Genomic DNA, 128,179 nt, shown 5'->3' on the forward strand with positions numbered 1-128,179 from the left:
CGGGATATTATTAATCTGATTCACTATCAGCAATTGGACACATCAGATCACTTTGCTTCTTACACAAAGATAGTGTTATTGTTAAAATCAACTTTTAGAAAGTGTATTAATCCCCTCTCAGAGGTGGGCATGACAATCATTTACTAATCACCTTTCATAAGATGAACATCAAAACTGGGGATTTTGTGGGGTGTGGCGGGGAGAAGAATCAGACTAGAGGTGATGTATAAACTGTGGTTTCTCGGCACTTCGTACATGGAAACCAATAGCATTGGTACTACTGTAACCATGTTACTCCAACTGCAATAATTTTATTTAGAGAATAACTAAACCAAATAATCAAAATTCAGAATAAAATACTAATAACTTCAGAAAAGTTTGGTTGGAGAGATAGTCTAGTAGCTATGACACTTGCTTTCCATACCGCAGACCTGGATTAAATCCCTAGCATCCCAGACTATCCTAATTACTAGCAGCAGTGATCCCTGAGCACAGAGAGAGAAGTAACCCCTGAACATTTCTGGGTTTGGCCCCACTGACCCCCAAAAGAAACCCAACTGCACAATGTTATACTTGACCTTCAAGCAGTCAGAAACTTTGTATGGTTCCCTAAGTAGAGCTGAAAATAGTAGGAAGTAGGTGAAGGCAAAATACACATGTAATAAGAGTTGTTTTCCCCAATTTTGGGAGTTTCAATATTATTTCAGGGGCCAGAGAGATAGTACAGTGGGTAGGGGACTTGCCTTGCACACAGAAGACCTGGGTTCCATTGCCGGCATCCTATACAGTTTCCCAAGCACCACCAGGAGTGATTTCCTGAGCATGGAACCAGGAGTAACCCCTGAGCATCACCTGTATGGCCCCCCCCAAAAAACAAAACAAAATTATTTTTATATTTTCTCAACATTGCACATTGACATATACTCTGGCAAATCCATTAACCTATCCTTAGACATCTGCCAGATTCAACAATATGAAACTAAGGGCTAATAAGCAAAAGAATTACTGTGGCTAGAGCCATAGCACAGCGAGTAGAGCGTTTGTCTTGCACCCGGCTAACCTGGATTTGATTTCCAGCATCCCATATGGTCCCTCGTGCACCGCCAGGAGGAATTCCTGAGTGCAAAGCCACGAGCAACCCCTGAGCATTTTGGTGTGACCCAAAAAGAAAAAAAAAACTAATAAACAAAAAACCCAACTCTCACCAAGAAATCACTTTTGTGGCTGGAATGATAGCACAATGGGTAGGGCATTTGCCTTGCGTGTGGCCGACCTGGGTTCGATTCCCAGTATCCCATATGGTCCCCTGAGCATGGCCAGGGGTAATTTCTGAGTGCAGAGCCAGGAGTAACCCCTGAGCATTGTCAGGTGTGACCCAAAAACAAACAAACAAACAAACAAACAAAAAACCCAACTCTGACCAAGAAATCACTTTTGTGGCTGGAACGATAGCACAGCTGGTACGGCGTTTGCCTTGCACGAGGCAGACCCGGGTTCGATTCCCAGCATCCCATATGGTCCCCTGAGTATCGCCAGGGGTAAATGCTGAGTGCAGAGTCAGCAGTAACCCCTGTGCATTGCCGGGTGTGACTTAAAAAGCAAAAAAAAAAAAAAATTATGAGTAGGTGAAGGAAGGGTGCATACAGATGAAGACCTGATTTCTGGAAGAATTTCTTCATTGCCTGTGATGGTAAGAAGAATATTAGCACCCAAAAGAGGTAGAGAGAAAAGTCCTCTCTCTTTATAATGGGCAGGACAGGATAAAGATATGAGAGTATAAGAAGCAATAGTTGAGGGACTGGAGAGATGGTATAGTAGAGAGGGTGCTCGCTTTTTTTTTCTTTTTTGGGTTATACCTGGCTATGCACAGGGGTTACTCCTGGCTCTGGCAGTGCACAGGGGACCATATGGGATGCTGGGATTCGAATCCAGATTGGCCACATGCAAGGCAAATGACCTAACTGCTATGCTATCACTCCAGTCCCAGGGTGTTTGCCTTTCATGCAGTCAACCCAGGTTCGATTCCCAGCATCCCATGTGGTCCCCCAGGCACCACCCAGAATAATTTCTGAGAGCATCACTGTAGCACTGTAGCACTATCGTTCCGTTGTTCATCAATTTGCTTGAGCGGGCTCCAGTAATGTCTCCATGGTGAGATTTGTTGTTACTGTTTTTGGCATATCCAATAAGCTATGGGGAGCTTGCCAGGCTCTGCCCTGTGGGTGGGATACTTTTGATAGCTTGTCGGGCTTTCTGAGAGGGATAGAGGAATCAAACCTGGGTCAGCCGCATGCAAGGCAAACACCCTACCTGCTGATCTATCGCTCCAGCCCAGTGGACATAATTACCTTAAGAAAAGATTTATTTATTAATTTTTAATTTGCTTTTGGGGGCCACACCCATTAATGCTCAGGGCTTACTCTTGGCTCTCCACTCAGGAATTACTTCTACTGGTGTGGAAGTTAACACGTGTTAACACGTGAGATTCCAGGGATCACACCTGAGTTGGTCACATGCAAGGTAAATGCTCTACCTCTGTACTCTCTCTAGCCCTGCATTTATCTACTTGTATAGGCAGTTCTAGATTATTTAAAAACTATACTATCAACAATTATGCAAACAAGTATAAGTAATAGGCACATGTAAAATTTAATTAAAGTAAAAATTTAGCCATTATAAAGATGTATTTTCTTGGGCTGGAGATAGTAAAGTGGGTAAGCTGATTGTGTTGCATGAAAACAACCCTGATTCAATCCCCGGCATCTCATATGGTCCCCCAAACACTGTCATGAATGATTTCTGAGTGCAGAACCAGAAGTAACCCCTAAGCATTGCCAGGTATCCCCCCAAAAAAAACCCAATTATTTTTCAAGTGTAGTTTATCTTCTTGATGCATTCAGAGCACCAAGTCTTTATCATGTATCTTTTTACATATTTGATTAGTACACCTTATTATGCTCAAGAGAAGGCTTGTTTTATTAAACTTTTGTCAAACATGTGATAATTATGAGCCATAAAAATAACTAACAAAAAAACTAACTAAAAAATGATTATTTTTGTAGTCCATTAAACCATTCAAATTTCTTGGGCTTATCCTTATGCTTCTCTAACTCAGGGTTGAATTATCTAATAGCTTTATTATTATTATGTCTGCAAACTTTATTAAATAGTTTCACTGATAAACCTAAAGAAGATCCAAATACATGTGACTTGTTTGAAATACCAGGAACTAATCTCATTGCTCTCCCCATGATACATTATGAAAAGCTTTCCAATGTTAATAAAGATTGATGGTATTAATATTTTTTCAGTTCGCTTATAACAGTGATAAGATAGATACTAATATGAACATAAGTGTTAAATTGTGTTATTAAAAGAGTACAACTCTCAGCACAAAGAATAAATTATTAAATTAGTTCAATGTTTAACTCTATATAAACCAATAAGCATTAAGAGCAGGTAGACTTCCCGCTGCCGTCTGCGTCTCCCGAGTTTCTGAAGTCACTCCCTGCTCGTCCTGCGCACCCCGTCTCCCGAACCGGCTTGTAACTGCGCACGTCCATCAGGTACGAGGACCATCCCTCGGCCACGCCCTCCCTTTCCCCCACTTCCCGCTGCCGTCTGCAACTCCCGAGTTTCTGAAGTCACTCCCTGCTCGTCCTGCGCACCCCGTCTCCCGAACCGGCTTGTAACTGCGCATGTCCATCAGGTACGAGGACCATCCCTCGGCCACGCCCTCCCGTCCCCCCATCAACAGGAAGACACTGGGGGCGTGGCCTGTGTCTTAGTGGGCGTGGTCTAAAAGTGGGCGTGGCCTCCTCTCAGAGCGGCCAACGCTAACGCGGCCGCAGTTATTCTTTGCTACCTCAGCTCAATCGGTACTGTGTATTCCTTTGAAAACTCACATTTGCGATCTCAAACATTTACGCAAAATAGCCATTAGCTTAGGCTGACAGTATAAAAGCTATCAGTGAATAAGGGAAGTTTAGCACAAACGGAGCCCCTTCTTCCCACAAAAACGAAGAGGAATAAATAACTACAAGGTTCCAACTCTACACTTCCGTGACAATATGAAGAAGCAGCGAAAATCCCCTCCACGAAGAGAGGGAGAAGAAAAGATACTAGAAACCTCAAAAGAGTCTCCCAACATCTACGACCTCTCAGATAAACAATTCAGAGAGGAAATCTGGAGGAGACTCGACCTACTCCAAGCAAATATGGAACAGACATCCAATAAATTAAGGGAGGAGATGAATGAAGCGCTGGAACGGTCTACCAAGAAAATACAGGAAGAAATGAGAGCAGAAATGAGAGCAGAAATTTAAAACCTTCGAACGGAAGTCTCACAAATAAAGCAATCGGTAGATGAAATAAAAATCTCACTAGATGCCCTCAACAGCAGAATGACTACAGCCGAAGACAGAATCAGCGAGCTTGAGGATGAGCTGCAGAAAGCTTACAGACAGCAACAAATAATGGCGAAAGACCTCAAAATGGCTATAGAGCGAATCAGAGCCCTGGGGGATGACTTCAAGAGGAACAACATAAGAATCATTGGAGTACCAGAACCACAGGGAAGTAACCCCAATGAAAAAAACATAGTCAAAGACATCATTACTAAGAAATTCCCAGAGCTGGAGAAGGCAGGCGTCCAGATACAAGAAGTCCGAAGAGTGCCAGCAAAAAGAGACCCAAATAAAAAGACTCCAAGGCATATCATAGTCAGAATGGTGGATGCTGTGGATAGAGACACAATTCTACAAGTAGCAAGGTCAAAGAGGGAAATCACATACAAAGGAGCACCCCTCAGATTTACGGCCGATCTGTCAGAAGAAACCCTCCGAGCCCGAAGACAATGGTGGGACATAGTGAAAAAACTCAACGAAATGAATGCCTCACCAAGAATACTTTATCCAGCTAAACTCTCACTCAAACTCGAAGGAAACATACACTATTTCTCGGATAAACAAGAGCTCAGGAACTTCATAGACTCAAAACCAATCTTGAAAGAAGGTCTAAAGGGGCTACTGTAAGACAAGGAGGAGCCCCATAAGAACAACAAATCCCACATAAAGATGACACAAAACCACATCACAATAATCTCTCTCAATGTCAATGGCCTAAATGCACCTATCAAGAGACACAGAGTGGCTAAATGGATCCGGAAATTAAACCCAACATTCTGTTGCCTGCAAGAAACACACCTGAACAAACAGAGTAAACATAGACTCAAAGTCAAAGGATGGAAAACAATCCTCCAAGCAAACAACCCCCTTAAAAAAGCTGGAGTGGCCATCCTGGTATCCGACAACATAGATTTCAGGATGAAAAAGATCAAAAGGGACAGCGAAGGTCATTTTCTGTTTATCAAGGGATATGTACAACAGGAAGAAATCACACTCTTAAACGTATATGCTCCTAACAAACGACCGGCTAAATATTTAAAACGACTCCTAACAGACTTCAAAGAGGACATCACTAACAGCACAATTGTAGTCGGAGACTTCAATACGGCCTTATCGCCTCTAGATAGATCCACAAGAACAAAACTCAACAAGGAAACACTGACTCTGAATGAAGAAATTGAAGAGAGAGGCCTAATAGACCTATACAGGGCCTTACACCCCCAAAAGAAAGAATACACATTCTTTTCCAGTGCACATGGAACATTTTCAAAAATAGACCATGTACTGGGTCCCAGAACATACCTCAATAGAATCGGAAAAATAGAAATTGTATCAACCATCTTTTCAGACCACGATGCGCTGAAGATAGAAGCTAACCACCCACAAATACGGAAAATCAAATCAAACACCTGGAGATTAAACAATTCCATGTTGAACAATGAGTGGGTCAAGAAGGAAATCAAGGAAGAAATCAAAAGATACTTAGAAACAAATGAGAATGAAGACACGAGCTACCAAAACCTATGGGACGCAGCTAAAGCCGTGTTAAGGGGAAAATTTATAGCTCTCCAAGCATTCCTCAGGAAGAAAGGACCCACATAGATAGCTTGACTTCACGACTCAAGACCCTAGAAAAGGACCAGAGAAAGGACCCCAAACCAGACCGAAGGAAAGAAATAATAAAAATTAGAGCAGAAATTAATGACATCGAAACCAAAAAAACAATCCGAAAGATCAATGAAACAAAGAGTTGGTTCTTTGAGAAAATAAATAAGATTGATAAACCGCTAGCAAGACTCACAAAGAAAGAAAGAGAGAAAACTCTAATAAATCGAATCAGAAATGAAAAGGGGGACATCGTAACAGAAACCAATGAGATTCAAAACATCATTAGAGACTACTTTGAAGGTCTTTATGCCACAAAAAAGGAGAACCTAAAAGAAATGGATGGATTCCTTGATTCCTATAATCTCCCAACACTGAAGAAAGAAGACCTGGAATACCTGAATAGACCCATCAATGTTAAGGAAATTGAAACGGTAATCAAAAACCTCCCCAAAAACAAAAGCCCAGGCCCAGATGGTTTCACTGGCGAATTCTTCCAAACATTTAAAGAAGACCTATTGCCTGTTTTCCTCAAACTTTTCCAGGAAATTGAAAAAACAGGAACTCTCCCAAACAGTTTCTATGAAGCACATATCTCCCTAATACCAAAAGCAAACAAAGACACCACTAAGAAAGAAAATTACAGACCAATTTCCCTGATGAACACTGATGCGAAGATCCTCAACAAAATACTAGCAAATAGGATCCAACAACTCATCAAAAAGATCATACATCACGACCAAGTGGGATTCATCCCAGGGATGCAAGGATGGTTTAACATTCGGAAATCAATCAACATAATCCAGCATATCAACAAAAGCAAAGATAAAAACCATATGATCATATCAATAGATGCAGAGAAAGCATTTGACAAGATCCAACATCCTTTCATGATGAAAACCCTCGCCAAAATGGGGTTTGGAGGAACTTTCCTCAAGATAGTCGAAGCCATCTATCACAAGCCTACGGCAAGCATTATCCTCAACGGGGAAAAACTAAGGGCCTTTCCTCTGAGATCAGGCACAAGACAAGGATGCCCACTCTCACCACTCCTCTTCAATATAGTACTGGAAGTACTTGCGATAGCTATTAGACAAGAAAAAGAGATTAAGGGCATCCAGATAGGAAGGGAAGAAATCAAACTCTCACTATTTGCAGACGACATGATACTATATCTAGAGAAGCCTAAAACCTCTACTAAGAAACTCTTAGAAACAATAGACTTATACAGTAAAGTTGCAGGCTACAAAATCAATACCCAAAAATCCATGGCCTTCATATATGCAAACAATGAGGCAGAGGAAATGGACATGAAAAAAGCAATCCCATTCACAATCGTGCCCCAGAAAATCAAGTACCTCGGAATCAGCTTAACCAAGGAAGTAAAAGACCTTTACAAAGAAAACTACAAAACTACCTCCATGAAATCAAAGAGGACATGAGGAAATGGAAACATATACCCTGCTCGTGGATAGGGAGAATCAATGTTGTCAAAATGGCAATACTCCCTAAAGCATTATACAGATTCAATGCGATCCCTATAAATATACCCATGACACTCTTCAAAGAAATGGATCAAGCAATCCTAAAATTCATATGTGTATAAAAATAAAAAGAAACGGCGCGGGCGGAGATACCTCACCGCACCGAGCCAGGCACAGGGCCTAGGGTAGCAGCTGTCTCTCCCGCCACCCGAGTTCGGTAGCCTCCAGCCGCTTCCCCCACCCCGGGGAGGTTGATGGCGAAGATGTGGCAGGCGAAGGAAGGAACGGAGCCAAGATGGTTGGTCTCACTTGTAGTTTATTCCAATCTTCCCTCTATACACTCTCCTCTGGAACTCTCCTCTGGAACTCTCCCCCTGCCCCCTCAAACAGCTACCTTAAATCTCCCCGTCCCCCAGCAGCCTGGGGCTTATCTAAAGGTGTGGTTACAATCCATAGGGGGTATAGTTCTATCTCTTAGGGGAATGCCTTCACTAGGACAGAATCTCTCTTTCAGCAGGAGGACCCACCCAAGGGCAGAGTCCCATGAATGTGTTTCTCTTCTCCTCAGCCAGCAAACATATAAGAATTAATAATATTAATTATTTTGTATGGACACAATAAGAGATGCATTAAAGCTTATAGAATTGCTCTCCTGGGGCCATCTCAATCTCAGACTACAGTGCTCAGGCCAGATCAGTCTTTCCTATCCCTGGCAGGGTCCCAGTCTCATAATTACTATTGGATCATGACAGAATTTGTCTATGATCAAGCTCTTAACTTATAGTTAAGAATTAGGCACTTTGGCCAGGCCCATCTCGATGCCAGGGTAGCACATAACTCACCGCTTGCCCTGGATCCTTCCCGTCCCACGTCGGGGACCCTACTTTGGGGTGCTAGGAACTGAGGGCAACTGAGGCTTAAGTGGAGAAAGCAGATGCCCAGAAGGGAATAATATTCGAGGCCAATTAAGTCTTAAGTTATAAAAACATAATATTGTCTTCTTGTGTCTATACAAAAAAGACATAGCTTTAAAGTAAATTATTCAAAAGGCATAAAGAGGAGAGAAAGGCAATGTTATAATATTCAGTGTCCTAGGAAGTTCTGACCTTACCAATTAACAGAGTTTGATTAAGGGAAGAGCAGATAAACTGATAGAAGTGGTTACAGATAAACAAAGGAATGGGAGTGACTCGGGAGCACTTTGATGGGTGTGACTGATAAACCTAAGCTCCTAGTGGCAAGGGGGAAAGGACAAACCAATGATATCCAACAATATGGAATAACAAACGTCCAAGGATAGCTAAAACAATTCTTGGGAAAAAGATGATGGGAGGCATCACCATCCCCAACCTCAAACTTTACTACAAAGCAGTAACAATTAAAACTTTACTACAAAGCAGTAACAATTAAAACAGCATGGTACTGGAACAAAGGCAGAGCCGTACACCAATGGAACAGGGTGGAATATCCCTACACACAACCCCAAATGTATGACCATCTAATCTTTGATAAGGGGGCAAGAGATGTGAAGTGGAGCAAGGAAAGCCTCTTTAACAAATGGTGCTGGCACAAATGGACAACCACATGCAAAAAAATGGGTTTAGACCTTGACCTGACACCATGCACAAAAGTCAGATCAAAATGGATTAAAGACCTCAACATTAGACCACAAACCATAAGGTACATTGAAGACAAGGTCGGCGAAACCCTCCACGATATTGAAGATAAAGGTATCTTCAAAGGTGACACGGAACTAAGCAATCTAGTAAAAACAGAGATCAACAAATGGGACTACATTAAACTAAAAAGCTTCTGCACCGCAAGAGATACAGTGACCAGAATACAAAGACTATCCACAGAATGGGAAAGGATATTTACACAATACCCATCAGATAAGGGGTTGATATCAATGGTATATAAAGCACTGGTTGAACTCTACAAGAAGAAAACATCCAACCCATCAAAAAATGGGGCGAAGAAATGAACAGAAACTTTACCAAGGAAGAAATACGAATGGCCAAAAGGCACATGAAAAAGTGCTCTGCATCACTAATCATCAGAGAGATGCAGATCAAAACAACCATGAGATACCACCTCACACCACAGAGACTAGCACACATCCAAAAGAACAAAAGCAACCGCTGTTGGAGAGGATGTGGGGAGAAAGGGACCCTTCTTCACTGCTGGTGGGAATGCCGACTGGTTCAGCCCTTCTGGAAAACAATTTGGACGACTCTCAAAAAATTAGATATTGAATTCCCATTTGACCCAGCAATACCACTGCTGGGAATATATCCCAGAGAGGCAAAAAAGTACAATCGAAACAACATCTGCACACGCATTTTCATCGCAGCACTGTTTACAATAGCCAGAATCTGGAAAAAATCCGAATGCCCCAAAACGGATGACTGGTTAAAGAAACTTTGGTACATCTATACAATGGAATACTATGCAGCTGTTAGAAAAAAGGAAGTCAAGAATTTTGTAGTTAAGTGGATGGGCATGAAAAGTTTCATGCTGAGTGAAATGAGTCAGAAAGAGAGAGACAGACATAGAAAGACTGCACTCATCTATGGTATATAGAATATCAGAGTGGGAGACTAATACCCAAGAACTGTAGAAATAAGTACCAGGAGGTTGACCCCATGGCTTCGAAGCTGGCCTCACGTTCCGGGGAAAGGGCAATTCAGAGAAGCAATCACCAACTACATTGTAGTCGAAGGCCATGTGGGGGAAGGGAGTTGCGGGCTGAATGTTGGCTAGAGACTGAGCACAGCGGCCACTCAACACCTTTATTGCAAACCACAACAGCTAATTAGAGAGAGAGAACAGAAGGGAATGCCCTGCCACAGTGGCAGGGTGGGTTGGGGGGGAGATGGGATTGGGGAGGGTGGGAGGGACGCTGGGTTTACGGGTGGTGGAGAATGGGCACTGGTGAAGGAATGGGTTCCCGAACTTTGTATGAGGGAAGTATAAGCACAAAAGTGTATAAATCTGTAACTGTACCCTCACGGTGATTCTCTAATTAAAAATAAATAAATTATTTAAAAAAATAGAGCAGGTAGACATTAAAAAAGGTATATTTTACTCAAAAAATGTAAAGTTTAAATCAGAATTTGGAACTTGCTCAATTTTAATCTTCAATTTTCTCTATCTAAAACACTCCTCCCTAATCATAGAGGAAGACCACTTATCTCTGATATGCATGTTATTTAAGTCATCAATATTGAGTGCATCAATCCTGTCCTGTGGCTGAATCACAGACCCAAGGTTAGTTAGTTTTTAATGATCTGAAATATTTTCAAATTTACAGAATACAGTTGGAAACAGATTATGTTGAAATCATAATTCAACATACTTCAATTCTGAATTCCTAGAAATCAGAATTGCTAGAATTCTGAGAGCAGAACCAGGAGTAACCCCTGAGCATGGCTGGGAATGGCCAAAAAATAAAACAGAAGTAATAGTTGATCTGTAAAGAGTCTAACTGGGCAGCAAATATTTGTCTTGAATACTAGGCACTTGGTCCTTGGGGACCAGTGGAATAATCGTATTATTATTGTTTGTGTGTTTGCTTGTTTGGGGGCATACTCAGAAGTGCTCAAAGTTTACTCCTGACTGTGTTCAGGGGTCAGGCCTGGTAAGGCTTGAGGGACCCTCTGGGGTGCTGGGGATCAGACACAGATTGGCTGCGTATAAGAAAAGTACTTTATCTACTCTACTGTCACTCTGCCTGCCAGTGGAATAATCCTAAATACATGTACTGAGTTAATTTATCTATATCTATTAAATAAGTATATATATAGATGTATAGATGTATGTATATATACATATAGAGTAATATATATATATACATATATATATCACTGTCACTGTCATCCCGTTGTTCATCGATTTGTTCGAGTGGGCACAGTAATGTCTCTCAATGTGAGACTTCTTGTTACTGTTTTTGGCATATCCAATACGCCACGGGTAGCTTGCCAGGCTCTGCCGTGCGGGTGCGATACTCTCGGTAGCTTGCCGGGGTCTCCGAGAGGGGCAGAGGAATCGAACATGGGTCAGCTGCATGTAAGGCAAACGCCCTATGGCTGTGGTATCACTCCAGCCTACATATATATACACACACACACATATACATATACCTCTCTGAGAGCCCGGCAAGCTACCGAGAGAATCCCGCCCACATGGGCAGAGCCTGGCAAGCTACCCGTGGTGCATTCAATATGCCAAAAACAGTAACTATAGGTCTCATTCCCCTGACCCTGAAAGAGCCTCCAGTCATTGGGAAAGACGAGTAAGGAGAGGCTGCAAAATCTCAGGGCTGCGAGGAATAGAGACCTTACTGGTGCCTGCTCAAGTAAATAGATGAACAACAGGATGACAGTGATAGTGACATGTAACTGAACTTCATGCCTTATTTATTCTGAATAAATAGTGACGACCATTTCATTTCTCCTTTTGTCAATCATAGGTGTAAATTTAGGGTTTCTCTGTGCCCCCCACCATATGGCATTCATTTACTGATTACTTATTTGCTTGTCTGGGATTTCTGTCTGTCGATGCTCCCAAAATTATCCCCAGTCGTCTTTCATGATGAAAAGCAAGCTCTTCCTTTTTGACAGATGAGGAAGTGTCCAATAGCAACACCGAAGGGGACTTCATGAAGGTTTTACAGGCCCAAAAAAGGAATACCAGCACTGAGCTAACCACTGAATCAGAGAAGACCTCGTCAGAGAGAAACAGCATGTCCCTTTTAGTGAATGAGCAGCTAGACGTGAATGATGACAGTGATACCATTACTGGGCTAAATTACGTAGTGCCTTTTCTCCTGGATGGGAACATAGGAGATTTTGAATCAACATTGTTACCCTTCGTTAAGCTTCTTTTTCCAGATATGCAAGATGGAGCAAATCCTCTGGAACATTTGAAGAACAGCACAATTCCAATGTCTCTACAGCTCGAATCCAACAATACAATACACAGTAAGTCGAAAGTCTCCTTTTTCTGGAAAGCTTGATAAATGCAGGAACTCAAGCAGAAGTCCACAAAGCTAGAAAGAGAGAGAAAACTGCCATGCTGTTTCATTCCATGCTTTTTGGGCCCAAATTGAAACATCAAATCTTTCTGAAGAAATTGAAAACTATCTGGCCAAAGAGAAAGCACTTAGGAAAGGTGGAGGAGGGGGAGAGGGAACCACTGCAGATAAGCAGCGTGTTCAAGGACCCCAGAGGCCTCCAGAAGAGGCACTTCAAAGAAGGGGGCAATCAGCACAGCCTAAGGAAAGGGGAGGCTCTGCCCACGGCAGGGAACATGGCCCGAGAGAGAAGGCTCAGGCAGCCGACCCCAAGAGAACCGAAAGAGCTTCCCTTGGCGGGGAGGCCCAGGAAATGGGTGGAAAACTCCTTCAATGAGGAGGGCCACGGTGGTGAGCAGAAATAAATATCCTGCCTGTTTTCCAAGCCTGGCTACATATAAAGGTCTCTCAAGAGACCATGGGGTCCCTTTAGATGGACCAAACAAATGTCTAAAAACTGCCACAGGTCTGCATGGAATCTCTCTCAAGATGTCAGGTCAAAGTGGTTTGACTCATCATGGCTCCCGACCAAGGTGCCCATGTAGTTGTCCTAACAAGACCAGAGACCTCCATCCTAGGAAGCATGGGAAATGGGTGAATGACGAATGATGTGTGTCCATGTTTTCCTCCAAGGACCTTTTTTGGATTATTGCTTCCTAGGAGAAGTTCATTGGAACATGAGACTCAGGTAACTATGGGGAGGCGGGGACACTGAGGCAGTACAAGAGTGGGCTGGGGTGCAGGATCACGAGCTCCCCTTGCCTTTTCTAGGAGGGCTTTTTCTGGCAAAGGCGGCCCCTGTGGCTGAGGGACATGTATCCGTCGCTCAGTAAGAAAAACATGGCACAGAAGCTTCAGGACAAGGATTCCTCTGACAAGGACAAGATTTTCAACAAAGATGCAGAGTAAATGATAGGGACAGTTCCAATTTCTGCCTGAAGTCAGGAAGTGATGCAGAGGAGGGACATCCCTTGCGAGAGCTGAGTGTATTCTTGTTCCAGGTTGCTCAGGGAGGTCGGAGTAGTGAAGAGGGTAGAACTGACTCCTGAGGAGAAAGCAGCTAAGTAGGCCCAGGAAGCACAGGAGACACAGGCACCATAGCGCCCTCCACCACCAGTTGTCCCTCTGGCAGGACAGACCAGCAAGTCTCCACTTGGTGCCCTGGTACCATAGACCCCTGGTCACAACAGTCCCTCAGGGGACAACAGGCTCCCCATGCACGACAATCCTTCAGATCCCAGAAGGTCCCGGCAATACAGGGGATTGAAGAGGATCTATGGGAATCATCGCAGGAGGGCATGGTGTCAGAGGCACCACAGTGAATGCCTCCCACCTCACACCACCTGGAAATTTTATTTTCTGAAGAGCTTCTCAGAATTTCCTAAAAAAAAATTATTTTCTCATATAAAAATGCATAGATGAATAAGTCCAGCAATGGGCTTGGGAATTGAAGCCCCCAAAAAGAGGTCGACATCCATGTAACCAATAAAGGCCATTGGCAAGAAATGCAGGATTGGAGCTGAAATCCCTCCCCGAAGTGGGGATGATGTCTGTGAGGACTAAATGGATGGGAGAATGGGAGCCTCTCCTCGTGCCCCCAGAATAATCAGATCCTGAAGTTCATGAAGAGTTGGAAATCAGTTCCTGAAGAGCTGGAAAAGCCATCATCCTTAAGCAGGGATCGATATTAAGGTAAATCACAACCAATCCTGTTATTCTCTTCATGGGCTCCCCAAGTGCCACAGAAATTAATGACAAAGACTCAACTCCTCCACCTACATATGAACACTCTCTTGGGGCTTTTGGAATGACCAGAACTTATTTTGTTTATTTTTGTTTTGGCGTCACTCTCAGTGATGCTCAGGGGTATCTCCTGGCTCTGCACTCAGGAATTACTTCTGGTGGTGTTCGGGGGACCATATGGGATGCTGGGAATCGAACACGGGTAACCAAGTGCAAGGCAAATGCCCTACCTGCTGTTCTATCGCTCAAGCCTGCCCTCCCCAATAATTTTATTTTGAAAGCATAAAATAAGAGCATTTTCCTTTACAATGCAGACATCAAGTTTGGTTCTCAACTCTGTAGAGGATTCAGAAAGCTGAGCTAAGGATTCCTGTGGACTGAAGATTCAGTCACCTCAGGGATCTCTGGAGCTTGAGCCACTGCCTCCTGCTGTATGACAGAGTCACCCTCAGGGCTCTCCAGAGGCTGAAACTGGGCCTCTGCTTGGGTTCGAGATTGTTCATTCTCTTCAAGACTCTCTGCAGTTGGATTTAGGGTTTCTGGCTGGGTTGAAGTTTCACCCTCATTGGTGGCCCTTGGAGTTCTGGTAATCTGCAGATAGGCAGGTTTGATGGTGACAGAAGATATATTTGAAAGATGGGCTTCTTTCTGGACTGGAGACAGTTCATTTTCCTGATGGTGCAGTAAAGACTGCGCTACAAGTTCCAGACCTGACTTTGAGGGCTGAGCTTCCACCTCCTGAGGCACTGAAGACCCCCTTTCCTCAGCAGCCAATGTAGGCTGAACTAGGGTTTCTGGCAGGACTGAAGCAGTATCACTCTCTTCAGGGGTACTTTTTTTTTCTTGTTTATACTTTATTCAAACATGCATGCAATTCAAGATTCAGAACTAACTTTTAAGGACAACATCATTTAATGCAAATAAATTTGCTATAAATACCTGGAATTTCATTGTTTGTTTGTTTGTTTTTAATTATTAATTTTATTGAATCACCATGTGGAAAGTGACAAAGTTCTCAGGCTTATGTCTCAGTTATACAATGCTCGAACACCCGTCCCTTCACCAGTGCCAATATTCCACCACCAAAACCCCCAGTATACCTCTCACCCCCCCCACCCCCACCTGCGTAGCTGATAAATTTCACTTTATTTTCTTTTGATTACATTCCATATTTCAACACAAAACTCACTATTGTTGTTGGAGTTTCTCCCCCCCCCCAATAAAAACAGCCCTACCAACAAGGAAGCATTTGATAATTAGTTTTCCATTGCTGAGAATGATGAGATATGAAGTCTATTGCGGCCGAGCGGTTTAGGATTTCTGTATTTTAGTATTTTAGTAATTAAGTCCAGGGAGATTTATGTTAGAAATTGCATCATTCCCTTCCTCTTCAGGGGTACTTGACAGCCAATCTGAGTCCTGGAGTAAAGAAGGTTTCCATTCCCCGGGAGATCCTGGAAGTGCACCTGGGGTCTGTTGTGTGCTTGCTGAAACTTCAGCTTCCAGGGCCTTAAAGGGAAGCTGTTCTATCTCTTCAGAGGGTTCTGGATGCTGGGACTGGGGCGAAAAGGATTCAGTCTTGTGAGGGATCTGTGGATGTTGCTCTGAATCTCCCAGTACATCCAAAGGTTCACTCCCCTCAGGATAAAAGATATCCATACTGGAATCTAAGTCATCATCCTGCATCTGTTGTGGTCGATGATGAGGTCTCAGATTTTCTGGGAATTCCAACAACTTTAGCAGTATATTTTGACAGCCAAATACACCCTTCATCTGGTTTTCAGGTGAAATAATGAAATTTTATTAAATTTTGGAATCTGTCCACTAGAGGTGGAGCAGGCATTTCAAATGTCTGATCTTCAGGTTGATCTAGACCTAGTTGGAATTGCACTTTTCCTTCTAGGAGGCAAAACTAGAGGCGGACTCTCATCCTGAGTCTTACATATCATTGGGTCAACTAGGAGCCTCTGATGTGTTGCAGGCTTGTCACTCAAACCCTGGTGTGGAAGGGCAAATCGAGGGGACCCAGAGGGCAACTCTGTACGTGAATCCTCATCGAGGGTGGGAACCAAAGTGTTAGGCAGCTTCTGAGGTGGGATCAACAACCGAGCATCAGTCCAGGTATGCAGGTGATGGAAGTCCCCTGTCTCGGCCCAGGGTTGAAGGGCATGGGGCGAATCAGGTGGAAGATCAGGGGAATGTGAAACGCAGGGCTTGGGAGGTCCTGGGGTAAGAGAGGGCAGCTGGACTGGTTGCAGGACCCACTTGGGGGGCTGAGCTCCCTGCACAGGCAGCCACATTGGTCGCCACGTGAGGAGACATAGGGCCCAGAGTAGCAGCCAAGATGTGACGTGCAGAGGCTCCGAGGTGCTGCAATTCAGGCCAGTAGGGCGAGGGCGCCCGGAGCCCTTATGGCAGCACCTTTATTGCAGCCCAGGCGCCCCTCCCCTGAAGCACATTTATGCCAGCTTTAAGTCACCTTTATTGGGTCTGAGTCAGCTAAACATAAACAGCAGGACCCAGGCTTTCCTTCTTCCCACAAAGGCACCTAAGATATCCAATAGGGTCTTCTTCCCTCCGCCCTTGCCCCCAGACTCCCCTCTCAGCCCTGCCAGCCAAACAGGACTGGAACTGCCTACTACTGTGGGCCAAGCTCCGAGGAAGAGGGGAAGGAACAGCATGTCCCCGGGTTGGCACACACGGAATTCAACAGTACTAGTCCAATTGTGGCGGTCTTGGTGCGTCCTCCTCACTACTGAAATCCGAGACACATTCTTCCTCCCATTGGCCAACCTAATTCCAAGAAAGCTAGCTGACCTGCAAAAGGAGCACTATTTAGGGTGGATGGGGGTTCCCAAATGTTCTCATTTCCTTTAAACTCTCAGTATCTCTGATTATTTATCAGTCTCCGAGAGAGGGGATAGCATGGAATCACTGACCCAAAATTTTCTGAAGGAGGGCTCTGGGGCCATAGACAGTTTATTCTGGGAGACCGACCATAAACGAATGAACACTCATATACACTCCTTTACACCGGCCTGGGGCAAATCCCCCTTTCTTGCATGGAGCTCAACATTAATTCATAGAGAAAAAGTAGCAAGCCCCTTTCTAGAGGGCTGCCTGCCTTTCTAGCACTCCTGGAGAGACCACTGAAGACCTTAAAGTCAGAATATAACAAGGCTCTCTTGCAATACTGTGACTAGCACCCATTTTACTTCCTTCACAGTCCTTCTCATCAATTTCAGTTCTCATTATCTCACATTTCTAGAATATAAATTCAGTGAGAAGGGGCTTCCTCCCAGTGTCTAGTTGAGTAGAGAGCTTTGAATGGAGTTGTTTCCAAGAGTGGCCTCATTTAGGGATGGATATTGGTTTTCTGAATTCTTTGGCATTAGTACTTAATGCCTTCTCACGTTTCATAGTAAGGTGGAGGTTTTCTGTTTGTTTGGGGGCCACACCTGGAGGTGTTTGAGGTTTCTCCTGGCAGTGCTCCGGAGGCCATGCAGTGGCAGGTATCAAACCCAGGTTTCCCTCACGCACAGTCCATGCTCCAGCCTGATGAACTTTGTCTCAGGCCCCTAAGTTAGTCTTGTTAAGACCCCATTGTAGGTATTTGAAGTTTTCTTGATGGGTTTGATTTAACTATTTTAAAAATTATTTTTCGAAACTAGGTTAATAGTTCCAGCCTACTAGAACTATTGAACTATTGGCTGGAGCAATAGCACAACGGTTAGGTGTTGGCCTTTCACGTAGCCAACCAGAGTTTGATTCCTCCGCCCCTCTCGGAGAGTCCGGCAAGCTACCGAGAGTATCGAGCCCACGTGGCAGAGCCTGGCAAGTTACCCGTGCGTATTGGATATGCCAAAAACAGTAACAATAAGTCTCTCAATGAGAGATGTTACTGGTGCCCGTTCGAACAAATTGATGAGCAACGAGATGACAGCGATAGGTCAATAGTTCAAACAATTGAGTCCTTCAGTAAGCTCCTCAAAAGGCCTAGCTTCCACAGCTATTTGACCACTTTCTGAAATAGAGTTGACATAGATCAATTCAAAATAATTGTCTAAAATAACCTTTCTATGAAGGTAGTACACAATGGTATTGGGTGTGTTCTTCCTTTATATATCCAATAATTTTATTTATTTTATTTTACTTATTTTTTGCTTTTTCAGTCACACCCAGAGATGCACAGGGGTTATCCTGTCTCATGCACTCAGGAATTACTCTTGGTGGTGCTTGGGGGACCATACAGGATGCTGGAAATTGAACGTGGGTGGCCTGGTGCAAGGCAAACTCCCTGACCGTTGTGCTATCGCTCCAGCACCCCCCCCCCCCGCCAATAATTTTGTTTTGAAATCATAAAATGAGAGCATTTTCCTTTTCAATGCAGACATTAAGTTTGGTTCTTTTTGTTTCTCTGGGGGCCTGATTCAATGGTGCTCAGGAATTATACCCAGATAGTACTTGGGAGTCACTCCTGGCAGTGCCGTGCTGAGCTAGAACTGAAACTATGCATCCTGCATGCCAAGAGTATACTCTGTGGGCTGAGCTATCTCTCCCACCCACGGCATCTTTTATTTCTTTTATATTTTGGGTGAGGGGATCATATCCTCTGGTACTCAGGGGCTCTTGCAGGCTCTGAGCTCCCTGGTGGTGCTAGACGGGACCACATGCCGTCCCAGGAATATGGAAGGCAGGTGCCTTGGCTCCGGTACCATCTTCTTAAGCCCCCACTTAGAAATTTTACTAGATTGTAGGATGACATTACTTTGTCCTTTCCCTCCTTGCCACAAGTAGCTTGTCCCGGTTTTACCCAGAGTTTAGGCTTACCCCAGTCATATCCATCAAGGTGTTCCCGAATCTCTCCCATCCCTTTGTTTAGCCCTCGGCTTTCCCTTAATCTGACTCTGCTAATTTGCAAGGTCGGACCTTCCTAGGATACTGAATTTATATTATATAAGTTAATATTGCCTTTCTCCTCTTCTTGTGCCTTTTGAATTATTTATTTTAAAGCTATGACTGTTTTGTATAGACACAAGAAGACAATATTATGTTTTTATAACTTGGGAATTAATTGGCCTCGAATATTCCCTCCCGAGCATCTGCTTTCTCCACTTAAGCCTCAGTTGCCCTCAGTTCCTAGCACCCCAAAGTAGGGTCCCCGACGTGGGACGGGAAGGATCCAGGGCAAGCGGTGAGTTATGTGCTACCCTGGCATCGAGATGGGCCTGGCCAAAGTGCCTAATTCTTAACTATAAGTTAAGAGCTTGATCATAGACAAATTCTGTCATGATCCAATAGTAATTATGAGACTGGGACCCTGCCAGGGATAGGAAAGACTGATCTGGCCTGAGCACTGTAGTCTGAGATTGAGATGGCCCCAGGAGAGCAATTCTATAAACTTTAATGCATCTCTTATTGTGTCCATACAAAATAACTAATATTATGAATTCTTATATGTTTGCTGGCTGAGGAGAAGAGAAACACATTCATGGGACTCCGCCCTTGGGTGGATCCTCCTGCTGAAAGAGAATTAAGTCCTAGGAGAAGCATCCCCTAAGGGAAAGGATCTTACCCTATTGATGGTGACCACACCTATGTGTACGCCCCAACCCCCTCATGCTGTGGAGATTTAACTAGGCTGTGAGAGTGGGTTGGGGGGGGAGATCTAGGAGAGCGGGAGAGAAGCGGAGAGAGAGGATGAAATAAACGGATCGAGCAACCAGTTTGGCCTTCTTTCTTCTTCCTTCCATCGCCTTCCCTCGACAGACAGCACACACAGCGGTTCCGGGGCACCGGACGCGGGCGGTGAGACAGAGCCGCCCGGAGAGCCCGTGAGTGCACGCGCCCCCTCGGCGTTCCTTAGTTTTTTACACTAGATGACCAAGAAAGTCACTTTTACTAGAAGAATTGCCCAGACTGCAAGGCTGAAGTCAACCCAGGGTCGACTCATGTGACTATATAAGGTTTCTGACAACTTAAAATTTCTGTCTCTAAGACTGCAGGGCTATAGAGCATGGAGAGCAATTCTGTTTGTGGATTTTCTATATATGTATGTATATATATATATGTATATATATATATATATATATATATATACATATATATATATATATAAGCACAACAGGCTCAACCGTTAACATGTCAGTAAGTTCTTATTGAAGGGCTTAATGGTTCCTGGGGGAAATACAACAATCTTCACATACTTTCCTCTAAGGAAACTTTTTTGGAGCATTTTCAACAGTTGATTTAGAGCAAACAATACAAAATAAATTCTTTTGTTCTGCTCTGGGGCTGGGGTTCGGGATCAGGAAGGAACCATAGAAAATACGGTGGTAGAAAGGTGTAATGGTGGTGGGATTGGTGTTTGAATATTAAATGTAATAAAATATTGTGAATTACTCTATGAAATTAAATTTAAAAAAACAGGATCTTGAGAAAGGTTTGGTAGTGGCATAGATAAGCTGGTCTCTCCCTAAGATTCATCTACTAGAGTCTGTTCCAGTTCTTTCTCTAACAGCCCCTTTTTTTGACTGTATACCCTAGGTCTAAGTGCCATAGATTCTGGGGGGAAAGCATTTAATTAGTTTATTTCATTATCTAGATGAAGGTTTTGCTGGGATAACAGAAGATTACACGTGATCTATAATTGAAAGGTTACTTTGGAAAAAAGAAGATTGTTGCCCCAAATAGGAGAAACACTGTTCCCATCCCCATACCCCTAAGCTTCTTGGTAGGAAGACAGCTCTAAAATTGTGAAGTTCAAGGTTCTGTCAGAGTGATAGTACAGCAGGTAGGGCACTTGCTTTGCATGTAGCCACCCAGGTTTTATCCCCAGCATCCCACAGAGTCCTTTGAGCACCGCCAGGAGTGATTTCTGATTGCTGAGCCAGGAGCATCATTAGGTGTCCCCAGCATTTCCACTTCCCCCACCCCACCCCCCAAAATTCTGTTCGTTACTACCTAAGGTTTAAACAAGTATTGTTAAAAACATCTGCGTAAGGCTTTAGCTGTTTAGCAAGGAGAGGGCTCTTTCTGATGTATCTGAAAATATAATGAGGGAGAGAGAGAGAGAGAAAGAGAGAGAGAGAGAGAGAGAGAGAGAGAGAGAGAGAATTCTTACCCACACCCCATTCCAATCCCCACAGAGACCTTCCAATTTATCCAAAGTCTCCTCAGCTATGCCAACTCCAGGGCTCTTGCAATCAAAGGATGACAATACCCCCTCTAAAGCACAGAAGAACTTCACACTTTGCTTCTGAAGTGGTGCCACAATATCTTCATTTTCCCTTTAGTCAAAGTCAGAAAAATACTGAAACTGTTAGCATTTTAGATTGAAGATCCTTCTGAACATCTCAATGTAGATTTTAAAATGTTTAATTAAAAACAAAAACTAAATTCCAGCAATCCGTGCTAACAGTTGAAGTAACCTGTGACTTCAATATTAAGCCATACTTTCCATGAACTATACCAGCCATGCACATACAGAGCACACTAGTGTTGTAGAATATGGATACCACTGTCAATTCACTGAGATATTGATGGATGCTGGGGTGTGACCGTTGCTCAGACACTTTCACTTAGACAACTCTTATCTGTCAGGTCTGTCGGTCCACAGGACCTGCTGGCGTCACACCCCACAGTGCTGGGGAGTCGTGCAGTTCTCAGGACAAAACCCAGAGCCTCGAACACGGTCAGCACAGGCTCTGCACTTGAACTATCTCTCCACTTCCACCTTGACAATCCTTTTATATCATCCATTGAAACCAAGATAGTAGTTTTCCAGTTCCTGGCACTGGGAGCTGTTTAGGGCAAGGGCACGATGTTGAACTGCTTTACGTCTGCGGAGATGAACCTAACGACATAAGAGACATACTCCAGGATAGGAACGACTTGCCACAGAGATCTAATTCAGCCGACCCAAGACTTCTCAATACAAGTTTCATAAAGTGGCTGTGAAGAGCAAATCAAACAAACTTTGGTGGTTGGTGTTGTGTCAGAGCCATACTCAGCAGTAATCAGTTACTCCTAGCTCTGTGCTCCGGGATCACTCCAGGTGGTGGTTGGGGCAATCATATATGCTACTGGGTATAGAACTGGGCTGGCAGCAGCAAGGTCAGCACATTAACTCCTGGCCTATTTCTTTGGTCCTTAAACATTTTAGGCATTAAGTTCATAGTAAGGACTAATACTCATTGTTTTCAAGCCATGATACTTTTCTGCATTATTTCCATAGTCTCCCATTAATCTGAGCATTTGTTTCCCTGATTCTGGTGGTCAGTGAAAGTATAAGTCAGGAAGATCTGCAAGACTGTAGATAAGCAAAAGAAGTAAATTGCTTCAGTGATTCTATTTAGCAGCTCTTGTCTGAAACTATAAGCTGAAGGAAGATAAGAAAGACATGCCCCCAAGGAAGGACATCCATCTGTATCACTCCCCTCTCCAAATTATTAGCCTTGCTAGAAGAGACTATGTGGCACTCTGGCAGCACTGTCATCCCTTTGCTCAACGATTTGCTTGAGTGGGCACCAGTAACGTCTCCATTGTGAGACTTCTTGTTACCTGTGTGTATTGGCATATCGAATACACAACGGGTAGCTTGCCAGGCTCTGCCCTGCGGGCACAATACCCTCGGTAGCTTGCTGAGCTCTCCGAGAGGGACAGAGGAATTGAACCCTGGTCAGCTGCATGCAAGGCAAACGCCCTACCCGCTGGGCTATCGCTTCAGTCCAGAAGAGACTACAGTATAGCTATTTTTATATCATTTTATGAGTAACTCTTATCTGCATAAGAGCTTCCTTATAAAATAAAAATTACGTGTTACTAGTTCTTTTTTTTTTCTTTTTGGGTCACACCTGGCGATGCACAGGGGTTACTCCTGGTTCTACACTCAGGAATTACTCCTGGCGGTGCTCAGGGGACCATATGGGATGCTGGGATTCGAACCTGGGTCGGCTGCGTGCAAGGCAAATGCCCTACCCGCTGTGCTATCTCTCCAGCCCCCAACGTGTTATTAGTTCTCTAGATACACATTACTGTGGACATCTTATAGCATTAGTTCTTAAATGTCAAATTCAACTTTCAGTCAGGATGTACTATATGAACTTATTAATAAAAATTAAAATGCAAGAGTGGAGAGATAGTCCAATGTGTAAGGCATTTTTGCCTTGCATATGGACAATCCAGGTTCAATCCCCAGCATCCCATATGGTGCCGGCAAGCCTGCCAGGAGTGATCTCTGAGTGCAGAGTCAGAAGAAAGCCCTGAGCACTGCCAAACAAAAAAGAAAAACAACTTAAATACAAATGAAAGCAAAGCAATATGAATTATTGATTTATGTGCCTATCACTATTACCAGTTTATAAGCACCTTGAATGCTCAAAGGATCCATGCTGTATCCTTTTCTCATTCTCTGAAGCGAGAAAAGTTTGTTACCATAAAAGGATCCATAGTTTGTCGGTTGAGAGAATAAATCAGGGAATGAGAAAAGAGAACAAAATTAGTTTCCAAACTAATTTTTGGAAATTTTACCAAGTTTTGGTGAACTTGGCCCTAAGTTGTTGGGGTTTGGCCACAGGTACAGTGGCAATTTTGAAATATCAGGAAGCCAGAAGGGTCCATCTGGCTGCTGATGCACTCGCCCCGCAGGTACAGATTGACCTGCTGGTTGCACCATACCCGTAATTTTGTTTTATTTTATTTAGTTATTTTGACTTTTTGGTCATACCAAAAAAAGGAGAGGGAGTGGGAAGGGGAGAAGCCTCTGCCTTGACCCTCTGCTCACCGTGGCCACCCCACCGCCACCACCGAGAAAGAATCACACAGAGGGGGGGAAAGTCGGAGGTCAACCAACTCTCATTTTATTAGATCCCACAGGAGATATTTATACACAATTTCAGGGTGACTTGGATATTGTGAACACATGGTTATCAACGCTTGTCATATACACTTTGCCGGACCCATTACAGACGTTAACTAATGACTTATGTTTCCTGCTCTCAAGGCCGGGTATGTTAGCACTGGGTGGAGTGCTGGCACAGGGCCTTAGGCCCCTGTGAAGAGAGACTGCTCCTGCTTCTAAGGGCAGGGATTTGTCCAGGGTCTCAGGCTGGCTGCTGAGACCCCAACAATGACCAAAAACAAAACTCAATTTTCTGAGGGCTGAAGTGATAGGAGAGGGGTTAAGGTACACACTTGGCATGCATCACCTCCCAGTTGGATTCCCACCACCACAGATTTCGAGCAACACCTCACCCATGTTTCTCAGGAACATTTTGAATAGCTGCACAGTGGCTTTGGCTACCTCTTCTACCTGTTTAAAGCCACCCCTTTACTCTACACTTAATTCTGTGTTTCCATTCATAGGATCTTACCCAGCCATTTAGCCTGCTTCCTCAGCAATTTAAAAACAATATTGAGGGGCTGGAGCGATAACACAGTGGGTAGGGCATTTGCTTTGCATGTGACCGACCTGGGTTTGACTCCCAGCATCCCATATGGTCCTCTGAGCACCGCCAGGGGTAATCCCTGAGTGCAAAGCCAGGAGTGACCCCTGTGCATAGCTGGGTGTGACCCAAAAACCAAAAAATTAAAAAACACACCCCAATATTGAGGTTGTCTGCAAGACTTTATTCAAACTAAATTGTGACAGTGAATATCCTAACAATAGTAAACACAGAGGTAAGTCTAAATAGCCTGCTCATAGCTCTTTAATTGTTTCATTTTAATTTTAATCACTGATGGTCCATTTTAAACTGATTATGTAGTTGCATTATTTTTATTCAGAGTTCAAATTCCTATATTTCTAAGAATGATTTCCCTTGGTAAAAGTCAGAATCTCAATAACATCATTACCTTAGTAGTATATGGATGACCTGAAGACTTAAGAGGAATGGCAGAAAGGGATAGAAGTGGGGAAGGGAGGTAACATTAATGGTCACAAATGAGGGCCACACTCTGACCAAGGTGCTGGTCCTCCAGATGAGAGCTCAGCCACAGAATGCAGTTTGTAAACAGATTTTATATACAACAGATCTCAAGTGCCCTTTTCTTCATAGGACAGGTGTCGCTACTTTATTGCATGTGCTTTTGTAATTTATAGGTGAGTACAAGTCATACTGTCTTATGAAAGTTTTGCTTAGAGCCTGAGAATTTCTGGTTTTCTAAGCAGAGGTTGCCACTCAGTCCTTCTAAAGATGGATGGGCTCATGGATTCTTAGACCAACCCCACTTCTGAGCCTATTTTGAATTTTAACCCTTCCATCTACAAAGCACTCAGGTGCTCTTAAGTATCTTTCCACATAGTAACTTTACTGACTTTAGCTTGATAACTTCCAAAACGTGCTTTTAGGGGCCTAGGAAAATAGATCAATAGGTTGTATCACATGCTTTTCATGTGGGCTGTGTGGGTTCAACTCCCTGCAAAACAGGTTCCCAAGCACTGCTGGGAGTATTTCTTGGGCACTACTGAGAATGGCGCAAGCACGCATGCACATGTGCTTACGCGCGCGCGCGCGCGCGCGCACACACACACACACACACACACACACGCACCACCCAAAAATGTGTTTTCACGCCAGGATAGTATGAATCAGATTCGCTATCAGAAATTGGGCACATCAGATCACTTTGCTTCTTACACAAAGATAGTGTTATTGTTAAAATCAACTTTTAGCAAGTCCCTTTGCAATAATTCTCTTCGCAAAAGTGGGCATAACAATCATTTACTAATCACCTTTCATAAGATGAACAACAAACCTGGAGATGTGGGGGGTGGCAGGAGTAGAGTCAGGCTAGAGGCGATGTACAGACTGTGGTGTCTCGGCACTTGGGCAGTGGTCTAGGTGAAGTTCACTTTGTACATGGAAACCAATAGCATCGGTACCATTGTAACCACGCTACTCCATCTGCAATGATTTTATTTAGAGAAAAACTAAACCAAATAATTATATATTTTTTTAGGTGAGGAATAGCAAAACTAAAAGTGTTAAATGTGCCTAATGCCTAGATCATGTGTTCCCGGTCTGGGACTCTCTGCAAGTCCATGCTTCTTCTTCACTTCCCTTAACTCCCCCTCTAAACTTCACCTCCACCAAAAGCACTTTGAATTCTTCAGCAAAGGTTGGTTGGAGAGATAGTCTAGCAGCTAGCGCACCTGTCTTGCATACGGCAGACCTGGGTTGGATCCCTCGCTTCCCAGACAATCCTCAGTTACTACCAGGAGTGATCCCTGAGCACAGAGATAGAAGTAACCCCTGAACATTTATGGATTTGGCCCCACTACCCCTCAAAAAAAAACCCAATTGTACAAATGTTATACTTGACCTTCAAGCAGTCAGAAACTTTGTATGGTTCCCTAAATAGAATTGGAAGTTGAAGGGAGTAAATGAAGGCAAAATAGACATCTAATAAGAGTTATTTTCCCCAATTTTGGGAGCTCCAATGTTATTTCAGGGGCCCAAGAGATAGTACAGTAGGTACGGGACTTGCCTTGCACACGGATGACCTGGGTTCCATCGCCAGCATCCCATTTGGTTTCCCAAGCACCACCAGGAATGATTTCCTGAGCACAGAACCAAGAATAACCCCTGAGCATCACCAAGTGTCACCCCAAACAAAACAAAGCAAAATTATCTTCCAGATTTTCTCAACATTGCACACTGACATATACTCTGGCAAATCCATTAACCTATCCTTAGACATCTGCCAGCTTCAACAATATGAGACTAAGAGTTAATAAGCAAAAGAATTAGTGGGTAGGTGGAGGAAGGGTACATTCAGATGAAGACCTGATTTTTGGAGGAATTTATTCGTCATCTTGACAGTAACAAAAGCATTAGCACCTGAGAGAGGTAGAGAGAAAAAGTCCTCTCTCTTTATATGGGCAGGACGGGATAAAGGTATGGGAATACACCCCAAGTCATAGTTGAGGGGCTGGAGAGATGGTCTAGTGGAGAGGGTGCTTGCCTTTTATGCAGTCAACCCAGGTTCAATTCCCAGCATCCCATACGGTCCCCAAGGCACCATCCAGAAAATTTCGGAGAGCAGAGACAGGAGTAACCCCTGAGCATGGCTGGGAATGGCCAAAACATAAAACAAAAAAAAGTCATAGTTGATCAGTAAAGAGTCTAACTGAGCAGCAAATATTTGTCTTGATGACTGGGTGCTTGCTCCTTGGGGATCAGTAGAATAATCATATGATTATTACAACAGAAAAAAATACCAATTTCATAAATCTTACTCTCTCAGCTTTGACACAGAATGACAAAAGCCAGAGTGCATACAGAGACGAAGAAATCAGCACCCGAGAAGTCAGATTTAGATGAGTCCATAAGAAACATGGAAGGAGAGTTCTTGAAGGTTTCACAGGCCGCAGAAAGTAGAATACCGGATCTGAGCTGATCATTCAACCAGAGAAGGCCTCAGCATATGGAAGTAACCTCTCCATTTTCATAAAAAAGCAACTAGACTTAGAAAACATTGCCCAAGAAAGAAGGCTCAGGCAGCCAGCCCCAAAAGAACCGAAAGAGCTTCCCTTGGTGGGAAAGCCCAGGAAATTAGTGGAAAACTCCTTGAGTCGTCGTCCTTCATCCAGGAGCACAAAGCGGTGGTCACCACACCCCCGAAGCTTGAGTGTCGACAGCCACTTCTTACAAAATCCCATCTGTAATGAAAAACAAATCGAAAGACCAGAAAAACACCTTATATTGGAAGACTCGAACCCTCGAGTTCGAAACATAGTTTCTTAGCCCCGTGTCAACATTTTCATAAACCTTACTCACTGGTGGGCTGCAGAATGCCCAAAGGCAGAATGAATATGGAGATAAAGTTATCAGCACCCGAGAGGCCGGTGCTCAGCAAGCGGCCTCCTTCCGCTGCAGTGAAGAGCCTCATCAACTCCCCGCCACGAGAGGAGTCTGTCTTGGAGAGATCAGGACAAAGCTTTCCTGCAATAATTTCTTCTTTCGCACTAGTCTACAGAAAAGAAGACTGCAGAAAGCACGCATGCTGCAAATGGGGGGAACACCAGAGGCATTGCGCTGCCAGAGAAAACTGTCAGTAGCAATGGAACCACCCATGAGAAGGAAGCCGCGATGGCGGACAACATCATGCCAACTGTCAAACAGTCCAAGGAGATGCAGTGGGAATATCACAACGTGACCAGGGACATCTTCTCTGCCACACAAAAACCACACCTCGGAGACCAACTGGAGATTCAACTCATCCAGCAGCTGTAATCCCTCATCCCCAACAATGATGTGATTGCCTGCAGGATGGAAGCTAGTGGGCTAAAAGATTTGGCAAATTGCACATAGGCATTTACTCTGGTTCAGCATCTGGAATAAAGCAGCTATGAGGATAGAATCATCTCCCCAACCCCAACTTCCAGTAAAGGGTGCCCGAGGAACTAAATCCAGAGGCAACCAGTGGAAAGGCTTCTGGAGACTCTAGTGCCTTCTCTCAGTGTGGTGGGCAGTTTATTCACTGCACAGGGCATTTGCTGGGGCCACCGTGGTGAGCAGAACTAAATATCCTGCCTGTTTTCTAAGCCAGGCTGCATATAAATGTCTCTCAAGAGACTATGGGGTCCCTTTGGATGGACCCGACAAATTTCTAAAAACCGCTGCAAGTATGCATGGAAACTTTGTCAAGGTGTCAGGTCATAGTGGTTGGACTCATCATGGCTCCAGACCGAGGTACCCATGTAGTTATCCTAACAAGAACAGAGACCTCCATCATAGAAGCATGGGAAATGGGTGAATGACGAATGATGTGTGTCCGTGTTTTCCTCCAAGGACCTTCTTTGGATTATTGCTTCCTTGGAGAAGTTCAGTGGAACACAAGCCTCAGGTAAGCAAGGGGAAGAGGGGACACTGAGGCAGTACAAGAGTGGGCTGGGGTACAGGATCACGAGCTCCCCTTGCCTTTTCCAGGAGGGCTTTTTCTGGCAAAGGCGGCCCCTGTGGCTGAGGGACATGTATCGGCCGCTCAGTAAGAAAAACATGGCACATAAGAAAAACATGGCACAGAAGCTTCAGGACAAGGATTCCTCTGACAAGGACAAAATTTTCAACAAAGACACAGAGTAAATGATGGGGACAGTTCCAATTTCTGCCTGAAGTCAGGAAGCGATGCAGAGGAGGGATGTCCCTTTCGAGAGCGACCTTATTCTTGTTGCAGGGAGCTCAGGGAGCTCGGAGTAGTGAAGGGCGCAGAACTTCCTGAGAATGCAGCTAAGGAGACCAAGACAGCAGAGGAGAGCCAGGGAGCACAGGAGACACAGGTACCAAGGCGCCCCCTGCCACCACTTGTCCCCCTGGCACAACAGACCAGCAAGCCTCCACAGGGTGCCCCCGCACCACAGAACCCCAGTCACGACAGTCCATCAGGTCTTCACAGCACCTCTCAGCACGACAGTCCATCAGGGCTCCGCAGGCCCCCTTACACAACAGTCCTTCAGATCCCAGGAGATGCTGGCATTACAGGAGACTGAAGAGGAACCATAGGAGTCATCGCAGGATGGCATGGTGACAGAAGCCCCACGTGAACGCAGTGAATGCCTCCTCTGCCTCAAACCACCTAGAAAGTTTATTTTCTAAAGAGCCTCTTGGCATATCCTAAAAAATTTTCATTTTCTCATATTAAAATGCATATATGAATAAGTCCAGCGATGGGCTTGAGAATTAAAGCCAAAAAAAAGAGGTCAACGTTCATCTAACCAATAAGGCCATTGGCAGAAAATGCAGAACTGGAGCTGGAATCCCTCCCCAGGTGGAGATGAGGTCCGAGAGGACTGAATGGCATGGGAGGATGGGAGCCTCTCCTCGTGCCCCCAGAATAATCAGATCCCGAAGTTCCTGAAGAGCTGGAAATCAATCCCTGAAGAGCTGCAAAAATCATCATCCTCAAGCAGGGATGGGTATTTAAGTAAATCACAACCAAACCTGTTGTTCTCGTCATGGACTCCCCAAGTGCCACAGCAGTTAATGACAGCAGACTCAACTCCTTCCCCTACTTATTTATGGTCACTCTCTTGGGGCTTTTGAAATGGCCAGAACTTATTTTTTGTTTGTTTATTTTTGCTTTGGGGGTCTCTGTCAGTGATACTCAGGGGTTCCTCCTGGCTCTGCACTCAGGAATTACTTGTGGCAGTGCTTGGGGGACCATACAGGATGCTGGTAATTGAACGCAGGTCACCGTATGCAAGGCAAATGCCCTGCCCACTGTCTATCGCTAAAACCCTCCAAAATTTTGTTTTTAAAGCATAAAATAAGAGCATTTTCCTTTTCAATGCAGACATTAAGTATGGTTCTTTTTGTTTCTCTGTTTTGGGGCCAGACTCAATGGTGCTCAGGAATTACACCCACTTCGTACTTGGAGTCACTCCTGGCAATGCCGTGCTGAACTGGAACTGAAACTGCTTCCTGCATGCCAAGAATGTGCTCAGTCTGTTGAGCTAATTCGCCAATCCACTGCTGCTTTTATTTCTTTATAATTTGGGTGTGGGGATCATATTCTCTGATACTCAGGGGCTTTTGCTGGCTCTGTGAACCCTAGTGGTGCTAGAGAGGACCATATGCCGTGCCAGGGACATGCAAGGCAGATGACTCAGCTGCGGTACCATCTCCTTAAGTCCCCAAAGGTTTTTTTTTCTTTTCTTTTTGGGTCACACTCGGCCATGCACAGGAGTTACTCCTGGCTCTGCACTCAGGAATTACTCTGGGGTGTTCAGGGGACCATATGGGATGCTGGGATTCAAACCCAGGTCTGCTGCATACAAGGCAAACGCCCTACCTGCTGCACCCCCCCTACCTCCAGCACCCCCCATTGGTTCTTAAATGTTATTTTAGTTGATAGAAATTCTACCAGATGACCAAAGAGTCACTTTTACTAAAATACTTGCCCAGACTGGAAGGCTGAAGTCAACCCAGGACCTACTCATGTAAGTAAATAAGGTCTCGGACAACTTAAAATTTCTGTCTCTAAGACTGCAGGGCTATAGAGTAAGGAGAGCAATTCTGTTTGTGGATTCTCTACTGATTCTTCAGTTTCCTTCGGGCACACCAGTAATATTCATAGCACTAAAAAATTCTATTAGAGGAGAAAATATAGAAATCTTAAATAGTATGCCCACTGTTTGTTTTTATTTAGCAGTGACACTGTGCACGTTTTCATGTGAAGATGGAGACTTTGACTGGGAAATGGAACATTTTCTTCAGAATGCAGAAATGCAGAAATGGCTGAGTGACAGATTCCTCACGTGGCTCAGGAGGTTGAGCCTACACCTCCTACTGGAATGAAGGTTCATCCTCATTACAAAACTCAGTAGATATGGAAAATGTCACACCCATTGGTTTAGCAGTGGCACGGGGCAAATTTAAGCTTAGAGCTTCATTCTGACTTGGAGATGGAACATTTTCATCAGAATGCAGAAACGGTTGAGGGACAGATTCCTCAGATGGCTCAAGAGTCTCAGCCTGGGCTCCTGCAGGACTGAAGAAGGTTCAACCTCATTATAGATGTCTGTATCACAGTATCACTGTCATCCCGTTGTTCTTTGATTTACTCGAGCGGGCACCCGCACACCTGGCTTCCTCTGCCAGTCCCTTCATGCTAGAGGCTCGTCCAAATGTGTGGAGAGTAGCCTTGAGCATGGCTGTGGCTGTGTTCTGGAGATCTTCAACTGTCAAAGCTCCGCTTGGGGCAAAGGCAAAGGCAAAGGCAACCGGTCCCCTCAGAGGGGCCCCGGTGAAGACAGCCAGGCACGGGGCAAGAGACTCTGCATCATTCTCTTCCGGGAACTTGGTCTTATAGTCTCTGGATGTTGGCTGTTGGTGGGATTACACGACACTGGGGGGAGTTTTTGGGTGTGGCTGCCAAGCTACGGAAAGTGAGGGTCTGGGTGGAGAAGGCCCAGTCCCAAACCGAGCAGGTCTGGAGATCTCAGCACTGGGCCCCGCACACCTGGCTTCCACTGCCGGTCCCTTTATGCATGAGGCTTGTCCGATCTGACCTCTGTAGCTATGGTTACTGTCACAGTAAGATGAGGCAAATTTAAGCTTGGAGCTTCATTCTGACTTGGAGATGGAATATTTCCTTCAGGATGCAGAAGTGCTTGAGGGACTGATTCCTCAGATGGCTCAGAAAGCTGATCCAGGGCCTCCTGTGGCACTGGAGAGGGTTCAACCTCATAACTGACTTCTGAAAATATGAAAAATGTCACACTCAAAGCTTTAGCAGTGACACGAGGCAGGTTTAAGTGTGGAGCTTCATTCTGACTTAGAGATAGAACATTTTCCTCAGGATGCAGGAATGGTTGAGCTTCCAACTCCATAGAGGATTCAGGAGGCTGAGCTAGGGATTCCTGCAGACTGAAGATTCAGTCACCTCAGGGATCTCTGGAGCTTGAGCCACTGCCTCCTGCTGTATGGCACAGTCACCCTTTAGGCTCTCTAGAGACTGAAACTGGGCCTCTGCTTGGGTTAGAGATTGTTCATTCTCTTCAAGGCTCTCTGCAGTGTGAGATTTAGAGTTTCTGGCTGGGTTGAAGTTTCACCCTCATTGATGACCCTTGGAGTTCTGGTAATCTGCAGGTAGGCAGGTTTGATGGTGACAGTAGATATATTTGAAAGATGGGCTTCTTTCTGGACTGGAGACAGTTCATTTTCCTGATGATGCAGTAAAGACTGCGCTACAAGTTCCAGACCTGACTGAAGGCCGAGCTTCCACCTCCTGAGGCACTGAAGACCCCCTTTCCTCAGCAGCCAATGTAGGCTGAACTAGGGTTTCTGGCAGGACTGAAGCAGTATCACCCTCTTCAGGGTACTTGACAGCCAATTTGAGTCCTGAACTAAAGAAGGTTTCGATTCCTTGGGAGATCCTGAAATGCAGCTGTGGAAGCAGCCAGAGGATCTCTGTTTCACAGTCCCATGAAACTGGAGTCCAAGGTCACAAAGTTCTGCTTTATGAGTGAAGTCCCCCATTTCTGTGGGGCTTCACTCGTGTGTAATGCTGGGTCCGGGCCCGAGTGTCCAGAAAGCGGCCTGGATTGTGACGGTGGCCAGTAGTAAAGGTACGGGACCCAGAGGGCAATCGATCAGACCCAGAAGGCAACTCTTTACTTGAATCCTTATCCCTCACCAAGGGTCGAACTAATGTCTTAGAGAACATCTTAAATGGAACAAAAGGCAGGTAGCAGTCTAGGAAAACAGGTACTCAAAGTCCCTTGGGTTGGCCGGGGTTGAAAGGCAAGGGGCGAATCAGGTGGAAGATCAGGGGAATGTGAAGGCCAGGGCTTGGGAGACCCTGGGGTAACTGGGAAGGCAGCTATACTGGGTGCAGCACCAACTCCAGGGGCTGAGCTCCCTGCACCAGCAGCCACATTGGTCGCCACGTGAGGACACATAGGGCCTAGAGTAGCAGTGATGATGTGACATGCTGAGGCTTGGAGGTGCAGCGATTCAGGCCAGTGGGGCACAGCCCCCCTGAGGGTAGCGAGCTGTAATGGCAGCACCGTTATGGCAGCACCATTATTGCAGCTCACACACACCTCCCCCACAGCACTTTTATGCTGCCTTTAAGCTGCCTTTATTGGGTCAGGGCTGGCTAAACATAACCAGCATGACCCAGGCTTTCCTTCTTTCCATGAAGGCACCTAAAATGTCCAATCGGGTCCTCTTCCCCCCCGCCCCTGTCCCCAGACTCCCCTCCCACCCCTGCCAGCCAAACAGGACTGGGACTGAAGACTACTATGGGCTGATCCCCAGGGTGGGGGTGGGGGAAGGAACAGCATGTCCTAGGGCTGGGAACGCTGCCGAATTCAACAGTACTAGTCCAGTTGTGGTGGTCTTGGTGCTTCCTCCTCACTACTGAAATCCGAGACACATTCTTCCTCCTGTTGGCCATCCTGCTTTCAAGTAGGCTGACCTGCAAAAGGAACACTAGTTAAGATTGATGCAGGTTCCCAAATGTTCCCAATATTTTCTGAAGGAGGGCTCTTAAACTGAATGAACAGCTGTATACACTCCTTTATACCAGCCTGGGGCAAATCCCCCTGTCTTGCATGGAGCTCAACATTAATTCATAGAGAAAAAGTAGCAAGCCCCTTTCTAGAGGGCTGCCCGCCCTTCTAGCACTCCTGGAGAGACCACTGAAGACCTTAACGTCAGCATGTAACAAAGCTCTCTTACAATACTGTGACTAGCACCCACTTTGTTCACAGTCCTTCTTCTAATCGATTTCAATTCTTATTATTGCACACTACTAGAATATAAATTTCGTGAGAAGGGGCTTCCTCCCAGTGTCTAGTTGAGTAGAGAGCTTTGAATGGAGTTGGTTCCAAAAGTGGCCTCATTTAGGGATGGGTGTTAGTTTTCTGAATTCTTTGGCATTAGTACTAAATGTCTTCTCATGTTTCATTTTAAGGTGGACTTTTTTTTTTTTTGTTAGGGGCCACACCTGGAGGTGTTTGAGGTTGCACCTGGCAGTGCTCCGGAGGCCATGCACTGGCAGGTATCAAACCCAGGTCTCCCTCACCACAGTCCATGCAGCAGCCTGATGGACTAGGTCTCAGGCTCCTGAGCTAGTCTTGTTAAGACCCAATTGTAGGTGTTTGACGTTTTCTTCACTGGTTTGATAAACTATTTTAAAAGTTATTTTTCAAAACTAGGTCAATAGTTGAAAAGATTGAGTCCTTCAGTTCTGGCATCAGTGAGCGACTCAAAAGGCCTATATTCCACAGCTATTTTATCACTTTCTGAAATAAAGTTAACGAGGATCAATTCGAAATTATTTTCTAAAATAATCTTTCTCTGAAGGTAATAAACTATGATATTGTGTGTGTACTTCCTTTATACATCCAATAATTTTATTTATTTATTTATTTATTTTTTGCTTTTTTCAGTCACCACCAGAGACGCACAGGGGTTATCCTGTCTCATGCACTCAGGAATTACTCCTGGCAGTGCTTGGGGAACCATACGGGATGCTGGAAATCTAATCTAGGTGGCCGAGTGCAAGGCAAACGCCCTGCCCGTTGTGCTATCGCTACATTGACCCCAATAATTTTGTTTTGAAAGCAAAAATAAGAGCATTTTCCTTTTCAATGCAACCATTAAGTTTGGTTCTTTTTGTTTCTCTGTTTTGGGGATAGACTCAATGATGCCCAGGAATTACACCCACTTAATACTTGGGAGTCATTCCTGGCAATGCCATGCTGAGTTGAAACTGAAACTATGCTTCCTGCATGCCAAGAATGTGCTCAGTCTGCTGAGCTATCTCTCCAACCCACTGCTTCTTTTATTTCTCAATATTTTGGGTGTGGGGATCATATCCTCTGGTACTCAGGGGCTACTGCTGGCTCTGTGCTCCCTGGTGGTGTTAGAGGGGAACATATGCCATGGCAGGGATATGCAAGGCAGGTGCCTTGGCTCCTGTACCATCTTCTCTAAGCCCCCATTAGTTCTTAAAGGTTCTTATAGTTGATAGAAATTTTACTAGATGACCAAAGAGTCACTTTTACTAGAAGGATTGCCCAGACTGCAAGGCTGAAGCAAACCCAGGGCCTACTCATGTAACTATATAAGGTCTCTTACAACTTAAAATTTCTCTCTCTAAGACTGCAGGGCTATAGAGGAAGGAGAGTGATTCTGTTTGTGGATTCTCTACTGATTATTCCATTTCCTTTGGCCACAACCGGTAATATAGCACTATAAAATTCCATAAGAGGAGAAAATGTAAAAATCTTAAATAGCATGACCATTATTTGTTTGTTGCTGTTGGGGGCCACACCCAGCAGTTTAGAGTCTTCTCCCGAGCTGGGTACTTGGGGGTTGCTCCTGGACACTCAGGTGTTGCCAGGAACCCAACCTTGGCCTTCTACATGCACGGCATGTGCACTAGGCCTCTCAGCTGTCTTTCTGGCTCCAGCTGAATCATGGTGAAGGTTCACATTACATACTTGCTTGTTACATAGAATCAAAACCACTCAGTATGTCAGTGCTGAAAACCGACCCTGAACTGATTCCAGTTATGTTTTCTCTCCAGTAGGAAAATAATAGCAATAATTGGAATATTTTGTCTATTACTAAATTCTAGGTATGTTTTAAGTATTCGACTTTTACAATATTGCCCATAAGGTAAGCTAAATTACTGTCTATTTTTTTTTTCAGAAAAATACAGCTTAGCAATACCAACGCATACCTGTAAGACCTACAGTTGCCTTTTGAAAATTTGACAGAGGGGCCAGAGTGTTATTACAGTGGGTAGGACATTTGCCCTGCATGCAGCCAACACAGGTTCAGTCCCTGGCACACTATGGGTTCCCTGAGTCCTCCTAGCACTGGTCCCTGACCACAGAGCCAGGAACAAGCCCTAAACATCAGCAGGTGTGGCCCAAGAAAGAAAAAAGGAAAAATATGGAGAGAGCTAGTTTATAATCACTATATTATTCTGCTTTATTGACAAGCAATTGAGAAAGAAGAATTGGATCAAATATTCTCCACAATCTAAACCATTCGACATTTATACATTTGGGGTAATATTTGCTATAATTATTTTTTCACAGATTCCACAAAGAACAAACTTGAAACTACTCCTGCAGAGCATCTAGTGAATAAAAGAATAGGAAGTACTTATATTTCCATTATTTTCAATATAATTGACTTCTCAAAAAGAATTTATTTGCTCTTCAAATAAGAAAACTGCAGAACTTCAACCATAAAAAGTCTTACCTAAGACCACAATGAGAAATTTCTGACATGCATCTGACACAACTTTTTGAATAGTAAACTTCTGAGTTATCTTCTTTTTCAAAAGGATGACAGTGGTGCAAAATCTGACTAAAACAAATAGATCTACAGTGCCAATCTGTATAACTGATTTTTATGAAGTCTAAGGAGAGAACTGGGGCTGGAGCCAGTATAGGGCGTTTGCCTTGTACACGCCTGATCCAGGTTAGACCCGTGGCATTCGATTTGGTCCCCCCAGCACCGCCAAGAGTAATTTCTGAGTGCAGAGCTGTGAGTAACCTCTAAGTATTTCTGGGTGTGACCCAACATAGCAAAAAATAAAAATAAATGAAAATAAGATAAAAAGAGAACTACATCATGCTCTTAGTAAGGGAAGGCACCACACAGGTCTATGTCTTGACGGCTCTGTGGTAGGTATATTCTGTCAGGGCTATTACCATACATTTTTGCTGTCTGATCTATTCTGGACATTCCTGAATAGGTCAACTAGAAGGGAGAAATTAGTCAAGGTCATGGCACAGAGTTCACAATGATTATATATTTCAAACGGGCAAGTGGAAGATAGACACCTATAGACTACTCTACTACAAACCAGGAACTTGACATACCTCACACTGCTAATATTCCAAAAGTAGCACTCCACATTTGATGGGGTTTAAAATAGAAAGCAACCAAACTTAGAGGAATATATATATATATATATCCCTCGAGAATATCATGCGACTATTGGAATGGGAAGGAATGGGAGTGAAGATAGACGGTTGGCAATGACACCACCTCCACTTTGCTGGTGGCATCGTTCTCATAACACCAAACATTAGCCAAGCAGCACAAATGCTGGCGACTTCAACTGTGAGTGTGAAAGGTCAGACTGCAGCTGAATCTCAGCAAAACAATGTTCATGAAAAACGAACTAGTCCCTGGCGTTCCATTTGCTCTCAATGGAACGTACATCTCCGAATGCAGCAGTTATGTGTACCTGGGTCAAGAACTCAACATGAGGAACTACTTGGTGCCAGAACTGCGCAGGAGGAAGAGAGCAGCATGGAATGCTTTCAAGAGCTTCGAGGAAGTGGTTAAGAGGACAAAGAACCTCCACGGTACATCTTTCGACTCCACCATTCTTCCTGCACTAACATAGGCCTCAGAGACCTGCGCCCTACGAAAACAGGATGAGAAGGCTATTCAGGTATCCCAAAGAGGAACTGAAAGAGCTATGTTTGGAGTATCACGTTTCACTCAAGTGAAAGAAGGAATCTGGAATTGAGACCTCCATCGAAGGTTAAGAATCAGGGACGCTGTCTCATTTGCCAAGGCGTCAAAAATCAGATGGGCCAGACATGTAATGCAATTCAGAGACAACCGCTGGACTAGAGCTGTTACCGACTGGATTCCACAGAACAAAAGACCGAGTGGCCGTCCACCAACGAGATGGTCACACTTCTTTGTCAAAACCCTGAATGAACAGTTTGACTCTTCGTGTTCCTGGAGCAAGAAGATATCATTGGGCTACACTAGCACTCGACAGGGAAGAATGCAGATATTACTGGTGCCTGCTTGAGCAAATCGAAGATCAACGGGATGACAAGTGATACAAGTGATATATACATACACATATATATGTATATATAAAAGCATAAGCAGGCGCAGCCTTTAACAACCTGTCAGTAAGCTCTTATTGAAGGGCTTAATGGTCCCTGGGGGAAATACAACAATCTTCACGTATTTTCCTCTAAGGAAAGTTTTGGAGCATTTTCAGCAGTTGATTCAGAATAAACAATACAAAATAAATTCTTTCATTCTGCTTTGGGGCTGGGGTTCGGGATCGGATGGAAACATCCAAAATATAGTGGTAAGGAAGGTGGAATGGTGGTGGGATTGGTGTTCAAATATTAAATACGATAAAATATTGTGAATTACTCTATAAAATTAAATTAAAAATAAAAACAGAAGCTTGAGAAAGGTTTGTTAGTAGCATAGATGAACTTCTTTCTCCCTAAGATTCACCTACCAGAGTCTGTTCCAGTTCTTTCACTAACAGCCCTGCCTTTGACTGAATTCCCTAAGTCTAAGTGCCATAGATTCTGGAGGAAAAAGCATTTATATTAGTTTCTTTCATTATCTAGGTGAAGATTTTGCTGGAATAATGGAAGATTACACATGATCTATACTTGAAAGTTTACTTTGGAACAAAGAAGACTGTTATCCCCCAAAAGGAGAAACACTATTTCCAACCCCATACCCCTAAGCTCCTTGGTAGAAAGACAGCTCTAAAATTGTGAAGTTCAAGGTTCTGCCAGGGTGATATCACAGCAGGTAGGACACTTGCCTCGCACGTAGCCAACCCAGGTTTGATCTCCAGCATTCCACAGAGTCCTCTGAGCACCGCCAGGAGTGATTTCTGAGTGCTGAGCCAGGAGCATCATCAGGTGTCCCCAACACCTCCTCTTCCCCCATCCCCCCAAATAAACAATTCTGTTCGTTACTACCTAAGATTTAAACAAGAATTGTTAAAAACATCTGAATAAAGTTGTAGCAGTTTAGCAAGGAGAGGGTTGTTTCTGATGTATCTGAAAATATGATCAAGGAGAGAGAGAGAGAGAGAGAGAGAGAGAGAGAGAGAGAGAGAGAGAGAGAGAGAGAGAATGAATTCTTACCCACACTCCCATTCTAATCCCCACAGAGACCTTCCAATTTATCCAAAGTCTCCTCAGCTATGCCAACTCCAGGGCTCTTGCAATCAAAGGATGACAATACCACCTCTAATACCACCTCTAAAGCACAGAAGATCTTCATGCTTTGCTTCTGAAGTGGTGCCATAATATCTTCCTTTTCCCTTTCTTCAAGGTCAGAAAAATTCTGAAGCTGTTAGGATTTTAGATTGAAGGTCCTTCTGAACATCTCAATGTAGGTTTGAAGTGTTTAATTTAAATAAAAACTAAATTCCAGCAACCTGTGCTAACAGTTGAAGTAACCTGTGACTTCAATATTAAGCCAAACTTTCCATGAACTACACCAGCCACGCACATACAGAGCACACTAGTGTTGTAGAATATGGACACCACTGTCAATTCACTGAGATCTTGATTGATGCTGGGGTGTGACCGGTGCTCAGACACTTTCACTTAGACAACTCTAATCTGTCAGGTCTGTTGGTCCACAGGGCCTGCTGCAGTCACACCCCACAGTGCTGGGGAGTCGTGCAGTACTCAGGACAAAACCCCGGGGCTTGAACACGGTGCACACAGGATCTGCACTTGAACTCTCTCTTCACTTCCTATCCTGACAATCCTTTTAGACCATCCATTAAAACCAAATAGTATTTTGCCAGTTCCTGGCATTGGGAGCTGTTTAGGGCAAGGGCACGATGTTGAACTGCTTTATGTCTGCTTGAGACAAACCTAAAGACGTAAGAGACATACTCGACGATAGGAACAAATTGCCACAGAGATCTAATTCAGCCAACCCAAGACTTCTCAATACAAGTTTCATAAGGTGGCTGTGAAGAGCAAATCGAACAAACTTTGGTGGTTGCTATTGTTTCAGACCCCTACTCAGCAGCAGTCCTATTACAAATAGCACAGTGCTTGGGCATTCGCCTTTCATGTGGCTGACCTGTGTTCGATTCCTCAGTCTCTCTCGGAGAGCCCGGCAAGACTATCGAGTATCGAGCCCGCACGGCAGAGCCTGGCAAGCCACCCGTGCGTATTGGATATGCCAAAAACAGTAACAATAAGTTTCTCAATGAGAGACCTTACTGGTGCCCACTCGAACAAGTAGATGAGCAACGGGATGACAGTGACAGTGACTCAGCAGCAATGTTACTCCTAGCTCTGTGCTCTGGGATCACTCCAGGTGGTGGTTGGGGCAATCATATGTCTGCTGGGCATAGAACTGGGTTGGCAGCAAGCAAGGTCAGCACATTAACTCCTGACCTATTTTTTGGTCCTTAAACATTTTAGGCATTAAGTTCATAGTAAGGACTAATACTCATTGTTTTCAAGCCATGGTATTCTTCTGCATTATTTCCATAGTCTCTGGTTAATCTGAGCATTTCCCTGACTTCTGCTGGTCAATGAATGTATGATACAGGAAGATCTTCAAGATTGTATATAAGTAAAAGAAGTAAATTGCTTCAGTGATTCTATCTAGCAACTTTTGTCTGAAACTATAACCTGAAGCATAGATAAGACAGACATGCTACCAAAGAAGGACCTCCATCTGCAGCACTCCCCTCTCCAAACTATTAACCTTGCTAGAAGAGAAAATAGTACAGTTTATTTTTTGTGACAACATTTTATGAGTAACTATCATCTGCATAAGAGCTTCCTTATAAAATAAAAAATATGTCTGTTAATAGTTCTCTAAATATACATTATTGTGGACTTCTTACATCATTAGTTCTTAAATGTCAAGTTCAACTTTCAGCGAGGATGTAGTACATGAACATATTATAAAAATTCAAATGCAAGATTGGAGAGATAGTCCAATGGGTAAGGCATTTTTGCCTTCCATATGGACAATCCGGGTTCAATCCCCAGCATCCCATATGGTGCCGCCAAGCCTGCCAGGAGTGATCCCTGAGTGCAGAGTCAGAAAACAGTCTTGAGCACTGCCAAACAAAAAAGAAAAATAATTCAAATACAAATGAAAGCAAAGCAATATTAATTATTGATTTGTTTTATGTGCCTATCATTATACCAGTTTATAAGCACCTTGAGTGCTCAAGAATCCATATTGTATCCTTTCCTCATTCTCTGAAGCTAGAAAGATTTGTTACCATAAAAGGATCAATAGTTTGTTGGTTGAGAGAATAAATCAAGGAATGAGAAAAGAGAACAAAATTAGTTTCCCCAACTGGGTGAGAGAGGAAGCAATGACGATTGATCTTGAATGTTTGCACCACACACTAGCCCATCATTGTGGTGACGGCAGCTTTGTCGACTAGGAAGCTTCAGAAGGGTTCTGAGACCCTGGAGAGTAGTCACCTTAACTTTGGAACAGTTTTTTTTTTTTTTTTTTTGCTGGTAACCATGAAGAAACCTCTCTGATGACTTGGGTCTTTCCTTCATCTTACATTAAGATCCAATTTGCTTTTCTGTACTTACAGGAGGCCAAAAGTAGACAAGAACTCTGGGTGCTATCCAAGATATAAAAGAACCTCTCATTGAAATGGATAACTTTCCGAGGGAAGGTAGTAATCCCAGCCTCTACATTAGATGATCTACTAGAGTACCACCTTCACAACTATATACTGATTTATAGAATGTTCCTTTTGTCACTATATTGGTAATGAATTTTATGCTATAAAAATCTCAAAACCGGGGCCGGAGCGATAGCACAGCGGGTAGGGCATTTGCCTTGCACACGGCCGACCCGGGTTCGATCCCCGGCATCCCATATGGTCCCCCAAGCACCACCAGGAGTAGTTCCTGAGTGCAAAGCCAGGAGTAACCCCTGAGCATCACTGGGTGTGACCCAAAAAGCAAAAAAAAAATAAATCTCAAAACCACATTTATGAAACTCATCTTCCTCCCTCCTACAGTGCCTTTACATATGCAAGGTCTACGCTCTGCCAAGGGTCACATCCCTGTTCCTACAAGATGGTCTTAGTAGCCAATGAGAGAAAGGGGTGAGGGGAGTACTACTCATTAATTACAACGGATAAATTATATTTATTTGAGGGGGGGTTGGGGCCACACCTGGCATTCCCCAGGCTTATTCCTGGCTCTGCACTCAAGAAAAATTTCTGGTGGGTCTTGGGAGACCATCTGGGGTGCCAGGAATCCAGCCAGTGTGAGCAAGTGCAAGCCAAGAGCCCTCCCCGGCCATATTATCACTCTGGCCAAAAATGTTTTTAATACCAGCTGTGATGTAACTGTGAGATGGCCATAGGTTAGCTGCAGCGTATAGTCTGCAAAGCAAATAATGTCTAAGAGACCTTGATCTCACTCCTAGGGGGTGGAGTAGAGACTGAAGCAGGTGTTGAGCCTGCAGAGGAGCAGCAGAGTCTATGGTCACCACGGAGGGGTGTTTTCATGTCCGATGAAGGTGCAGGCAAGGAGGAAAGGATGGGGAGTGAGAATGACCAGCAAGATGAGGTGTGAGAAGCCAGTTCAGGGAGCCAATCAGAGAAGGCTGAGAATTATCAAGTGAAAGGTTTGAAGAGAAAAAATCCTCACTCATATATTCAGAGGCATGGGAAATGGTGGGGGGTGTGCACAGGAAAACAGCGGAGCAGGAGACCCCTAGGTTCTTACCTCCATCCCCTCCACACCCAACACCGCTCCACCAAAACCGAAACGAACCACAAGAGAACGGAAATGGGCCAGACAAAAGAATGGGACCAAAATGAGGCCCAAGCGAGACGGAATTTGGGAGCTGGAGACCGCGGAGCTGGGGTGCACGCAAAGGGAAGAAAGTTTTCGGTGGGAACTGGGAACTGGGGCTGGGCATCGCGAATGGCTGGCTTAAGACAGAGCGATGACGCTGGCCGCGAGTCCCTCCAGCCAACAGGACTGCCAAGCGCACACGTGGACCCCATCAAAGCCCAGAGGAGGCTGGGAACTGCCTCTGACCCTGTCAGCGAGTCTCTTACTGCAACCAGCCTGGGCGTTTCTGCAGCAGCAGCCTTGGGGGACTGGCTGCCTGCTACCCGGATTCTGGGGGACACTCTGCAAGGCAGCGGGAGGCTGGTGGGTGGGGGCGGCTAGCTGCCAGTGTAAGGTGCCCCCGCCCAGCACTGCTTCCCACGGGGCCGGCCCCCGCCGAGTGCGGAGCCACCTTCAGCTGAGACAACTGGAAGAGCGGCTGCCGGTCATAGGCCCCTTGGGCTGAGTGAGCGGCGCGCGCAGAATAAAACTTGACCCCGGAGTAGAAACCCGGCGGGGAGGCCGCAGCGTTGGGGAAGACGCTCACCGCACGCAGAAGGCGAAGCGGGAGAAGGCTGCGGACAGAGAACGATGCTGCAGGGCCGCCTTGGTCACCCACTGCACAGTCTGGCATAGGAGGCCACCCTCCCCGCCTGTCCCCTGCCCCCAGGTGAGGGGCCACATCCCCAGCACGCTGCACTCTGCAAGACGGGGCTGCAGCTGCGTCGCACAGCCACGGCCACGGGCCCGAGGTGCAGCACAAGAAAGTGTTGCGCGAGCTGACAGCCACGGTTCCCTTGGCACAGGGCAGGGCGCGGGGCCACGGCGGGAAGTCGGGGCTCGAGAGACTCCTTTCCCGGGGGGACCCGGCTCACATGCAAGGGATATTTGGGGCCAGAGCTCATCTCCCACACCAACAGGGTTTTGTCACTCTCGTTGGGAACCGTGAAAGGTACCACCTGAGCCCTCCTCGGCTTCACTGCGCCTGCGCAACTCAAACTCACGGCGGCACTGCGCCTGCGCAGAACCTGCCCCCGCTTTTTCAAAGGGGGCTTGTGCGAGGGTGGGGCGTGCTGGGGGTGGATCTACTGTGGCCAGGCCCAGCCCACAGTGCTAAGGGCTAGGCACCAAGTCCCCACCTTTAAACTCCTTGGTGTCCCATCAGCACAAGTCTTTCTTGATGAGCCCAGAGGGCTAATTTTCTTTCTTTTATTTCAGAGTTTTTCACAGAATTTGATTACACTCAATATTTAACACCAATTTCATCACCATTACACCTTTCCACCACCTTTGACTTTTCCCACCACTATCCCAAAACTGCCCCAAAAAATGTTAAGTCATTTATTTTGTATTACTTGCTATAAATACTTGACTGAAAATTATCCAAAAAGGTTTCCTCAGAGTAAGGTGTGTGAAAACTGTTGTATCTCATCTTGGAGCCATTGAGCCCTGGGATTAGAGACCAGAGAGCTAATTTAAGGACATAGGGGAAGGACCTCTAGTTCTGCCTGAACCCTTAGAAAACAATTTCCTTCCTCCTCACCCCAATCCCAACCCCACAGGATACTGCACCATTGTGAAGGTGCGTTTGTGGAACCCGGATGATGTGGGAGCTGAGAGCAGGGCAGAGACTGGGGAATTGAGTTGATTCAAGTAGTGACTCCAACATGGGAGCTTGTGGTGCCCACGAGACTTCTTAGCTTCCCTGTAGCTATTTGGTGGAGCAATGGACTAAGAAGGCAAGTAGGTCCTTCCCATCCGTAATTTTAAAATGTTAGTATCAGGGGCTGGAGCAATAGCACAGCGGGTTGCGCATTTGCCTTGCACGTGGCTGACCCGGCTTCGATTCTCAGCACCCTATATGGTCCCCTGAGCACCGACAGGAGTAATTCCTGAGTGCAGAGCCAGGAGTAGCCCTTGTGACCCAAAAAGTTAAAAAAAAATGTTAGTGGAAGATGGAATTGTGTTCATTTATTTGGGGGCCACACCCAGTGATGCTCCAGGCTGACTCCTAGGTTTGTGCTCAAACATCACTGAATCCCTGGAAGGGCTTGGGGGACCATTTATGGAAGTGGGAATTGAACCCAGGTCAGCAGAATCAGGACAGCACCACATCCCGTCTGTGAAATTTTCCCTAATCCTTTAAAAAGGATAATATAAATAGGGCTCAGTGTGACAGTACAGCAAGTAGAGTATTTGCCTTGCATGTAGCTGACCAGGTTCAATCCCTAGCATCTCATATGTTCACCTGAGGACCACCAGGAGTAATTCCTGAGTGCAGAGCAAGGAGAAGCATTGCCAGGTTTGGCCCCCCAAAAAACATAAAGGGTAATATAACAAATGTTCTTCTTTCTAAGACAAAAACTGGTTTCATTAGTTGTGTGACCTCTCTACTGTCACTGTCACTGTCATCCCATTGCTCATCAATTTGCTCGAGCGGGCACCATTATGATCTCCATTGAGACTTGTTGTTACTGTGTTTGGTATATCGAATACACCACGGGTAGCTTGCCAGGCTCTACCGTGCGGGTGAGATACTCTTGGTAGCTTGCCGGGCTCTCCAAGAGGGGTGAAATATCAAACCCGTGTCGGCTGCATGCAAGGCAAATGCCCTGCTGCTGAGTGGAAGCACTGCAGCACTGTTATCGTCATCCCATTGTTCATCGATTTGCTCGAGCAGGCACCAGTAATGTCTCCATTGTGAGACTTGTTGTTACAGACCTCTCTACAATGCTAATAATTGTTTTATGAAGAGGAATTTTTAAAAATATTTTTATTTGGTATATCCAATATCCAATGAGCATGGGTAGCTTGCCAGGCTCTGCCGTGCGGGCTCGATACTCTCGGTAGCTTGCCAGGCTCTCCGAGAGGGGCGGAGGAATCGAACTCGGGTCGGCTGCGTGAAAGGCAAATGCCCAACCGCTGTGCAGTCACTCAATGAGAGATGTTACTGGTGCCCACTCAAACAAATCGATGAGCAACGGGATGACAGTGATACAGTGATTTTTATTTATCCCCTTCAGTCCTAAAGTTGTTTTAAAAATGGAAAATCTTTGATCATGGTCTGAATTTTATTCTTGTTTTATCTGTTCTGGAAATCTAGAAGTCTGGAAACTATCACATAATCATTTCTCATTTTATGTCTGCTGTAGTTAAAACTCAGAAGTAGGAACATGAGTGATTCAAGGCACATCCCAGTTTTATCAAGACTGATGAAATCAACAGTGGTAGGGTGCTTGCCTTACATGTGACTGACCTGGTTTGTTCCCCATCATCCCATATGGTCTCCTGAGCACTGCCAGGAGTGATTCCTGAGTGCACAGTCACGAGTAACCCCTAAACATAGCTGGGTGTGGTGCAAAAACAACAAAAAAATTAGATCCTGGGTAAGATAGATAGGACAGAGGGTAAGATGTTTGCCTTGCACGTGGCCAAACCAACTCTGATCCTTGGAACAGTATGTAAAATATAAAGAAACATGTTGGGAGCCCTCCATCCTCGTCTTTTTAGAAAGGATCATCCCTAATCATTAATGCTCTTTTGGTTGATGACTAAGAGTGTATCCCCAGCACTCCAAGGGGTCACTCCTGAGCAAGACATTCAGGAATAGCCCCAGACACTTGGGTGTGGTCCCAAATACCCCTCTCCCAAACAAAACAAAGATAGATTCTATCTAGGACTTTTTTTTTTATTTTTTGGATCACAACCTGAGATGCACAGGGATTACTCCTGGCTCATGCACTCAGGAATTACTCCTGGCAGTGCTCAGGCGGACATATGGGAAGCTGGGAATCGAACCCAGGTCGCCTCATGCAAGGCAAACACCCTACCTGCTGTGTTATTGCTCCAACCCCCTATCCAGGACTTTTTAAAGATGATCTGAATTCTAGTCCGTTCTTCCAGAGCAGCTGAAATCACTGGCATTCTGACATACTTCTTCCACCCACCACTATTTTTTATGCCTCCATACCAGATCATTAAGCTACACCGAGTTTTCTCTCTCCACTAAAAACAATTTGCTTTGGTTAAGTTACCTAAAGCCTGATATTGTTTCAAACCAGTAATTACAGAGTTCATTGCCTCTCCCAACACCCTGTGAAACTGTTCACACAGGTCTCCACTTCATGATGAACATGTCGCGGACAATAGGTTTTATCTTCCTTTTAGTACCCTGAGTGCTCCGATTGCACTTGGCACTCAAATTCAGACAGGAAAACATGAACGCTTTCTTCGTACAAGGAACACTTTAATAGTCCCCCAAATATAGAAATTTCATCGGGGTCCCCTTGGTTTTATAAATGAGTCAATAGCTAGGGGCCTGGACTTGTATGAGAACAAGGAGGCAGCCCTTGGAAACCCTTTAGTCCTGGGTTTAGTCCTTTACTCCCAGGGCTCTGGTCCATTTGGCTTGTGAAGGGGAAGAGAAGACAGTGACACAGAATGAAAGCAAAGGGCAGACAACATGGAGAATGCCCAAGTGAGGAGAGAGAGGAGTTCTGGAAAACTCCATAGCAGGCCGGCTTTCCCCGCCTCATTCCACATGACATCAGGTCAACCAGGAAGAGAGTGGTCAGCCCTCACAGTGTCCAAACCGTGTCCATGGTTTGCCACATAGAAAGTGGCAAGCACTGGTTCACAAAGTGGCAAGAACCTTCTGGCAGGACAGGCTGGCACCTGCCCACAGACCAGGGGGTTGGGAAACCACTGTTGTCGTGGGCTACAAATGTTCCAGAATTTGATGCAAAAAGTAGCCACGGAGTACCTGCCAAAGAGTATATGCCTCAGTAAATATTACTGAGGTGGACACAAAAATAAGGGAACTGTAAATACAGCAAAATGTTAAAAGGGCCGAGGAAGAGACAGGAAAAACAGATTTCAGTGACTGGGCAGAGGTAAGGGGATGCTGGGCCTTTTACACCAGACACAGACGGGAGCTTAAGTGGCTCTGGACCTAAAAGTAAGAGCTAACTCCGTAACTAAGAAGCAGTAGGCCAGAGGGCTGCACAACAGACTGAATGCATGTGTTGGTCACGGGAGGCCCAGTTTGATCCCCAGCATGGCAGGTTCCCCTCAGCATCACCAGGGTGACCCCCAAACAGAGAGCCAAGAGTCCTTTTCCTATACAATAGTCCAAAGCAAATAATCCAGTTCCTGAGAAAAAGCACAGAAATAAATCTTCGTGACCTTACACCTGGCAATTAGGATCCTAATTACAAACACCCAAACCCGAAGTGACAAAAGGAAATAGATGCTGGACTACATGAAAACTAAAAACTTTTCATGGAGCTATGGGACAGGGGCTAAGCCATTTGCCTTGCGTATGACCAACCTGGGTTTGATCCCCAGCACCATAGATGGTCTCCGGTGTCCCGCCAGAAGTGACCCCTGAGCACAGAGCCAGGAGTAAGCCCTAAATGCCACCGGGTATGGTCCCAAAATGGAAATAAACTAAAAACACTGATGTGACAAATGATCAAGACAAAGCTCAAGGACTTTGGTGCAAACCAGACCTGTATTTGACCTGGCACCATGTCACCCTCTTTGAAGCACCACTGACTATAGCCCTGGAGACCCTTGAGGATCACCAGGTAACACTGGTGGTCTCTGGCACAAAAGGAACTCATTCTTAGGCCCTATCCCCAATTCACATGCCTTGGCTAGATGGCCAGTTAAAAAGTTAACTCCACCTGTATCACCTCCTTGAAAACTTTGGGCTTACTGGAATGCACAAGGGCATTTGCAGCCACACGACACCTCAAACTGTACAACACTGATAAAACAGGAGTAGCAAACAGACTGCATGGGATATAAAGTAGAAGGCATCCGATCTAGGTTAAGAAAGTACCAACATAAAAGGCTTAACCTATACCAATATCTTAGCAATGTCTTGTACAACTGCTTAATAGATCCAGGGTGAGGGGCTGGAGCGATAGCACAGCAGATAGGAAATTTTCTTGCAAGCGACCCACCCGGGATTCGATTCCCAGCATCCCATATCGTCACCTGAGCATTGCCAGGAGTAATTCCTGATTGTAGAGCGAGGAGTAACCCCTGTTCATCGCCGGGTTTGACCCGAAAGGCAAAAAAAAAAAAAAGAAAGAAAGAAAGAAAGAAAGAAAGAAAGAAAGAAAGAAAGAAAGAAAGAAAGAAAGAAAGAAAGAAAGAAAGAAAGAAAGAAAGAAAGAAAGAAGAAGAAAATTCTAAACTAAAATAATAGCTCCAAAAATAAATAAGATAAGATAAGATAATAGCTCCAGGGTGAGATACACAATCTTCACTAATTTTCTTCTGAGGAGATATTTTTTCAGTATTCTTTTAGCAAATTATAACAAGTAATATAAAATAAATAAATAAATTACTGAGTACCTGCTTTGCGTAAGGTTTAAAGGATGATTGGAAAAAATGGAGATAATGGTGGTGGGAAGGTACAATGATGGTAGAATTGAATGTCTGTAACAAATCTTCATGAACAGTTTTGCGAACTACAGTGTCTATATAAGGCAAGGGAAAATAAAATTTTAAAAACTAAGTTAAATTTATTTATTTATTTATTTATTTATTTATTTTGCTTTTTGGATCACACCCGGCAATGCACAGGGGTTACTCCTGGCTCTGCACTCAGGAATTACCCCTGGCAGTGCTCAGGAGACCATATGGGATGCTGGGAATCGAACCCGGGTCGGCCGCGTGCAAGGCAAACGCCCTACCTGCTGTGCTATTGCTCCAGCCCCTAAATTAAATTTTAAAAGAAACAAAAAATACACCAAACCAGGGTGAGCTGTCCCTATTCACCAGGAGGCTGGCAGCAATGACAATCAAAATTGGGGGTGAAGATATGGAAAAACATACTATACCTTTTAGTTTTTTGGTTTTTTTTTTTCTTTTTGTGTCACATCCGGCGATGCACAGGGGTTACTCCTGGCTTTGCACTCATGAATTACTCCTGGCAGTGCTCTGGGGATCATATGGGATGCTGGGAATCGAACCAGGGTTGGCTGTGTGCAAGCAAACACCCTACCCACTGTGCTATTGCTCCAGCCCCTGTACCTTTTAGTTTTTCACAATGTGGTAGTACTCAAGAGACTAACCAGAGGGACCAGAGGGAGACTTTAACAGTCTGGGGCACACGGTGCATGCTTGGGAGATGCACATTCCATCGCTGGCAGCAGAGGGTCTCCCCCAGCCCCAAACTCCTACCAGTACCAGGAGCCACCCCTGAGCACTGCGCTGGGAGTAGGCCCTGAGCACCTCTGTGTGTACCCCCCAACCCAAACAAACAAATAAAAAAGGTTAAACCTGTAATTAAACTGGATTCCCATTCTGTAGACAGTCTTGGTATTCTGGTCACTGTTTCTTTTGAGGTACAGAAAATTATTAGCTTAAGATAGTCCCATTTGTTCATCTCTGTTTCTACTTCTTTGGTCAATGGCATTTCATCCTTGAAGATACTTTTGGCTTCAATGTCGTAGAGGGTTTTGCCGACCTTTTCCTCAATGTACCTTATAGATTCGGGTCTGATGTTGAAGTCTTTAATCCATTTTGATGTGACTTTTGTGCATGGTGTTAAGTACAGATCTGAGCCCATTGTTTTTCATGTAACTGAAAGTTACATGTTTTGCCAGCACCATTTGTGAAAGAGACTTTCCTTGCTCCACTTCACATCTCTTGCTCACCGATCAAAGATTACATGCTCATATATTTGAAGGTTGTGTAAGGATGTTCAACCCTATTCCACTGGTCTGTGGGCTATTTTTGTCCCAATACCATGCTGTTTAATTATTACTGCTTTGAAGTACAGTTTGAAGTTGGGTAAGGTGATACCCCAACATCTCCTTTTTCCTGAGAATTGTTTTAGCTATTTGTGAGCGCTTGAATATGAATTTCAGGAGTGTTTGATCCATTTCTTTGAGAATGTCATGTGTAGAGATCTCAATGAATCTGTATAAGGCTTTGGGGGAGTACTGCCATTTTGACATTGTTAATTCTCCCAATCCATGAGCAGGGGATGTGTTTCCATTTCCTCGTGTCCGCTTTTATTTCTTGAAGTAGCATTTTGTAGTTTTCTTTGTATAGGTCCTTTAACTCCTTCATTAAGCTGATTCCGAGGTACTTGATTTTCTGAGGCATGATTGTGAATGGGATTGCCTTTTTCATATCACTTTCTTCTCTCTTGTTATTTGTGTATAGGAAAGCCATGGACATTTGGGTATTGATTTTATAACCTGTGACTTTACATGTTTACTGCTTCTAGGAAGTTCTTGGTAGAGGTTTTAGGGTTCTCAAAATATAGTATCATGTCATCTGCAAATAATGAGAGTTTTCTTTCTCTCTTTCCAATTTGGGTACACTTAATGTCTTTTTCTTGACTAACTGCTATGGCAAGTACTTCCAGCATATCTTAAATAGTAGTGGTAAGAGTGGGCATCTTTGTCCTGTCCCTGATCTTACAGGGAAGGCTCTTACTTTTTCCCCATTGAGGATAAAGCTTGTTGTGGGTTTATGGTAGAGGGCTTTGAGTATATTGAGAAAAGTTCCTTCGATTCCCATTTTGCTTAGACAAAGACAGTCTACACAATGGGAAAGGTTATTCATCCAATGCCCCTCTAGAAGGGGTTCATATCAAGGATATACAAGGCACTGGTTGAACTCCACAAGAAAAAAACATCCAACCACATCAGAAAATGTGGCAATAAAATGAACAGAGGAAGAAATTCTTTTTCTTCTTCCTCAAAGAAGAAATCTGAATGGCCAAAAGAGACATGAAAAAATGCTCTTCATCACTAATCATCAGGGAGATGCAGATCAAAACAGCTATGATATATCATCTCACACCACAGAGACCGAAAAACATCCAAAAAAACAAAAGCAAGCGCTGTTGGCATGGATGTGGGGAAAAAGGGACTCCCTTTCACTCCTCGTGGGAATGCCTACTGGTCCAGCCTTTCTGGAAAACAATAAGGACACTTCTCAAAAAACTAGAAATCAGTTCCCATTTGACACAGCAATACCATGTCTGGGAATATATCCCAGAGATGCAAAAATGTACAGTAGAAGTGACATATGCACTTGTATGTCTATTGTAGCACTATTTACAAGAGCTAGAATCTGGAAACAACCTGAGTACCCAAGAACAGACCACTGGTTAAAGAAGCTCTAGTATATCTACACAAAAGAATACTATGCAGCTGTAGGAAAAAAATGAAGTCATGAAATTTGCATAGAAGTAGATCAACATGGAGAGTATCATGCTAAGTCAGATAGAAAGGGACAGACATAAAAGGACTGCACTCATTTGTGGGCTATAAATTAACATAATAGGAGACTAACATCAAGGAACAGTTAAAATAAGTGTCAGGAGCACTACCCCAAGCCTTGATAGCCAATCTCATGCATTAGGGGAAAAGGTAGCTGGGATGGAGAGAGGAGCACTAAATAAATGATGGTTGGAGGGATCGCTGGGGATAGTAGATGCATGTTGAAAGTAGATCATGGACCAAACAGCATGGCTGCTTGTTACCTGTATTGCAAACCATAACAACACTCAAAAGGACAGAGAGTAAGAGGGATTGTGCCTGCCACAGAGGGAAGGGGTGGGGTTGAGGGGTGGGAGGAGGGATACTGGGAACATTGGGGGTGGGGAATGGGCACCAGTGGAGGGATGGGTGCTTGAACATTGTTTGACTGAAATGCAATCATGAAAGTCTGTGGGTCTGTAAATGTACCTCACAATGATTCATTAAAAAAAATTAAAAAGCAGATACGAGAAGTTTTAAAGCACATGTGTTTGCAAGGCATAAAATGGATCTCAACAAGGGAATGAGTAGACTGTGACTACAGGGGGATATTGGAGCAGATTATTTAGGAGCTTGTTAAGGAGTTTGAACATTATATAGGTAGTGAGAAGTCATTTGAAAGTATTAAGTGTAAAACAACCCACATTTTCTGTTTCAATATAAAAATGAAAATAGAAATAAAAACAGAGTGTTAAGTAAATAAATAAATACAAAAGAAATAAACTGGATTCCCCCCATATTCCACTTTATATGCACTGAGGAGAAATAAAAACATACAGACACAAATATAATAGCAAAAGTGGAAGAGAAAAGTCCATCAGCCAGTGATAAACAAAATGTAACCTGCCGTACAATGCCACCTACAAAGGAATGTCAGTCAACAACAAAAGGGAATGATGCTGCTCCAAGGCTGAGCCTGTCATGGGGTGACAGCAGGGCAAGTTGTGTGGTTCATCCACTATTAAGGGACCCTCCAGAACAGGCCTGACTACTAGCAAAGTGGCTGAAGGAAGGCCAGAGGCCAAGGGCAGAGAGAGGACTGGAGAGAGACTGGTAATTGAAGGTGTTTCCTTCAGCGGGGGGATGACAAGGTTTTATTTATTTTTTATTTTATTTTATTTCTTTTTATTGAATCACCAAGTGGAGGGTTACAAAGTTCTCAGGATTATGTCAGTTATACAATATTCAAACACCCTTCCCTTCACCAGTGCCCATCTTCCATCACCAACCCCCCCAGTATATCTGCCGCCCCCTCCCACCTCCCTAGTCCCCACCCTTGTACGTGATAAGTTTCACTTCATTTGCGCTTATCTCGATTACATTCCATGTTTCAACACACAACTCACTATCGTTGCTGGGGTTTCCCCCCAAAAAGAAAAAGACAGTCCTATTGCCAATAAGGCATTTGATAGTTCTCCATTACTAAGAATATAGAGATATTAAGTCCTGCTGTTTGTTACATAACTTTTCTTTTTCCCCCTTGCCCCGCGCCACCGAGTTCACGCCTGTTTAGTAATCGCCATGCTGTCTGACAAAGGGAAAAAAACCGAAGAGGCTGGTTATTTCCCGGATGACAAGGTTTTAAAGTGAAACTGTGGGGTTCAAGAGACAGCTCAGCAGGCTACGGAGCTGGCTTTTCACACAGGAGGCCCAGGCAGTATTCCTGGCAGCTCTGAGCCCCCAAGTGCTGCCAAATACACATCCTGGAGCAGCCTGAGTGATGGTGGGTGTGGCCACGGACCAAAGTAAATTAAACTCTGGTAATGGCTACACAATCTTATGAGTCTATTTAAAAATTAAAATCTACACTTTAATTGGTGAATTGGGGCCCAATAAAGCTGTTCTTAAAATGAAGGGCATGAGTGTGTTACGTGAAAGTGGTAGGGGCTGGAGCAATAGCACAGCGGGTAGGGCGTTTGCCTTGCACGCGGACGACCCGGGTTCGATTCCCAGCATCCCCTATGGTCCCCTGAGCACCACCAGGAGTAATTCCTGAGTGCAGAGCCAGGAGGAACTCCTGTGCATCGCCAGGTATGACCCAAAAAGCAAATAATAATAATAATAATAAAAAAATAAAAAGAAAGTGGTAGTAGTTGGGGCCAGGGGGAAGGGTTATGGTTCAGTGGCAGAGCACAGGCTTCTAAGTGTGAGGTCCTAGGTTCAACCCCTCGGATCACATATGCACACACACAAAATAAACATGTCAAAGAATTACAAATCTAAGAAGTGGAGCTGAAGTGAGAACACAGCAGTAGGGCGTTTGCCTTGTACCCTTCTGAGCACAGAGCTGGAGTAACCCCTGAGCATCACTGGGCAGCTGCCTTCCCTTTCCCTGGCCCAGCCACCTGGAGCTGACCTCACACCGGACCTTTTCCACCAATGCTCAAGTCAAATCAACAACCACGGAACATCTGTCCCTTCGACTAACACACTGCTACATTCTTCCTTGGGGGCTAGTGACCTGGGCACTTGTCCGTGCCCATTTTGAGAGGTGGCATTATTTCCCTCAGAATATCAAGGGGCCACATAATTTTCTTTCATATATTAAGCCTTGTACCCATTTTGGTTTGTGGGCACATATGATACACAGCCTGAGGTAACACATTTACTGAGTCACAAAGTGTGTGCAGATTACACGAAGCTATTAAAATTTGTGTTTACTCACATTCTAGATTTCAAAGTTGCCAACCTGGTTGTGGTGCTAATGAGAGGCTCTAATTGGAAGCTTCAGATTTCTTGGTTACAAAAAAAAAAAAAAATCAGGGGGCAGAGACAGTACAGTGGGTAGGGGGCTTGCCTTGCATGCGGCTGACCTCAGTTTGATCCCCAGCATCCATTATGGTCCCCTGAGCACAGAGTCAGGAGTAACTTCCGAGCACTGTTGGGTATGGCCCAAAGAAAACAAAGAAAACAAATAATCAAACAAAAAACCTCAGTAAGGGAGTCCCCGCTGGGGCCGGTGCTGGGCTCCGGCCCGGTTTCGCCCGGGTGCCCATGCCTCTGCACAGCCGGTGGATGTGGAACGAGCGGGAACCAGAGACAATTTAGGATTTGGGGTTCCAGCAAGTGCTTGTACCCATGTATGGAGACTGTGAACTAAGCTTTTGCTACATGCTGGTCCAGGAAGGTAAATGACTCATTTTCCAACTTAAATCTCCGCGGACTTAATTACTATAATACAGAAATTGTAAACCGACATTTTATTGCTTCATTCTCATCAGTGGAAATCTTATTATCAAATATTTCCTTGTTAATAGAGCTGTATTCTTGGGGGATAAATTCCAAAAAAATAGTGAGTCTGTTTTGAAACTCTAACAACAATAGTGAGTTGTGTGTTGAAATCTGGAATGTAATCAAGGTAAAGAGAAAAGGAAGTGAAATTATCACTCACGCACGGGGGGTTTGGGGGGTGAGGGGTGGGATGTATACTGTTCTTTTTTGTTTTTGCTTTTGTTTTTGTTTTGTTTTTGTTTTTATTGGTGGTGGAATATGGGCACTGGTGAAGGGATGGGTGTTTGAGCATTGTATAACGGAGATATAAGCCTGAGAACTTTGTAACTTTCCACTTGGTGATTCAATAAAATAAATTTAAAAAATTTAATATATTAAAAAAAAAAACCTCAGTAAGGGCTGGAGAGATAGCTCAAAGACCTGTAGTGTTTACTTTGCTTGCAGCAGCTCCAGGTTTAGTCCCCAGCACCCCATGGTACCCAGAGCACCACACCAGGAGTAGAAACTGAGCACCAGAGGAATGTGCCAAAAAACACCCTAAGAGAGTACACATTAATCTATTTGGTATTGAGTAAAATCACAAAGTTTATTTTCTATGCATCGTTTGCTGCTAATAAAGTCACAAGTTCTCTTTCAAACAGAAGGGTCACTATAAAAGATCCATAATTTTCTCTGGGAATCTTCACCTGTTTCCTGAGAAAAAATGTGAAGCAGCAAGGGTGTGGCCTCCCAGCGGGACTACTTAGCCCTGGTCTAAGCTCACAAGGGCCCACGCAGGGTTCTCCCAGGAGCTGCATATGGCTGGCTTCCCTTGGATGATCAACACACTGGACTACTTCAGCGATACTCGGTCAACTGGGCTGGACGGGCCAGTGCTAGGACTCATGCCATGTGGTGAATGAAGCATGAGGAACCGGGAAGTGAAAATGAGTCCCTGTGCACGCAAGGCATGCAACCCATGACCACAGAGCTATCTCCCCAGCCCAGGACTAGCCGTCTTTCAAGTGTTCACTGGTAGATTATTAGACAATGTGGTTCCTTTGTCTTTTGTACCCTACATGGCAATGCTCAGCGCTTACTTCTGACTCTGCACTCAGGAATCACTCCTGGTGGTGCTTGGGGACTATATGGGCTGTCGGGGGTCAAACGTGGGTTGGCCATGTCACAAGACAAGCCCCCTCCCCATTGTATTATTGCTCCAGTCCCTGGAGAGTGTGTAGTTCTAAACCTGATTCATGTCGCAGAATGAGAATTTTATGAACTGTTAATTTAATATGGGCTGAGGGAAAATAAAGGCTCAGTGAGCAAAGTGTCTTGCCTTTGGAAACTATTTTGGCACAGATGAGCCTCAGCGCGGAGTCTGTGTTAAGATGAGCATTAGCTTCCCCCCATGGTTGATATGCGTTGACAAGACACACCCACAGGAAGTGTCCAGCACTGTGCCTGCCTCATCTCCTTGACTTACACCCAGAAGCCCGGGCTCCATCATTGCCAGGCAATGAATCCCAGCACTGGGAGGGGACCCAGGGCTAATGGGGAAAAGGCAGGGACCACTCAGAGTCACTAGCTGAGACATTTCATGGGGCCCTTCCACCCCACCCACAGCTCGCACTACTCACTGGGCTGCAGGTGAGGGAACCACGATTCTCAGTCCGGCTCCACCCTCCCGGAGCTCTGGCTGGTGGCTCCCTGGCGGGCTGTGCTGGTCAGTTCACCCACCAGACTTGAAGGCTACTGGCATGGAGTGCTCCCTGCAGAGACAACAGGGGCAGTTTCCGGTGGTGGCAAGTCTGGGGAGCCACCATCTGGAGGAGCGCAGGAGAAGGCCGGGGCAGGCAGGGCTGAACTAATGTGGTGGAGTGCGGGCGTGTGCTTGAGTGCAGGCCGGGCGGCACAGGGCTTGCTGCTTCCTGGTTTAGTTGGCAGGTTGGCACAGAGTCCATCTGGGCCTTGATGAATTCTGACAACACCCTTGGAAGCTTTAAACAGAAAAATACCCTGTGTGACAAGTTGGACTGCCCACTAGGATGCCCACCACGGAAATCGTAAGTAGGGAGATATGCTGCTTTGTGATCTGAGCACAGAGCAAACACCTCTCTTATCCTCCCCATGGGGACAGGCCTCCTCCCCCGCAGTCCCTCTGCTCCCCCAGCACAGAGGGCAGCAGGTATGAGAGCTGAGAACCTCAGGCAAAGGAAGCTGACAGAGCAGAGACAAAGGATGCGATGGGAAGGGGAAGTAAGTACCTTTGAACTCCTAAGCAGCCTAACTGTGGGCCTGCAGTTAGATCAGCCATTGATCAGAAGCCCAGGCCCCAAGACTCCTTCCTGGGACTTGGAATTTGGTCACGTGGGGACCCATTTTGTTCTCAGATCTGTGAGGTGCTGCTGGTCTACCTCTGTGCTGTGGGGACAGAGTGCATTTGTTCCCTGAAGTCTCTGAGCCCATGGGCTCAAGGCTTGTCATGTGGCCACAAGTACACACATGGGGGAGGGCATCACTCAGTCCCCCCCAGGGGGCTCTAGAAAGGCCACTCTCCTCTCCGCATGCTTCTGGGGCCACAGGGAGCCAGTGTCTCTGTGGACACACACACTTACACATTCAGGCACACGAGTCTCCTTCTCGGCCTTTTGGAATGGGCACTAGGCTAGTGGTTTCTCCTCCCTTGTAGAGGTTCCTCTTGTTGTAGGGCCAAGAGACAGTAGCCTAACAGTGGCCCACATCTGCCCCTGTGGCTGAGAGTGCAAACGCCCAAAAGTGGGTTCATTAAAAAAAAAAAAGACTTTTATCTGATATTCTCCTAGCTGAGCTTTACTCTGACCTACCTTCATAAATCAGATCTTTCAAAACATCCGCGTAAGAAGAGGTGACTAGAGGCTGGAGCCACAGCACAGTGAGCAGAGCATCTGCCTTGCACACTGCTGACTTGGGTTCAATTCCTGGCACTCTATATGGTCCCCCACCTAGAGTGATTCCTGAGCACAGAGTCAGGGGTAAGCCCTGAGCATTGCTGAGTGCAGCCAAACAAAATAAAAGAAAACAAAGGTAATAAGGGATCATCTACATATTTATGGTCAGCTTTTTAATCAGCGGCACCAGATAGCTGGATGCCAATATTTTTGTTGTTGTTAAAAAAATTTTGGTTCTGTGCTGCTGAAGTTAAACCAACAGAAGGGTTTGAAGTGATAGTACAGTGGGGAGGGTGTTTGCCTTTTGTGTGGCCAACCTGGGTTTGATCCCTGGCATCCCATATGGTTCCCTGAACACTGCCTGACTGCAGAGTCAGGAATAACCCCTGAGCACTGCTAGGTGTACCCCTACCTCCAAATAAATAAATAAATGAATAAATAAATATAAATAAATAAAACCAAAAAAAGGGAAAGACAAAAAGGAAAATTTCAAAACAAGTTTAAGAAAATTCATGTAAGGAGGGCAGGGGTGAAATAGTCCTGAAATGGTCTATATATGTGGCAAGGGAGGATTTTCAAAACATTTTCTATTTGTCAATTTTTGGTGTTTTTTTGTTAGTTTGTGGGCCACACCTGGCAGTGCTCAGGGATCACTCCTGGTATGTTGAAGTTCAAGCCTGGATTGGCTGCAAGGTATGTGCCCTACCAGCTATACTATCTTTCAGCCCAACTTATATGTTATTAACAAAAATTATATAGTAAATGTTGGTGAAAATCTTAAAACATTAAAACATATACTCCACGGGCTGGAGAGACAGTACAGGAAGGGGTTAATACACTTACCCTGTATGTGGCCAATCCAGGTTTGATCCCTGGTACCACATGGCCCCCCAATATCACTGAGGACAGAGCCAGAAATAGCCCCTGAGCATGGGAGGGTGTGGCAGAACACCCTCCCCTTCCCCTGCCGTGCATTTGTGTGAGTGTCCCCAACTTTTTAGACTGAAGCTCATGAGCCCTTAGGGTAACTCGATAGAAACTGAATGTGAGAGGGTTGTGAGCATGTGGGCCACAGGAGAGTTATTATTTTTGGGGCCTCACCTGGCGATGCGAGGGCTGACTCCTGGGTCTGAGCTCAAGGATCACTCCTGGCAGGGTTCTGGGAACTGTAGAAAGTGTCAGGGACCAAAATTGGGTTGGCCATGTGCAAGGCAAGTGCTCTCCCTGCTATCCTATCTCTCCGGCCCAGGAAAAGCTTTCTGAACTGAGCACTCATTCAAAATCAAGCTCCTCAAGAACCCGAGGTGCTTCTGGCAGCACTTGCGCAGGGTGGCATCTCAGGAGCCAAGAGGGGCGGCAAGTGGAAAGAGTGTAAGAGGCCCCCTGTGTGCTCTAGAACATGGCACTGCTGGGGATTTCCCCCCACAGCGATGGCCCCACCCCCACCCCATTTCTGCAGCACCTCCCCAAAGCCAAAGCTCACTTCTGGGTGACGGCTTTCAGGAGGGGCCAGAAGGCAGGCTGCGGCAAGGGCTTCCATTGGGCACGCTTCTTCCTTTTGTCTCCCTCCTCAGTGAGGATGTGCTTGGTGTGCAGACCATGGATGAACATGGCCTCCACGGCACTGTACACGGTGTTGGCGTCGGCATCCTTACTCGTCACCACCATGTCCCAGGACACGTACTGCTTCTGCAAGGCCTTCATGGAGCCCACAAGCCCCTTCTTGATGACCTGGAGGGCGGCGCGGACAAACACCAGGTTGGTGGCACCCCTCGGAATGCCACTCTGTCCTCCACCATACACGGGATGGGGCACACCCACACCAACGCTTTGTCCTGCTGAACTACCGAACTAGCACCACCTGACGCTAGAGGCACAGAAAGAAAATTCACACATACACACCACTCAGAGGAAGCCGCTGTTTGTTAGGTTTTTTATGCAATAACATTTGCGTATGTACTTATTTGGATACGGGGTGGCGGAGGCGGATTTCCGGAGGCCCAAGGGCCCCTCTAGTGATTCTCAGTAGCTGGCATGGCAGTTCAGTGTGAGGGCCTAAGGGTCTGTGCTACCTGTACTGCGCAGTGCTGGGCATTAGCTGGGTCAACCCCAGATTGTGGGGGCCACCAGAGCCATGCCCACTGATGCTGGGAGGCCAGGTGGTGCTAGGGATGAAACCTAGGTCAGGTGCACACTACGAGTGTGCCCTAACTGCTATACTCTGTTCTGGTCCCAAGTAGCAATTAAAAAGTTTTTCAAGGGCCAGGGAGCTATGCAACAGGAGGGGCATAAGCTTCACTGCAGGAGGCTTGGGCCCAACTGAGCACCACCAGGAGTAGGCCCCAACACCCTCCCGCCACACCCAGCCAGGAATAGCCCTTGAGCACCACCTGTGTGGCCCCACCAAAAATTACCCAACAAAATGTTTTTTATGCTTCCTTTTACCAAAGCTTCCAGAAAAGTTGCTGCCAGGATGACTTCAGCACATGTAGTAGCACCAGGGTTTGGATTTGTGGCCTCAGCGGCTTGTGGCCTCCTTCAGGCTTTAAGCCACAGGACCACCTACAGCCCCTGGTGTATCTTTTTCTTAACAGAGTCTATTCCTGCTATGCATCCCTGGGTGGGCCTGAGAATGTTTGGGGGATGCAGTGACTGGGCTCAAAATCAGGGCCTTGAAGACAAGAGCTGGCCCTCCCGCTCCCCCTTCCCGCTGCCGTCTGCGTCCCCGGAATTTCTGAAGCCACTCCCTGCCCGCCCTGCGCACCCCGTCTCCCGAACCGGCTTGTAACTGCGCACGTCCTTCAGGTACGAGGACCATCCCTCGGCCACGCCCTCCCGCTCCCCCTTCCCGCTGCCGTCTGCGTCCCCCGAATTTCTGAAGCCACTCCCTGCCCGCCCTGCGCACCCTGTCTCCCGAACCGGCTTGTAACTGCACACGTCCTTCAGGTACGAGGACCATCCCTCGGCCACGCCCTCCCGTCCCCCCCATCAACAGGAAGACACTGGGTCGTGGCCTGTGCCTTAGTGGGCGTGGTCTCAAAGTGGGCGTGGCCTATTTTCAGAGCCGCCAACGCTAACGCAGCCGCAGTTATTCTTTCCTTCCTCAGCTCAATCGGTACCGTGCATTCCTTTGAAAATTCACTTTTGCGATCTCAAACACTTACGCAAAATAGCCAGTAGCTTAGGCTGACAGTATATAAGCTATCAGGGAATAAGGGAAGTTTAGCACAATCGGAGCCCCTTCTTTCCACAAAAAGGAAGAGGAATAAATAATTACAAGGTTCCAACTCTATACTTCCGTGACAATATGAAGAAGCAGCGAAAATCCCCTCCGCGAAGAGAGGGGGAAGAAAAGATACCAGAAACCTCAACAGATAAACAATTCAGAGAGGAAATCTGGAGGAAATCTGGAGGAGAGTCGACCTACTCCAAGCAAGTATGGAACAGACATCCAATAAATTAAGGGAGGAGATGAATGAAGCGCTGGAACGGTCTACCAAGAAAATACAGGAAGAAATGAGAGCAGAAATGAGAGCAGAAATTTCAAACCTTCGAACGGAAGTCTCACAAATAAAGCAATCGGTAGATGAAATAAAAATCTCACTAGATGCCCTCAACAGTAGAATGACTACAGCTGAAGACAGAATCAGTGATCTGGAAGATGAGCTGCAGAAAGCTTATAGACAACAACAAATAATGGCGAAAGACCTCAAAATGGCTATAGAGCGAATCAGAGCCCTGGGGGATGACTTCAAGAGGAACAACATAAGAATCATTGGAGTACCAGAACCGCAGGGAAGCAACCCCAATGAAAAAAACACAGTCAAAGATATCATTGCTAAGAAATTCCCAGAGCTGGACAAGGCAGGCATCCAGATACAAGGAGTCTGAAGAGTACCAGCAAAAAGAGACCCGAATAAAAAGACCCCAAGGCATATCATAGTCAGAATGACGGATACCATGGATAGAGACACAATTCTGCAAGCAGCAAGGTCAAGGAAGGAAATCACATACAAAGGAGCACCCCTCAGATTTACGGCCGATCTGTCAGAAGAAACCCTCCGAGCCCGAAGACAATGGTGGGACATAGTGAAAAAACTCAACGAAATGAATGCCTCACCAAGAATACTTTATCCGGCTAAACTCTCACTCAAACTCGAAGGAACCATACACTACTTCTCGGATAAACAACAGCTCAGGTCCTTCATAGACTCAAAACCAATCTTGAAAGAAGGTATAAAGGGGCTACTGTAAGACAAGGAGGAGCCCTATAAGAACAACAAATCCCACAGAAAGATGACACAAAACCACATCACAATAATCTCTCTCAATGTCAATGGCCTAAATGCACCTATCAAGAGACACAGAGTGGCTAAATGGATCCGGAAATTAAACCCAACATTCTGTTGCCTGCAAGAAACACACCTGAACAAACAGAGTAAACATAGACTCAAAGTCAAAGGATGGAAAACAATCCTCCAAGCAAACAACCCCCTTAAAAAAGCTGGAGTGGCCATCCTGGTATCCGACAACATAGATTTCAGGATGAAAAAGATCAAAAGGGACAGCGAAGGTCATTTTCTGTTTATCAAGGGATATGTACAACAGGAAGAAATCACACTCTTAAACGTATATGCTCCTAACAAACGACCGGCTAAATATTTAAAAAAACTCCTAACAGACTTCAAAGAGGACATCACTAACAGCACAATTGTAGTCGGAGACTTCAATACGGCCTTATCGCCTCTAGATAGATCCACAAGAACAAAACTCAACAAGGAAACACTGACTCTGAATGAAGAAATTGAAGAGAGAGGCCTAATAGACCTATACAGGGCCTTACATCCCCAAAAGAAAGAATACACATTCTTTTCCGGTGCACATGGAACATTTTCAAAAATAGACCATGTACTGGGCCCCAGAACATACCTCAATAGAATCGGAAAAATAGAAATTGTATCAACCATCTTTTCAGACCACGATGCGCTGAAGATAGAAGCTAACCACTCACAAACACGGAAAATCAAATCAAACACCTGGAAATTAAACAATTCCATGTTGAACAATGAGTGGGTCAGGAAGGAAATCAAGGAAGAAATCAAAAGATACTTAGAAACAAATGAGAATGAAGACACGAGCTACCAAAACCTATGGGATGCAGCTAAAGCCGTGTTAAGGGGTAAATTTATAGCTCTCCAAGCATTCCTCAGGAAGGAAGAAAGGACCCACATAGATAGCTTGACTTCACGACTCAAGACCTTAGAAAAGGACCAGAAAAAGGACCCCAAACCAGATCGAAGGAAAGAAATAATAAAAATTAGAGCAGAAATTAATGACATCGAAACCAAAAAAACAATCAGAAAGATCAATGAAACAAAGAGTTGGTTCTTTGAGAAAATAAATAAGATTGATAAACCGCTAGCAAGACTCACAAAGAAAGAAAGAGAGAAAACTCTAATAAATCGAATCAGAAATGAAAAGGGGGACATCATAACAGAAACCAGTGAGATTCAAAAGATCATTAGAGACTACTTTGAAGGTCTTTACGCCACAAAAAAGGAGAACCTAAAAGAAATGGATGGATTCCTTGATTCCTACAATCTCCCAACACTGAAGAAAGAAGACCTGGAATACCTGAATAGACCCATCAATGTTAAGGAAATTGAAACGGTAATCAAAAACCTCCCCAAAAACAAAAGCCCAGGCCCAGATGGTTTCACTGGCGAATTCTTCCAAACATTTAAAGAAGACCTATTGCCTGTTTTCCTCAAACTTTTCCAGGAAATTGAAAAAACAGGAACTCTCCCAAACAGTTTCTATGAAGCACATATCTCCCTAATACCAAAAGCAAACAAAGACACCACTAAGAAAGAAAATTACAGACCAATTTCCCTGATGAACACCGATGCGAAGATCCTCAACAAAATACTAGCAAATAGGATCCAACAACTCATCAAAAAGATCATACATCACGACCAAGTGGGATTCATCCCAGGGATGCAAGGATGGTTTAACATTCGGAAATCAATCAACATAATCCAGCATATCAACAAAAGTAAAGACAAAAACCATATGATCATATCAATAGATGCAGAGAAAGCATTTGACAAGATCCAACATCCTTTCATGATGAAAACCCTCGCCAAAATGGGGTTTGGAGGAACTTTCCTCAAGATAGTCGAAGCCATCTATCACAAGCGTACGGCAAGCATTATCCTCAACGGGGAAAAACTAAGGGCCTTTCCTCTGAGATTGGGCACAAGACAAGGATGCCCACTCTCACCACTCCTCTTCAATATAGTACTGGAAGTACTTGCGATAGCTATTAGACAAGAAAAAGAGATTAAGGGCATCCAGATAGGAAAGGAAGAAATCAAACTCTCACTATTTGCAGACGACATGATACTATATCTAGAGAAGCCTAAAACCTCTACTAAGAAACTCTTAGAAACAATAGACTTATACAGTAAAGTTGCAGGCTACAAAATCAATACCCAAAAATCCATGGCCTTCATATATGCAAACAATGAGGCAGAGGAAAGGGACATGAAAAAAGCAATCCCATTCACAATCGTGCCCCAGAAAATCAAGTACCTCGGAATCAGCTTAACCAAGGAAGTAAAAGACCTTTACAAAGAAAACTACAAAACGCTACTCCATGAAATCAAAGAGGACATGAGGAAATGGAAACATATACCCTGCTCGTGGATAGGGAGAATCAATGTTGTCAAAATGGCAATACTCCCTAAAGCATTATACAGATTCAATGCGATCCCTATAAGTATACCCTTGACATTCTTCAAAGAAATGGATCAAGCAATCCTAAAATTCATATGGAATAACAAACGTCCAAGGATAGCTAAAACAATTCTTGGGAAAAAGATGATGGGAGGCATCACCCTCCCCAACCTCAATCTTTACTACAAAGCAGTAACAATTAAAACAGCATGGTACTGGAACAAAGGCAGAGCCGTAGACCAATGGAACAGGGTGGAATATCCCTACACACAATCCCAAATGTATTATCATCTAATCTTTGATAAGGGAGCAAGAGATGTGAAGTGGAGCAAAGAAAGCCTCTTTAACAAATGGTGCTGGCACAACTGGACAACCACATGCAAAAAAAATGGGTTTAGACCTTGACCTGACACCATGCACAAACGTCAGATCAAAATGGATTAAAGACCTCGACATTAGACCACAAACCATAAGGTACATTGAAGACAAGGTCGGCAAAACCCTCCACGATATTGAAGATAAACGTATCTTCAAAGGTGACACGGAACTAAGTAATCTAGTAAAAACAGAGATCAACAAATGGGACTACATTAAACTAAAAAGCTTCTGCACCGCAAGAGATACAGTGACCAGAATCCAAAGACTATTCACAGAATGGGAAAGGATATTTACACAATACCCATCAGATAAGGGGTTGATATCAATGGTATATAAAGCACTGGTTGAACTCTACAAGAAGAAAACATCCAACCCCATCAAAAAATGGGGCGAAGAAATGAACAGAAACTTTACCAAGGAAGAAATACGAATGGCCAAAAGGCACATGAAAAAGTGCTCTGCATCACTAATCATCAGAGAGATGCAGATCAAAACAACCATGAGATACCACCTCACACCAAAGAGATTAGCACACATCCAAAAGAACAAAAGCAACCGCTGTTGGAGAGGATGTGGGGAGAAAGGGACCCTTCTTCACTGCTGGTGGGAATGCCGACTGGTTCAGCCCTTCTGGAAAACAATTTGGACGATTCTCAAAAAATTAGATATTGAATTCCCATTTGACCCAGCAATACCACTGCTGGGAATATATCCCAGAGAGGCAAAAAAGTACAATCGAAACAACATCTGCACATGTATGTTCATCGCAGCACTGTTTACAATAGCCAGAATCTGGAAAAAACCCGAATGCCCCAAAACGGATGACTGGTTGAGGAAACTTTGGTACATCTATACAATGGAATACTATGCAGCTGTTAGAAAAAAGGAAGTCAAGAATTTTGTAGTTAAGTGGATGGGCATGAAAAGTTTCATGCTGAGTGAAATGAGTCAGAAAGAGAGAGACAGACATAGAAAGACTGCACTCATCTATGGTATATAGAATATCAGAGTGGGAGACTAATACCCAAGAACTGTAGAAATAAGTACCAGGAGGTTGACCCCATGGCTTCGAGGCTGCCTCACGTTCCGGGGAAAGGGCAACTCAGAGAAGCGATCACCAACTACATTGTAGTCGAAGGCCATGTGGGGGAAGGGAGTTGCGGGCTGAATGAGGGCTAGAGACTGAGCACAGCGGCCACTCAACACCTTTATTGCAAACCACAACAGCTAATTAGAGAGAGAGAACAGAAGGGAATGCCCTGCCACAGTGGCAGGGTGGGTTGGGGGGGAGATGGGATTGGGGAGGGTGGGAGGGACGCTGGGTTTACGGGTGGTGGAGAATGGGCACTGGTGAAGGGATGGGTTCCGGAACTTTGTATGAGGGAAGTATAAGCACAAAAGTGTATAAATCTGTAACTGTACCCTCACGGTGATTCGCTAATTAAAAATAAATAAATTATTTATAAAAAAAATAAATAAAATAAAAAAAAGGGACCACTAAGTCAATAATGATTGGAGAGATTGATTGGGATGGGAGATGTTTGCTGAAAGTAGACTAAAGACAGAACATAAAGGCCTCTTACTATCTGTATTGCAAATCATAACACCCCAAATTAGAGAGTAAGAAGGAATGTATCTGCCACAGAGGTAATGGGTGGGTTGGGGTTGGGGTAGCAGGAGGGACACTGGGAACAATGGTGGTGGAAATGTGCACTGGTGGAGGGATGAGTGCTCGATCATTATATGACTGAAATGTAATCATTAAAGTTTGTAAAGTATCTCATGGTGATCCAATAAAAAATAAATAAAATTTCGTTTAAAAAAGAAAAAAAAAAAGACAAGAGCTTGGCCACTGGCCACCTTCTCTATTTCAAAACATGGGATAAGCCACATGGAACTGGGATTCAGAGGCGGACTCCCTCAGAGGGACTGCTCCGGAGCCTGGGGAATGCCTCTAGGCAGGGCTGAGCTTTCCACCTGATGCAAGACCAAGAATGCAGAGCATCAGTAAGAGGAAAAAGTGCTGCGTTAAGAGCCAGAAAACCAAGGAAAGACAGGCATTTCTTTCTTGGTAATAGTCTAGGGACCAGATCAGTAGTGGAGCAGGGCTGGCCCTTGCCCTGCATGTGGTCCCCTGAGCCCTGCAGGAGTGATTCCTGAGTACAAGACAGGAGTAAGTCCTGAGCACACACCAGATGTGGCCCCCAAAACAAAAAACTAGAAAGCACTGTATGGCTTTGGAGATTTTCAAAGGGCTGAGCACATGATACCTGGCATATACAGGGCCTGGCAATCAATCCTCTACACCGCATGCAGGAACTCCGGCGCACCGCTAGTGGAGAGCAGCACTGCTGGAGCCTCACTCCCACCCAAGAGGGAGAAAGACGTGAGACTGCAGAGGCCTGAATTTAGTCCGGCTGTGCCTGTCACCAGTTGGGCCACCTAGACACTTCAGGTTCCTGAGTCCCAATTTCTATCAGATGGAAATTAACTTCCTCATCTATAGCACTGAGATTACTACACTGAGGACAAGGCTGGATTTTTTTTTAATTTTTTGTATTTTTAGGTCACACCTGGCAATGCACAGGCATTACTCCTGGTTCTGCAACCAGGAATTACTGCTGGCAGTGCTCATGGGACGATATGGGGTGCTAGGAATCGAACCGGGGTCAGCCATGTGCAAGGCAAATGCCCTACCCACTGTGCTATTGATCCAGCCCCAAGGCTCAATTTCTTTAATGTACTTTTCTGTCCTCTATATTTGGCATAGTTCCTGATACATGGAAGTGCTCAGTGTTTGTTGAAAGAAGAGATTAACTGGGGCAGAGGTGATGGCTCAAGGCCTTTGCATGTGGGGGACATAGGTTTGATCCCCAATACTGCATGAACCCTAAGCACCGCCAGTGTTAGGAGTAGCTCATGAACTTTGAGCACTGCTGAGTGTGGCCTGAAAATCAAGAATAAACAACTTGAAGGAGGGCAGGGAGACAGTTTAAGAAGGTGCCGGCACCATATGGCCCCCTCGGCATGCTGGTCCGATGGTCTGAAATCACCATAATGTTGCCATGGTGGCCTGCTGGCACCTGTGGGCTAAGCATGAAGAGCATCACAAATGGCTCCATGATGCACGAATTAATTTATAAGAGATGTCCATAATTGGAATATCTATAGAAATAGAAAACATCTGCATGGCTGCTGGAGACCCAGAGAAAGGGGAACAGGAGGAACTGCTACTTGCTGCAGTACTTCTTTCAAGGGGGTGAAAATATTCTAAAATTAGATTGTGGCAACAGTGGGTGGCACAGTTGTGTGATTAAATTAAAAACCACTGACCTGTGTATTTCAGATGAGTTCATGTCATGCCATATATGTACTTATTGACTATTTTAACATATTGCCCTGAGAAACGTGTCATTAAATCCTTTATTTTTAACTGGATCTGCTTCTTATTGCTGATGTATAAAAGGTCTTTATATATTCTGGCTATTAGATCCTTTAAAGATTTTGATATTGGACCAGAGACACAGTATGGGGGTTATGGCACTTGCACTTGCCTTCCATCTGGCTGACTCCAATTCTATTTACTCGTACCACATATGGTGCCCCAAACACTGCAAGGAATATTTACTGAGCACAGAGCCAGGAGTAAATGCTGAGCAGTGCTGGTGCCCAATGCTACCCCTCCGCCCCCCATAAATAAAGGATTTTAAAATCTTTATGGAAGTCCAACTTCAAATGTTCTTCCAATGTCAGATAGTATTACTATACTTTATACAAGGTACAAACAGGGGTCAGAGTGATAATACAGTGCATAGTACTTGTCTTACAAGCAGCTGACCTGGGTTTGACATCTGGTACCCTCTATGAGCCTTGAGCCTGCCAGGGGTGATCCCTGAGTGCAAAGCCAGGAGTAAGCTCAGTAAGCCCTGGGCACCACTGGGGGTGGCCCCAAAACAAAACAAACATACAAATGCTTCATGCAGCTCAACTTTTACAGGGTAGGGCAGGAAGAGACGATGAAGGCACATATGCACCAGAAGCCTACTGCCTAAAGACTCAGTCCTTGTCAGGATGCAAAGCCAGCCAGTGGCTCTGCCCTACCTCTGTGACGTCCTGGGAAGGTGGCATAGGGAAGGACCTTCCCAGGAGAAGCAGCCTATGGGCCCGACATCCCAGTGGCCAGGAGGAGAGAAGACACAACTGAAACTCACAGTTCCTTGCCGACAGAAAATTCTCAGAATAACGGAACATCAGCAAGGAGAAAAAGAAAGCTCAGCTTCTCCCAGGAAGACAACGCAGAATTTGGTTTCAGACAATCCAAACATCATTCCACACCCTGCCTCTCCCAGGGAATTCAAGACCCATAGAGTGGCGAGGAGAGCCCAGGCCCACAGCCACCAACAGGTCCCCTTGCAAGGGGGAAAGAAGGAGCTGAGTGCAAACACCATAGTTGGAAAAATCAGGAAACGCTGTAAATGTCCAAAGACGGTAACTGCCCCAGTGACCACCCACATGGGTGACTAGGATGTAGGTTCTGACCCATGGTGCCCAGAGCCATCAAGAAGCCCCAGGGCAGCAGGCTCACTGGAAATCTTTCAGGGGACCTCCCTGAGCCCCCACGGCACTGATATTTCCCTTTGATCCCCAGTCATATGCTCTAAAGGAGGAAGGAGACTCCGGGAACCGCTGCTGCTCAACTATCCCTTGGCCAGGCCTCCCCTCCCACGTGATGTCCATTCCTTTCCATGTAGTTGAAAGCCTTGTGGCGGCTCTCCCACATCTCTCATCTCATCCTGTTGGCCCTGGCCACCTTACTGGCATGGCCGCCTGGAGGTCCAGTCCATTCTCCAACACTAAGAGCATTTCTACCCTGCCTACAGCTCTACAAGGACCACATGACACCCAGGGAGACAGAGGGTGGTCATATGAATAAGGTTGAGGCTCTGGTCAGGGTTCTGGTCCATGCCCTCCCTCCCCCCGCAACTTCCTACAGCAAGGAGCAGGTCACCATATTCTCCAAATGATAGCTGCAAGGCCTTTCACCCCATGTGAAACAAAAACGAGCAGAAGACAGCACTTCTGGTTCAGTGCATCCCTGAGCCACAGACAGAAACAGAGGCTCTCTCTGGGTTTTGTTCTTTTTGAATTCTTTTGTTTTCAGGTCACACCTGGATGTGCTCAGGGCTTACTCCTGGCTCTGTGTTGAGATCACTCCTGGTTGGCTTTAGGGGATCACAGGCGGTGCTGGGTTGAGTCTTGTTGAATGTGAGCCAAAAGGCCTGACCCCTACCCATGGTACAGTAGCCTCTAGAGCACTGTTGGGTGTGGTGAAAACAATAAAACAGACAAGAGAAAAGAAAGTGAGTGAGAGAGCAGAGGGTCCACAGAAGATGCTGTGGCTGAGGATGCAAACAACCTGTAGGGACCAGAAGCAGGGGCTCATGGTCCATGGGCCCAGCAACCGTTCACACCCCCAGCTGCAAGGACAGGCATGTGTCTGCAGACTCGGCAGTGAAGAGAACAAGTGCTCGGGGCCAGAGAGAGGCTCCACATGCCAAGTGGCTTCACATGCAGGAGTGACGGGATCCTTCGTCAGCACCGCAGGGGTGACAGTGCTCCCATACTTCCGCACAGACTGTGGGAGTATGGGGTAGTCCCTGAGCACTGTCAGGGATGTCACCAAGCCTCACGGGGGGGGAGAGAGAGAGAGAGAGAGAGAGAGAGAGAGAGAGAGAGAGAGAGAAGAGAGAGAGAGAGGGAGGGAGGGAGGGAGGGAGAGGTACAGGTGACACCGCTTGACAGGAAGGGTGGGGAGGGCTCTCCTGCTGACACCGGCCTCCTGGGCCTGCCTGCTTCAACAGTATGAGGCAACACCACTGCTCGAATTTCAATTTGCTACGAGCCAGCAGCTACAAAAACTAGTATGCTGTGGTAGACCCACTCTGCGGGGTCTCCGGGTGTGGGTGGAGCAGCTCCCACTTTGGGCACCAGAACATCAGGAAAGGGTGGTATCTCTGGTCAGCATTCCCCCTGGAGGTTGGGCCCAGCCTCTCTGGTTCCCAGATCTTGGGCTCCGATTCCTTCCAGCCACACTGGAGGCTCACCCCACCAGCCCTGTTCTTGAATCCCAAAGAGGCCCTCAGCCAGTCACAAGGCCAGGTGCCAGAAGGCTCCAACTGCCACCATCTGAATGACAGCCTGAGCCCCATGCAGCTCACTCGTTCACTGATAATCAAAGAGTATTCACTGGATAGACAGAGCGGGTTATCAGCGGGCACGAGCGCATGGTCAAGTAACATCGGTGAACTGGAGCAAACTCCTCTGAGAGGCCAGAGCAGGGCCAGACAAACCATCACTGCAAACAGAGTGTCAGGAACACCAGCAAACACAGCACAGAGCAAGCAGACAGCAGCCCTGGGCGATTCCCCACACAGGCCTGAGACGCTGGGACTCAGGAACCAAATGAGAGCCAGAGTGATGATATAGTGGGGAGGGCGCTTGCCTTACACAGGGCCAAACTGGCTTCGATCCCCAGCACCCTCTATAGTCCCCTGAGTCCTGCCTCAAGTGATCCCTGAGCACAAAGCCAGGAGTAAGCCCTGGGCACTGCTGAATGTGGCCCAAAATAACTGGAACAAAATAAAAGAGCTAAAGGAACAAAGCAGAGTCCCATGAAACATGGGGTTGAAGAGAGAAAAGGGAGACCACGGTGCTTGGCAGAAAGATGGTCTGTCCTTTCAGAAGCCCAAGTCACACAACTCTCCATGGGCAACCGATTCACCCTGTACAATGCTCCAAGCTTCTCTGAACGTATTCTCTAAACTCAGTGTTCACAACTCTGAGACAGAACAGTGGTTGTCCACTTTCACAGAGAAAACTGAGGTTCAGTAGGAATGGGCCCAGAGAAGGCACAAAACTCTCTGGTCTCCTCACCCCAACCCTACGCTTCTCACCAAACCACTGTCACGGGTATTTAAATCAAAGCATTAAAGGCAACTTATTAATGAGACTTTTAGGAGATAGGCAGATGCTCCATTTGGTTAGAGAAGACCTAAACTCACGGAGAACCCACACTGCTGAAGGGGCAGCGGCTCCAGTCAGCTCCCAAGTCCCAGCATACAGCTAGGAAGGAACTGCCCTAGGTTGTTTGGGTTTTCAGTTTTCATTTTCCCCTTTATATTCTTTTGCCTTCTCTATACACTTCCAATTTTACTTGTCCAATTTCCATCTTCATTCTCCCCCCACCTACCCTGCTCAGATCAAAGAACAAAAAGAGAACAATGGCTTAGAAGAGGCTTACATTGAAAGAAGAAACTCATGGGCTGACTTACCTGCCTTGAAAACACTTCATCCAGGAGTAAACAGCAATCTGTGCTCCTGAGAGACTTCTCAGCCATCCCTGCCGGCCAGCTCTCTGGGGCCTGACCCCAGTCCTGTACTGGGCCGCGTGGAACAATAGACTGACTCTCAGCCATGCAGCGGTGGTGCCACCTGATGAATCATGCTCACAGCTGGGGAAGCACAGCAAAGTTTGCTGTTGGAAGAAGCATGACGAGGTTATCTTCTGACTCAGAAGGGCAGCTGACTTTTCAGCCACAAGTGCTCAATGAGTAAATGGCGCCTTCTTGATTTGAGCCAAGCTGGATTTCTGGACAAGTGTCTTGTGACGGGCAGAATGTGGGGTGAGAGAGAGGCTGGGAGAGAGAGAGGGGGGGGAAAGTGTATGTGTGTGGAGAGGGAGAGGGAGAGAGGGAGAGAGAGAAATAGAGAGAGAATGAGAATTGAATCTTTGAAGGAACCAAGTGTAGAGAGAGAAACTTCCACCATATGATTCCCAGACTAAGCTCGGAATGCAGGAGGCAAAGACAGGGAGTCTGGGGGACACCGGGTGAAGATGTTCTTTCCTTCCATCCAGCCAAGAACACCCTTTTTCCCTCACACTCTCCTCTCATGTTCCCTAGGACTCTGAATGAAAACAGGAACTTCCCCGCCCCACAAATTTATCCACCAGTGCACCTCCAGGGCCCGAACAGTGCGTGGGTGGCACACACTAGAACCCAGAAAACACTTGCTGAATGAAGTGATGAATAACTTAAAAACAAGGGCAAGTCACAGATGGCTCATGGTGGAGAACAGGCCTTGCCCACAGAACAGGGGTTTGATCCCCAGCACCACACAAACCAACAGAGGCCTGGGGCAGGTGTCTCCAGTCACCGAGAAAGGGAAGTGAAGAGGAGAGCTCCTCCCATTAAACTTAGCTGCAGAAGGTGAAAACCAGTCCGATTTCTGGCACCTTAAGCAGGGGGATCCTGGAGGCACGTGAAGGAGTCTCAAAGGAATGAGACTCGGAGAAGCGGCACAGAGACTATGGGTTCTCCTTAGGGTCCTTATCAACAGCCGTGAAATAACCAAGTCTGCTGCCCGGTCAAGAGAATGTGGAGGGAATGTGCACCCACTGTGCATGGGGCAAGTGTGTGTGCTGCTCTGAGGTCACAGTCCGTAGGTTCAGGAGTCCCAAATGGTCAAAACTCAATGACCTGGCACCTGCAGAAAGAAGAAACAAACTCGACAGGCCCTGTGCCCACCCTGGCAGTAGCCTCCCCAGGACCCACTTCCCCACTCCCGTAACTACAACACTCATTGCCAAATGCTCCCCGGGTGGTTGTTGGGGCTGACCAGCAAACAGCTCTGGCTGGGGGAGCACAGGGTGAGGAGCCTTAACATGTGCCAGGACACAGCATTCTGTGACACCGTGGCATTCTCTACTCCCCCAGGCCAGCACTGTGGATGGAAGGGCTGGGTCCTGCAGCTACGGTGGAGTGAGTGACTGAGGCACCAGCACTCACCTTCAGGGACTTGGCTGCTGCCTACCAGGCAGGTGGCCAGCACAGGGAGTCCAACACCAGTGCCGGACACACAAACCCCAGGACAGCCCAGGGGGACAGAAGGTGTTGGTGTACAACATCCCATAATCTCAGGCCTAGCTAGTCTTGGACGTTGAAATTGTTTTTCTATTACTGTTACTTTAATTGACTATGCTTCCGGCTATATATCAACAGTATTAACTGACTTTGATATTGTTTCCATTGACTAAGTTAATTTGCATATCCTGCCTATGTGGCTGAATATCATTGGCTAGAACATCAAGCTAGTTAATAAAAGAGGACTGAACAGGCTGCTCTCAAGCAAGCCACAGAGCAACTCCCAGAAAACGTATTTCTTTCGCATGCATATTTTAAATGCCTCAGACTGTCTAACCAAACCTTACTGCAAACATATGTTGTAACATAAGGCGAGGAGAAACTCTGGCACCCAACAAGGGCGGCCCCCGTGCTAGCTGACCACTGGAGCCTCTCAGGGGCCAGTCGAGCCAGCCCCCTTAACTGCCAGGTTGTCCCTCAAGCTAGCTGACCACCGGACTCCCTCGGGGGCAAGTCTAGCCGCCACCTAACTGCCAGGTACTGCTCAAGCGTCTATATTTGGCTGCTGTGGGACAGTGAGGGGGGTTGGCAGAGGGCTCTGAACTTTCTCAGACCGCATGGGGACTGGGTCAAGGGGCGATGGGTGCTGAGCTGAGCCCTCGAGCAGAGGTGCAAGGACCTTGCTGGGTTTGTCATGAGACGGATGAGGAAGCGGAGACGGGGGCCAGGGAGGACGGGAAGGACATGGAGTGAGGCGCTGAGCTCGGGCACATTTAAGGGCTGGTCCAGGTTGTCACGAAAGCGCTGGGCTCCACCGGCCACTAGCCTTGGCTGTGCTGGTAAACGTGGGGGCCAGCGGAGGTGGAGGGGGGGCTTGGAGGAGGGGACCTTGGATTTTGGCTTTTTTGGGGTAGACACCCGACAGTGCTCAGGGCTCAGCCCTACGTTCCGCACTCAGGAATCCCATACGCGATGCCGCGGGGATGGAACCCGGGTCCCGGGGCAGGCCTCGGGGTGCACTGCAGGGACCTGAGGGAAACTGGGCTAAGGGAGCCGAACCCGCGAGGGGCAGAGCGGCGAGGGTGGTCCCCAGGGTCGCGGGGTGAGATGTGCCTGGCGGGGCGGCGGCGGGCCGGGGTCGGGCTCGCGGGCTCGCGGGCTCGGGTGGGGAAGGGGCTGGCAGATGCCGGGCTCGGGGCGGGCGCCCGGGGGGCTCCGCGGGGGCTGTCCCGCCGCCGCTTAGCTTTCCCCCGCCCCCCGCTCTCCCCCTCAGTCGTCACTCACCACAGGGAGCCGGAAGGCGCTGACCGGCGCTCAGGATAGCCGCAGCCCCCCCGCTTCGCCCCCAAATGTGGTGGCGGCCTCCCAGCCCCAGACAACAAAAAGCGGCGCCTGTGGCGAGGACACTAGCCTGGGGTCTGGACGTACGGCCACGCCCTCACGCGACGGCCCAATCGCGGAGCCCCGACGAGATCAGGGGGCGGGGCCAGCGGGTAGGCGGTTCACCCCAGATCCTTGAGGAGGCTGCGGACCTGCCCCACCCCCAAGTAGGGCTTGTCAGCTGCCTGAGGTGTCCCATTGGGACTAGATCCTACTGGCTACCTTCCCTTGCCTGGCCACCTTCTGCATAAGGATGGGGCCGTCCTGGCTTCCGTGAGTGAAGCTTGCCCACTTGTGAAGCCGCCCGTCTTTGCTTTCCCAGGGTGTTGGCGCTGGGGACCAACAGAACTCAATCACTCTCCTGCCCAGGGGGCTCTCAGGAAAACGTGTCTTCCCCACTCCTTATACCCGGAGCGCGCCCTGAGCGCCCCCCGCGATATTTCACAGTCAACTGCTTGGCATCTGTCCCAAAGACCCAAGTCATTTGCACCCTTTGTAGTACTATTCACAATAGCCAAAATCTAGAACAGACCCAAATGTCCAAGAATAGAGGGCTGGTTAAAGAAACTGTCTTTAAAGGTACATCTACAGAATGGAATACTGCTCAACTCTAAGAAAAGATGAGCTCCTGAACAGCCATGATTCCAGAGGCACAGAAACCAATCCCAGAACCCAGCAGTTTATGGCAAAAAATGCTTTTGGACTCTGAACTAAGCTTCGGCCCTGTGCTGCCCTGGGAGGGGAATGGTGTTTGTCCCTCTGCCTTTCTTCCTCGTTGGTGGCGTGGTGACTGCCATTTTTAAGAGTCTATTGCACAGAGAGGTACGAGCTTGCAGTGACGGGGCGCTGGGAACTCTCGGGATGTGGGGAAGCAGAACCAGCACTGCTCTCTGCCCTGAGGAGACCCCCAGTGGTGGCCATGAATGAATGGCTCCTCAGCTCCTGAACAGCCATGATCCCAGAGGCACACAAACCAATCTCAGAACACAGTAGCTTCTGGCAGAAATCCCTCTGGACTTAATTATTAAAATACCAGAAATCCAAAATCATGTGGCCATCATATGCTCTTCATTATCAGCAATAGGAAACAAATGATCTAATGATGCCTTTTCGGCAGGTCTAGTAGTTGAGGGAAAACTCCAAATAATAATAGTGGGTCTTCTGTCGAAAAATTGAATGTAATGAAAGTAAAGAGAGAGTAAAGTGAAAATCATCTGCCACACAGGCAAGGTGGGGGGTAGGGGATATACTGGGGTTCTTGTGGTAGAATGCCGGAGGCCAGCTCCGGAAGGAAGACCACCGACTCAGAGATGATGTGTTGACCAGCAGCTATCGAGGCTGAAGGCCCCGTTTATTCTCAAGCAAGCAGTTTTATATTATTTGCATACCTTGGCCCAGGCACGTAGCCAAGTCCAAAGATGTTCTCATGGGTCAGACATATTTTGTGTTTGTCTCAAGATGTTCTCATTAAAAATACCAAGTCAAATTATTCCCAAGGTTACTTAGAGCACGAGAAGTATGTACGGGCAGGATGTGCCCTGCTTATCTTGCTGGTAGGTTTTACTTTCAAGGCCCCTCTTTCAAGAGGCCCTCTGCACAGGACTCTCCCAAGCCCCCAGTGCAGGTCATACAAAGTTCATTGTCCCACGCTGGTCTCTAGTCTCTAGTCTATGTGCTCCAAGCAATCCCACTACAGTCCCCCCTTTTTTATTTCATAAGGAACGAGCCTCATTTTCTAATTGCAGTTTCCGAATTCTTTTTGCTGAAGTTTTGGCCATAGTCAGGAGCACCCAGAGACAAACACAACTAACAGCAATTAATACAATCAAGATCAAAACAGCAGAAGCAATACCGACAAGAGAATACAGCCAATGAGAAAATGGGGGAAATCGTTGTTTAAGCGCTTGTACAAATGCCTGAGCTTCTTGGACAAATGTTTTATCCAAGGATGGGGCATCTTGAATACTTTTTATCATTTGATGCAAGGAAAGTAGATCTAAAGAAGTATTAGTATCATGCCAAATACCATATAGATGATTTTTTATCTTGTGCCATGGGAAAAGAGTGTCATTATAAATTGTAGAAGTAATACAAATTGAAGGAAACTGATAATGGCATCTTAATTTTGTATGAGTCTCTAGTTGCAAAAGTTCATCACCTAGTATATTGACAGTGTCATAAAGAGCATTCAGACGTTGCTCCACTTTAGAATCCCAATCTTCTTGGGTGGTAAAAGCAAGTGAGACATTTCTAGCTAAATTATTCACATATTCAGCAGTTTGCACGCCTGACACTAAAGCCACGGAAGCCACTGTGGTGCTAGCTATCATAGTAACCAAAGCCACTACTCCTGTAATCATCATACCTAAAAAGCGCTTAGATCGAGTTAATTCTTGTAAAGTAGATGCAAAAAGCATAGCTCCTTTCTCAGAATACCAGGGAACAGACAGATTAACAGGTAATAACACAAAGGAGGGTTGTTTAACAATTAACATAGTAGAGTGAGGAGAAATTCCTCTAATACAGTTAGTCAAGGTACAGTTAAAACAGGATACATTGTATACTGAATCTAAAATACTAACAGTAAGATTTCCTATAATCAAGGCATACGGCTCGGGCACACAAGCTTGAACAGTTACATCGGTACTGTTATACTGTCCTTCTACATCCGAGGTGATACCAGCACGTCCTAATGTCACAGGAGACATACATGCCACAAGCTTCCAGAGGGATGTTTGAAAAGTCTTATTATTTCCAGTCCATATTCCTCCAACTAGGTTTACAGGTTCACACCTGTCATTGGATGGTGCCCAGTCACAAACTTCCCAAGCGGTGTTGCAAACGGAGAAATTCCCTCGGCATGTCGAATGAGTCGTTCTGGGATCCAGATAGGAGAGTCAGCGTCTGTTGGAAAAACACAAGCATACCCTCTTCCCCACATAAGAACGGGATCGGGGCCCTTCCAAGTTCCAGTGATTACATCCTTCCATAAAACTAAAGGATGTGTTTGTTTTGTTTTGTGTACTTGCCATAGGCGTTGAGCGGCAGTGGATTGATCATCCGAAAAAATTAAAAAGTTAATTATAAAGAGTATATGAGATATAATAGTTTGAGGGGATTTATTCAGTATTCCTATTCCCCCCTTTTTTATTTTATAAAGATACTGTTTAATAGTACGGTTAGCACGTTCTACTATGCCTTGTCCTTGAGCATTATATGGAATTCCAAAACTATGTTGGATAGAAAAAGTAGCACAGAATTTTTTCATGGCTGTAGATGTATAAGCAGGAGCATTATCAGTTTTTAAATGCTTTGGATAGCCCATAACAGAAAAACATTGAAATAAAAATTTTTGTACTTGTGTTACATTTTCCCCAGGCAGGGGTGCTGCCCAGACATAGCCTGAAAAGGTGTCAACTGCAACATGAACATATTTTAAACGGCCAAAAGAAGGCTCATGTGTGACATCCATTACATCCTGTAATTTTTCCATTTCAAAAACAATTACACTTTGCTTTTCTACTTTTCACTGACTTAAGACATACATCTATAGTTATCCCACAAGTTTAAACTCACTGAGATTGGTACAACATGATCTCACAAGTTTGGACACAAGTTGACAATCATCTTATTTAACATGGCAAAACTACTCTGCAGTCACAAACATTATATCGGTTCTTATAGATTTTCAAAAAGTTTTAAAGATACTCACAACTAAAGTTCTTACAACATATATTAACCTGGAGACATCTTTAGAATTCTGATTTCTAGGAACAATTTTTAAGATTAAAACAGTCATAGATTACCATGAAACAGTAAGGATTCTACACTGGTGTACAAAATTCTCTGAAGTTCAGGATTAGGTTGGTACCGTAAATCCCAGACTAAGTCCTCAGGCCAATTCAGCCTGTGCTTCCCCATTTGGGTTCTGTTTTGCTGAGTCTTCTTTAGATTTTCTTGTGACTTCCAGCTGAGATCTGCTCTAGGCTGAAGTTTGGAGTGTTGGAGTCTCAGGTGGTCTGGAGACTGAGCCAGGAGGATGGATTTTACTCCAGATGAGGCCGTAGTAGGATCCAGAATGGATTAGTAGGTCTGTCATCTGTTAAAATATAAGCAGAGACCTTTCCTCCTACAAGGAGGTTTCCCACCATTTCTTTTTTTTTCTTTTTTTTTTTTTTGTGTTCATCAGATTTTAATGCAAATATAAGGATCAGTTGTTTCCCAAGCCCTTTCTCATTTACAAGGTTGCAATAGCCAAATACCTAGAAGAGTTAACAAGCTAAATTAGCAAGTCTTAGGGAGGGTCTGCATATCTGACTGAGGCAGAGCTTGCTGAGCTGGGAATGCAGGGGGGGGGTGGATCCAGGGAAAATCTTTAGAAACTCCCAAAGTGACAACTGAGATTAACCCCTTATAATCCTGAGCTAAGTAGCTTTAAAATTTTAGTTACTAGAAGTCTCAGAGATCAAATAAAACACAGGTACAATGAGTTTTTCAACCAATTTTGCAACTCTAGAAAATAATATTTTAACTGAAGCATTATTCTTTGAACCTGTTTTCATAGATCACAATTATTTCAACTCACAAGATTCTCTAGGTCAAATAATTCTAACCCAGTGCAGATATAAATATATACATTGGTATAATAGCATAAGACTTTTGGACCATCAATTTTTGTGAAACACGGTAAAAACTTCTTTGACTTAATTTTGATAGTTTTTGTACTTTAGTTCAAATCATGAGCTTTCTAATTTTAACAATTCTACAATACAAACATGCTTTCAAACACAGAAAGAGCCCTATGGGCATATACATATATATATATATATATATACACACACACATATATATATATACATTTTTTTTAACCAAACTTTGATAATAGCATAGAAAAAAAAAACATTTGGACTGTCAAATGTTTATGGAAACAGAAGAAAACTTTGTTTATTTTGAGGGTTTCTGTACCTCTGTTGCTTGAAAAACAGCTAAATTCCTCATTAAAATTGACTGAGGCTTGTAAGATAAAGCCTTGCACTCTCTGAATTCTTATTTCACTTTTTAGTTTTCTGGCTCTAGTTCTGTAGCTTTTTCTAGATAGTACAGATACTGGAATTCAAAAGAATTTCAACTGTTAGCAACTATTAATGTTCTTCCAATAAGAAATTTAGACTAAAAATTTCAATTTTGTTGTAGGCGCCACATTCTAATTAGAAATCTTTGTTTAACCTGATCTAACAAGTTCCAAAAATACCTAGATCTTTTAAATTGCTGGGCTTCATATCACTCTGATCTCTCTTGATTTTTGTCTGCCCAGGTCTAAGAATTACTGACTTCAAACTAGCTCTAACACTCGAGTGTTCCACAGACAGATAGACAGACAGACAGACAGACAATTAGTTCACTAAAAACACCACACATACATGTGCACACGTCTGCAGTTGATCTTTCGATCTGACCTTTCAGAAATGGCAGGGAGAAAACGGACAGACGGAGAAAGGAAGGAGCAGTCCCCAGGGCAAAGTTAAGCCCTGTCGGCCGATTGGGAACATTGCTCCCCGTTTCCCCGCCTGACCAGCCAGTTCCCTGTCTGTTAAAAATGGGTCTAGAAAGCGCTTTTGTTTATATAAGCCGGCAAAACTTTTCCAAAATTGTTGAAACTTAAGGTGGTCAGATGCTAGCATTTTTCTTTCTTGGTCAAGACTAGTTTTGAGGCAGGGAACTAGTATCTTATCAGATTTGGGGATAGGCTACCTTAGTGATATATTTTTTTTCATTCCTGATATTATTAAACACTTAACCACATGGTCTTGCATTTTCCTGCCTTCTCTGCTGATAATAAGCAGAACTAAGAGAAAGATAATGAGACAAATACACACACACTAAAGGCACACGTACTAAGCACACTCCTGCACTCGCTCGGACCGGTCCTTCTTTCACACGGGTGCGCACCTACTCACCACATTCACACTGAAATTCCTGAACCTGCCGTACAGATGTCCACACTATCTTTGGTCTTATCCCCCTGACAATGGGGTTGCTGGTAATCTAGAGAGCAAAAAAGCTCTCTCAAAATCAGAATTCCCTTGCAGGGGCTCTTGCATTTTTCTTACTGCATCAGCAATGTTCTGAATTTCACTTCTAAGCTGCGTCAGCAGTGGAATAGTCTGAGCTGCCCCTATAATTTGTTTCGGGGCCCGGGGAGGGCCCCGAAAAAAGTTTCCCGATTGCAGAGCCCTTCCATTAATATCAATTTTTGAACGGCACACACTAGCCCAATGATTCCCTTTCTTGCACCGAGGGCATAACCCAGGAGTACCGTTCCCCGGAGGATTTCCGGGGGACGTCTGTCCTTGCCGTTGCTGTCTCTGAGGGCAATTTTTTATTTGGTGTCCTGCTCTACCACAACCGAAGCAATTTCCTGGAGCCCCAATAGCTCTCCGTCCTAAGCCGCGACCGAATTGTTTTTGCACGATATTAACCAGAGGCACTCCTTTCATAGCAGCAGCAAAACTCATGCCTTGTATGTAGCTACTGCCTATATCTGCACACAACCTGATCATGTCACTGAGATTTGACTGGTTTTTCCATGGCCTAATAGCAGCCTGGCATGCTGTGTTAGCATTTTCAAAAGCTAACTGCTTTACTATAATTTGTGCAGCAGTTTCATCCTCTATCATTCTAGAAGCGGCTTGGACTAAACGAGAGCAAAAATCTGCGAATGGCTCATCTGGTCCCTGTCTGATTTTTGACAACTCTGCTGTACGTTGAGAGCCCCTTCCTTTAGGGAGTTTTCTCCACGCCCCCATTGCAATATCTCGTACCTGTTCATAGTACTGGACGGGAAAATTTAGTTGGGTGTCGGGAGTCAGGTAGGCTCCCGTTCCCGTAAGCATATCAAAGTCAATTCCAATCTGATTTCTCTGATTTATAGTTGCTTGCCGGGTAGCCAAGTCAGCATATTCTGACTTCCATGCTAAAAAATCCCCTCCATTTAAAACAGATTTTGCAATAGTTTTCCAATCATAAGGTGGGAGAGCCTCTTGGGCAATCATGAAAAGAATTGTCTCAGTAAAAGGAGCGTTTGGTCCGTACTGATCACAGGCACTTTTTAATTCCTTCAATTGTTTAAAAGGTAAAACATGATATTGTCTGTGGCCATTCACTTCAGTCACAGGGAAAGCCAGTCTGGCTTCTTCAAAACCGTCTAAAGTTTCTCCGGCTTGCCTGGCCTCATGTAATGTCAATTGTAACGGAGACATTATCTCATCCATGCCCGTTCTTTTAGGCACAGACATAGGTAAGGAGACGGATTGCTGAATGGCGCCTGCAAATTTCTGTAACTTTGGGGCACCGCATGAGACAATGGGTCCCATCTCCTTTTTAGGAGCCTGAATTTTTATTGGGTCTGAAAATGGAGGGGCAGAAGGAAGAACCTTCAAGAGAGGTTCTACAATGGTTTTATTGTTTTTTGTTTCAGGGGGTCCCCCTTTTTGCTCAGAATTGTATGGCTCAGGAAAAGTTCCTGGGGGAGTAGGAGGAAACTCCTCCTCATCATTAAGAGGTGGAAAAGTTCTTTGGAAAGCTCTCTCAAAATCAGGATTCCCTTGCAAGGGTTCCTGCAATCTTCGTACAGCTTCAGCAATATTCTGAATTTCGTTCCTGAGCTGAGTCAGTAACGAAATAGTTTGAGCTGCTCCAATAATTTCCCCATTACAACCTTCTACTTGGTCATTGAATTGTTGCCATTCTTCCTCACTCACTTCCTCAGGTAAAGCAGGGTAAAGTTTCTGGATTACAGGTTTATTGTTTTCCTCACATCCTTGCTCAGAGGTGTCATAAATATGAAGTTCTGCAGTAGCATTCTGCTCTAAGTTTTTATCAATCTGAGTGTCAGATTTTATTCTCCGAAGGCTATCACGAGATCCGTCACGGCATAATAGCCTCCACTTCCCGTCTTCTGGGAACCAAGGGCATATTTCTCTTACAAATTTTATAAATCTGGTTAACTGTCCCTGCCCGACAGCAGCTCCCCGCGCCTCCATGGACGCTCTCAATACTTGAATAAAAGGACTGCTGCTTGAAGCTTGCCCCATTCTTTCCTTTTTTTTTTTTTCCCCGCGCCCGCTTTACCGAGCGCTTACCCCCTTTTTTTTCTTTGTCGCGCCCGCTTTACCGAGCGCCGCGCCCGCTTTACCGAGCGCTTACTTCCTCTTTTTTTTTCTTTGTCGCGCCCGCTTTACCGAGCGCCGCGCCCACTTTACCGAGCGCTTACCCCCTTTTTTTTTCTTTGTCGCGCCCGCTTTACCGAGCGCCGCGCCCACTTTACCGAGCGCTTACTTCTTTCTTTTTTTTTTTTTTGTCCCCGCGCCCACTTACCGAGCGCTTACTTCTTTTTTCTTCTCTTCTTCCCCGGGGGTCTCGGGGGTCCCTGTTCGGGGCGCCAGCTGCCGGAGGCCAGCTCCGGAAGGAAGACCACCGACTCAGAGATGATGTGTTGACCAGCAGCTATCGAGGCTGAAGGCCCCGTTTATTCTCAAGCAAGCAGTTTTATATTATTTGCATACCTTGGCCCAGGCACGTAGCCAAGTCCAAAGATGTTCTCATGGGTCAGACATATTTTGTGTTTGTCTCAAGATGTTCTCATTAAAAATACCAAGTCAAATTATTCCCAAGGTTACTTAGAGCACGAGAAGTATGTACGGGCAGGATGTGCCCTGCTTATCTTGCTGGTAGGTTTTACTTTCAAGGCCCCTCTTTCAAGAGGCCCTCTGCACAGGACTCTCCCAAGCCCCCAGTGCAGGTCATACAAAGTTCATTGTCCCACGCTGGTCTCTAGTCTCTAGTCTATGTGCTCCAAGCAATCCCACTACAGTAGAACATGTGAACTGGTGAAGGGATGGGTGTTTGATCATTGTATGACATACTAAAACCTGAAAGCTTTGTAACTTTCAATAAAAGTTACAGATAAAATTAAATAAAAAAGATTCAATTAAAAAAAGAGAATGAAAGAAAAGATGATAGCAAGTAATCTGCTGCTATGTGGATAGATTTGGAGAGTATCAGGAGAGATGAAGTTAATCAGGAGGAGAGACCCAGAATAACCTCCCTGACATATAATAAAAATACGAATAAATCATTAGTACAGTGGACCCCTTTTTTTCGAGGTGGGGAGTGGAGATCTCCCTCAGGTCTGTGGTTGGGAAACAGTCACTCCAGGCAGTGCTTCAGGGACCATGCGGTGCTGCGATCGAACCCCAGCCTCCAGCATGCAAACCCTGTGCTCAGCCAGTGAAGGCAATCTCTGCAGCCTGTGTGACCTTTGATGGCAGCCCCAACTTATCCTTCCCTGCAGGGCGGGGTGAGAGTTGAGAGACTTCGGAGTTAAACCCCAGCTCATGTGGTTTACATCAAGTTTGGATATGTGAGCTTGAGCACTTGAGCACTGACTGTCTAGAGAACAGCGTCTCTTGCTCCGCATCCACAAACTGAGAGGCCTGACAAGGAAGGGATGGGCAGTTCGCTCAGCACACTAACCCGAAGAACATGCTGGCTCAAGGCTCCTCGAACTGCACCCATTTCATATGACCAGAGTGTCAGCACTGATGTTCTTTTCAGTAGGTGATCAAATCAGGCTCACTGCTAATTTCCCTCACTAATGTATTTAACTTTTCCTGGCTTGCAATTTCACAGGGCGATGTATCAAAGATGATTTTTTTTCTTTTTGGGTCACACCCGGTGATACACAGGGGATACTCCTGGCTCTGCACTCAGGAATTACTCCTGACAGTGCTCGGGGGACCATATTAGATGCTGGGAATCGAACCCAGGTCAGCCCTGTGCAAGGCAAATGCCCTACCCACTGTGCTATTGTTCCAGCCCCGAAAGACGATTATTTTTGAGTATCTAAAGGTTATGAATATCTGTGTTGGAGAGGGAGATCTGTGCTTCTTCCACTGCTGCTGGGGTTCTTGCTACCACGCATCTATCTCACGGAAGGTGGGGTATGTGCAGCTGGGATGAGTCCAGTGGACCGAGGAGAACCTCGGCAGTACCTGGCTGCACCAATGTTTGGTTTTGGGAACACACTTGGAGATGCTCAGGGGTTTCTCCTGACTCTGCACTCAGGAGTCACTCCTGACCATGCTTGGGGACCATGTGGGATGCCAGAGATCAAACCAAGTCAGCTGCGTGCAAGACCACCACCTTTCCCATTGTACTATCTCTCTGCCCCCTCTTTTCTTAATTTTCTTTGGAAACACACCTATCCATGTCTTACTCCTGGCTCTGTGCTCACAGATCACTATTGGCAAGGTGCAGGGTCAGGGATCCAATCCAGGTCACTTGTGTGCAAAAAAAGTGCCCTACCCACTGGACTATTTACTCCCATCCCTCCACCAATGTTTTCTGAAATCGAGGTGGAGAAAGGTCATCTTAGTCAACTACTGCTCACACATTCTTCTTTACTCTGTGCCTCCCAGCATCCTGCTCACTGAGGACTGAGGGGTTTTGGTTTGTTTAGTTTTTGGTGATGTGGGGCATGGTCCTGAACCTGGTGGTGGTCAGGGGGTACTAATTGCTCTGTGTTCAGGGGTGACTCCTTACTGGGGTTGCGGGACCAGAGGTGGTGCTGAGAGTGAACTCCATATGGCTCAGTCACCTGTAAGGCAAGAGCTCTCTTCTGAGTCTTAAAAATGACATTTTTTGTTTAGTTTGTTTTTAAGAGAAAACAAGTCAAAAAACCCATGTGAATCTAACTAGGTTTTAAGGGAGGAGCACCTGAATACCACGTTAGGGCATGCTCTTGTGAATAAGTTTGTGAGTTGGGAAAACAGACAGGCCTTAGTATCAACAGTAGAGGTAGACACTGCTGCAAAAGTTCTGGCCATTTCAAGAGCCCAAGAGTGTGACTGTAAGTAGGGGTAGGAGTTGAGTCTGCTGTCATTAACTGCTGTGGCACTTGGGGAGCCCTTGGAAAGAACAACGGAACTGGTTGTGATTTGCTTTAATACTCATCCCTGCTGGAGGATGGTGGCTTTTACAGCTCTTCAGGAGCGATTATTCTGGGAGCACAGGAGAGCCTCCCATCCTCCCATCCCATCCATTCCTCTCGGACCTCATCCCTGCCTCGGGGAGAGATTCCAGCTTCAGTCCTGCATTTTCTGCCAACGGCCTTTATGGCCTTTATTGGTTACATGAACGTTGACCTTTTCGGCTTTAATTCCCAAGTCCATCGCTGGACTGATTCATGTATGCATTTTAAAATGAGAAAATAAGTATTTTATAGGAAATTCTGAGAGCCTCTTCAGAAAATAAAATTTCCAGGTGGTGTGAGCGGGGAGCTACCTGCTCATGCAGGATCCTTATTTGGATGTAGCTCTGGGAGCTGCCTCAGACAGAGGGCTTAGAATACTTGGCATAGATAACTGTCTGCCACTCCTAGTATGCAGAGAAGCTATGATATCACCAACCCAAGCCTATAGAGAAGTTAAAAGATTACCAACCTTAGCCTGCTGAGCAGTTAACAGGATATAGATGTGTTAATAGATGAGTAGGACACACAAGTAGCTGTATGGTCTGCTAATCATTAAAAGGTTTAGGAATGATCAGGTTGTTCCCCACTGTATTTTGTTATGATCAAAGAAATGTATGATCTTAGGAATATGCTTTTTGCAATTACAGTGGATGGTTATGCTTGCCAAGTTCCTGATAGAGATGTAGAAAAGGCTGCCTGAAATAAAGATCCAGGCTGCTGTTCCAGAACTCAGCCCTCTCAACCACTTATTCGTCTCTTTAAGATCCTCATCTTCCCTCTTAACCCATTCCTTTGACAGCCTGCAGGCCCATTAAGTCGTGCCAGAATGAGGGGCAAGAGGAACAGAGGTGTGTGAGGTGTGGAAAAGACAAGGCAGCTGTAGAATAAGGTAAGGAAGTCCGGGGAGGGACAGTTATTGTTGAGAAAGGGGGGGAAATGGGGCAACGATTAAGAAATTAAAAATTCTTGGGTGTTAGTCTCCCACTCTGTTATTCTATATACCATAGATGAGTACAATCTTTCTATGTCTGTCTCTCTCTTTCTGACTCATTTCACTCAGCATGAAACTTTTCATGCCGATCCACTTAAATAAAAAATTCATGACCTCCTTTTTTCTAACAGCTGTATAGTATTCCATTAGGGATCACCAGCTATAATGTAGTCGAAGGCCATTTGGGAGAAGAGAGTTGCGGGCTGAATGAGGGCTAGAGACTGAGCACAGTGGCCACTCAACACCTTTATTGCAAACCACAACAGCTAATTAGAGGGAGCGAACAGAAGGGAATGCCCTGCCACAGTGACAGGGTGGGGTGGGGGGGAGATGGGATTGGGGAGGGTGGGAGGGATGCTGGGTTTACTGGTGGTGGAGTATGGGTACTGGTGAAGGGATGGGTTCCCGAACTTTGTATGAGGGAAATAAAAAAAATAATAAAAAAAATAAAAGAAAAGAAATTAAAAATTGTTTGCACAGACGCTTGCTTTAATGATTCAAATTGGAGGATTTTAAGTAAAAGAAAGTCAGATTGTAACTTTTTTGCAGCATGTACATACTGTTTCTGTAGGATAACATAGCCTCAGGTAGTTTAGGTTTATTGGGTTACTCCCGTTACAGTGCTCCCATTCTTCTTTGTTGATTTGTAGCTTCTTTCTTAGTGTTCTCTTGACTTGTAAATAATGTTTTTCTCTTCTCCTTGAGTCCTCTGCATAGTTTATTCAGACCAATGTCCTTTTTGTATGGACACAGAAAGACTTAGCAAATGCTATGCTCTTGTAACCTGGGAGTCATTTGACTCTACATGATATTTTCCTCCTGGGCATCTGTTCTCTGGACCTAAGCCTCAGCTGCCCTTACTTCCTAGCAACCCCAAAAGCAGGGTCCCGACGAGGGACGGGACGGACCCAGGGCAAGCGGTGAGTTGTGTGCTACCCCAGCATCGAGATGGGCCTGGCCAAAGTGCCTAATGCTTAACTATAAGTTAAGAGCTTGATCATGAACAAATGTTGTCATGATCCAAACAGTGATAACTAGATTTGGACCCTGCTAGGGTTAGGAATGATTAATCTGGCCTGAGTGCTGTAGTTGAGTCTGGCAAGATGTTGCCAGGAGAACTGCCTTGCATGCCTCAATGTATCTCTTGCTATGCCCATACAAAAATAACTAGTATTAAAATGTTATTAAGTGTTTGGACTAAGGAAAGGAAAAAAACCTTAAGAGTCAGGAAGGGCTTTGGAACGCCCTGCCCTCAGGAAGGGCTTTCTTATGTTGATTTTGCTACCTGGATGGGGTAGCCTAAAGGGCAAGGTGGGAGAGACAAGAGGAGAGACAAGAGAAGCGAGAGATGCGACAGTAGATCCAGAGAGAGGAGGGAGCGAGAAGTGCGGGAGATGGGAAAGATGGAAGATTGAATAAACGGTAACTAATCAGCAACCAGCTTGGTCCTTCTTCCTTCCGTCGCCTGCCCTTGACCGACAGCACACACAGCGGTTCCAGAGCACCGAACGCGGGTGGTGAGACAGAGCCTCCCGGAGAGCCCGCGAGTGCACACGCCCCTCGGTGTGCCTTAGTTTTTTACAGTTTCTCCATACTTAGCCAAGGAATTCTAAATGAGCAGACTTGGAAACAAGGAGATCAAGATCTCCAGCAGTATTTTAATAGTTGTGGTCCTGATAAAACTCCAGTAGATACTTTTGCTCTCTGGAAATTAATTATGGAAGGGATCTGCTTCCAGGAAGAAAAAAGGGAGAAAATAGAAACTAAGGAGGAGCAGAACAGGGGACAGTCCCTTCGGCTCCTCCCACTACCACAGCTCCTATAGTAACTGTTTTAGAAGAAGAAAGTACTAACGATCTTATAGAAGATCCATTACAAAAATTAACTGTTATTCTTATTTAGAAGACTCAAGAGGGAAATACTCGCCTCTTCCTCCATATTCTGAGAGGCAATCTGTGGGGGAGGAAGCGATTGCAAAGGCTACAGCAGCAGGAGAGGATGTCAGGGAATTTACTCTATCTCCTGTCAGACTGAATGTGCAAGGAAACCGTGTGCATAATAGTCTTACCCTCAAGGAAATTAAATGGGTGTGGTTTGGGTCACACCCTCCCTGGATTTTCCCCCACGGTCACTGTCGAGTGAGCAGACCCAGTAGTTTGGCTTTCTGATACACCTGTCTGAATTGAGCAGTGGCCACTTAATAAAGAAAATCTCGCTGCTGCAGAATAGTTCAAGGACAATTATATTTGGGAGATATCGTGCCTTCTAATTCTCCCTGGAACTCACCAATTTTCATAATAAAAAAGAAATCTGGTAAGTGGAGGAGGCGATGAGATCTTAGAGCAGCTGATGACATATGCAGACTATGGGAGCTCTGCAGCCGGCCTGCCAAGTCCTGTTGCTATTCCTGGTCTGTAGTACACAGTTGTTTTGGATTTAAAAGATTGGTTTTTACTACACCTTTGCAAGAAAAAGACTGTTGTTGCTTTGCCTTTAGTGTTCCTACCATTAATTTACAAAATCTTATGAACCTTATCATTGGGTTGTTTTACCCCAAGGAATGAAAACCCACTTTGTGTCAAAAGTTTGTAGCTAAAGCTATTCAGCCCGTAAGAAAATTATTTGAGCAGGTCATTATAATACGTTATATGAATGATATTCTTATGGCTGCCAAAACTGAAGATTTAGGGGCTAGAGCGATAGTACAGCGGGTACGGCGTTTGCCTTGCACGTGGCCGACCCGGGTTCACATCCCATATGGTCCCCTGAGCATCGCCAGGGAATTCCTGAGTGCAGAACCAGGAATGACTCCTGTACATTCGTCAGGTGTGACCCAAAAAGCAAAGAAAAAAAACCCTGAATATTTAATAAAAGAAGCATATGTGGCATTACAAGATAATATTAAGAAATGGGGACTTGTCAGCGGGTAGGGCTGACAAGCCTTTCACGCAGCCAACCCAGGTTCGATTCCCAGCATCCCATATGGTCCTCGGAGCACCGCCAGGAGAAATTCCTGAGTGCTGAGCCAGGAATAACCCCTGAGCATCACCTGTTGTGAACCAAAAAGAAAAAAAAAAAGAAATGGGGACTTGTACTAGCACCAGATAAAATCCAATGAAAAGCCCCCTATGAATATTTGAAATATAGATTATTACAAGACCGAATTGTACCACAAAAAGTGCAAATTCAGAGAGATTGTTTGAAAATTTTAATTAATAAAAATTACTTGGAGATATTAATTGGATTTGACCTGCTTTAAAATGAGCTACTAGGAAATGAAAACCTCTTTTGATATGTTAAAAGGAGACTCTGATCCTTTATCCCCCAGGGAGTTAACTCCTGAAGCTTCCTTGGCAGTCGAAATGTAGAGGCGACTCTTCAACCTGCTCAGCAAAAATAATTGAATTGGGAACTGGAGCGATAGCACAGCAAGTAGGGCATTTGCTTTGCACACGACCGACCTGAGTTCGATTCCCAGCATCCCATATGGTTCCCTGAGCACCGCTAGGAGTCATTCCTGAGTGCAGAGCCAGGAGTAGCCCCTGAGCATCTCTGGGTGTGACCCCAAAAGCAAAAATATATGTATATACTTGAATTATAATAATCATCATCCTGGTGATAAGTTATTACAATTTGCCTTAAAGACATCTTTTATCTTTTCCCATGTTGTTAAAAAGACTTCTATAGCAGATGCCTTAACTGTATTTACTGATTTCATCTCTAAAGGATTTGCTAGCATAGTTGTGAAAGATCCACTTAAGTTGTATTCTATTTCTACTGCATCTACTCAGAAGAGTGAATTGTATGCTATTTGGAAAACTTTTCAATTATGAAAAGATCCTTTGAATATTTTTATGGATAGCTACCATATAGCAAAAAGTTTTCCAGCAGTAGAAACAGCCATTTTGTCTCAAATGCGTACCTCTCCCGTTGTTACTTTGTTTATTAATATTCAGCAATGCTTGCAATCCCGGACCTGTGGGGTCTACATAGAACATATCAGAGACGTGTAGGGTCTATATAGGACATATCAGGACCCATTCGGGGTTGGTGGGTCCTTTATCTGAAGGCAATGAGCAAGCAGACCTTGCTCTTAGATTTCATGTTGTTCTTACACCTGAACAGTCATATAAATTACATCGTCAAATGCAAAAGCCTTTCAATATCAATTTGGACTTACTAGAGAGGCAGCATGATTAATTGTTAAAAATTGCCCTGCCTGGGGGCTGGAGTGATAGCACAGCGGGTAGGGCATTTGCCTTGCACGTGGCCGACCCGGGTTCGATTCCCCGCATACCACAGGGTCCCCTGAGCACAGCCAGGGCTAATTCCTGAGTGCAGAGCCAGGAGTAACCCCTGATCATTGCCGGGTGTGACTTAAAAATTTAAAAAGATTAAGACACTTAAAAATCTCATCATACAGAAAAGCTCGTGATGTCAGAATAAAATAAAAAAAAAATGCCCTGCCTGTGCATCTCATTCCAGAATAGTTTCTGATGGGGTTAATCCAAGAGAACTCCTTCCTAATGAATTATGTCAAATGGATGTTACTCATGTGTAAAAAATATAAACGTGCACATGGAAGGGTGCGATGATGTGTGTTCGAGTGCTCTCGGGACGGCTTTCTCTCTCTTTTTCTCTCTCTCTTTCTCTTTCTCTCTCTCTCTCTCTCTCTCTCTCTCTCTCTCTCTCTTTCTCTCTATCTCTCCGCTCGAGTTTGGTGCTCTCCAGCCGCTATGTATGGACCGGATAGGGATGGCTTCTCCTTTGAGCTCTGCTTCTGTGTGTGCCGCTGTGCTCTCTTCTGTCTGTCTCTCTATCTCTGACTTTGTCTCTGTAGACTCTCCTCTAATCTCTTCCGTTCTCTCTCCCAATCTCTGTCTCCGGACCTCTTCTGCTTCTCTCTCTGGAGCCTTTCTGCTTCCGTCTCTAGAGTCCTTCTTGCTCTCACTTCTGACTCTGACTCTTACTTCTGACTCTCACCTTTACTTCTGACTCAGACCCTTTCTGCTCTTACAGTCTTCGTTTATATAGCAATCACATAGGGTGGTGACACAAAGGTGGGTTGAACATTAACAAATCAACAAAGAGGGGTAAAACCACTCCTCCCGGAGATTAACTCAAGGACAAGATCTCATCTAAAGAGATTACTCCAGATTACTAGGTGATCTGCTTAAGGGCAGAATACCATCCAGGGTGTCCAGGGTGTGTTGCTTTCTTCTTTCCTCACCCAGTAATCCACTTAAATAGTTGGAGTAAATCTATTTCTAATATCTCTAGCAATGCCATCCTGTATGAGCACAGTAAGAGATATATCAAACTTAAAGTTTGGTTCTTCCTGAGGACATGTTACTATATATTCCAGACCACAGTCCTCAGGTCAGGTTAGTCTTCCTAACCCCAGCAAGGTCCTAGTCTCGTCGTTACTTTTAGATCATGACAGCATTTGTCTATGACCATGATCTCATCTTATAGTTGAGTATTGTGGCACTTTGGCCTGGCCCATTTTGATGCCAGGGTAGCTCACAGCTTGCCCTGAGTCCATTCAGTTCCTCATATACACCCTGCTTTTGGGGTGCTAGGAACTAAGGGAAACTGAGTCAAGAAAGCAGATGCCCAGGAGTAAATATTATTGGAGTCAATCAACTCCCAAGCTACTAAGCTTAATATTAAATGTCTTCCTGTGTCCATACAAAAGGACATTGCTTTAAGGTAAACTAAGTTCCCTGCAGCAAGGCTGAAAGGACATACCCAATGTTATCCTACACTGTACTTCTCATTGGCTTCTGGAAGTTGGAAGCTGCCGGGGTTTTTAGGTGATGGGTGGAAAGATAACACTTGCCTCTTGTTGGGGACTGCTCAGGACCCTGAACAAAAGAGGACCCCGAAACCTTTACCCTGGACAAACCAGAAAATTCCATTACCAGCTTTGCTTGACCTGAGGCAAAGGTGCCCTTGTGACAAAGGAAATAGCCAAACTCAAGAGGTAAAAGTAGCCCAGGGCAGTTAACTAAGAGACGCCATAAAGTCCTAAAGTAGAATACCTTCCTCTACCTTGTGCCTTCCTCCTGCCAGATGCTCCTGCCAGATAAACCCTTGCCTTCCCCTCCCCACTATTTCTCAATCTACTCTTGAAGAATGTTGTAAGCCCACCTAATACACCCCGAACCTTTCCTTATTTGGTCTGAGAAGACACTTCCCTGATGATTGACAACTTATGTACCAACCCCCTGCTAAGAAAAGTATAAAGCCAGTGTGGCAGTTAATAAAGTTGCCCTTGATCGGCATGTGTCGTCTTGGGCCCCCTGTTTACTAACCTCACTAGTCTTATTTCAGATCGGGACCCTCACGGAATCCACCTAATTAGGAGCGCTTTCCACTGTTGTCTCTCCACGGGCCGGAGAGATCTCCGGGGGAACGCGCAGCCTCTGTCTGAGACACTCCAGTGAAGTTGGCCTGGCTTAAGGTCTAGAGACATCTCTGAAGAGAGCTTCCTGATCCAGAGATTCTTTCGTGTGTCCCTGGATCGTGGCCCTTGTTTCCATCTTCTCCAGAGGAATAAACTATTGGCATATGCCCTGCAGGGTATGCCCGCTTGACCGTAGGGCGCCTCACGAACAGCCCTAACTGCAGCTTTTAATCTCTTTCGAGATTTATGGGGCTCTGAAATACAGCAATAAATGAGCTTGTATAACTGAGACGAAGGTTGTTTGTGGGTGTGGCTCCCACATAACAAACTTTTGGCTGTTTAGTTTTGGTAAACTTGGCCCTAAGTTGTTGGGGTTCAACCACAAGTACAGTGTCAATTTTGGGGTATCAGAAAGCCAGAAGGGTCCATCTGGCTGCTGATACTCTCACCCCGCAGGTACAGGTTGACCTGCTGGTGGCACCATACCTCTGCTTGTTTATTTTTCTTAAGCTATGTTTAATTGAGGTGTAATTTTATTTTTAAAAAATATTTTTAAATTGAGATACTCAAGAATCACTTTTGGTGTCTCATGAATGCTGGGGATCAAACCCAGGTCAACTGTGTTCAAAGCAAATGCCATACCTTCAATACTATACTATTACTCTAGTCCCTGCTGTTTTTTTTTTAATAGTCTGGAAAAGTACTTTCAGATTTCCACATGTTATAACTGGCATTTTTATGATTATCTGGAAGCTGGAGAGATAGGATAGTGAGTTAGGTATTTGCCTTGCATGTGGCTAACCCTTGTTCAATCTTTGGCACTGTCTATGGTTCCCTGAGGCCTGCAAGGAATGATCCCTGAGCCCAGAGCCCAGAGCAACCCGAGTACCACCAGATATGACCCAAAAACAAAACTCAATTTTCTGAAGGCTGAAGTGAAAGTAGAGGGTAAGTAGAAAGTAAGGTACGTAAGGTAGTAGAAAGTAGAAAGTAAGGTACATGCTTTTCATGCATCACCTCCCAGTTGGATTCCCACCACCACAGAGTTCGAGCAACACCTCATCCATATTTCTCAGGAACTTTTTGAATAGCCGCACAATGACTTTGGCTGCCTCTTCTACATATTTAAATTAACTCCTTTACTCTGCACTTAATTCTCTGTGTTTTGATTCATAGGATCTTGCCTAGCCATCTAACCTAATGCCTCTGCCAATTGAAAAATAATAGTTGATGTTGACTGCAAGACAAACTACATTGTGACAGTGAATGTCCTACTAGTGGCACACACTGTGGTGAGTCTGAATTGCTTGCTGATAGCTTTTTGATTTGTTTCCTTTTTATTTTAATAACTGATGATCCATTTTAAACTGATTAAGTAGTTGCGTTGGTTTTATTCAGAGTTAAACTCCCTGTATTTCTAAGAACGATTTCCCTTGGTAAAAGTCAGAATCTCAGTCACGTCATTACCTTAGCAGTCTATGCATGACCTAAAGACTTAAGAGGAATGGAAGAAAGGGATGGAACGGGGGAGGGAGCTAACATTAATGGTCACAAATGAGTGCCACACTCTGGGCAAGGTGCTGATCCTCCAGATGAGAGCTCAGCCACAGAATGCAGTTTGTAAACAAATTTTATACATAACAAATCTCAAGTGCCCTTTTCTTCACAGGACAGGTGTAGCTACTTTATTGCATGTGTTTTTGTAATTTTATAGGCAAGACAAGTCATACTGGCTTATGAAAGTTTTGCTTAGAACCTGAGAATTTCTGGTTTTCTAGGCAGAGGTTGCCACTTAACCCTTCTAATGATTCATGGGCTCCTTGGATTCTTAGACCATCCCCACCTCTGGGCCTTTTATGAATTTTAACCCTTTCATCTACGAAGCACTCAGGTGCCCTTTACTATCTTTCCACATAGTAAGTTTACTGACCTTAGCTTGAATACTTCCAAAATGTGCTTTTAGGGGCCCAGGAAAATAGACCAATGGGTTGCACCACATGCTTTTCATGTGGGAGGTATGCGTTCAACCCCCCGCAAAACAGTTTCCCAAGCACTGCTGGGAGTATCCTTTGGGTAGTAGTGAGTATGGTGCATGCATGCAACACACATACACATAAAACACACAAAAAAGTGTTTTCACGCCAGGATATTATGAATCTGATTTGCTATCAGCAATTGGGCACATCAGATCACTTAGCTTCTTACACAAATATAGTGTTATTTTTAAAAACATCTATTAACAAGTCTATCACTCCCTTATCAGAGGTGAGCATAACAGTCATTTATGAATCACCTTTCATAAGATGAACATCAAACTTGGGGATTTGTTGGGGGTGGCTGGGAGAAGAGTCGGACTAGAGAGAATGTATAGACTGTGGGGTCTCAGCATTTCAGCGGTGGTCCAGATGAAGTTCACTTTGTACATGAAGACCAATAGCATTGGTACTATTATAACCACATTACTCCAACTGCAATAGTTTTATTTAGAGAATAACCAAACCAAATAATCTAAATTCAGAATAAAATACTAATAACTTTTTTGTTTTAGGTGAGGAAAAGAAAAACTAAAAGTGTTAAATGTGCCTAATGCCTAGATCGCGTGTTCTCAGTCTGGGACTCTCTGCAAGTCCATGCTTCTTCCTCACTTCCCTTAACCCCCCCCCCCCTCTAAACTTCACCACTACCAAAAGAACTCTTAATTCTTCAGTAAAGGTTGGTCACAGAGATAGTCTAGCAGCTAGGGCACTTGCCTTCCATATGGCAGACCTGGGTTGGATCCCTAGCATCCCAGATGGTCCCCAATTCCTGCCAGGAGTGATCTCTGAGCATAGAGACAGAAGTAACCCCTGAACATTTCTGGGTTTGTCCCCACTGCCCCCCAAAATAAACCCAACTACACAATGTTACACTTGACATTCAAGAAGTCAGAAACTTTATACAGTTCCCTAAGTAGCACTGTAGCACTGTCCTCCTGTTGTTCATCGATTTGCTCGAGTGGGCACCAGTAATGTTTCTGGAAGAGCTGGAAATAGTAGAAAGTAAATGAAGTCAAAATAGACATCTACAGAGTTCTTCCAAACATTTAAAGAGGACCTTTTGCCAGTCCTTCTCAAGCTTTTCCAGGAAATTGAAGAAACAGAAACCCTCCCAAACAGTTTCTATGAGGCTCATATCTCCCTAATACCAAAAGCAAACAAAGACACCACAAAAAAAGAAAACTACAGGCCAATATCCCTGATGAACACAGATACGAAGATCCTCAACAAAATATTAGCAAATAGAATTCAACAACTCATCAAAAAGATCATACATCTGACCATCTAATCTTTGATAAGGGAGCAAGAGATGTGAAGTGGAGCAAGGAAAGCCTCTTTAACAAATGGTGCTGGCACAACTGGACAACCACATGCAAAAAAATGGGTTTAGACCTTGACCTGACACCATGCACAAAAGTCAGATCAAAATGGATTAAAGACCTCAACATTAGACCACAAACCATAAGGTACATTGAAGACAAGGTCGGCGAAACCCTCCACGATATTGAAGATAAAGGTATCTTCAAAGGTGACACGGAACTAAGCAATCTAGTAAAAACAGAGATCAACAAATGGGACTACATTAAACTAAAAAGCTTCTGCACCGCAAGAGATACAGTGACCAGAATCCAAAGACTATCCACAGAATGGGAAAGGATATTTACACAATACCCATCAGATAAGGGGTTGATATCAATGGTATATAAAGCACTGGTTGAACTCTACAAGAAGAAAACATCCAACCCCATCAAAAAATGGGGCGAAGAAATGAACAGAAACTTTACCAAGGAAGAAATACGAATGGCCAAAAGGCACATGAAAAAGTGCTCTGCATCACTAATCATCAGAGAGATGCAGATCAAAACAACTTTGAGATACCACCTCACACCACAGAGACTAGCACACATCCAAAAGAACAAAAGCAACCGCTGTTGGAGAGGATGTGGGGAGAAAGGGACCCTTCTTCACTGCTGGTGGGAATGCCGACTGGTTCAGCCCTTCTGGAAAACAATTTGGACGACACTCAAAAAATTAGATATTGAATTCCCATTTGACCCAGCAATACCACTGCTGGGAATATATCCCAGAGAGGCAAAAAAGTACAATCGAAACAACATCTGCACATGTATGTTCATCGCAGCACTGTTTACAATAGCCAGAATCTGGAAAAAACCCGAATGCCCCAGAACGGATGACTGGTTGAGGAAACTTTGGTACATCTATACAATGGAATACTATGCAGCTGTTAGAAAAAAGGAGGTCAAGAATTTTGTAGTCAAGTGGATGGGCATGAAAAGTTTCATGCTGAGTGAAATGAGTCAGAAAGAGAGAGACAGACATAGAAAGATTGCACTCATCTATGGTATATAGAATAACAGAGTGGGAGACTAACACCCAAGAACTGTAGAAATAAGTACCAGGAGGTTGACTCCATGGCTTCGAGGCTGGCCTCACGTTCCGGGGAAAGGTCAACTCAGAGAAGCGATCACCAACTACATTGTAGTTGAAGGCCATGTGGGGGAAGGGAGTTGCGGGCTGAATGAGGGCTAGAGACTGAGCACAGCGGCCACTCAACACCTTTATTGCAAACCACAACAGCTAATTAGAGAGAGAAAACAGAAGGGAATGCCTTGCCACAGTGGCAGGGTGGGGTGGGGGGGAGATGGGATTGGGGAGGGTGGGAGGGACACTGGGTTTACGGGTGGTGGAGAATGGGCACTGGTGAAGGGATGGGTTCCCAAACTTTGTATGAGGGAAGTATGAGCACAAAAATGTATAAATATGTAACTGTACCCTCACGGTGAATCTCTAATTAAAAATAAATAAATTTAAAAAAAAAAAAAAAAGATCATACATCACGACCAAGTGGGATTCATCCCGGGGATGCAAGGATGGTTTAACATCCGGAAATCAATCAACATAATCCATCATATCAACAAAAGAAAAGATAAAAATCATATAATCATATCAATAGATGCAGAGAAAGCATTTGACAAGATCCAGCATCCATTTATGATGAAAACACTCGCCAAAATGGGTATAGAAGGGACCTTCCTCAATATAGTCAAAGCTATTTATCACAAGCCTATGGCAAGCATTGTCCTCAATGGGGAAAAACTAAGAGCCTTCCCTCTGAGAACAGGGACAAGACAAGGATGCCCACTCTCTCCACTTCTGTTCAATATAGTACTGGAAGTACTTGCAATAGTGATTAGGCAAGAAAAAGATATTAAGGGCATTCAGGTAGGAAAGGAAGAAATCAAGCTCTCACTATTCGCAGATGATATGATACTATACCTAGAGAACCCTGAAACCTCTACCAAGAAACTCCTAGAAACAATAGAGTCGTAGAGTAAAGTTCAGGCTATAGAATCAATACCCAAAAGTCCATGGCTTTCCTATATGCAAATAATGAGAGAGAAGAAAGTGACCTGAGAAAAGCAATCACATTCACAATTGCGCCTCAAAAAATCAAATACCTCGGAATCAGCTTAACAAAGGAGGTAAAGGACTTGTATAATGAAAACTATAAAACACTACTTCAGGAAATAAAAGAAGACACAAGGAAATGGAAAGACATCCCCTGCTCATGGATTGGAAGAATTAATATTGTTAAAATGGCAATTCTCCCCAAAGTATTGTACAAATTCAATGCGATCCCTATAGGGATACCCTTGACATTCTTCAAAAAAATGGAGCAAGCGCTCCTGAAATTCATATGGAACAATAAGCCCCCACGAATAGCTAAAGCAATCCTTGGGAAAAAGAAAATGGAAGGAATCAACCTCCCAACTTCCAACTCTACTACAAAGCGGTAGTCATTAAAACAGAATGGTATTGGAACAAAGGCAGAGCTGCAGATCAATGGAATAGGGTTGAATACTCTGACATACACCCCCAAATATATGATCATCTAATCTTTGATAAGGGAGCAAGAAATGTGAAGTGGAGCAAGGAAAGCATGTTTAACAAATTGTGCTGGCAAAACTGGATAGCTATATGCAAAAAAAAAATGGGCTTAGAGTTCCATCTATCACCATGTACAAAAATCAGATCAAAATGGATTAAAGACCTCAACATCAGACCAGAATCCCTAAGGTACATTGAAGATAAGGTCGGCAAAACCCTCCACGACATTGAAGCCAAAGGTATCTTCAAAGCTGACACGCCACTGGCCAAGCAAGTGAAAACAAAGATAAATAAATGGGACTATCTCAAACTAAGAAGATTCTGCAACTCAAAAGAAACAATGACCAAAATATAAAGACAATCTACAGAATGGGAAAGGATATTTATGCAGTACCCATCCGATAAAGGGTTGATAACAAGAGTATACAATGCACTGGTTGAACTCCACAAGAAGAAAACTGCCAACCTGATCAAAAAATGGGGTGATGAAATGAACAGAAACTTTTCCAAAGAAGAAATCCAAATGGCTGAGAGGCACATGAGAAAATGTTCCACATCACTAATTATCAGAGAGATGCAGATCAAAACAACAATGAGATATCATCTCACACCACAGAGACTGGCCCACATCCCAAAAAACAAAAGCAACCAGTGTTGGCGTGGATGTGGGGAGAAAGGGACTCTCCTTCACTGCTGGTGGGAATGCCGACTGGTTCAGCCCTTTTGGAAAACAATATGGACGATTCTCAAAAAGTTAGAAATTGAGCTCCCATTTGACCCAGCAATACCACTCCTGGGAATATATCCCAGAGAGGCAAAAAGGTATAGTAGAGATGACATCTGCATTTCCATGTTCATTGCCGCTCTGTCTACAATAGCCACAAAAACCAGAGTGCCCGAAAACAGATGATTGGCTAAAGAAACTCTGGTATATTTATACAATGGAATACTACGTAGCTGTCAGAAAACATGAAGTCATGAAATTTGCATATAAGTGGATCAACATGGAAAGTATCATGCTGAGTGAAATGAATCAAAAAGAAAGAGACAGACATAGAAAGATCGCACTCATATGTGGAATATAAAGTAGCTGAGAGGTACAAGCTTACAATGTTGCGATTCCTGGCAGACATTTCTTTGAACTTAGTTACTAAAATACTAAAATACATAAATCCAAAACTATGCTGCTGCTAGTGCGGCCTCCTGACTTCATATCGCTTCATTCTCAGCAATGGAAAACAAATTACCAAATGCTTTCTTTTCAGCAGATCGACTTTAGGGGGGAGAAACTCCAAATCAATAATAGTAATTTTTTTTGTTTAAATATTGAATGTAATCAAAGTAAAGTGAAAGTAAAGTGAAATTTACCAGTTACACATGCGGGGTGGGGAGCTGAGGAGGTGGGGGGAAGGGGGGAGGTATATCGTGATTCTTGGTGGTGGAATATGTGCACTGGTGAAGGGATGGGTGTTTGAGCATTGTATAACTGAGACTTTAACCTGAACGCTTTGTAACTTTCCACATGGTGAATTAATAAAAGAATTAAAAAAAAAATAAAAATAAAAAATAATAAAAAAGCAAAAAAAAACAAACAAAATAGACATCTACAAAGAGTTGTTTTCCCCAATTCTGGGAGCTCCAATATTATTTCAGGAGCCAGAGAGATAGTACAGTGGATAGGGGACTTGCCTTGCACACAGATGACTCGGGTTCCATTGCCAGCATCCCATATGGTTTCCCAAGCACCACCAGGAGTGAGTTCCTAAGCACAGAACCAGGAGCAAGCCCTGAATATCACCAAGTGTGGCCCCCAAACAAAACAAAACAGAATTATTTTTCTATATTTTCTCAACATTGCATATTAACATATATTCTGGCAAATCCATTAACCTATACTTAGACATCTGCCCAGATTCAACAATATGAGACTAAGGACTGATAAGCAAAAGAATTAGTGGGTAGGTGGAGGAAGCGTGTATTCAGATGAGGACCTGATTTCTGGAGGAATTTCTTCGTCTTCTTTGATGGTAACAAGAACATTAGCTCACAAAAAAGGTAGAGAAAAAAAGTCCTCTCTCTTCATATGGGGAGTACAGGATAAAGGTATGGGAATATAAAAAGTCATAGTTGAGGGTCTGGAGAGATGTATAGTGGATAGGGTGCTTGCCTTTCATGCATTCAACACGGGTTCAATTCCCAGCATCCCATGTGGTTCCCCAGGCACCACCTAGAATCAATTCTGACAGCAGAGCCAGGAGTAACCCCTGAGCATGGCTAGAAATGGCCAATACATCAAACAAAAAACAAGTCATAGTTGATCTGTAAAGAGTCTAACTGAGCAGCAAATATTTGTCTTGAATACTGGGGACCTGGTCCTTGGACACCAGTGGAATAAACGTATGATTGTCTTTTGTGTGTTTACTTGTTGGGGGCATACTCAGAGGTGCTCAAAGTTAACTCCTGACTTTGTGTTCAGGAGTCAGTCTTGGTAAGGCTTGAGGGACAGTATGGGTGCTGGGGATCAGACCCAGGTTGGCTGCGTACAAGATAAATACTTTATCTGCTCTTCTGTCACTCTGCCCCCCAGTGGGATAATCCTAAAGACATGCACTAAGCTTCATGCCCTATTTATTCTGAATAAATAGCAATGATCATTTCTTTGTTTCTCCTTTTGTTCTTGCCAATCATAAATGTAAACTTAGAGCTTCCCTGAGCTCCCCTTTCCCAATATGGCTCTTGTTTCCTGATTACTAATTTACTTGTCTGGAATTTATGTCTGTGCTCCCAAAATTATCCCCAGTTATCTTTCTTGATCAAAAGCAAGCTCTTTTTTTGATAGAGGAGGAAGAGTCCATAAGTACCACGAAAAGGGAGTTCATGAAGGTTTTACAGACTCGAAAGAAGAATACCAGCACTGAGCTGACCATTGAACCGGAGGAGGCCTCAGCATAGAGAAACAGCCTGTTCGTTTTCATGAATGAGCAGCTAGACTTAAGGAACATTGCCTGAAAGAGAAGGCTCAGGAGTCGGCCCCAAGAGAACCAAAAGAGCTTCCCTTGGTGGAACACCCAGGAAATGGGTGGAAAACTCCTTGAAAGAGGAGTCCTCCTCCATCCAGGAGCACGAGGCGTTGGATTCCACCACATGGAGCAGTTCTCCATGGGCAGCCCGTCTGCTGCCACTTCAAAAATCCCAGCCAACGCAAAAAACAAACCCAAAGACTTGAAAAACACGCTCCTTGGTTTGGAAGACGCAGATGCTCAAGTTCGGAACATGAAGTTTCCCAGCCCCGTGTCACACACTGGAAAAAATTACCGTTTTCATAAATCTTACTCTCGGCTTTGCCCAGAATGCCCAGAGCCAGAGTGAATGTAGAGACGAAGGAATCAGCACCCGAGAGGCTGGTGCGAGTCGCCAAGCGGCCTCCTTTCGCTGCGGTGAGAACCTCATCAAGTCCCCGCCAAGAGAGGAGTCTCTGTCTTTTTTTTTTTTTTTTTTAATTTTATTTTTTTTTTTAAAGAAATATTTTATTGAACCACCGTGAAAACAAAAAAAATATAAAGCTTTCAGGTTTAAGTCACAGTCAAATACTGATTAAACCACCATCCCTTCACCAGTGCACCCGTTCCACCACCAAGAACCCCAAAACACCCCCTCCCACCCCACCCCCCATCTAAGTAGCTGATGATATTCCCATTATTCTCTATATATATTGAGTACATTTCATATTTCCATACAGAACTCACTATTGTTGATTGGAAATTTTCCCCAACAATCAGGCCTGCTGAATAAGCATTATCTAATAATTTCTCTTCCTTGGTAAAAGTGAAGACTTTGAGTCCGCGCGGCCGCGGTTTTGGGTTTCTAATATTTTAGCTCAGTTCGCAGTCAAAATGGATGGCTGCAAGAATCTGCTCTGGTGCCAAAATGGGTTAGGAGACCTCAGGATCACAGTCAGTAGGCGGGAGGCTCTGCTTCTCGTGCCTCGGCTCTTGGTTCATCTCTGGGCGGAAGGCGCGCCGGGAACACCTCCCCTCCCAGGATCACCTACAGGCTACGTCACTAAAGAAAGTCCTACCTCCTGGTGTAGGGGTCTTAGAGGGTGGCTCTCCCCGCGTGGCTGCTGCCGCTGCCGCCATTTTCGCTCAGAAAAATGGGGTGGAGAGGGAAAAAAATCCCTCCCCGGGCTGCACGAGGTTGTAGTTCAGTTCGCAGTCAAAATGCATGGCTGCAAGAATCTGCTCTGGTGCCAAAATGGGTTAGGAGACCTCAGGATCACAGTCAGTAGGCGGGAGGCTCTGCTTCTCGTGCCGCGGCTCTTGGTTCATCTCTGGGCGGAAGGCCGAGGAGTCTCTGTCTTGGAGAGGTCAGGACGAACCTTGGCTCCAGTCCTTTCAACCTTCACACTCACCTGCAGGAAAGAAGGCCGCAGAAAGCACGCGTGCTGCAAATGGGGCGAACACCAGAGGCATCGCGCTGCCAGAGAAAACCGTCGGTAGCAAAGGCACCGCCCATGAGAAGGACGCCGGGATGCCCGGCAACCTCGTGCCGGCTGTCAAGCAGTCCAGCGAGACGCAGTGGGAATATCACAACGTGGCCACCGACATCGTCTCTGCCACACAGAAACCACACCCCGGAGACCAACTGGACATGCAACTCATCCAGCAGCTGTGGTCCTGATCCCCAACAGTGACGTGAGGAAGCTCATTGCTCACGGGATCCGGACTCTGAAATGGACCGCTCTGAGCCCCAGGTGAGGCTGGCGTGTGCCAAGCTCCTCTCCGGAACCGGCCTCCTGATGAAGCGTCTCAGTGAGCAGCAGGAAGTAAAGGTTCCCGAGGCAGAATGGGATACAGACCAGTGGAAGACTGAGAACTACATCAGTGAGAGAAGGAAGACCAGGGTGAGCAGAACAGCCAGAGGCAAGTGAAGTGAGAATAGATCTTTCTTTCTTTCTTTCTTTCTTTCTTTCTTTCTTTCTTTCTTTCTTTCTTTCTTTCTTTCTTTCTTTCTTTCTTTCTTTCTTTCTTTCTTTCTTTCTTTCTTTCTTTCTTTCTTTCTTTCTTTCTTTCTTTCTTTCCTTCCTTCTTTCTTTCTCTTTCTCTCTTCCTTTGTCTTTCTTTCTTTCCTTCTTTCTTTCTTCCTTTCCTTCTTTCTTTCCTTCTTTCTTTCTGCCTTTCTCTCTTTCTTTCTTTCTTTCTTTCTTTCTTTCTTTCTTTCTTTCTTTCTTTCTTTCTTTCTTTCTTTCTTTCTTTCTTTCTTTCTCGTTCCTTCTTTCTTTCTTTCTTTTTTTCATTCTTTCTTTCTCTCTTTCTTTCTTTCTTTCTTTCTTTCTTTCTTCCTTTCTCTTTCTTTCCTTCCTTCTTTCTTTCTTCCTTTCTCTCTTTGTTTGTTTCTTTTTTTCCTTCTTTCTTTCTTTTTTCGTTCTCTTTCTTTTTTGTTCTTTCTTTCTTTCTCTCTTTCTCTCTTTCTTTCTTCTTTTCTCTTTCTTTCCTTCTTTCTTTCTTCCTTTCTCTTTCTTTCCTTCCTTATTTCTTTCTTCCTTTCTCTCTTTCTCTTTATTTCTTTACTTCTTTCTTCCCTTCTTTCTTTCTTCCTTTCTTCCTTCCTTCCTTCCTTTCTCTCTTTCTTCCTTTCTCTCTTTCTTCCTTTCATGGAGAGGCTCATGCTGAGTGAAATAAGTCAGAAGAAGGACAGACATAGAATGATTGCGCTCATTTATGGGATGTAAAAAAAAGTAAAAACATAGTATGAGATTAACACCCAAGGACAGTTAGCAACAAGGGCCAGGATGAATGGTCCGTGGTTGGAAGCCTGCCTCAAGGGCTGGGAGAGAGGGCAGCTGGGATAGAGAAGGGATCACGATAACAATGATAGTTGGAAGGGATCGCTCTGGATGGGAGATGTGTGCTGAAAGTGGGTAAAGGATGAAACATGATGAAACTGGTGGAGGAAGGGGTGTTCTAGCATTGTATGGCTGAAATTGGTTCACAATCAGGAAAGCTTTGTAACTAACTGTACCTCACAGTGACCAGGCTCAGGGGTTTCCGGGCTCTCAGGCCATGCCATGAAAGAACATGAGCAGGAAGACCACACTCTCCTTCCTGACTCTCCCTCTCTTGCTTGCTCTCTTTTTTCATGGCCACACAACTTTTTTTAATTCAGAAAGTTCACTGTCATCCCGTTGCTCATCGATTTGTTTGAGCGGGCACCAGTAACGTCTCTCATTGAGAGACTTATTGTTACTGTTTTTGGCATATCCAATACGCACGGGTAGCTTGCCAGGCTCTGCCCTGCTGGCTCCATACTCTCAGTAGCTTGCCGGACTCTCGGAGAGGGGTGGAGGAATCGAACACGGGTTGGCCTCGTGAAAGGCGAAAGCCCAACCACTGTGCTATCACTCCAGCCCCAGAATGTTAGGTTACCATATTATTTTATTATTACTTCCCTGCTTTTAATTGATTCACCGTGAGATAGTTACAAAGCTTTCATGTTTGACCTTCGGTCATATAATCATCAAACACCCATCCGTTCACTAATGCACATTTTCCACCATCAAAATCCCCAGTATTCCCCCCAAACCCCATTCCAATCCCTCCCCTGCCTGGTGGTAAACAATTTCCCCCATACTCTCTCTCTACTTTGGTTACATCCGATATTTTGACACCAGTCCCACCATGACTCAAACCTGCCAGAAAGACAATGCTAGAATTTCATGGCATTCCTATACACAAATAACGAGAGGAGAAAAATGTGATATGAAAAAGGCAACCCCAGGGCTGGAGCGATAGCACAGCAGGTAGGGAATTTGCCTTGCATGGGGCTGACCCGGGTTCGATTCCCAGCATCCCATATTGTCGGATATCATTGGTTTGTCCTGCTCTCCTTGCAACTAGGAGCTTAGGTTTATCAGTCACACCCATCAAAGTGCTCCCGAGTTACTCCCATTCCTTTGTTTATCTGTAACCATTCCTACCAGTTTATCTGCTCTTCCCCTAATCTGACTCTGCTAATTTGTAAGGTCAGAACTTCCTAGGACACTGAATATTATAACATTGCCTTTCTCTCCTCTTTATGCCTTTTGAATAATTTACTTTAAAGCTATGTCTTTTTTGTATAGACACAAGAAGACAATATTATGTTTTTGTAACTTGGGACTTAATTGGCCTCGAATATTATTCCCTCCCGGGCATCTGCTTTCTCCACTTAAGCCTCAGTTCCCCTCAGTTCCTAGCACCCCAAAAGCAGGGTCCCGACGAGGGACAGGAAGGATCCAGGGCAAGCGGTGAGTTATGTGCTACCCTGGCATCGAGATGGGCCTGGCCAAAGTGCCTAATTCTTAACTATAAGTTAAGAGCTTGATCATAGACAAATGCTGTCATGATCCAAAAGTAATGATGAGACTAGGACCCTGCTAGGGATAGGAAAGGCTGTTCTGACCTGAGCACTGTAGTCTGAGATTAGATGGCCCCAGGAGAGCAATTCTATAAGCTTTAATGCATCTCTTATTGTGTCCATACAAAATAATTAATATTATGAATTCTTATATGTTTGCTGGCTGAGGAGAAGAGAAACACATTCATGGGACTCCGCCCTTTGGTTGATCGTCCTGCTGAAAGAGATTTAAGTCCTAGGAGAAGCATCCCCTGAGGAAAAGGAACCTTACCCTATTGCTGACCACACCTATGTGTATGCCCCAACCCCCTCATGCTGTGGAGATTTAACTAGGCTGTAAGAGTGGGTTGGGGGCCAGATCCACAGATCGAGAGAGAGACCGAGAGCCGGGAGAGAAGCAGGGAGAGAGAATGAAATAAACCGATCGAGCAACCAGTTTGGCCTTCTTCCTTCCATCGCCTGCCCTTGACCGACAGCACACACAGCGGTTCCGGGGTACCGAACGTGGGCGGTGAGACAGAGCCGCCCAGAGAGCCCGCAGGTATGCGCACCCCCTCGGCCAACTTTAGTTTTTTACACCATATGGTCCCCTGAGCACCGCCAGGAGTAATTCCTGAGTGCAGAGCCAGGAGTAACCCCTGTGCATTGCCAGGTGTGACCCAAAAAGGAAAAAAAAAAAGAAAAGAAAAAGGCAACCCCATTCAAAATCATGCCTCAGAAAATCAAGTACCTTGGAATCAGCTTAACTAAGGAGGTAAAGGAACTGTACAAAGAAAACTACAAAACACAACTTCAAAAATAAAAGAGAACACAAGGAAATGGAAACACATCTCTTTTTCATGGATTGGGAGAGTTAACAATGTCAAAATGGCAGTACTCCCCAAAGTATTATACAGATTCAGTGCGATCCCTATATGGATACCCATGACATTCTTCAAAGACATGGATCAAACACTCCTGAAATTCATATGAAACAACAAGCACCGCAAATAGTTAAAGCAATTCTCCAGAAAAAGAAGATGGGAGAGGGCATCACCTTCCCCAACTTCAAAATATACTTCAAAGCACTAACAATTAAAACAGCATGGTATTGGGAAAAAAGTAGACCCACAGACCAGTGGAATAGGATTGAATATCCTTACACAAACCCTCAAATATATGAGCATATAGTCTTTGATAAGAGCAAGAAATGAAAAGTGAAGAAAGGAAAGTCTCCTTAACAAATGGTGCTGGCAAAACTGGACAACCACATGCCAAACAATGGGTTCAGACCTCTACTTAACACCATGCACAAAAGTCACATCAAAATGGATTAAAGAACTCAACATCAGACCCGAATCCATAAGGTACATTGAGGAAAAGGTCGGCAAAACCCTCTACGACATTGAAGCCAAAGGTATGTTCAAGAACAAAATGCCATTGACCAAACAAGTGGAAACAGAGATGAACAAATGGGACTATCTTAAGCTACTAAGTTTCTGTACCTCAAAGAAACCATGACCAGAATACAAAGACAGTCTACAGAATGGGAATCCAGTTTAATTCCAGGTTTAACCTTTTTCATTTGTTTGTTTTAGTTGGAGGGCATACACAGAGGTGCTCAGGGCCTACTCCCAGCTCAGTGCTAAGGGTGGCTCCTGGAGCTGCTTGGAGTTGGAGACTGGGGGGTACCCTCTGCTGCCAGAGATGGAATCTCATCTCCCAAGCATGTACCGTGTGCCGCAGACTGTTAAACTCTCCCTCTGGTCCCTCTGTTTAGTCTCTTGAATACTACCACATTGTTAAAAACTAAAAGGTACAGTATGTTTTTCCACCACTTCACCACCAATTTTGATTGTCTGCCTCTTTCGTTGCTGCCAGCCTCCTGGTGAAAAGGGACAGCTCGACCTGGTTTGGTGTGTTTTTTCTTTTTGTTTTTAACTTAACTATTTTTTAAAATTTTATTTTCCCTTACCTTATATAGACACTGTGGCTTACAAAATTGTTCATGACGATTTGTTACAGACATTCAATTCCACCATCACTGCACCTTCCAACCACAATTATCTCCAGTTTTTCCAATGATCCCTTAAGCCTATCCCCAAAGCAGGTACTCAGTAATTTATTTTATATTGCTTCTTATAATTTGCTAAAAGAATAATGAAAAAAAAATTCCTCAGAAGAAAATTAGTGAAGATTGTGTATCTCATCCTGGAGCTATTTTTTTAGTTATTTTTAGTTTTGGGTGTTTTTTTGGTTTTTGTTTTTTGTTTTTGCCTTTTGGTTCACACTCGGTGATGGACAGGGGTTACTTCTGGCTCTACACTCAGGAATTTTTCCTGGCGGTGTCAGGGGACCATATGGGATGCTGGAACTGGAACCTGGGTTGGTCGCGTACAAAGCAAATTCCCTATCTGCTGTGCTATCATTTCAGCCCCTTACCCTGTAGCTATTAAGCAATTGTAGAAGACATTGCTAAGATGTTGTTATAGGGTATGCTTCTATGTTGGTACTTTCCTAATCAAGATTGGATGCCTTCTACTTTACATCCCACCCAGTCTGGTGTGCTACTCCTGGCTTATCAGTGTTGTATAGTTTGAGGTGTCACGTGGCTGCAATGCCCCTGTACATTCCAGTTAAATCCAAAATTTTCAAGGGTGTGATAGAGGTGAAGTTAAATTTTTAACTGCTCATCTAGCCAAGGCATGCGATTCCGTGCCAGAGTGAAAGAATGAGGTCCTTTTGTGCCAGAGACCACCAGTGTTACAGTGATCCTCAAGGGTCTCCAGAGCTATACCTAGTGATGCTTAGAGCCACATGGCGCCCGGCGTCAAATCCAGGCCTGGTATGCACCACGGCCCCTAAACTTGGTCTTTATCATTTGCCACATAAATGTTTTCAGTTTATTTCAGTTTTGGGACCATACCCGGTGGCACTTAGGGCTTACTCCTGGCTCTGTGCTCAGGGGTTACTTCTGGCTGAACACCGGAGACCATATATGGTGATTGGGATCGAACCCAGGCTGTTCATATGCAAGGCAAATGGCTTACCCCTGTCCCAGAGCTCCATGAAAAGTTTTGAGTTTTGATGTAGTCCAGCGTCTATTTCCTTTTGTCACTTCGGGTTTGGGTGTTTGTAATTAAGATCCTAATTGCCAGGTGTAAGGTCATGAAAATTCATTTCTGTGCTTTTTCTTGAGAACGTGATTATTTGCTTTGGACTAGTTGTATAGGGAGATCTGGGGATCAAATTGGGCCTCCCCTGTACAACTCATGCATTCAGTCTTCTGGGCAGCCCTCTGGCCCACCGCTTCATAATTACGGAGTTAGCTCTTATTTTTAGATCCATGAGCCGCTTTAGCTCCCTTCTATGTCTGTTATAAAAAGGCCCTGCATCCGCTTACCCCTGCCCAGTCACTGAAGTCTGTTTTTCCTGACTCTTCCTCTCCCCCTTAACATTTCTCTGTATTTACAGTTCCCTTATTTTTGTGTACACCTCAGTAATATTTACATATGGCATATACTCTGTGGCTACTTTCTGTATCAAATTCTGGAACATTCGAAGCCCACGATAACAGTGGCTTCCCAATCCTGGGTCTGTGGGTAGGTGCCAGCCTGTCCTGCCAGAAGGTTTCTGCCACTTTGTGACAAGTTCTGGCCACTTTCCATGTGGCAAACCAGAGGCACGATTTTCACTTTGTAATGTTAGACTTTAAAATGAATCCATAGGGGCTGGAGCGATAGCACAGTGTGTAGAGCGTTTGCCTTGCACGCGGCTGACCCGGGTTCGATCCCCAGCATCCCATATGGTCCCCTGAGCACCGCCAGGAGTCATTCCTGAGTATAGAGCCAGGAGTAACCCCTGTGCATGCCAGGTGTGACCCAAAAAGCAAAAAAAAAAATTAAAATTAAATAAAATGAATCCACAAAGTGACGTTACAAAAAATGCCTTTTGTTCATGCCTTGTTGGTCTGCAAAAGATCACTCCCCTTTTCGCTGGTTCCACAGAAATGGGTTGGAAACCACTGGCCCCCTGCCTTGGTTGTAACTGCCGGGCTTTGGACTATGTGCAGGACAGCTGTTGGCCCACCAATGTGACAAGGTCGAAGAACGCTGCTCTCGAAGGTTCCCTCCCCCACACAGAAAACACACTCTGACTGATCCCTTTTCCCCGGATGGCAGCACACAGAGTCTACTGTTTATGCCTGACATCTTCTCTGAGAGAAATGACCGGATCCACCTGTAAATACAGCAGGAGGCTGCGCTTGTCAGTTTTCCCTCTGTGCAGTAGTATCCCCTAGGAATACTCTAGCCAAATGTATTATCCATTCTTTCCTTAACAGGCAGTTGGATTATTTCCAGGGTTAGTTTATTATGAAGAAAGCTTCAGAGGTGGACATTGGTTGTTGTTCTGTTGCCACAGCCAGGTGTGTGGTCAGGGACTGGGGATTGATTGGGTCCCCGCATCCAACATGCCAAGCATGCACTCCAGCCCTTTCGACTCTCTCCGCAGCCCAGCTTTTGTGTTTTGTCATGGTAGCCATCCACGTGGGGCTGGGGCTGATGGTGCCTGAAGTTCCAGTGCATTGCTGCTCACCCTAGCTCTGCAGGCCTGATGCTCTGGCACCCAGAGGTGTGGTACTTGAGCCTGACGGGACTTAGGCCTGGAGGTGTTTGAGTCCACCAGAACTCCTCCTGACTGTGCATGGGAGAGCACACGAGTTGGCCATGGAACACCCGCCTTGCACATGCCAGCCCTATGCTCCACCGCTGAGCCTGACCCTGGCCAAGTCTAAAACCTGAGAGTCAAGGGTTTGGTTCTTTACCGAAAAGAAGATGGTGGCTGGAGAGAGAGTGCAGCCGGTAGCCTGTCCAGAAGCTAGCTGGAGGCACTGGGATGGGAGGAGCCCAGCACAGGCCCTGTTGGGAAAAGTCCTAGGGCTATTCCCTCCCTGCCCCCACCCGTTTTCCTCGGGGAGTTGTGCCAGTGACTCTGGCAGGTTTGTTCAAAAGCTGTGCTGTGAATGGGCCCCAGTGGCCGCCCAGATTGACATGCTGTCCCCATCACCAGCGAGGAAGTACCTGTGGGTCTGAGGGTGGAAGCCCAGGAGGCTTAGTGCTGAGGCTCCCCAGTGCCTGACTGAGCAGGAGGGATGAGGAAGTGGTGAGGAGGGAAGATGAACTAAGACTCGGGGAGATGGGCAGCATACTGAAGATGTGGTGACAGAGGAAGGAGCAGTGGGCAGGAACTGCCAGTGCCTAGCAAGCTTCGACTCATAGGGCCTGGGATTTTCTGGTTCTTTCTTGGAAACAGTGTGGAGCAACCCTGGGTTGATTGCAGTAAGAGACCCACTTAAGCTAGAAGAGGGAGAGCACGAGGAGTCTTTTTTTACAAATTGTATTTAATTTATTCATTTATTTTGTTTTGAACGTCACACCCAGCAGTGCTCAAGGGTTACTACTGGCTCTGCACTCAGGAATTACTCCTGGCAGTGCTCTGGGGACTGTATGGGATGCTCGGGATCAAACCTGGGTCGGCCACATGCAAGGCAAATGCCCTACCTATTGTACTATCTCTCTGACCCCCAAAATGAGCAGTCTTGCAGAGCCCAGCCAAGGGGCTCAGGGGAACCTTGGGAAGCAAGTGGAAATAAATCTGCAAAGCTGCAAAGTGTTTGCAGGAGGAGCCAGAGCCACCGTGTGTAAGGAGCTTCCTTGGCATGCAGCTGACCCGGGTTTGATCCCCAGCATCCTTTAAGGTCCCCTGAGGCTGGCAGGAGTAATTCCTGAGTGCAGAGCCAGCCAGGTGGGACCGAAAACCCGAGTCAGGTTGCCTCTGCTTTGCTGGTAACCTGGCTCCACAGCGCCCCCTGCACTCCAGCTTTCTCCACTCCTGATGGCCCCTCAAGTTCCACCACTAAAGTCTTAAGTCTTAAAGTCTTAAGCAGCCATGAGGGTGGCTTTGGTCCAGCCTAAGTACCTGGGATGCAATGTCCGATGGATCAGCTCTTGGTTCCATAATTGGAGCCATGGGAGCATTTGCACCAAACAATCGTGTCTGGTCGCATCTAGCCACGCAACATTTTCAGTGGAAAAAGAAATGTCCCATTCCCCAGAGAGGTAGACACCCTCAAGCAGTCAGCTCAGCCATGGCGGGTGTTCCCATGGTTACTGAACTTCACTGCCCTTCACGGTGAACAGATAAAGTAATTGTAAAAGCGCCCGTCCTCTCTGGGTGACTGTGCGGTGTTGGGCAAACTCAGGTACCTCAGGGGTACTTATGACTGACTCTTTCGAGAGAGAGAGTCTGTGGGGCAAGGGTGGGGGCAACATTTTCCTTTAGCTACTCTCAGCCCAAGCAAACAGGGCCCATTCCTGTCATGGGAGAAAACTGTTTAAAATGTTGAAGCCCCCGAATGGGGGTAGAGCAGAAGCCACAGATGAGGGCAATTGACAGGAACCATCAGAAGGGCCACAGGAGGCCGGAGCAGAGATCCACCACAAAGGAGACCCAAGGAGTGGCCACGGGGCCTCACAGAGCACTGGGTCAGGATGGATGAAGCCAGAACCAGTGTTTTGTCTCTACAGGCTGATGTGGAAGCTGTGCTGTGAGGGCCGACCACTCTCTTCCTGGGTGACAGAGTGTCCCCTGGAATGAGGCGGGGGAAGCCGGCCTGCTGTGGAGTTTTCCAGAACTACTCTCGCTCCTCACTTGGGGATTCTCCACTTCTTCTGTTCTTTGCTTTCAATCTCTGTCACTTTCTTCCCTTCCCCTTCACAAGCCAAATGGAGCCAGTTCCCTAGGACTACAGGGTTTCCAAGGGCTACCTCCTCATTCCCATGCAAGTCCGGGCCCCTAGCTCCTGACTGTCATTCGTAAAAGCAAGGGGACCCCAATGAAATGTCTATATTTGGGGGATTAGTAAATTATTCCTTGTATGAAGAAAGGGTTCACATTTTCCTGATCGAATTTGAGTGTCAAGGGCAATCGGATCGCTCAAGGTACTAAAAGGAAGATAAAACTTGTCCACGAATGTTCATTGTGAAGTGGAGACCTGTGTGAACAGTTTCACAGGGTATTGGGAGAGTCAGTGAACTCTGTAATTACTGGTTTTAAACAGTATCAGACTCCAGGTAACATAACCAAAGCCAATTGTTTTTTATGGAGAGAGAAATCTCGGGTACAGCTTAATGATCTGGTATTGATTGAGGCATGGAAAATAGTGGTGCGTGGAGGAAGTAGTCAGAATGCCAAAGATTTCAGCCTGCTCTGGAAGAATGAACTAGAATTCAGATCATCTTTACAAAGTCCTGGATAGGGCTACAGCAATAGCACAGCAAATAAGGTGTTTGCCTTGCACGCGGCCGACCCAGGTTTGATTCCCAGCATCCCATATGGTCCACTGAGCGCCGCCAGGACTAATTCTTGAGTGCATGAGCCAGGAGTAATTCCTGTGCATCTCCAGGTGTGACACAAAAAAAGAAAAAAAAAAAGGAAAAAAGTGCTGGATGGAATCTATATCTCTGTTTTGTTTAGGGCAGGGCTATTTGGGACCACACCCAAGTGTCTGGGGCTATTCCTGAATGTCTTGCTCAGGAGTGACCCCTTGGAGTGCTGGGGATACACTCCCAGTCATCAACCAAAAACAGGAACATTAACGATTAGGGATGATCCTTTCTAAAAAGACGAGGGTGGGGGGCTCCCAACATGTTCCTTTATATTTTACATACTATTCCAAGGATCAGAGTTGGGTTGGCCACATGCGAGGCAAGCACTTTACCCTCTGTCCTATGTATCTTACACAGGATCTAACTTTTTGCTTTTGCACCACACCCGGTGATGTTCAGGGGTTATTCTTGACTATGCACTCAGGAATCACTCCTGGCAGTGCTCAGGAGACCATATGGGATGCTGGGGAACGAACCAGGCCAGTCACATGCAAGGCAAGCACCCTACCACTGTCGATTTCATTTTCTTAGGAGGTGCCAATATGGAATGAAACCTGCTTAAGGACTTTTAGGGGTTAGCAGATCTCTGCCCCGGGGAGGCGCGGTGGAACAAAAGAACAAAAGAACAAAACCAAGACAACTCTTTCTGCAAAGGCACGGGGTTTATTCAAGCCAATATAGCTATATTGGGACCTTCAACTGTGCCTGAAAAGCAGCAAAGCGGAAGGCCTCGGAACTCAAAAAGAGAGCTGTTTTTAAACCCTTTTTGGGGAGAAAAGGGAAAATCACACATATTGGACCAAAGGAAATTACACCTATTAGATCAAAGGAAATCACATCTATGGATCAAAGGGGATCACACATATGTCACTTAATTTGCTTATCTCAACATTTGTTGACTTTTAACTGTTTCCCTGCAAATGCAAATGTTTGCTTACAGTTCCTAGGGCAGTTTGTTGGCCCATTTGGTGACAGTTTCCTGCCCAGCAGTCTGGAAAACCTCTTTCAAAGCAGCCAAGAAGTTACAAAGGCAAATTTAACCCTTAACCTGCCCTCCTCTTCAGACAATACAGGGCAATTTGCAGAAAAGGGACAGATGGAGGCATGTCCTACATGTAGCAGCCATCAGTACTGATAAAACTGGGGTGTGCCTTGAATCACTCATGTTCCTACTTTTGAGTTTTAACTACAGCAGATATAAAATGAGAAATGATGATGTGGTAGTTTCCAGACGTGTAGGTTTCCAGAACAGAAAAAAACAAGAATAAAATTAAGACCATGATTAAAGATTTTCCATTTGTAAAGCAACTTTAAGACTGAAGGGAATAAATTATTTTTAAAATTCTTCTTTATAAAACAATTATTAGCATTGTAGAGAAGTCACACTTAACTAATGCAATCAGTTTTTGTCTTAGAAAAGAAGAACATTGGTTATATTATCCTTTATGTTTTTTGGGAGGGGCCAAACCAGGCAATGCTCAGGGGTTTCTCCTAGCTCTGCACTCAGGAATTACTCCTGGTGGTCCTCAGGGGACCATATGGGATGTTAGGGATTGAACCTGATCAGCTGCATGCAAGGCAAATAAATACTCTCCCTGCTGTACTACTGCTCTGACCCCTGATTATATTATCCTTTTTTCAAGTGTAAAAATCTAAGCAAGCCGAAGTGCGTGTGCACTCGTGGGCTCTCAGGGCGGCTCTGTCTCACTGCCTGCATTCGGTCCTCTGGAACCGCTGTGTTTGGGCTGGATCGGGAAGGCTGTTGGCCAAAAACAGCGAAGGAAGAAGGAGGACCAAGCTGGTTGCTGATTCGTTACCGTTTATTCAATCTTCCATCTTTCTCATCTCCCGCACTCCTAGCTCTGTCCTCTCTCTGGATCTACTGCAGTCTCTCATCTCCTCTTTTTCTCTCTCCCCCTTGCCCCTAGGCTACACACATCCAGGCAGCAAAGTCAACATAGGAAAGCCCTTCCTGAGGGCTCTCAGGTTCAAAGCCAATACTACCTAAGGGCATTCCAAAGCCCTTCCCCACTGTCAGCAGGCAAAATACCTCTTAAGGTGTTTTTCTCCTTTCCTTCCTCCAAGAACTTATTCAGTCTTAATACTAGTTATTTTTGTATGGACATAGCAAGAGACACATTGAGGCTTGCAAGGCAGCTCTCCTGGCAACATTTTGCCACAGACTCAGACTACAGCACTCAGGCCAGATTAATCACTCCTAACCCTAGCAGGGTCCAAATCTAGTTATCACTGTTTGGATCATGACAGCATTTGTCCATGACCAAGCTCTTCACTTATAGTTAAGCATTAGGCACTTTGGCCAGGCCCATCTCGATGCCAGGGTAGCACACAACTCACCGATTGCCCTGGGTCCGTCCCGTCCCTCGTCGGGACCCTGCTTTTGGGGGGTGCTAGGAAGTAAGGGCAGCTGAGGCTTAGGTCAGAGAACAGATGCCCAGGAGGAAAATATCATGTAGAGTCAAATGACTCCCAGGTTACAAAAGCATAGCATTTGCTAAGTCTTCCTGGGTCCATACAAAAGGACATGGCTCTGAATAAATTATACAAAGGACTCAAGAAGAGAAAAACAATATTTACAAGTCAACAGAACACAAAGAAAGAAGTTATAAATAAACTCAGAGGGATGGGATCACTGTGATGAGAGTAACCCAAAAAACCTAAACTACCTGAGGCTATGTTATCCTACATACCCCCCTTTTTCTTTTACAGAAACACAAAAATTTGAATAAGGAACAATTCCAAATCACAACATAATTCCAAATCACAATACAGTCTTATTAGTTGTACTAAGATTTCAGTCCAACCCTGGGCTCAGAGCAGTGCTTGTAGTAAAGCGTCCAATTGTCCTGCACTGTCCAGGGGTGATAAGAGTCACCAATGATAAGTCATGTAGTCCCATTTTGAAGAAATGAAGTGTCTGGATCAAAATTGAAGAGTTGTTCCTGTAACAGCATCAGTAGTGGTTGCAGCAATGAGTCTCAAGGGAGCAGCTATTAGGAGTCTGATAAATTTCAGGAATCAGTTGGGGAACACTGGAACAGGAGCATCACAACTCCTGGCAGGAGAACTTCAGCAGGGGAATGCAGCCATTCTTTGGTCAGGTTCCTCGGTAGTCCTAGAGGTGCAACCTAGCTTATGTCTGAGAAAAAACACTTTTTTAAAGTTATCAGAGACTTTGACAGTTGAGGTTTGGTCTCCATGCCTGTGAATAGAAAGAGTCAGAGGGAAGCTCCAATACAAAAGGATATCCTAGAGAGAAATGAAAAGGTGTTCCTGTTAAAAGCCATTCCTTTCTCCTTCAGGAAACTGTGAATTCCAAGGAAAGAGTAAAAGTAAAATACTGGTAATTCAGGATACTTGGTGTGGCATTGTCCAATCCACAACCTGTAAAAGAGGGGTATAAGAGATGCTCTTAATGTGATCTCATGTTATTTTAAAGGAGTTCAGAGGCCTTTTCTTCAGGTTCTCTGACGCTGGCTCATCTTCTTTCCTTGTGATTTCCAGCTTGGAGCTGGAATTTGAAGGGTTGTGAGTCTCTGGAGGTCTGAGATCCAAATCACATGGTTGAATTCTACTTCTTATGAGACATAATGGGATCCAAAGTTTCTCAGTGGGGTTATCATCTGTTGAAACAAAAGCATAGCCTTTTCCTCGAATGAGGAGTTTTCCTGCTACATTCAGTTGAGAAAATACCTCCTTTTTGTATTTGATTTAACATTCCATATGTCCACTGAAGATGCAGAGGTTGTGGGCTTATTGAAAAGGAGTTGTAGTAACTGTATCTGGGCAGGAAATATCCAAGGCCTTCCTGCCATCACTGGCTTCAGCGATTATACTGATTGGAGCTCTGAAGCTCCACACTGGGAAGAGGGGCTGAAACTGAGAACATCCCCAGATTTTGTGGGGCCTGACTCTGGCCCCCTTGCAGGTGTCCCGAGTTGGGGTCACCCACTGCATCAAAATTAAAGCGACAATCTCTGGCCCAATGATTTCCCCTCTTACACCGGGGACAGGGCCCAGGATGTGCTCTCACAGTAGAACAATCTTTACAAAAGTGGCCTGGTTTTCCACAATTAAAACATCTTTTCTGAGCTTGTCTCTGTAAGGCATAGACCTGCACCATATGTTTAACAGAACCAACATTCCAGCATGCTTTCAAGTACCCCATTATGTCTTCCTTCTCCTTAATAGGGCACAGAAAGGCCTGGCGGTTCTCATTAGCATTTTCAAAGGCCTATAGTTTAGTCAACAGCTCCTGAGTTTCCTTGTCCTTAACCTACATTTCAATGGCTTTCATCAACCTTCCTATGAAATCTGCATAAGGTTCTGAGGCTCTCTGGAAAATCTTTGTAAAACCTCCCTTAAATTCTGCATCTGGGGCTGGAGTGATAGCACAGAGGGCAGGGCGTTTGCCTTGCATGCGGCTGACCCGGGTTCGATTCCCAGCATCCCATATGGTCCCCTGAGCACGGCCAGGGGTAATTCCCGAGTGCAAAGCCAGGAATGACCCCTGAGCATTGCTGGATGGGACCCAAAAAGCAAAAAAAAAAAAAATTTCTGCATCTACATCAACCTTCTCCCACGCATGCAGGGCTGCATCATGGACATGAAGAAAAACAGCACACAGCAAGGTGACTTGCCTTTCTGGGTCATGCCATTTCCTTTCACCAATTAACATCTCATAAATCAACTTAATTCCTGAAAAGTTTTGTCCAGCATGGCCTAGGCCTTGAAGCTTTGCCTTGGCCTCATCACTGAGACACATTCTCCACTCCAAGTACTGAGAAGAGCTTTAGCAAGTCTTAGCAACCACATGAAAATCTTGAGATACCCAGTAGGCCTTTTTTGCTGCAGCCTGTAAGATACTCCCTACAGTACGAAGATGTAGGCCCATATGAGACACAGGCCTTTTTGAAACGACTGAGAGAATCCATCCTTAACCTGCGATAAGATGGATGCTGCTTCTGCTCTGCCTGGACTGGGCGATTGGGAGCATGTCCCAAGCGGTCTGGAGTCCCTCTCGGACTCAGAATCTGAGTAAGTGGTGGCAGACTCATAACTCGCATCACTTTCATCTGATGCACTGGAAGTAGAGCTATATTCACCAGCCTCAGAAATATTTTTACTATGAAAACCCTTTTGAGACTTAGGTGTGGAAGGAACTGAGGTCGTGTTATTTATAATATTCTCCTCCACATCAATTGTACTTTTCAAAAACAGGAGAATAGAATTAACAATCTCCCATGTAATCCAGAATTCCACAGGGATCTTAGTCCCTTCCTTAGATGCCTTATAGGCATTATTCTTAACTTTTTTCCAAGTCTTGGTTTCTAGAGTTCCTTCATCTGGGAACCACGGGTTAACCTTATAAACTACTTTAAAGCAGGACCGGAGTTGGTCTCTGGAAATGCAGAGTTCTGGGTCTCCTGTTCTGCAGAAGAAAAATGGAATCAAATCCATAAATGGCCTGCCCTGTTCAGTCTGGCTCGAGAAAATATGAAAGATGTTGGGAAGGCCCAGAATCTGCCCCATCTTAGTGGGGGAATGCTGTTAGGATTCCAATCCCCAGCACACTAAAAATCCTGTTCTCCCACTCACTTTCTAGACTGGGGGTGCACCGAACGCTATTCTTACCTTTGGACTGGGTTGCGCAGATGCAGTGAAGCTGAGGAGGGCTGAGGTGGTACCTTTCACGGTTCCCAGCGAGAGTGACAAAACCCTGTTGGTGTGGGAGCTGAGCCCTGACCCCAAGGTCAAAGCCTTGCATGTGAGCCAGGTCCGGAGGGCAGGACGGGGTGTTCCGGGAAAGGCGCCCCGAGCCCTGACTTCCCACCGTGGCCCCGCACCCTGTCCTGTGCCAAGGGAACCGTGGCTGTCAGCTCGCCGCGACACTTTCTCCTGCTGCACCCCGGGGCCCGTGCCCCTGCGACGCTGCTGCAGCCCGGGCTTGCAGAGTGCAGCGTGCTGGGGAAGTGGCTCCCCGCGCGGGGCCGGGGCGTGTGCGGGGAGGGTGGGCCTCGGCCGCGGACTGTGCGGTGGGTGACCGCGGCGGCCCCGCATCGTTCTCTGTCCGCAGCCTTCTCCCGCTTTGGCCTCCTGTATGCGGTGCGCGTCTTCGCCAACGCTGCGGCCGCCCCGCAGGGTTCCTACGCCATGGTCAAGTTTTATTCTGCGCGCGCCGCTCACTCAGCCCAAGGGGCCTGCGGCCGGCAGCCGCTCTTCTAGTCCTCTCCGCTGAAGGTGGGTCCGCACTCGGCGGGGGCCGGGCCCCGTGGGAAGCAGTGCTGGGCGGGGGCCCCTTACACTGGCAGCTAGCCGCCCCCACCCACCAGCCTCCCGCTGCCTTGCAGAGTGTCCCCCAGAATCCGGGTAGCAGGCAGCCTGTCCCCCAGGGCTGCTGCTGCAGAAAGGCCAGGGCTGGTTGCAGGAAGAGACTCGCTGACAGGGTCAGAGCCAGTTCCCAGCCTCCTCTGGGCTTTGATGGGGTCCACGTGTGCGCTTGGCAGTCCTTTTGGCTGGAGGGACTCCCGGCCAGCGTCATCCCTCTGTCTTAAGCCAGCCGTTCCCGATGCCCACCCCCAGTTTCCCACTGTAAACTTTCTTCCCTTTGAGTGCACCCCGCCCCACAGTCTCCAGCTCCCGAATTCCGTCTCGCTTGGGCCTCATTTTGGTCCCATTCTTTTGTCTGACCCATTTCCATTCTTCTGTGGTTCGTTTCGCTTTTGGTGGAATAGAGTTGGGTGTGGAGGGGATGGGGATAAGAACCTAGGGGTCCCCCTCTCTGCTGTTTTCCCGTGCACGCCCCCCACCACTTCCCATGCCTCTGAATATATGAATGAGGATTATTCTTTTACAAAACTTTCATTTGATAATTCTAAGCCTTCTCTGATTGGCTCCCTGAACTGGCTTCTCACCCCTCATCTTGCTGGTCATTCTCACTCCCCATCCTTTCCTCCTTGCCTGCTCCTCCATCGGACATGAGAACACCCCTCCGTGGTGACCATAGACTCTGCTGCTCCTCTGCAGGCTCAACGCCTGCTTCAGTCCCTGCTCTATGCCCTATACATACCTATACCCAGGAGCACATATGATTGCCCCAACCACCACCTGGAATGATCCCAGAGCACAGAACTCCAAGTAACTGATTGTTGCTGAGTATGGGTCTGAAACAAGAGCAACCACCAAAGTTTGTACAATTTGCTCTTCACAGCCATCTTATGAAACTTGTATTGAGAAGTCTTGGGTCGGCTGAATTAGATCTCTGTGGCAATTCGTTCCAATCCTCAAGTATGTCTCTTATGTCTTTAGATTCGTCTCAGCAGACATAAAGCAGTTCAACATCGTGCCCTTGCCCTAAACAGCTCCCAATGCCAGGAACTGGCAAGCTACTATTTTGGTTTCAATGGATGGTCTGAAAGGATTGTCAGGGTAGGAAGTGGAGAGAGTTCAAGTGCAGAGCCTGTGCCCACCGTGTTCAAGGCCCTGGCTTTTGTCCTGAGTACTGCACGACTCCACAGCACTGTGGGTTGTGACCCCAGCAGGCCCTGTGGACCGACAGACCTGGCAGATGAGAGTTGTCTAAGTGAAAGTGTCTGAGCCTCGGTCACACCCCAGAATCAGTAAAGATCTCAGTGAATTGACGGTGTTATCCATATTCATAGAGCACTTGTGTGCTCTGCATGTGCATGGTTGGTGTAGTTCATGGAAAGTTCATGGAAAGTTCATGGAAATAGTTCATGGAAAGTTCATGGAAAGTTTTGCTTAATGTTGAAGTCACAGATTACTTCAAGTGTTAGCCTGGATTGCTGGAGTTTCATTTTTATTTCTAATTAAACATTTTAAAGTCTACATTGAGATGTTCAGAAGCACCTTCAATCTAAAATCCAGCTTCAGGATCTTTCTGACCTCGAAGAAAGGGAAAATGAAGATATTGTGGCACCACTTCAGAAGCAAAGCATAAAGATCTTCTGTGCTTTAGAGGTGGTATTGTCACCCTTTGATTGCAAGAGCCCTGGAGTTGGCATAGCCAAGGAAATTTTGGATAAACTGGGAGGTCTCTGTGGGGACTGGAATGGGGGTGTGGGAAAGAATTCATTCTCTCTCTCTCTCTCTGTCTCTCTCTCTCTCATCATATTTTCAGACATCAGAAACAGCCCTTTCCTTGCTAAGTTGCTAAAGCCTTGGGCAGATGTTTTTAACAATACTTGTTCAAATCTTAGGTAGTAACCACAGAACCATTGTTTTTTTTTTGGGAGGGGAGGTGCTAGGGACACCTGATGATACTCCTTGCTCAGCACTCGAAATCACTCCTGGAGGTGCTCAGAGGACTCTGTGGGATGCTGGAGATCAAGCCTGGGTTGGCAAGTGCCCTACCTGCTGTTCTGTCACTCTGACAGAACCTTGAACTTCACAATTTTAGAGCTGTCTTCCTACCAAGAAGCTTAGGGGTATGGAGATGGGAACAGTGTTTCTCCTATTTGGAGTAATAATCTTCTTTGTTCCAAAGTATCTTTCAAGTATAGATCATGTGTAATCTTCTGTTATCCCAGCAAATTCTTCATCTAGATAATGAAATAAACTAATATAAATGTTTTTTCCCCCAGAATCTGTGGCACGTAGGCTTAGGGTATTCAGTCAAAGGCAGGGCTGTTAGTGAAAGAACTGGAACAGCCTCTGTTGGTGAATCTTAGGGAGAGACCAGCTCATCTATGCCACTACCAACCCTTTCTCAATCTCCTGTGGGTTTTTTTTGTTTGTTTAATTTTATAGAGTAATTCACAATATTTGATTACATTTAATATTCAAACACCAATCCCACCACCATTACACCTTCCTACCACCATATTTTGGGTGTTTCCATCCCGATCTCGAACTCCAGCCCCAAAGCAGAAAGAAAGAATTTATTTTGTATTGTTTGCTCTGAATCAACTGTTGAATATGCTCCAAAAAAGTTTCCTTAGAGGAAAGTATGTGAAGATTGCTGTATTTCCCTCAGGGACCATTAAGCCCTACAATAAGAGATTATTGATATGTTGTTAAAGGTTGAGCCTTGTGTAAAATGTAAAATGTATTTCCCTCTGTAAAAATGTATTTCCCTCTGAGATTGGTTGCCTCCTACTTCAAACCCCATCAACTGTGGTGTACTGCTCTTGGAATATTAGTGATGCGAGGTATGTCAACTTCCTAGTTTATAGTAGTGTAATCTGTAGGTGTCTAGCTTCACTTTGCCTATTTGAAATACATAATCAGTGTGAGCTCTGTGCCATGATCTTGACTGATTTCTCCCATCTAGTTCACTTATTCAGGAATGTACAGAATACATCAGACAGCAAAAATGTATGGTAATAGCCCTGACAGAATATACCTACCACAGAGCCTTTGAGACATAGCCTTGTTGAGCGGTATGGGCCATGTAGCAGCAAAGGATAGGGTTAATGTTTTGCTAACTTGCTTGATTGCTTTCTGTAACTTGCTAAATTGCCTTCTGTAACTTGCTAACTTACTTGATCACTCTCTGTAAAACAATACCTTGAAGTATGACCTAAGCTACACAAAACAAGGACCTGTTTCAGGAAATGAAACTGCCCAGACGCCTGGTAATGTCCAGGAAAGGCACGGACATATGGCGAAATTTTCTCTAGCAAAGCAGAATGTCACTGATGACCCCCCTTGATCCCAAAAAATGAAGATGTTGATCAAAGTTACCTTGGAAAAATGGGAAAAATGAGAATAATGATCAAAGTAATCTTATTTACTAAGGTGTATAAAAAGAGTCTGAACTCTGTATACGGGGCTCTCTTTCTCTCTCTCTAACCCTCCTCTGCGTAGGAGTGAAAGCGGAGGGAGAGCCCCAGCGTGCTGGCCTGAATAAATCCCCTTGCTGTTGCAGAAAGAGCAGTTTCGGTTTTGTTCCTTCACGCCTCCCCCCTCCCCCTGGCAGAGATCTGCTCGACCCTAACATTGTGTGGTGCCTTCCCTTACTCACTAAGATCATGATGTAGTTCTCTTTTTCTTTCTTTCTTTCTTTCTTTCTTTCTTTCTTTCTTTCTTTCTTTCTTTCTTTCTTTCTTTCTTTCTTTCTTTCTTTCTTTCTTTCTTTATCTATCTATCTATCTATTTACTTATTTATACATTTATTTATTTATTTCCTGCACAGCAGAGCCTGGCAAGCTACCAGTGGTGTATTCAATATGCCAAAAACTGTAACAAGTCTCAAAATGGAGACATTACTGGTGCCCGCTGGAGCAAATCAATGAGCAAAGGGATGAGAGTGATACAGTGATACAGTGATTTATTTATTTTTAATTTTTAAAAACGTTTTGGGTCACACCCAGCAATGCTCAGGGGTTACTCCTGGCTCCAAACTCAGAAATTACTTTTGGCAGTCCTGGCTCTGCACTCAGAAATTACTTTTGGCAGTGCAGGGGAAACCAAATGTGATTCCGGGGATCGAACATGGGTCCGCTGCATACAAGGCAGAGTCCATACCTGCTGTAGTATTGCTTCATCTCCAGTTCTCTTTTTAGACTTCATTGAAGTCAGTTAATACAGATTGGCATTGTAAATCTATTTGTTTGGGTTGGATTTAGGATCATAATTATGACTCAGAAGTTTGCTATTCAAAAGGCTGTGTCAGATGCATTTCAGAAACTGCTCATTGTGGTTTTAGGTAAGACTTTTCTCAGTTGTCCTTGAAGTACTGCAGTTTTCTTATTTGAAGAGCAAATAAATTGAATTTGAGAAGTCAATTTTATTGAAAATGCACTGTGGCACTGTCATCTCATTGTTCATCGATTTGCTGGAGCACGCACCAGTAACATCTCCATTTTGAGATTTGTTGTTACTGTTTTTGGCATATTGAATGTGCCATGGTTAGCTTGCCAGGCTCTGCCGTGTGGTTCAGATACTCTCGGTAGCTTGCCAGGCTCTCTGAGAGGAAAGGAATAATCAAACCCGGGTTGGCCGTGTGCAAGGCAAATGCCCTACCTGCTTTGCTATTGCTCCAGCCCTATATTGAAAATAATGGAAATAGTAGTACTTCCTATTCTTTTATTCACTAGATGCTTTTCAGAAGTCTCAAATTTGTTCTTTGTGGAACCTGTGAAAAATAATTACAGTAAATATTACCCCCAATGTATAAATATAGAATAGTTTAGATTGTAGAGTGTTTGATCCAATTCTTCTTTCTCAATTGCTAGTCAATAAAACAGAATAGTATAGTGGTTATAAACTTCAGACTCCTGTTTAAGTACTAGCTCTGTTCATTTTTCTGCCTTTGGACTGGAGCAATAGCACAGCGGGTAGGGTGTTTCCCTTGCATGAGGCCGACCCAGGTTAGATTCCACTGTCCCTCTCGGAGAGCCCAGTGAGCTACTGAGAGTATCCTGCCCGCACAGCAGAGCCTGGCAAGCTACCCGTGGCATATTCGATATGCCAAAAACAGTAATAACAAATCTCACAATGGAGATGTTACTGGTGCCTGCTCAAGCAAATCGATGAACAACGGGATGACAGTACTCCAGTGCTCCTTACTTTTCTGGGTTTTGGGCCACACCTGCTGATGCTTAGGGCTGACTCCTGGCTCTGTGTTCAGGGACCACTGCTAGCAGGACTTGGGGAACCATATGGGATTCCGGGACTCATCCTGGGTTGGCTTCATGCAGGGCGAATGTACTATCCACTGTAATATTACTCTGGCCCCTCTGTCTCAGTTTTTAAATGTAACTGTAGGTCTTCTAAACAGATATGCGAAGGTATTTCTAAGCTACAGTTTTCTGAAAAAATATACTTTTAATTTAGCTGACCTTATGGGCAATATTGTAAAAGTAAATACTTAACGCTTACATTTGTGGAATATAAAGTAACAGTGGGAGACTAGCACCCAAGGATAGTAGAGAATGAGACCAGGAGGATTGCTCACAGCTTGGATGCTAGCCTCACATGCTGGTGCATGTGAGACAGCTCAGATAGAGAAGGGACCACCAAGTCAAGAATGCTTGGAGGGCCCATTTGGGATGGGAGATGTGTGCTGGAGGTAGACAACAGACCGAACATGATGGCCACTTAATGCATATATTGCTAACCACAACACCCAAAGGAAGAGAGTAAAAGGGAATGTACCTACCACAGAGTGGGAGGAGGGGGGTCATGGAGGGATACTGGGAACATTGGCAGTGGAGGATGGGCACTGGTGGAGGAATGGGTACTCAGTAATTCTATGGCTGAAACGTAAGCATGAAAGTTTGTTCGTCTGTAACTGTTGTACCTCACAGTGATTCATTAAAAACAAGAAAATAAAGACATCAAATAATAAAAATAAATAAATAATATTTAAAAAACTTACCTAGAATTTAGTAACAGACAAAATATTCTAATTATTGCTACTGTTTTCCTACTGAACAGGAAACTCAACTGGCATCAGTTCAGGGTTGGTTTTCAGCACTGACATATTGAGTGGTTGTGATTTTATACAACAACCAACTATGTATTGTGAATCTTCACTGTGATTCTGCTGGGGCCAGGAAACAGCTGAGAGATGTAGTGCACATGCTGTGCATGTGGAAGGCCAAGGTTGGATTCCTGGCAACACATGGGTATCCAGGAGCACCCCCAAGTACCCAGCTCGGGAGAAGACGCTAAACACTGCTGGGTGTGATCCCAAACAAAAACAAATAATGG

The 128,179-nt window shown here is 45.2% G+C and overlaps 2 protein-coding genes, 1 long non-coding RNA gene and 1 pseudogene across 6 annotated transcripts; all 4 read right to left on the reverse strand.

The window, feature by feature from the left end:
• Positions 1 to 16,935: 16,935 nt before the first annotated feature.
• On the reverse strand, positions 16,936 to 49,055 carry LOC129406553 (RAD52 motif-containing protein 1-like; annotated as a pseudogene).
• LOC129406606 (uncharacterized) lies at positions 24,150 to 33,987 on the reverse strand. The gene is made up of 2 exons (XR_008631101.1): positions 28,094 to 33,987; positions 24,150 to 28,012 (listed from the first exon to the last, which is right to left on the reverse strand). It is a non-coding gene; the product is annotated as an uncharacterized LOC129406606 (long non-coding RNA).
• On the reverse strand, positions 34,036 to 76,315 carry LOC129406604 (pleckstrin homology domain-containing family M member 1-like). 4 transcript variants are annotated; one of them, XR_008631100.1, is made up of 6 exons: positions 76,186 to 76,313; positions 74,274 to 74,524; positions 73,312 to 73,640; positions 60,348 to 60,595; positions 57,575 to 57,934; positions 51,878 to 52,375 (listed from the first exon to the last, which is right to left on the reverse strand). XR_008631100.1 is itself a non-coding variant. In XM_055144948.1 (5 exons), exons 2-4 carry the CDS (start codon positions 73,453 to 73,455, stop codon positions 57,871 to 57,873), a joined length of 456 nt encoding a protein of 151 aa, XP_055000923.1. In that variant the 5' UTR covers positions 73,456 to 73,514; positions 76,186 to 76,315; the 3' UTR covers positions 34,036 to 34,238; positions 57,575 to 57,870. The 4 variants fall into 4 exon arrangements, 2 of the variants coding, with proteins under 2 accessions (XP_055000923.1, XP_055000922.1); XM_055144948.1 differs by lacking the exons at positions 51,878 to 52,375; positions 74,274 to 74,524 and adding an exon at positions 34,036 to 34,238 and having other exon boundaries at positions 73,312 to 73,514; positions 76,186 to 76,315; XM_055144947.1 differs by lacking the exons at positions 51,878 to 52,375; positions 74,274 to 74,524 and adding an exon at positions 34,036 to 34,238 and having other exon boundaries at positions 76,186 to 76,311.
• Positions 76,316 to 79,060: 2,745 nt separating this feature from the next.
• LOC129406554 (endogenous retrovirus group K member 10 Gag polyprotein-like) lies at positions 79,061 to 84,323 on the reverse strand. Its single transcript, XM_055144713.1, has 2 exons — positions 82,682 to 84,323; positions 79,061 to 79,185 (listed from the first exon to the last, which is right to left on the reverse strand). Exons 1-2 carry the CDS (start codon positions 84,321 to 84,323, stop codon positions 79,061 to 79,063), a joined length of 1,767 nt encoding a protein of 588 aa, XP_055000688.1.
• Positions 84,324 to 128,179: the final 43,856 nt, after the last annotated feature.

This window comes from Sorex araneus, chromosome 7, assembly GCF_027595985.1.
Source record: "Sorex araneus isolate mSorAra2 chromosome 7, mSorAra2.pri, whole genome shotgun sequence".
NCBI classification, from domain to species: domain Eukaryota; kingdom Metazoa; phylum Chordata; class Mammalia; order Eulipotyphla; family Soricidae; genus Sorex; species Sorex araneus.

Coding starts and splice junctions, on each gene's coding strand:
- LOC129406554 (XM_055144713.1), bottom strand. CDS start 84,323: ATGGAGGCGCGGGGAGCTGCTGTCGGGCAGGGACAGTTAACCAGATTT. Junction 79,186..82,681: donor AGGAAATTGCTTCGGTTGTG/GTAGAGCAGGAC, acceptor TTTTTCCAACAG/ACGCTGACTCTCCTATCTGG.
- LOC129406604 (XM_055144948.1), bottom strand. CDS start 73,455: ATGGCTGAGAGTCAGTCTATTGTTCCACGCGGCCCAGTACAGGACTGG. Junction 60,596..73,311: donor ATGAAGTGTTTTCAAGGCAG/GTAAGTCAGCCC, acceptor GCCGCCCTCCAG/GTCATCAAGAAGGGGCTTGT. Junction 57,935..60,347: donor CTGAAAGCCGTCACCCAGAA/GTGAGCTTTGGC, acceptor TTCTGTTTAAAG/CTTCCAAGGGTGTTGTCAGA.